Source organism: Phoxinus phoxinus, assembly GCF_949152265.1.
Source record: "Phoxinus phoxinus genome assembly, chromosome: 2".
Lineage (NCBI taxonomy): Eukaryota > Metazoa > Chordata > Actinopteri > Cypriniformes > Leuciscidae > Phoxinus > Phoxinus phoxinus.
The window spans coordinates 22,972,532-23,116,710 of NC_136877.1; the positions used below are offsets into that span (position 1 = coordinate 22,972,532).

At 39.6% G+C, this 144,179-nt stretch overlaps 1 protein-coding gene across 8 annotated transcripts; it reads left to right on the plus strand.

Annotated features, from left to right (window-relative positions):
* The first annotated feature begins 8,127 nt into the window (after positions 1 to 8,127).
* mtss1lb (MTSS I-BAR domain containing 2b) lies at positions 8,128 to 88,660 on the plus strand. Of its 8 annotated transcripts, none has more exons than XM_079600512.1 (15): positions 8,128 to 8,323; positions 40,040 to 40,101; positions 40,213 to 40,286; positions 71,523 to 71,607; positions 72,222 to 72,313; positions 72,400 to 72,474; positions 74,093 to 74,250; positions 75,272 to 75,379; positions 75,498 to 75,595; positions 77,597 to 77,816; positions 80,253 to 80,327; positions 80,609 to 80,758; positions 81,186 to 81,362; positions 82,638 to 82,803; positions 82,921 to 88,660. In XM_079600512.1, the coding sequence occupies exons 1-15, from the start codon at positions 8,159 to 8,161 to the stop codon at positions 83,688 to 83,690; spliced, it is 2,475 nt and encodes an 824-aa protein (XP_079456638.1). In that variant the 5' UTR covers positions 8,128 to 8,158; the 3' UTR covers positions 83,691 to 88,660. The 8 variants fall into 8 exon arrangements, with proteins under 8 accessions (XP_079456638.1, XP_079456640.1, XP_079456641.1 ...); XM_079600514.1 differs by having other exon boundaries at positions 77,684 to 77,816; XM_079600513.1 differs by lacking the exon at positions 8,128 to 8,323 and adding an exon at positions 23,407 to 23,885.
* The last annotated feature ends 55,519 nt before the right edge of the window (positions 88,661 to 144,179 follow it).

The following is a 144,179-nucleotide window of genomic DNA, read 5'->3' on the forward strand; positions in this document are numbered from 1 at the left end:
CAGAAGGTTTTGTTGGTTTGACACCGCAGTACAGCTGACTTCTTTCTGCCCTTGTGAAAAACTGAGACACCAGGCAGAAGCAACTGGAGAGGTCATGAGATTTTAACAGCGCGTATACTATTGTTTACTTGAGCATGACACTGATCCATAAACTCCTCTATTAGGACTGTCTCTGGAATTGGTCTTTTGAGTGGATTTTGATTAAACTAGTCACTATGGAAAATGTATTTATTTTGCCTTCAGCATTTATTTGAGATAACATTTGAGAGCAGATAGGAAGCAATGGGAACAGAATGAGGAAAGCACCTCAAGCCCGGACATGAACCCAATTCACCCAAAGCGTTATTGTGCCATACTGTATTTTAGAAAGCTGTCCTCAAGGCAGTGGCTGCAAAACCAAAGTGCAATTATGTCATGTTATTTGTTTTTATTTAGTTTTTCTGAGCATTCATTTAGTTTTTAATTTCCCACCCACTCTCTGAGCCTCAAAATATAATAGGCTGTCCAAAAAGCTTCTGTGCAAAACCACTGAAATATGCCACTCAAACTCATAAGGTCATACACATATTTAAGGATAGTTAAAAATAAACCAGCTACCGGTACTCTTTTTCTAATGTTAGGATCTTTCAGGGGGATATATAGAGCAGCAGGTGCTCCACACAGGCTTTACCACATTTTACTCTCATCATTAATTATCTTGGTGTTTAGCAATAATAATATCTGTTAGTGGGTTTTGGTGTCAGAAATCAAAGTATTTTGGAATGAGATGTTTTTGTAGCTTGTATTAAATTGTGCTTTTTCAGAGAGAAAGTCAAGGTATGTTTTCGTACAGTGAACTATTTTAAAAGATGAAGGAAAGTTTTATTCCTCAATATGCCTATTTAAACGTATTATTCTAACTCTTCTCAAATCTCAGACCTGACACTCTAACCAGACAAAAGCTTTGCCCTTTACATTTATCTGGGAGTCACTTTACTCACAGCTAGGCAGCCCCAGGTGTTTTCTTTTTATCATTTACATAAGGTTGACCAAATTTGAATGACTTCATGAGGTTACTGAGAAAGTTACAAAAAGACAAGAAAGGACGGATTTGTCCTTATCATTAAAACCAGGAGCACTGCACAGAGACACACGCTCACACAAACAGATTTGAGTAGATGACATCTTCCTTAGCTATTTAAAGCACTCAGTGGCCAAGGTTACTCATCAAGGATTCATCTTTAATTAGAGCTATAGGTACCAGAAACCAATATTTAGTGAGATCTTCCCTGTAGGCCAGGAATGGAAGTCCTAAGAACAGTTTCTAAAACTAAAATTCTTTACATGGAAATGTTTTGCGTGTTGTTGTTGTTGTTGTTGTTGTTGTTCTTTTTCTTATTTTTTCTTATTTTTAAAGTATTTGGTGATTTAAAATAGAATGAAAAGGGTGTGTCTTCAGGACATCTCTATATATTGTGAGGTGGCTTTTCAAATTAGTCTAAATTATTTGATAGTATTTCAAGAAAAAAAGATTAAAGTAATAAAAATTATGTGATGTAGATTTAACGAGAGAGAGGGAAAAAGAGAGGTTGAATTGCTTATTTTTTAACCCCGAGAGAGAGAGAGAGAGAGAGAGAGAGAGAGAGAGAGAGAGAGAGAGAGAGAGAGAGATTCAACTTCTTTTAGAGTTCATTGAACATGGAGAGGGCTATTGGCCCTCAGCCTTTGCTCATTAGGAGGAGGGGATTCAAATCCTGTAGGACAGGGGAAAGTGATAAAGAGTGCAAGAGAAAGAGACAGAGATGGAGTGGATGGGACAGAGTAAGAAGTAGTGTCTCCCCTTTTTTTGTTCTGGTGCTCATCAGTTATGCTCTACAAATTCTCCACAAACTTGTCTCTTTCTTTCTTTCTTTCTTTCTTTCTTTCTTTCTTTCTTTCTTTCTTTCTTTCTTTCTTTCTTTCTTTCTTTATTTCTTGTCAGGCCGTCTACAGAACATCAAGCTCTCTGCTGAGGCAACAGTTTTGTTCAATCCAAAAACACCGCAAATAACATTAAAACAGCTGTGGTAAAATATGTTTCTCTATCTGTCAGTCACTTCGACGTTGCGTTGATGTGATGACACTAGTGGTCGTACTTGGGAGCCCCAGACACCTTTGAGAAAAAGCCAATGAGAATTGGCAAGTGGAATTTGCATATGCCACTCCCCCAGACATACAGATATGAAAGGAGATGGCGTGCATCTCATTATTCAGATTTGTTCTTTGAAGCCAAGCAGTTGTCTACATAATTGCTCCTTCCATTCACCTCACGATTGATCAGATGGTGTTACGGTGCATTGCAGTGGTCTTTCCCTCAAGCACGGATAAGGGCAGAGAGCTTCACCTGGCCGCTACAGCGATCCTCTAAAAGAGCAAAACACTGGTGGAAGAGATGACTTTCTGTCTGGCTTATCCTTGCTAAGGTGCGGGACATCGTCAAAGTTCTCATCTCGCATGGGGGCTTCTTTGTGCGACACTATCGAGGACCATGTTCTCAGCATACAGAAGCATATCTTTCCTCGGTTCCTCGGTGTGACTCCACCGTTACCTACAGGCCACAGAGCAACCCTGCCTGCCAAAATACCTCCAGAGGACCACAAGAAGCCTATTCCAGAGCCCAGCCAGTCATTACCCCAATACACGGACATTAAGCCAGAGCCCACTGGGTGCTCACGACTGCCGCAATGAACAAGCCAGAACCTGAGATGAGGACTAAGCCTACCATCGCCCCGATTTCACCCTGCTCAGACGTCGCCCTGCCAGCCACGGTCATACGTCCGCTGCCCTCAGTCTCTCCACCCCTTCTGCTCCGTCTGGCTCGCCTTCCCTCCAGCTCCGCCTTGGTCCTCTTTCCCACCAGCTACGCCTCAGTCCTCAGGCACCCTGACTCTACCTCAAACATTAATCGCTAAGGCTCTGCCTCGGCCTCCAGGACTATCGGTGTCGCATCTGCGCAAAGGGCTCCAGTACCATCGGCTTCATCTCTGTCAGTCGTGCCCCATGTGTTGTCAGCCAAGTCTCCACCATGGCTCCTCCCTCCATCGACTCCGCCGTGGGCTTTCATTCTGTCTGTGCTCTGGATAACCATCTGGCTACTTTTCCTATCCTCCTCTCCCTGGTTCCTCCCACTCTCATCACCACCTTGGTTTCTCCCGCCATCATCGCTACCTTCAAAGCCCCGCCCCTCTCTCCTCAGTTGGACTCTGTTTACACTGTGTGGATGTGCATTCAGGGAGGGGGCGGTCTAATATTGTGTTCTGTTGGTGTTTAATTTGAACAAACTTTTAGTTTGCTTCTCTTCAGTTACCTGTTTTCTTTGTTCTAGTTTTCCTCCGGTCTTTATACCATGGTCACTCATGCAATCAATACACCTCTTCATCATTAAGTTCATTATCATTGTGTATTTAAGTTGCTTTTTACATTGTTCATTGTCCGGTATTGTTTGTGCCTAGCTCTTGTTACTCTACCCGACTTTGTTTTATTTAATAAATGTTCACTTCAATTTTAAACCCTGATCATCTTCATCTTCGTTGGAAATTTATTATAGAGTTACAATATGGTTACAATATTGATTTTGTGATGCACACATTATTAGTGCCATGAACTATTGTAAAAGTGTTTTGAATTCATAAGAAAATATAAGCAGAAAAGTCTTTATTGTAATCATCATTTGTGTGGAAATGAATAAAAGTTGTTGGTTTGTTACTGCTTTTGAAAATTGCTGTGAATTTTACAGTATGTACTTGGGAATTTTGCAAAAATAAAAAAAGTACTTAGTCACGTATTTTCACTGAGATTCCAGTGGAATTGTCAGGGGTATGAGGTAAGCAGCCGCTCAAATAAGCGCTTGTGTTGTGACTAACCTAAACAAAATTCAACAAAACACAATTAGGCATACAGTGTGTATTTAGAAAGTTTTCAGCACCTTTCCTTTTTTTTTTTTCATATTTTTGTTCTGTAACAGCCTTCTGCGCAAATGTTTTTAAATTACTTATTTTTTTCCACATCAATATACATTAAATACTCCATAATGATGAAGCAAAAACCAGATTTGTGATGACTTCAAATTTATAGCTGGGTGCCTGGCCAAACTGAGCAATTGAGTCAAGAAACCTAGGGTTCTATATATATCCCAATTAACCTTTTTTTTTTTTTCGAAAAGAAAAAGGCAGAAGTTACACATTCCAACAGGACAATCACCCCAAGCACAAAACCAAGACACTGCAGGAGTGGCTTAGGGACGACTCTGTGAATGCCCTTGAGTGACCCAGCCAAAGCCCGGCCGGACTTGAACCCAATCAAACATCTCTGGAGAGACTTGAACCCAATCAAACATCTCTGGAGAAACTTGAAAATGGCTTTCCCCCAATGGTCCACATCCAACCTGAAAGAGCTTGAGAGGATCTGCAGAGAAGAATGGCAGAAAATCCCCAAATCCAGGACTGCAAAGCTTGTCGTATCATACCCCAAAATACTTGAGGCTGTAATTGCTGCCAAAGGTACTTCAATTAATATTGAGTTAAGGGGTCTGAATCCGGCAATGTGATATTTCAGTTTTTTTTTTTTTTTAATCAAGTTATCACAAATCTGTTTTTCTACTGTAATTATGAGGTGTAGATGGATGTGATAAAATTCTAATAATTTCAGCATCAGGCTGCAACAAAATTTGGAGAAACAAAGAAAGATGAAAGGGTCGGCATACCTTCTGAATATATATTTAGTTAAAAATGTTTTGTAGCACACCATTACTGTTCACTAGAAGTTAACCGCACTATGAGTGCATTTGGACCTCCTGCAAAACTATTGCCTTTTGGTGCATTTTGAATATGATTAAAGAAAAATTATATAATGTAAACATTCAGTGCCATAGCTTTTCTAAGATTAACACTCTATAATCCCTACACTCTGCTTTCTGCTGAACAGTCTAGCAATTAAGCATGACACCAGGATATAACATAATTTTCAATACATAATGTGTGACAGAATTATACAGTTTCATTGATAATCACCTAATCAAAATAACTACAATTCAATAAACATGACACATTTCCACACAAACTTAACCAATTGAAGCGTAATTCATATCCCCTCAGTGAGTCAGTTTTGAGACACGCTAATCCTGCAGAAAATACTACACCAACATAACCCATTTTAGATCCAATTAAACGTAAGAACCAACTGGATCATTAAAAAAAAAATTGGATCTAGGAATTAAACAAAACTGGCTATGCTAAGCAGATATGGGAGAACATGTGGTGGCAGTTGTAAGACGAATGGTGAATGTGAACTATGAAACAAATTGTACATTCGACAGCCATTAAAGGAATAGTTCACTTTAAAATGAAAAATCTGTCATCATATACACACCCTTAAGTTGTTTCAAACCTGTATCAATTTCTTTCCTCTGCTGAACACAAAGGAAGATATTTAGAAGAATGTCAGTAACCAGACAGTTTCTGGGTCCCATTGACTTCCATAGTAGGAAAAAAATATACTATGGAAGTCAATGGGACCCAGAAACTGTCTGGTTACTGACATTCTTCTAAATATCTTCCTTTGTGTTCAGCAGAGGAAAGAAATTGATACAGGTTTGAAACATCATGAGGGTGAGTATATGATGACAGAAATTTCATTTTAAAGTGAACTATTCCTTTAAATATGTCTATCAATAAAATAGTCACACAAATACCAACATTCTTAAACATCTATCATTTTACACAATGAGAATGATTTTCTCATTTCCTCATTAGAAGCACATATGGATGTCATGCAAATCAGATGTTCGAGCATGTGTGTTATATGCATACTGAGGGGATCCCTGTCCATGATTTATTTAACAGAGGGGGATGCTGGTTATTGATGCTCATACATATGATGTGATAGATGTGTCCTTCACATGATTTCTGTGTAATGTGTGTGTGAGAGAGAGAGAGGGAGGGAGATCTTGCCATCTCCTTTAATTTCTCCCGTGGGAGGCAGTTAAGAACCAGGCTGAGCGAGGGGGCAAACTGCCTAGGCTCCTCTGCTCCATGCTTACATTGATCCCTCACCTCTGGGGTTCACTCTCTCCATCTTGGATGACCCTCAGAGGGGGTAAAGATAAGGTCATGTCATCAAAGGGTGGAAAGCTCTTGTACTGCAAACACGGGGCATGTAGAGATAAAAGGCCTAACTCTTTATAGCTATTTGGCATAGATATGTACCCAACATATCTTCCCCAAGATATTAATTATCCTATTTTAGGGATGCAGCAATGTATCAGCTGATAAAAGCAATTATTTTCCCTATCGGCCATCGGACGATTGTTTAAAAACAGTCAATGATCAGGGCTGATTATTTCCAGTCAATCAAAACGGGGCTGGAAAACATGTCAGGCTGCAACTCGTACTGTGTGTGAAGAAAATATATCTTGTGTTGAATTTAGGGCTGTCAGAGTTAATGCGACAATAACGCAATAAAATATATTTTTAAATAGCAACGCTAAAATTGGCTCTATTTGACCCTTTGAATCACCCGTTGTTCAAGCCAGGGTTGCCAGGTCTGTAGTTTTTCCCTACAACAATATTTCTTGAGGTCCTCCCATACAATATTTGCTGAGCATTGTGCTTTGTTACTTCTATAGTAAGTCTCAGCTTTCAAACTCTGTCAATTTTATCACAAAATTCATTCAAACAATAAATGGCATTTTGGCGTACTTTATGTGAAATGACAGATAGCTTTAGTGCCTCAGTTCAAGCGTTTTTTGAGTAATGGTTCCCTAATTTATAGCATGGGAGAGATTTATTTTCAGAATAATCGTGTATTGACGGAGAAATTTACCGGTAGTATCGGTGCATCTCTATTCTATTTAAAAGTTGGATCACTTCTTAACCCTTTGTTGCGCATTAGTTATTGACAAAAAGCCTCCAGGTCATTCAAGTTTTTCGTGTTTCCCAGCATGCTCTACACATTATTTTATTTTTTGTCCCTACATGGCCACACAGTTTTGACACTTAAAGGAGTGGTAAAATGCCCTTTTCACAAGATGTAATATAAATATATGTAGTAAGCAAATGTGGTAAATTAATATTACTCAGTTCTTAAATCTACAGTTTAACTGTAACAAGGACACCTTAAAATAAAGTGTAACCCCAAAACATAACCCTATAGTAAGTACATGTAGTTAATTAATATTAATCAGTACTTATTTAATTACACTGTAACAACGTCACTAAAATAAAGTGTAACTAAATTTCTGAACAGAATAGTTTGTATAAATTCAATTATTATTTTGTCTTAAATATCCATCATACTGTAACGCACTCAGAGGAGAATGAACTAGAATAGTCTTTAATTAAGAATACACTGGAAACGCAACCAAAAACAAACAATAACCGACAACGGACTAAACTGAACAGAGTATGCTGTATATGCAGCAGATAATCAGGAACTAAATACGATGCAGCTAATCACAGAAACAACAGGGACATAATCAGAAATCAAGGAAACCAAAACTAGAGTATGGAAACAGAATATCAAAATTAGAGTCCATACCTGTTACAGTACTCCCTTTCCCGGAAGGCACGTCCTCGCACAGGAACTTATAGTTCGAGTGTGGGGGGAGGGGGCTTTGGAGGAGGGCGCGGAGCTAATGATGGACAGGAATCTGGAGTCGGTGGAGAGACACACCATGGAGCCAACAGGTGGAGGAAGCCAGGGTGGAGTTTTTGCTGAATGCCTGGGCGGAACATGGAGGGACGAGGGAGCCCGGAGGAGTCCTAGGGTTGACGGAGCACAGTGGAGCCGACGGAACGTGGAGCCAACGGGTTGACAGGCCAAGTTGGATACATGGGCCTGGATGCTAGAGGTGAAGCTGGGGAATCCACATCCTTGTGCCGAACTGGTGATTGGGACGCCATAGGTGAATCCAGTGAGCTGCATGGAATCCAGTGAGCGGTGGGAGCAGAGCCGAGGAGCAGGACAAAACCAGTGGAGCCAACGGATCCAGGGGACTGTATGTAACCAGTGGAGGAGATGGGACTAGGAAGTCGGGCGGGAATATTGGAGGAATATTTCCAACTGGGACCAGCAGATAAGGCAAAGATTGGATGGTTGGGACACGGGAACGAATTGGATCTGCGGACCACATATTGATAAGGTAATGGTCCGCTCCTCTAGGCTGGACCAAACAGAGTGTGTAGACTCCGAGACTGACTCAGTGTTTGCCTCAGGCTCGCACGTTGTGATGGGGAAGCTGCCATGCTGGAGCATCCAACCCAAACAATCCACCAGACTCCTCTGTTCGGGAGGAGGAGACGCAACGCTGGTAAGTTCATGTTTTTTTTTTTACTTGTCTTGAGGGTTGGCTATTCTGGAGGGGATAATCAGGAACTAAATAAGATAGACCTGATGATAATCACAGAGACAAACATGGACATAATCAAAAACCAAGGAAACTGAAACTAAATAGAGCATGGAAACAGGAACTAAAGGAAACACAACAGAATATCAAAATACACATGCAACTTCAGAAGCTAAATACAATTTTTGTAAAAAAAATAATTATTTAGTTTTATAACTGATTATTATGTTTAAGAACTCCCAAAATCTATATTAATGCATCTTCACAAGAAAAAAAAAATGTTTGTGCAAAGCTGAACAAAATTAGTTTGAAGCTGTTTTGGATGGATGGGACAATCGTGTGTGTGTGTGTGTGCTCATGCATATATAGTATGTGTGTATTCATGAGTGTGCAGGAATCTATGTTCTGCATGCACAAGGCTGTATGTTGTGAATGTGTGCTTATGTGACGCCTCGGTAACTGGGGCAGAACTGATTGCTGCTGATGGCTGTAGGCGCGTAAAGACCTACATTCAGCACACAGACACAGGAAGGAGGCATAGCGAAAGAGGAAGAAGGTAATGTTGCAGACAGTGTCTACTGCCTTGGTTTCATTTTCCTCCACTAGATGTCCACCAAACAGCTGACTAAAAATTATATTTAAAAAATAAAATAAAAAACAGAGTGAAAACCACTCCAAATAGAAGTGTAATGACGAATGATTAACAGATGAAAGAGAAGGAGTGATAAAAATAAAAAAACACAACGCTTAGATAGGTCAATCACCAGGGACAGGATCTGGCCCATCTGCTCAGCTGATATAACAGGGAATTATGCATGCAGATTGGCACTGCATCTCCATCCTCACCCCCAAACACGCTTCATGACGCATTTATGCCGTCTCAAAGATCTGGATACGAGAGGATGAAAAGAGGAATGTGTTATGGGGGTTAACAGAAGTGAAAAGAGGGTGGGTGCATTGGAGAGACGTTTGTGAAGAGAGAAAAATTGAAAAGGCGAAAGGAAAGAGGAAGAGTGTTGCTTCTTTAGGGAGTATAAAGGATGAAGGTGACTTTTCTTCCTGTTTCCTCGTGTCCTTTCACAGGTGTGTGTGTCTGTGCTCGTGAGAGAGAACCCCTGTGTGGAGGAAATCTGTTCTTCCTTCTAAGAATCATACTGCATGAGCTGACATCATATGACATTGTTTCCTTCTAAAACCACTTTAAGCTGGGGCGATTCTAGGATTTCAATAATAGGGGTGCTCAGCCCCCAATGAGGGTATGATTAAAAAATAATAGAGTAGGCAATAACATTACATACTGTAGGTTCTTCAGAGTGAACACCTGATTATTGATTTTATTTCAAATAATTTTAACCATATTCATTAATTTAGAATATAGACAAACCTTATATTGCTGTAACTGTCTTGATTGACTATGTTTAATATGTTTATGTATATCTGTCCTGCATTAAACCATTCCCTTTTTGTTTTCTATTAAAAATAATAATAACAGCACATGAATTTGATCAATTTGCCCGTTTTAGAATTCAAATTGACATCAGAAACCACAAATGCCTTTACTCTAAGGCTAATAAATGTGTCACAATCAGCTGCTGGGTGGGTCATTGTTTAGTAGAACAAAATAACTACATGGGCATCCTGAGGTAGAAACAGACAAGCAAATGGAAAATAATTATTAGCATAGCTGCTGTTCATAACATCCCAAGTAAAATATAGTCATGTGCATTTGATCTGATGTAACTGGAGTGCAAGGTTATGAGATGCATTATGTGAATGAGATGTGTTTTTAATCTAGATTTAAACTGGGAGAGTGTGTCTGAGCCCTGAACATTATCAGGAAGGCTATTCCAGTTTAGGAGCCAAATGTGAGAACGTTCTCCATCCTTTAGTGGACTTGGGTGACCTAGGTACTACCAGAAGCCCAGAGTTTTGTGACCTTAAAGAGCTTAAAGAGTGTGATAGATTATATCTAGGGAGATAGAAGATCGGTTAAATACACAGTAGCTAAACCATTTAGGGCAGTGGTCGGCAACAGGTGTTGATCTATCTTTGATAGTGACATTTTCTCTCACCAGCTAGCTTAAATGTTAACATCACTGTGCTTACGATGTAATAACGAAAAAAATGTCATTCACAAAAATGTTTTTTTTTTTTATTACAAATGTGTTTTATGTAACAAACACAGCTCTGCCTTAGCCTGGGTTTCCCCATGCTGCCTTCCTCTGATTCCATGGACCAGATTTTCCCCTTAGCGAGGGGACCAATCAAAGAACGGGGAGGGAGCAGCAAGACAATGACGATGTCTATGCGACACACCGAAGCAGTTTGTTTATCAACAGGTGCACTGCAAATTCACCTTCTTCCCTCATGTTTGTCTTGCATAAACGGAAATAGTCGCTGAACGCCATCGTGTACACATAAATCTATGACCCATCGTCTTCTTCCTCGTCGAATTTCTGTCGCTCTACATACGTCATCTGGTATAATTGAAACGATTGGCTATGAGCTACGTACTTCAGGCGCATTTGATAGACATTTTTTTAGCGCCCAATAAATGGCTCTGGGCATTCGTAAACCACGCCTCAAATACGAGAAAATTAACATGTGGTTCCCAGACCACGTCTCAATGAGACGAGGTCTGACGTTAGCCAGGCTAGCTCTACCTGGTATTCAATTGTGAATTCTTTCCTGTGCATTTGTGAATCACTAAACGCATTTGTGAATCGCTTCCTGTGCATTTATAGATCCCCCCCCCCCATGCATGTGTGGATTTTGAAACATTTCTAGCGTCAAGATGTGCAGACAAATCCACACAAAAAGTGGACTCCACCCACCGTCTACTGACCAATCATAGCACACTCTCGCTCTGACTAATCACATTTTGTTTTACAATCAGGGCAGCCTTGCCCTGAAATATCTGTTTAACCGTGTGACTGGTTGTTGCATTCCAAAGAGATCATTTACATTTACATTTACATTTATTCATTTAGCAGACGCTTTTATCCTTTTATTTTAATTTTTTTTAATTTTTAGAATAGATAAGAAAGTGTTAGTAGTACTGGATCAAGTGCTCAAGTGCTGCCGAAAAAGATACGTCTTCAGCAGTTTCTTAAAGATGGCTACAGACTCAGCAGCTCTGGCTGAGTTAGGCAGATCATTCCACCAGCAGGGAACAGTCATGATAAAGGTCCGAGAGAGAGATTTCGTGCCTCTTTGAGATGGCACCACCAGACGCCGCTCACTTGCAGAGCGCAAGTTTCTGGATGGCACATAAGTCTGAAGTAATGAGTTCAGGTACAGGGGAGCAGTGCCAGTGGTTGTTCTGTGGGCAAACGTCAGTGACTTGAATTTGATGCGAGTGGCAACCGGCAACCAGTGCAATTTTGTGAGGAGAGGAGTGACGTGTGCTCTCTTCGGCTCGTTGAAGACCACTCTAGCTGCAGCATTCTGGATCAGTTGCAGAGGTTTGACAGTGCAAGCTGGGAGACCAGCCAGGAGAGCATTACAATAGTCCAGTCTGGAAAGAACAAGCGCCTGAACAAGGAGTTGTGTAGCATGCTCTGATAGGAAGGGCCTGATCCTTCTGATGTTGTACAAGGCAAATCTGCATGACCGGGCAGTGCTAGCGATGTGGTCTGTGAAATTCAATTGGTCATCAATTACAACTCCAAGGTTCCTGGCTGATCTTGATGGAGTTATGGATGACGAGCCTAGCTGGATGGTGAAGTTGTGATTAAGTGCTGGGTTAGCCGGGATTACAAGTAGCTCTGTCTTCGCAAGGTTTAGTTGAAGGTGGTGGTCCTTCATCCAGCCAGAAATGTCTGTCAGGCAGGCTGAAATGCGAGCGGCTACCGTCGGTTTATCCGGCTCGAATAAGAGGTAGAGTTGTGTGTCATCAGCGTAGCAGTGGTAGGAAAAGCCATGTTTCTGAATCACAGATCCTAGTGATGTCATGTAGATTGAGAAGAGAAGTGGTCCAAGCACTGAGCCCTGAGGCACACCAGTGGCTAGATGTTGGGTCTTTGACACCTCACCCCTCCACGACACCCTAAAGGACCTACCCGAGAGATAAGACTTGAACCACTGGAGTGCAGTTCCCGAGATCCCCTTCATCTTTAGGATTGACAGGAGGATCTGGTGGTTAACTGTGTCAAAGGCAGCAGACAGATCCAGCAGGATGAGAACTGAGGACTTGGAAGCTGCCCTTGCCAATCTCAGAGCTTCAATTACTGAGAGCAGAGCAGTCTCAGTTGAGTGTCCGCTTTTGAAGCCAGACTGATTGTTGTCCAAGAGGTTGTTCTGCGTAAGAAAAGAGGAGATCTGGTTGAAAACAACTCGTTCAAGTGTTTTTGCGACGAATGGAAGAAGGGATACCGGTCTGCTTGAATGCTGTGGGAAATGTACCAGTGTGAAGAGATGTGTTTATGATGTGTGTGAGTGTGGGTATAACAGAGGAAGAAATAGCTTGAAGTAGGTTAGTGGGAATAGGATCAAGCGGACAGGTAGTAGGGCGATTGGAAAGGAGGAGTTTGGAGACTTCGGTCTCTGAAAGCAAGGAGAAAGAGGGTAGAATGTGTGTGTTAGCTGGTAAAATGTGTGTGTTCATTTGTGGATTAGTAAATGAAGTTGATGAAGGAGGAGGAGGAGGAGGGTTAAGAAGGGAGGAGAAGGTTTTGAAAATCATGCGAGAGTCAGAAGATTTGTTAATTTTGTTGTGATAGTAAGTCATTTTAGCAGTAGATATGTTAGCAGAGAAGGAAGAGAGGAGGGATTGATAAAGACCAAGGTCAGTATGATCTTTGGATTTGCGCCACTTTTAGTGGTTTAGCACGATGTTCACGGAGAACATCAGATAACCAGGGGGCAGAGGGAGTGGTGCGGGCTGGCCTGGAGGAAAGGGGGCAGAAGTTGTCCAAGCAGGATGTTAGAGTGGAGAAAAGAGTATCAGTTGCACTGTTAGTATCTAGTGCTGAGAGCTGGTCTGGTGGAGGAAGTGTGGACGAGACCAAAGAGGACAGACAAGAGGGTGATAGACAAGAACTTGAGAATCAGTCATGCAACTTGAGATCATCATGCATTTAAAATTTAAATGCCCAGCAGACAAGCGGTATGCATATTTATTTAGCTGTTAAAGCACTTGACCACTCAAATAATATTCCATATGAATCAGACTTAATGGTTTTTGATTGTAAATGTTACTTACAGCATTCAAAATAAAAGTTTTTTTTATTATTATTATTGCAAGATTTTTATTTGCATTATCCACTCACAAAACCCCATTACTTGCATGCATGTTTTTTCAGGCCAGCCTGAACGCTGAGACGAGAGCACACCTGCCTGGAAACGGACCTTAAAGAGATAGTTCACTTTAAAATGAAAATTCTGTCATCATATACTCACCCTCAAGTTGTTTCAAACCTGTTTGAATTTCTTTCTTCTGCTGAACACAAAGGAAGATATTTTGAAGAATGTCGGTAACAAAACAGTTAACTGGTCCCATTGACTTCCATAGTAGGAAAAAACAGTTAACCGTTTGGTTACCGACATTCTTCAAAATATCTTCCTTTGTGTTCAGCAGAAGAAATAAATTCATACAGGTTTGAAACAACTTGAGGGTGAGTATGTCACAGGTCGGGGGTGCGGTGGTGCTGTGCCAACCGACCTCCCCGTTAACCCTTTGGCAGTGCCCTTCTGAGGAGCTACCCCGCAGCACAGAGATGACAGACAACAGAATGACAATTTAAAAGACTTTATTGATAAAAGGAATTTCTTAAAACTGAAGACGGCTCTGGTTGTGGACAGGTGGTAAGTATCTTGGTATCAGGATCGAGTCACATCGATGGGTGAGTATGGAACTCAGGAGAGGCTCTCAGGCGCAGTGGCGCCAATTCCCACTTCTTGTGGCCGTTCTAGGTCCCCTTCACAGGGGTGGACGCGGGGGACTCGGTGGGCTATTATTAACCGTTGATTTCTACTTCACAGGATCTGGATTCGGCTGGACGGGGCCGGGTGCCACAACAGAGGCTGGAGTTCTTCCGAGGACGGGCCGGAACCGACAAGGCGAGGGCAGGAAAGTGACAGCACTAATTCCACCGCAGCAATTGAACAAGAGTACATGTGCTAACGTCGAGCGTCTGTTCCACAGGGTCGGCCTGGACCACGACAAGGAGGAATCGATGGCTTGAGCAGCAGTGGCACTACAGGAGGCTCAGGGCAGTGTCAACGTGGTTAAATGGTTATATCGTATAATCTTCGGCTTCTGTGTTACAGGATCTATACACCACCAGGACAACTTCGGGCTCTGGACTCGGGGTTTACACCTCGTCAAAGGATGCGAGGAGCCGACACTCTGGCCTCTGGGGATCTGAATCGAACTCGGAGCACCGCTACAGGTGAGTAGGGATCGCAGTACGAGTGGTCCAACCCTGGGTGGCTCAAGCGGGTGGCCAGACTATAGCAGCCGTAACGGTAAAAAAAGGGAGGGGATTGGCGAGGAGCTTAAGGACACTTCGCTTTACAGAAATGCAGCACGCGAGGAAGGATACTCAAGGCTGCCAGCATGGAACCAAGAAGAGGTACTCACGAAGGAACTCCCAGCGGTGATGGGCTCTGCCGCGGGCTTTAATACAAAAGCAACAGGGAAGGAGAGTCGTTCGACGTCGCCGGTATGGCTTCAAAAGAGAGTACTCACAGGGGGCCTTTGACTATGGTGCTTCAGCATAGAAGACGGCGCTTTTGACGGTGGTGGCTCAGCTTATAGGCTTCAATGCGTACAGCATAAAGAGAGGAGACATTCAGAATGGTCAGTATATCTTCACGAGAGAGTACTCACAAGGGCGTTCGGCTGTGGTGGCTCAGTATATAGGCTTTAATGCATACAGCATAAAGAGAGGAGACATTCAGAATATGCAGTATATCTTCAAGAGAGAGTACTCACAAGGGCGATCGGCTGTGGTGGCTCAGTATATAGGCTTTAATGCACACAGCATAAAGAGAGGAGACACTCAGAATATCCAGTATATCTTCAAGAGAGAGTACTCACAAGGGCGTTCGGCTGTGGTGGCTCAGTATATAGGCTGTAATGCATACAGCATAAAGAGAGGAGACATTCAGAATATGCAGTATATCTTCAAGAGAGAGTACTCACAAAGGCGTTCGGCTGTGGTGGCTCAGTATATAGGCTTCAATGCATACAGCATAAAGAGAGGAGACATTCAGAATATGCAGTATATCTTCAAGAGTCACAATGGCGTTCAGCTGTGGTGGCTCAGTATATAGGCTTTAATGCATACAGCATAAAGAGAGGAGTCATTCAGAATATGCAGTATATCTTCAAGAGAGAGTACTCACAAAGGCGTTCGGCTGTGGTGGCTCAGTATATAGGCTTCAATGCATACAGCATAAAGAGAGGAGACATTCAGAATATGCAGTATATCTTCAAGAGAGAGTACTCCCAATGGTGTTCAGCTGTGGTGTGTTCAACTGAGATACTTTTATCCTCCACCAATCGACACGTTGTTGCTGCACTTTTTCCCTCACTGCAAACACGGTACTTCGCCCCACACGTGCAATCACCGCAATATCACTCCCATCAATCGTGCAAAGTTCAGCAGACACAGCAGTATCACTCCAATCCCCAAAACTAGAACAATGTTCAGGCTCAGCGAGATATTTCCATGCAGGTCGGTGGCGGACATCTAGTGAACAAACACAGCTTTAATCTTGATAACACAGTCAACGATTCTCCTCTATTGTTTCCTTTTCCTCGCAACATAAAGCTGAGCACTTATCTTCCCGGTAGTTACTCCGATGTATATTTCCTTCCTTCCTCAACTCCACTGCCGATGGTCCATCACCACATGCACGGACTCGCCGGAAATAGCTGGCAAAGCGAACTAGACGCGTATCCACAGCACTGCACTGGCTGACTTCGACCCGGGAAAGCTTCACGCCGGAAAAACTGCTTCTTCACACTCCTCTAGGACCTGCTTTTGTCTTCCCCTCTCACACATCACTCGTGGCTTTGTTCTCCTCCCACAGGTGCAGCCAATCTTCCGCAATCAATGCGAGCTGTCTCGGGCTCCTGCTCACAAGCCACCGGAACCGGCCTCGGGGTTCCCGTAAATACGTCCCGGGGGGGGGGACAAAAAGAAAAGTTCCGGCTCTTGGTCACCCAGTGACAAGTATATGATGACAGAATTTTAATTTTAAAGTGAACTATCCCTTTAAGGGACATTTAAGGAGTTTGTGGAGTGGGTCATCCTTCACAACGGTTCCCCCATCACTGAAAGTGGAGCCTGAGCACACCGCAGATTGACGCCTGAGCCATAGATCGCCCCGAAGCCTAAGCCAACCTTGTCTGACCAGGTGTGTGAGACGGCAACATCTCTAGTTCCTGTGGACATATTTGTGGAATATGAGGGGATGGAGTGGAGCCCTAACCCTTCAACTATAGTGGATAAAGATGCATTGGACTTGGATCTCTTGGTTGATTTTGAGACTGATTCTATCCTGCTTGTTTTGTCACCTTGCACTAAGCCTGTTTCGTCACCCAACACTGAGCTACTGAAATCTGTGTTCCCGCCCTGTCTCCCACTCCCAACTACACTGCCTGTTCTGAGTCTACCGATAGATTTATGTATGAATTGGCTGCCTGTTCCGAGTCAATCAAGAAGATTGTTCCTGAGATATTTGTCTGTCCTTTATTTACCTAGAGATTTTTTGTGAAACCCCTGTCTGCACTGCCCTGTACTTCAGCCCACCCCTCAGCCCTTCGTCTCCTGATCAGTTCATCATAAATACTCAGGCTGAGTGTCGACCCACCAGCCCCATCCAGAACTTCCGTTCCAATCACCCCACTTCAGCTCCTCGCCCCCTCGGCTCCACCTGGGACAATCGTCCTTATGGCTACACAAGGGTTCCTCATCCATCAAACTCTGCCTTGGTCAATTGTCGTTCTGCCATCACCATGGTCTTACAGGACTTTGCCAGTGACTTCCTGGCCTCTGACTTCCCTCTGGCTTCACCTCAGGCTTCACCTCAGTCCTCGGGCACACCGGCTCCGCCTCAGTCTTCTGGCACCCTGGTTTCACCTCGACCGTTCAACCATGCGGCTCCACCTCGGTCTCCAGGACCTTCAGTGTTGCCCGGTCCCATCGTGTCTTCGGCCCCCTCCTGGGTCTCCACCACCATCGGCTTTGTCTCAGTCAGTTGTCCCCCTGGTTCCACCGGTCAAGCCTCCACCATGGCCCCTCCCTCGACTTTTTCGTGGGCTTGTGTCATAGGATTCCGGCTGGGTATTCCACTCTGCCTAATATTTTTTGTGGACACAATTATATATTTTTTAGATTTCTTTGATGAATAGAAAGTTCAATCAAATATATATATATATATATATATATAAATCATTTTAATGCATCCTAGCTGAAAAATAGTAATATATTAATCACACTGACCCCAAACTCTAGTGTAATAAAAAATAAAATAAAAAGGTTACTATACTAAATTTGAACATCACCAAATAGAGCCACTCCAAAATACCACAAAGTATATGGATATTGCCCAAACAAACACTTTGATGTTGTGTAACATGAAGTATAAATAAAAGCCTGCATACTCTAGGCTGCTCAGATTTACCAATGTCCAGAAGTATTGACCTTCACAATCTCCATGATTAGGTTTGTGAAATTGTATTGAAATATCAAATGGTATAAGAGAGTAATGCCAGAGGATGGGTGCCACCCTTGCCTCTGCACATTGGATGGACCTCATTGTGGATTTCATTGTGAATATTATGAAGTGTGCCTCTTTTTTTTTTGTCTTTGTAAGACACCATTTTCTTGTCATATACATCCTCATTTATGGTTGCAACATGAATGCAAGCAGGACATTTTCCAACATGCACAGACAAACAAGAATGTGTTGTGTCTGATGGTTTGAATGTATATGAGCGGTTACAAAAAATAGTTGTCAGTAAAAATAGTTGTTAGTTGTAGTTTCTAGCTGTCAATCAGTCGAGGCCTTAATGTTGCCCCTTCCCAGTTTGACATCAGGTTGTGCTCCTGTTGCTGCTTCAAAGCAGTAAAAAAAAAAAAATCTGACAATACATATCAGCAACATATGTAGCCATGGCCAAATTGTAATTAGTGTGAGTATGGTCAACTTCTACATTCTACTTTTCATTTATGCCACAAAAATGTGTAATAAGGGTTTTGTGTTCTCGTTAGGGAAGTGTTATGTGCTTACTCATTCAAAAACGCTGTTTCTTGAGTAAATTAGCCAAGAATGAAGGCACTCTAAAGGGTATGTTTTCAGATAAACTCTTGCCAGAGCATCTTTATTTTGTTCTTATGAGGTTTGTAGTGCATCCAAAGGGTGAGAAACACAAAAACCCAAGTCTCTGAATTATATGTGTTTGAGGACCGACATGCTAGATTTGTTACCAGAAACCCAAGGGTCTAATGATCCTTAATCAAGAGACCTCACAGTTACCCACAACACCACACTTTATGGAAATCTCCATTTGCCACTGCGCTGAGATGTGGCCTTTCAGAAAGATCATATAAAAGTAAAATAGATCAAATGTATATGGAGAGATGGATGATGGAAAACACAATTATGCTGCATTTAGTGGTCTGCGCAGCGAAATTAAAGAAGTCTTTATTTCTTAAGTCTGTGAATATGTCTTGATAGTTTGATGTGTCCATATGATGAATCACATGGATGTAACAGTTTGCCCATAAAGATGCTAAAGACTGACGTCAAACTTCCCAGAGGGGCTTTGCTGGTCAAATCTCCTGTGGAAAATCATCTATTTAGTCAGAGTGTGATAGACTTCAAACATAAGAAAAAGAGCTGTGGGCGGTTCTGTACTGTCTAGCAGAGCTAAGGAGAGGATAGAGAGAGGAAAAGGGGGAGGGGTATGTAGCGAGAGTGGGTTGTATGACTCATTCTGACCTAGTTTATGGGCTAAGATGGGTAAGTAAGGGATAATGCAGAAATGTGATAATGAAATATTTTTTTGGTCTCCAACATTTAAATCAGAGAATAGTCTTAACAGAACCACAAAACCTATTCATTTGGGAGGAAATTGAACCAGTTGGGCACTTTAGTTTGCTTTCTGGTGTTCAGGCAGTCAAATAGCTGATATGCAGTCTTACAGCTCTAGTGTTTCTCACTGTTTTTAACACTCTGTTTGTGTCTATGTTAGTTTGAGTTAGTCCGTGTTTTCGTAGTGAGGATTTTTCATTGACTTTCTGCAGGTTGCATCGATACACCGGAAGTGGTAGGAGTAGGTACGACATTTAAATAAGAACTGTTATGTTCTATATAGTATGAATGTGTGAATGAGATCTAGAAATACTACCATTCCTCGTGTCATTGTCATGTGGCCTATAAGCGTTTCTTGCATCACTTCACTGCCATTCACATATCCTCGCCCTTGGCCTGATGGGATAGTAAAGTATCCATTAGATGCGCACTTCAGAATCTCGTCGGAAGTAGAAAGTCATCCGAGTACTTTTTTATACTGTTAATTCAGGCATTCTATTCTTTTCACATACTGTTTTTTCCACCTATATAGTAGAGAAATATGCAGCTTATGAATTACTGAATCCTTCACTCAACCAATTTGTTCAAAATACTGATTCATTCAGGAACTAAACAAATGACTTTTTATGAGCAAATCATGGAGGAATCATTTAGGAACGAACATTAAAGCAACACAAATGAACTTTTCCTCTGCGGTCGCCCTACAGGTTGGAAGCAGAATTGTCCATTACCACTGTCGTAAATAATTTAGCATACCGAAGCCTACTGTCGCACGCACGCTTGCTGTTTATACAGCACCGGCTTTGGAATGAACGATGTCCAAAGACAAGGTAGAGTATGATGCATGATTTTATGAAAGTATGATGTATTGCGACATCAGAAACGAAGAAAAACTAAATAATGACTATTGTAACGCTTTGTCGTAAAGCAAGTCAAATTTGTACATATTTTCTTATGTCTCATTAGAACTATGAAACACGACCCGATCTGGCAATCTTACATGGTGTGGTTATAGCAGATAAAGGACCGCAAAGCGGAGGCATAAGTGCCTTTCACCCTGTTACGACTTGATGAACCACTGAAACGATTTTGGAAACATTATTTGAAGGTAAAAAATCTTCCATAGTGTTGCTTTAGGGTTCTACTTTGACTTTGGAACTATTTCAGTTTACAGTGCGAAAGGTAATATTGTGTTTAAAATGCAAGTTACTCAGAATTATACTCAGTTCTTGTTTATTGAATAGTTGTATAAAAGCAAGATCCCCCTCGCAGTCTTGCTTTTGGGTCTCTATTTAAGCATTCTAAACGAACATACGAGTACTATATAAGCATTCAATCACTTTTGTCAAGTCAGTGTGTATCTAAGATCAGACTCAACAAAAAGAGATCAACAAAAGCCACTGGAACGCTGTGCCATGTCAAACCCATAGATTCTTGCTTTATATCCACACATGCTGGTTTATTTTTGGGGAAAGTATCTAGTTCCTTGTTGCCTTAAACCTTGATAACAGTAACCCCATGAATTGTCATAAAGCAAGATTTCAAATGTAAACATTTCATTGTGAGTGGAAAAGAGAGCAAAAGATGAATTGTCAATAAGCCCTGTGGTCGTGCCCAAGTTGTTTGTGGTGGAGCCTAATGAACCCTTGTGACTGGCTTGCATGTGTACAAAATAACATTGGTGCTGTAAAGTTAATGCATCATTGAGCAAATATGGGATGTTGCATACATATTAAATTATACCATAACACTGAAGAAGTGATTGACCTATATTTGGGAGACTGCATAAAAGACCCCCAAAAAATGAGACAGTGGTTTTCTTTGGCTTTGAAATTTTGAAATCTTTCCCAGAAATAGTTTGACGAAATGAATTCGTTTTTTTCCCCTTGTTATTCTCTCTTGAAATGAATCTGACGTAAGGTACTTGGAATTTGGTTGAGGCTATATTTAAGCTTTGTGTTACTCTGTATGGAAAAAAAATAACAGTTGGGATTGGAATGCATATATGTATGTGCTGGGTGCAGCAGAAGGTAAAATAATATGCAATGTAGTGCTATGGACAATAATCAATACTTTAAAATAGAGGAAAATATTGTGATTTGCATTCGTTTCTGAATACAATAATATAATAAACGTCTGTGTGGTTTTTCAGCCGACTGAAGTCTCATTCTCCCAAACTTAGAGCTTAATGGGATAGGTCTCCCAGAAATGAAAATTCAGTCATCTTGTGCAGTTGTTCCAATCTGTATGACCTTCTGTGTAACACATAAGAAAAATAATTAAAAAAGACATTCATTTTATTATTAGGCCTACTATTGTTATTATTATTGTTTTTTAAAAGGTAACTTTGGCTAATACACATTGAAAGATATCTTCAAAACATAAACATGACTAATTACATAACATAAGTAACATGGTTGGGGGGGGGGGGGGGGGCACCAACTGTAATCTACTTTTCTCTCAGGTAAAATTCTAATTCACACTGTAGATCTCTGGAGATTTGCATCATCGCTAACTTGCATATAAAACAAGTTCCAACAACCACAGCAGCACTGCTGAGTCCCTGAACATCCTTTGGTGCCAAGTGTGTGTACATGGACAGTAGATCTCAGATATGTGAATGTGAAGATACTAAATTCGAAAAACTTTCTGAAAAAATATGAAAGGAAATGTGGAAGATATGGTAATATATGTATTTTAATAACGGGATGAAGGATGGCTGAAGCAGGTGGTTCGGCGTGGTTGTTGGCAGGACAATTTGATGCTGATGCAGGCAGTCTAGCTGTCTTGCTGAGTAATGTATGAAATGGAGGGGAACCTTGTTATAGGCACAGACAGTGGAGATCAGCAGACACGGGGTGAGAGAGTGCAGAAGAGAAAAAGTTTTAGAGTGAGGGACATTTACATTTGTCCAGACAGATCTTTTCTGACTAAAGTGACTTACAATAATGTAAAGTGGCAATAAACAGACAGTCAATATACAGAATTGATTATATCTCTCTGTCCGTATAGCCAATACGCATTGGCAGGCCTTGAACAGTTATTTCTAGCAAACAGCAGAGCAGATCAGAGGTGTAACGTGAGAAAATTCCCAAAGGAGTTAAGAGGGAGAGGCCCTTAAGGTATTTCTGTAAATATGACACCCGGTTTTGGAGGCAAAGGCCGCTCAGGCACTGTGACCTTGCTTTTGAACGTCTGCGAGAGGGCTTCGTCCTCCCCCTTCCACTGTGACAAGAGAACGAGATGATTAGTTTTCTTTTATTACAGCAGTAAGACATAATCATTAAATCTTACTTCAGCTTCATTACCATTTATCAGGGCATTAATGAAAGTCACTGAATATGCAGATAGAATCCCACCCTTTATGTCCAAACTGAGATGGTTTTCATTTAAGGAATAGTTCACTAAAAAATGTAAGCTCTGTTTTTTACTCAACGTCATGTTGTTTCAAACCTGTAGGCTATTTCATTCTTTCTTCGGTGGAATATAAAAAAAGATTTCCACTATGGAAGTCAATGATTACCAAAACTTTGTGGCTAGCAAATTGATCTAACTGCCCCTAATAGATAATCACTGATCTGGACACAGAACAATATGCAACATGACAGGATGAATAATAATAACAATAATTATTATTATTAATGTGAAATATTTAATTTAAAATAATTGTATATAGCATTACCATTATTAATAATTCATTGTCTTTCACAATTTTTAATAGCTATTTATATAGGCCTAGTATATAATCGTGGATGGCCCCGTAATAGTCACGGTCATCTTCGAACAACAAGGCTGTGCCTATACCTTTGGAAATGTCTGTCTTTCAGAGTTTCATATTCAGACAGTACAGAACGAATGACACGCTTGGGTCTGTATGTTGTGTGTTTGTGTCCCATCTCTCCTCCCTTCGGCCTCCATGTGACAAGAGAAACTGTTCTGCCCAATACGATTCGCATAGATCGAGTTACTGGCCCTGCCGCGCTGCGCCGCTGCTGCTCAGTTCACTCACTCACTCACTCACCAGTCTCAGCCGGGCGGGTGGCGCACCGATGCACCGCTCCACACACACTCTCCGCTTCTCACATCCATTCAGCTCGATTCAGCCTCGTTGTCCGAAGATGACCGTGACTATTACGGGGCCATCCACGAGCCTAACCTCCTCCAACCGCGGAGAGTAGATCCGGAGCCGAGGAGAGAGAGCGTTAACCCCGCATCTCTCTCGTCTCTCCCCATCATCTGCCTCAATCCTCTGGGCAGCAAAACCGACAGCTTCTGCTGAAATCTAGCTCTCACCCACAAACACTCTCCTGTTTTTAGCTCTCAAGACGCGTCTCTTCGGGATATTTGGGAAGTAATTCAACACCAGGATTTTTTTTTTTGCTCTGTATTGAAGATGGATAATATAAACGTGGAGTCTGTGGAGAAGGAGTGCGGGGCTCTTGGTGGATTATTCCAGGCGATTGTCAATGATATGAAGGTGAGAGGTTTGACACGACGCTTTAAACACACGAAACCGTAAATTCTTCATGAGCGTGACCAGCATGCAGATGGTGAAAATCTGAAACCTGTTAACACGAAAGTGGCTTTAAGCAAATAACCATAATGCAATATACAGTCGCCTAATTATGTTAGACCAAAATGACAGGGGGAACTACTGTATGATATTCACTATCCTTAAAGAAGACAGACAGACAGATAGATGGATGCATACACGCACGCACGCATAGTTTAGCCTACATACAGGCATGTTGTGTATCGTTCAACTCGATACATTTTTTTCCCCTAATTTTGCCGGTTCTGCTGATGTAGAGAGGAAATGGAGGGGGTTTCACTCACACAATGGGAAACAGACTCAACTGCTGCTGATTAAGCAGATGTGGCCGCGCGCCATTCCGTGTCACACACCGTGAGATATGTTGTGTCTTGCGTTCCGTCATATCATTGGGTCTATTAGCGTAAAAGAGCGGCCGCGCTCGCGTGAAAGCACCGTATCGATCTTCTGTCGGGGTTCATATTTTAACCACAGCGTGAAAAGCACACACGATCATTCTGAATGTATGCTGACCGGTTTTTGGGGACTCGTTTCCAATAGCCGATATTCTGACGTTCTGGCAATAACACAGCCGACGAGACCCAATAGCGACCACATCTTCTCTCTTGAGACGCTTTCAAGCTGCTTGTTCATTTCACTGTGTTTTACTGTATTGACAAAAAGACGTGATTTTTTTTAAGATCTAACAGCTTTAAACAGCACACCCACCCCATCTGCATCTGATCTCTGCTCTCCTTACACAGATATTCTCTTCTCATTCATAATTTAACTCTTACTTCTCCTGCATGCTCATGGTCCCATTTGCTTCCATGCTGTTAAATGGGGGATTGCAAAATATGGGTCAGCTATCATGCCAACATGCCTGTCTGTCTATATGTTTGTCTATTGAGCAGACAGTGGCTTTGGCACAGTGGATCGATGATGTTTGCCTCAGAGCCCCTCATTTCGGTGTCTGGCACAGTTCAGTATAGTGAACGATCCAGGCTTTACCTTTTAAGATGTAGGTTGATTCAGATGCTGCGCTGTTCCTGGTCTCGCTCAAGCTCGCTCTGTGATTGGACCTTGTTGCCGCGTGGATCCAATGCAGACATGCTGTTTGTCCTCGCCAGTTTCTCATGTTGCTATATTGAGATGGGAAAAGCAGGGAAGTACTGTAGCGGAGTTGTTAAAGTTGAAGAATTGTATGATGGTTACTCAATGAAAGTCCAGACATTTCATTCAGTAATGAAACAAAAATGAAGTTATTGTTCAAGAGCCAAGATTTGGAAAATCTACCACTGTCTTCTCTGCTTCTGCCTTTGCGTGTCTTTGTTAGTGGGTTGTGGGCAGCCTGTGGCTATGCCAGCTCACTTGTCATATGTGTCTCATCACCAGAATGTCAGCTGGATCTTCTTTTGTTTCATCTCTGAGATCCTAACTGTACTGGAATAAATAAGAGGCCCCAATTCCCCACCTGAATCAATGAAGTATTGATTCAGCAGTGTTCTTGTAGTGCTCTTCTTCACCCAGAAGATCTGCAGGAAACTAGCATGTGGGGAAAACGTCTCTGTATGTGAATGATTACTGTTTCCTGTCAAATAGGAACAGAAAGGAATAATATGCCATACAAGGCTCTTTTAGGAATGTGAATATTGTTTCTAATTTAAAATCAGCATCAGTTTGATTTCGATGCAGAGCTGTACTTGTGTGTTTTTGTGTCTGGCTCTTGGGGGGGACATTGTTGTAAAAGGGTTGTTATGATGAGTATGGCTCTGGATCATGGGGGGAGGATGATCGGATTTGAAGGGAGGGGGATGGAGAAATGAGATGGAAGGGGTTGAGGAGTGGAGTGGGCTGTCATATTTAGACCCACATTCTTACCCCCCTTCTTTAGGTGAAAGGGCCCTAAGCAAGAGGGACACCAGCATTATACGTGATGATGACACAAGCACACAGTTGTCTGTTTGCCAGCTGGACCTGTTGTATATCACTGCTGTTTACATTCGCGTGCCTCACACAGAGTTGTGCATACCAGCCTAGAGTAGAGACGCTCATATAGACTCACACACTTGGTCTAGATCTCATTCTGCCCGGCTACTGAATCTGAACTATGCCTTTAGTAATCCTTTGAATGTTTGCCTGGAAATGGACCTGAAATCATGGTATACAGGGCTGTGTCTTTGACTTCTGGCACTTTTTAAATTCCAGGGATTGATTTTTAGTAAAACTACATTTAAATGTAAAAAAACTAAACTAAATTTACTTTTAGATTTGATATTCGATATCTCTTTTAGTTATATATCACATTAAAACCAACTTGGCTCTGTTCTTAGTGTTGTTCCAGAGTCAAACTTTCAATCTTAAAATATGAAAACCCATCATAAAAAATATGAATTATCACTTTGAATTAATTGTCAGTAAGGAAATACTTGAGATGAAATGTGATGTGATGTGTGATAAAAAAATATAAAGGTACGTTTCACTTTTCACAGCAGAAATTTTTTGTTGAGCCACGCTTTGTCAAATTGTGCAAAAAAATTGAACATTTCATTTAATTTGAATATAATTGAATGTGTATTTAAGAGACATAGGACGCTAGCTATGAAAATAGCAAGCTCTTTTATTAAAAAAATTTTTTTAAATGTATTTTTCACCACTGTCATTTCTACAACAGACTGCTAATATAATTTGAGATGTGGCAGAAATGGCACTGCAGTGAGAATGTCAAAGATTTACTTTCAGAAATAAATGAGAGAAAAAAAACCCCACAAACCTCCTGTGATGCATGTGCTGGACATTATTAGTGGACTAATAAAACAAACTAGAGAGAGTCCACACGGCCAGAAGTGCCCTAGTTGAAGAAACAGCTGTAAATGTGGCTTACTGATAACCAAATTTAGGTTAACCAACATCATTGTCTTATTCACTTGTCTTATTCGCAGAACAGTTCAGTATGTTAACTATGAATAAATAGGGAAGTCAACTCCACAACTATAAAAATGACAAGGAACAATATTGTTGGAATCACTTTCAGAGTGATTTTTCCAGCTGATGAATGATAAAAACACTGACAGGCAATCAGAATCCACCAGTCTTTAAAGGGATACTTCACCGATTAGCATTAAGATTTGTATCAGTAGAAAACCTGTAGTATTTTCGAATTACCATGCTTCCCTGCCTCATCCCCCTGAGACGAGAGATTTATTTTTTGTCTAGCAAAAATCTTCCTATGACGCAAAAATCTTAATTTTGCGTCATCAGAGTATTTCCTGGCCAGAAGCTGAAAACTACAGCCAGTAGAAGGAGCTATTTCACGTGTTTTCAACCCGCCCACAGTGGGTGGGATCTCACTCACAGAATGTACAAACAGTGTTAGCCATCTTTTTTTAAGCTAAGCTAACAGGCTCTTGCTCTGTTGAGAAAGCTGAGTAGTAGGGGTGACCACACATCCTCTTTTTCCCGGACATGTCCGGCCGGGATTGCCCGGGTTCTTCCTCCTGACCGCCAAGCAGGTCCTGCTCCTCCTCCTCCGCAGCAGCTGCTCCGGCCGCCTCCCGCTCCCCCACCATTCGCAACCGCACCCCGCTGCACTGCTGCCCGCAAAATGTCCAGGACTCGTCTCCTGCTTTCCACAGTTGTCATTCACTACGCCTACATTATTACATTATTTGACACTGACACGTACGTGCATGTAAACATAATGAATGGCGACCGCAGAAACCAAAAGCTGAATCCCGGAAAATCCGAAATCCGACGCCCGTGGCCACCCGCACAAGCCGTAACACAGCGAGGAACAGCCGCGAACGATGGAGGAACCAGAGGCGGCCGGAGCAGCCGCTGCAGCAGAGGAGCGAGACCCGCCCGGCGGTCTGGAGAAAGAGCCCGGGCAGACTCTTCACGAAAACGTGTTTTCAGTTTCGAGTCAACTAGTAGCCTATTTGTATAAATTTTTCCGATATTGGCCTCTGTAACCGGTAGGCGTGGTCTCGTAGGGCAGCGAAGCAAGTGCATTCTGGGAGTTGTTGTCTTTCATCTACATGAGCCAAAAATACATTTTCTGGCTTTTCTCAGTCTAGAAGGCACCCACTTCTAAAATAATTTCACATTTCTACTCCACACATGACCCAATTTAAATATACATTAATCTTTCCAGCGGTGAAGTATCCCTTTAACAAGCTTGAGCATTTAAACCTGCAGATGACATAACTGCAATATGCTTACAGAATGTTATCATGCTTTGGTGTATATGCTTATATAGTTATCATTATAGTTATTCTGGGTGTGAACTGGCCTTTACTGCTTTGTTCAAACAATGAGGCTGAGAATCCTCACGACCACTCAACTCATGTCCACTCATTGTTTATTTTTTTAATGGGAAAGCCCTGAGACAACAGGTTTGTGCCATCTAAATGAGCATGTGTTTTCACTGCCCCCTTGTTAAGCTTGTTAAAGATGAATCAACTTGTTTTGGATGGAGGAGTGTTCTTGGCAATTTTCCAGGAATACTCAGTGCGTCTTTGTTAAGACTGTCAAACTCATCTCATCTCTTGTGTCTGCTGACATGAGGAAAATCTCCCAAAGAGTGATGATTATGGGTAAGCACTGAAATATGTGTCAAATGAACATTTTACCACTCAGGTTCAAAGCGGGGATCTTTGCTGTTGGGAATACTGTTATATGAGCCCAGTGGCCTCTTGGTAGGGCATCAGATTTTAGAGCTGAGGATTGTGGGTTTGAGCCCCATCTGGGTTGCCTTTTAAGCTCAGCTGATCCTGCAGCTGAATATGTATCAAACTGCATTTCATTTTAAAGCTCTATCTTTCACACATGGTGCAGCCTAATGGCAAAGGATCAGGGGTGTTAACAGAGGGCTTTAAATGCAGTGGCAATTAAGGGACAGGAGAGGCACATATACCCAGACTGCTCTTTAGACCCATTCTTGACATTATAAATATATTTAAATGGCTCTGAACAGAAACAGGGTTCAAGGATCCCCAGAGATCTGCAATAGTTCTTGGAGGTCTGTGAATGTGAATGATCAAGAAACATTTCTTATTATCTATGTTGAAAATATTTAGTAGAAACCATGAAAAAAAAAAGCCTGGGTGAGCATAAGAGACTTTCTTTCAAAAATTATAATGCATTAATAAAATCTTAATTATTACAAAATTTTGACTGGTAGTATATAGCGAATGAATGAATGAATGAATGAATGAATGAATGAATGAACGAACGAACGAACGAACGAACGAACGAACGAACGAACGAACGAACGAAACATGGAAGAAAGTAATCTCTATTTCTGACATTTGCACAGCCGCCTTAAGCCATGCCCTAATGAATAATGAATAATATATACATATATATATATATATATATATATACATATAGATATATAGATTATAGATAGATATCTATATCATGTGTCACGGTTTCCACAAAATATTAAGCAGCACTACTGTTTTCAACATATATAGTGTGTGTGTGTTAAATTAAAAAATATATATGGCTAGCTAGATTTAGGATCATCATACTTGTTGGTCATTGGTGTTTGAAAAATCAATTTTAACGAAAAGTGAATTTCATAGACTTACTAGTTTCTCACTAGCTCTTGCCAGAGCTATAGACAGATATTGTTGTGCACAAGGGCACCTGTTCTTTCAGCTTGATGACAACCCTGCCGTTAAAGTTGCACCAGTTCTCTGACTGGTAGTCAATCACAGTAACCTCCCTTCCTTTTACATTACATACATCAGGATATACAACATCTAGTATATCTGAGTGGTTTCTGTCATAGAGCTTTCAATCAGACTAAGTACCCTTATTGAACTTGAGGCAGGAATACAAGAACAGATTTGAGTTGGGTTGGTTGGGTGTGTTAGAAAGAGATAGGAAATATATGTTTATATACACTCTAATCAGTCTCTGTCTGTGCCTAACTGCTCTCATCCTTATGTTGGTATTCTGTTATTATCAGGAAACTGAAAAGAATGGAAATTACTGGTGGTTGCGTATTAGAGAAGGATTCAAATTGGAAGGAAAGGGAAATGAAAATGAGCAGTTCAAGGAAAGACACATTAATATTAGAGAATGGATGAGAAAGAGAGATAGAGAGAGACGGGGAGAGAAAAGAAGAGCTTGCATAGCGCTCATGTTAAGTGATTTCCATTATTCAGTAGGGCATGGCTTCAGGCGGCTGTGGTAAATGTCAGAAATAGAGATGATTTTCTTCCATCTTTCATTCATTCATTCATTCATTCATTCATTCGTTCGTTCGTTCGTTCGTTCGCACCAAAGACTTTTGTGTACTGTATTGAGTGCTTTGAACACACTGGCAGTTTCTGTCCTCTGCCCACAAAGGCACAAAGCCAATCAGTGCCGCTTCAAAGAAGCCCAGCGGAAGCAGAACAGCCAATCACGTTTCACGGCTTCCACTAGCCCCTTCATGTCTGTTCTCCGAAAATACGTGCATTCCTCCATTCCCCCATTCATCCCTTTATCTGCTCGTTGTAGAAGTGGAGGAGGTGAGAGAAGAGATTGTTTTATTAAGAGCATATCAAGAGTCTCAGAGGTTCTATCACAGACCCATCATTAGTTATAGCTGAGGAAAAAGAAATCAAATGGAGCAAATCTTCTAATCTTTTTAGACCCCTATATCTAACAAAACATCCATAATTTGTTTGTATTAGTATGTTAGAATAAGTAATTTTAAAATTTTTTGCTCATAAATTATGAAGCAATTCATAATTACAATCTCACTGTTAAATCCTACAACTGCTTGTCTGCCAGTGTAATTCAAGTTTGGTGATTTTCCAGAGTCTTTAAGAAATATGATGCACAACTGGCACTCTGTTTATATCATTTCATTTTGTGTACATTTTTAACCCCATAAACATTATCAATACAAACTTTGCAGTGTAACATTAATCTGTTAGATTCATTTGTATCAGCGAGATCATTTTAAAAACACAACGGTAACATTGATATATAACAGTTAAATATTCATCATCTACATTTAAGCTCCACAACTCGCATAGTGCTAATGACAACATTAACAACGGTTTCAGAGGCCCTCTTAAGAACTTTTTAAAGAACTACTGATCAGGGACCAGTCACCCCAGTCCTCATGGATCACTTGATACAGTCATATGAGCTTTCCCAGTATGAATCTCTGATTTAATTAATCTGTTAACTGTAATTTTTGTAATTTGTGCTTTGAAATACAGACCTAAGGTTAGTCTCTTCTATAAGCCACTCAGGAGATTATTGCAAATGTTAAAGACAAAAAAAAGCACAAAATAATTTTAACTCTAAAAATGCTAGACAATTAAATGTCTAACTAAGGTGTGTTCCAATTTTGAAGATGATTTCACAAAATTTTAGCCCGCAAAACAGATTTTAAGTACCCTTTCCACGTTAACACAATGTCCATATCCATATCACAAGATGATCTTTGAGTGTTTAAGCTTTCAAATGATACCTAATTTATGAGTATTACTAAAATATGTGATTGCGGAAAAGGCAATAAAAAAGCATGCCTAGTGTCCCTCTACCGGGCCACTTACAGTTAACAGGGTATAGTTATATGTTTCTACTTTTTAGACTTTAGAAGCCCTCAACAAGAGCCTTTAGTTTCTCACTGTTGTTAGATGTTATTGGCTATGTTTCCATCCAAAGTTGCAAATTTAACTTTTGTAAAAAGGTTTTCCAACAAAATTGGAATATTGTATAAAACATTTGCAAATAAAGCATCATCCCCATCCCATGTGTTCAAGAGAACAAAATCGCCACTTCCCTGGGAAATTGGCACAATATATAATAAAAATGTAAGTTTCTGCAATTGGGAAGCCACTATGGATATTTTATCCTACATCATAGGCCTACATCATATGCATTAAAAATGTATCCACCTCAATTGAGCTCATACGGGTTTTAAGCGTATTTTTAGAATTTATGCGCATCTTGGCATTTATTTTTTCAGGCAATATCCCCAATTTTGCATAAAAATAGGTGGATGGAAACATGGCTGTTGTTGGAAAGTAGCGAACTACAGCTCTACAGCCATGTTGTTAAAACACAGTTCTTGCAACACCATCTTTAAGACCTTAAGAACACATTAAGCTCCAAACAATATTATTCATAAGCCACTTTTCCACCATTGCGCCGAACGGTTCTAAGAACAGCAAGGAGCGGTTCCAGTTGTTTTTCCCCAAGAGCCTGGTATGGCACGCTACGATTGCAAACCGTTCTCGGCCCAGAATTGGCCAACCGTGCTGAATCGTCCAGGTAGAATGCGTGTAGTGACATCACCACTCAGGATTGGTCACTTGTCTGTTGTCTGGCTTCCAGTTTCTCTGTTTCTGGCTAAACACGCTATTTGAGTGACGGGAACACAAATTAATAATAAAATAAAAATAAATATCTGATCATCCCCCATTAGGGTCGCTATTTACAGTACATCTCTAATTTGTAAACTAAAGCAATAAGCTCAGCGAAGCCATGAGTTCTAAATTCACTGTGTCACTTCAAGGGGCTTATTGCTTTTATAAAACGGTTACTCCATAAAAATATTAATTTTAATATTTACTTTAATCATAAAATAAACACCAGCAACAAAAAATATAACGTTATACACATTTATTCCTCTTCCAAGCAATGTAGTTCCGAAGAGGTTGCCAAGCAACACATGCAGCAACAAAGAATCACAAATGACAGATGCGTAGTAAGACTATGTAAAGTAATGCGGTCACAGGTGTATGTTTGTTGAGTAATTTACAATGACTTTGAACGGCTCAACCAATCAAAATCAAGGACCGGAACTATCCGTTTTATAATCGTGCATTACCAATGCAAGAACTGAAGCTTTTGTAATACATTCCAAAGAGCAGCGGTTGTCAGCCCTATAGTGGAAATGGAACCATATCCGTACTGGCTGGCCTGGATCGGTATGGAATGAAACTGTTAAGCAGTTTAACTGGTTAAACTGACAGCGGTTTTGCCCGACGGTGGAAAAGCAGCTATACAGTAACTATACCGAATACTTCAGCTTGGACATAGTAAGAAAAGGCTGACAACAGAATTCAGTTGCAAACGTGATACTCTAGATAAGTGTATGAATTATAAAAATAAAAAATCCATTATTGTTTAATGGCTCGAGCCTTTGTTTGAGCATTTGAATTGATTCAGTTGTAGAAATAGAATTAGTCTAATGCAGCTCTGCCTTTGTCTTCTGCAATCACTAGCGAAAGCAGTGGGGAAGAAAAGAGAAATGAAGGCAGCAGTGAGCTATTCATTTCATGATCATAAATGAAAATGAGTCATTTGAACTTTGACAGAATGTGTCTTTAAGATCTGAGGCAGTGTCTCCTCGTGGGATTCCATTAGCAAGAATAATGCCAGAGAGGGATTCCTTTGTTAAGCCAGATCAATAGCAGCAAAATCAGTCTTCTCTAGTGATTTCATAGACATCTATGGAGCTAGACTTCCTCTTTTGGTTGCATGTGTCACTTTTAGGAATTACATAGCAGACATACTGTACCTCTGAATTTTAGGAATCATTTGCTTAAGGATCATTGACAATGATCAAGCTCAAATTGAGCAAGGAGTATTTCTCTGAACAAGTTGCGCTGACCTTTACAAGCGCCATCATCATAATCAATTGAATGTAATCCTCCTCACATTATCAAGGCACATGGTTTGTTTGCCCTGTACACCTCTACAACAGAACCTGGGATAATGGCTGACAGAAAGTATTTAAGGCCAATGAGAGTAAACAATGCAGTGGCTGATCAATACATGTGTTCATGTGTGCGTCTGCGGTTGATACACCATGTGATTCTCAGAGATTTGTAATATTGTCGATTGAATTAAAGCATTGTGAGCTAAGTTGGTGGCAATGGCTCTACGATCTACTTAGGCTTACAATGCTTTTGGGAAACACAGTCCTGGTCTATGCACAATCATGGTGGTTTGGGAGGTGTGACACTCTTTTTTTTCCCCCAGATCTGTTAAATTGTTAAAAATACTTTACATTTAATTCATACTACTCTTATTTGACAAAAATGAAAAGAAAAATCAATTGTATACAGTTAGGTACATGGCACATGCATTCAGGTTTATTTGTTTATGCTTAGTTTTTCTCTTAATTGTCATTGACCCAAATCCAGCAGCTGCCTGCTGTGGTAGCCTAATGTTGGCAGATTTTGTAGTATCACTATATTGTGCTGTTGCTTATGGAATGCATGAAATGGCTTTAGCTTTTATCATCTGCCAGAATTCTGGCTGTTTTTTGGCCTTATTAAAATTCACCTTTAGTTTTTTTTCCACTCGGTTTGGTAAAACAGAAAATAGCCTGCTTCCTTTACAGGGCTTATCTGAGCATGTTTTATCTAAAATGGTGGGGAGAGGTAATTACCCAATTGTTTGTGGATCACTTGGCAAGTCAAGAAAGAGACTGAATAAAGACAGGGATAGAAAGATGTGAAATGACTTTAGTAAAAATGAGCCAGCTAACAGTATTTGCATAATTGGACACAGTGCTGCCCTGCTATTGGATTAGCCTATGAATATGCTAATGTCCGGAGATGGATGAGGGGGGTGGGTCTTGTGCCTTATCACTCTCCCACAAGCCCCCGAAGATGATGAACCTCTGTCCCGTGCTGCAGATTAGAGCACTTCAAACAGTGCAGGGGTCCCCTCTGGAGTAACGTGTTCAGATTTCAGAGCAAATTAGCAGACATCAAACAAGCAGGACGAGATGCTGGATCAAAGGAGAGATGCTCACAATCTTTTTCAGCGTACCAGCCGCTTTTGTAGTGTCACTATTGACTGGGCCCTTCTGCGCTCATCCACTGTACTGTACTGTACTGTACTGTTCTTTCTTTCTTTCTTTCTTTCTTTCTTTCTTTCTTTCTTTCTTTCTTTCTTTCTTTCTTTCTTTCTTTCTTTTGATTGATAGACACATTTGATAGATTTGACATTTTATTTTAATCCCCTTTTAAAATAAACACAAATCTAAAGGTCCTTGCACACTGAGTCTGAAATTCTCGCACAAAATTTTCGCACGTCAAAAAATAAATACGACGTTTACGTTTACACACTGCCTCCGAAACTTTTGTCCGTCATAAAAAAATTGCTCGGGATAATCCCACAGCTCCTTGATAAGGAGGTGGAACTCTTCTTCCTCTCTACGCAATCTCAGGATTGGATGGACCCAATATTTCCTTTTTTTTCATCTTTTTAAAGGGATACTCTACCGTTTTTTCATATTAAACTATGTTATTCCCTTAACTAAGACGAGTTGATACATACCTCTCTCGTCTCTGTGCGTGCACTTAATCGCTCTGGCGCGCCGCGACACTTTTTTAGCACTTAGCTTAGCCCAGTTTATTCAATAGGGGCCAAGCAGAGAAGCTACCAAACACCTCCACGTTTTCCCTATTTAAATACAGTTACTCGAGTAGTGTAACTCGACCTAGGACGGTGACGCAAAACAAAACGTTGCGCTTTTCTAAGCGTGTAAAATGGATAACTATATTGTATGGTGGAATACCATACCCCTGCTTGGGAGCACTTCGACTTGGCGCAGAAAAATCCTCTCACCGGCCCCCACTCACTCTCCCAGAAGATATTACTGCGCCAAGTCGAAGTGCTCCCAAGCACTTGCTATGGTATTCCGCCATACAATATAGTTATCCATTTTACACGCTTAGAAAAGCGCAACGTTTTGTTTTGCGTCACCGTCCTAGGTCGAGTTACACTACTCGAGTAACTGTATTTAAATAGGGAAAACGTGGAGGTGTTTGGTAGCTTCTCTGCTTGGCCCCTATTGAATAAACTGGGCTAAGCTAAGTGCTAAAAAAGTGTCGCGGCGCGCCAGAGCGATTAAGTGCACGCACTGAGACGAGAGAGGTATGTATCAACTCGTCTTAGTTAAGGGAATAACATAGTTTAATATGAAAAATGGTAGAGTATCCCTTTAAGGAGAGAGAGGACAACAAAATCATCCAATCTGCTTGAAGACTTCATTTTGTATTGTTTTGCGCATTTTTTTGCGAATTCTTTTGGCTAATTCAGAGGTCCTCTGAATAGAAATATCTACTATTGTGGAATATTATTTATTAACTCTACTTCATTTAATTTCACCTTCATCACATAGCCTACCGTAACTAAAGCTAAAAAAGGTCTACCGCTTACAGTGCACCAAAATGGCCATTACGATATCTGAATTCAGATGCTTCCTCTGCACTTCCTCTACACAGCGATATGAACAGTATCACTCGTTGGTTTTACCATATCAAGTCCTCATACTTGGTAGTGCATGCAAAGTGGATTTGCTTTCCCAGCACAGAAAACGGCATCTTCTTGACATGTTGACGACACGAGCCAATCTCTTTCACTACAGTGTTTAGGGGCTTTCGCACGGGAGGAACCTTTTCAGAACTATTGGCGGAAGGACCCGGATTTTGCACCGCAGGAACTAGGAAAGATGATAGTTCTAGGAACTCCTTTTGGAGGAACTAATTTAGCTCCTATTTCAGAGTAGGGTCTAAACCAGCACTATAGGAACTACCAGTGACGCAAAACACCAGCTCCCACCATTTTTAAAAAAAGCTGTGTACACACACAGATTATACTTATACCCTATATATCTACGTCACACACTAACTCTACGAATATGGAAAACAGTGATAGAGGGGCCTCTTAATCAAACTCTGAAAATCAAACGCAACTTTGAGGGAACCAAGCAAAACATGATTATGTATTTCTGCTCAGCTAGCGACACTGGTTATCAACCACACGGCATACACTGATACCTTTTCATATACTGTCTTTCTATGTATAACATATTAGACAGGACTGTTAGACAGATCGTAAACTAATGAACACGGATAATGTGAACACTGTGTGCTCAGGCTCTGGCTGGCGTTCTCAGCACTGTCAAAATAAGTCACAGCAACAAGCACGGCTTACGTCACTTCGTAGTTTCTACTGGCGGTGAGAATGCAACCAAGAAAATGTTCCTAAGGGAACTCCATTTATTGTGGACTTTGATCTTTGAAACTTTGCACACCTTTTACAGTCACACAGTATGGATAACACACTACATGAAAGGTAATGTTTGAAAAAGCATAATAGGGGCACTTTAAAAAGTAAATTAAATTAATAAAGAGCGATAGATTTTGTCAAACCATAGTTAACACTAGAGATCCCGATTCTGCCCGATTTAGTAGATGAAAGACAAACGTCCTAAATTAAGAATTAATTAGTTAAGCCAGATGTCATGTATGAAACAAATCCCTTCTGAACAACGATCTAGGCTATTTTGTCAGTCTCTTTTCTATTTATCTCAAAATTGTTCTCTCTTTTTTTGACTGTGGGGCAAGGTGAGACATGGCACAGGGGTTATTTGGGTAATGTGTGGGTGTATGAGGAAGGGGAGGGGTCTTCTTCCAGTTGCTGAGCACAATCTTGACCTCCAGCTATGCTCTGAAGTGCGGCTAATTTCACCCCTTGACACACAGCGGTCTGAATCTGCCCTGCTCAAAGCCCAACTGAACTCAGCGATCTTAAGATGCTAACAAAGACAGCTGTGGCCAGGGGCGGCTTATGGAGATACTTTCAAAAGAGCTGGAAGTGGAGATGCAACAATGATAATGAGATCCCAAACCAACTTGCTGATGAGTCATGCTGATGGATAATAGTAGAAGATTCTTGGGTTTAATATCTCAAAAACATACTTAACATTGTAGTAACAAGGTGATACTTCATACATTTTGCTAATATTTTGAGAGCTGATGTCCTCCATGAAAATAAAAACACACCAAGATATAAAACCATACTAAAGGTCACATGCTTATATTCCACACTCCTATTTACATGATACTCCGAAATCACACTGTATGAACACTGTAAGAAGTAACCTGCAATTGTTACTTTGAATAACTATTTCTACCTGGTCTTTGCGCTAAATTTAGTTTTGTTGGTGTAACCTACCATTTTAGGTTGATTCAGTAATGTTGCATAACACTTTTAAAGGTGCTGTATGTAACTTTTTCACTCCACTAAAGCATAAAAATACCATAATATGTTTGCAGACATTTAGGAAACATGCTGAGGTCACATACTCGTTTTTCTGAAAAACACTTCTACTGTCAGTTATGTTACTTTGAAATGTGCGTTCCGTGTTGGAAATTCTGTTTTTGTTTTGGTCTGTGTGATCTCGCCCACTGCCAGTTCACCCGATAGTTTTTCGGCACCCCGGGATGCCAGTTGGCAGGAAAGACAGCATATTGCAGCCAGCAAACAATCTCTAGGTCAGAGATTGCAGATTCTACCCAACTTTAAAAGCCTCGGTATCCATCTAAAAATCTCTAAAAATCATAAATATAAATAAATCATATAAATCAACTCATCAACTTACAGTGTGGGTGAGTCTCCTTGGCTTTCATTGCCAATTGCGCTTGTTCCTGTTGCGTGTCCTCAAACTGGCAACCCGTGTGAGCACCGAGTCAGGGGAACAACGATATAAGCAACTGATGCTTCATGATCTCCGATATTTTGAATTTGGACTGCAGTACCTATTTCGACCACTAGCTGTCATTCTTACAGACTGCACCTTTAATTTGAATACAGTTCATTTAAATGTTACCATATGTTGCATTTTTTTAGGTTTCTGCTTTTTTAAGTAATTATATCATTTCAAGTAGTTATATCATGCCCAAAAACCATGCCATGTACCATGTTTTGTTATTGTGATGTTGCAATATTTATCAAAATGTATATATTTTATTATATATTGTATATATAGATATTGCTATATTAAAATTCATTTCAAGAAAGACAGTTCAATAAATCAATTTAATATAAGAAAACATCAGTTAGAATCGAAATTGACTTAATAATAAAAATAGTGGGAGAGAGATTCACAGTATATTACTGATCTAGAAGGCTATTTTGATCGTTTTTGAAGCAAGATCATTATTAAAGTGATTTCAAGAGAGAAAAACACCATTACAGCTCAGGATGACAGTCACAAGATTGTGTGTACTAGTTGGCATGCTTGTTAGTTTCTGCTCGGTTACTGTGATATTGCATTTAGCCTGTGGCCTGTTGTAAAGCAGACTTCACACAGAATACTTTGTCTGCTGCGTTTCCGTGGCAACTAGGCAGAGATGTACATGGCTCGTCCCCTTATCATCAGGCGACACTCCTGTTCCTGCCCCAGGACAAAACACATCCCTGCAAATTATCATATCCATACACACACACACACACACACACACACACACACACACACACACACACACACACACACACACACACACACACACACACACACACACACACATTATATATGTAAAGGCCCGCATGACTACAGTGTTTTATCTATAGCTAACGTCCTGCTGCAATTATTACTACACAGACTCCATTAAAATAGTCACCTTTATTCTTACTCATACTGATTTCTTTCAAACATTTGCTATTAGGATTATGGATGCCACAATGACATTTTTGTTTCGAATGAAATGAATACTTTTATTCAACAAGGGTGCATTAAATTGATCAAAAGTGACAATACAGACATTTATAAGTTACAAAAGGTGTTTTATTTCAAATAAAGGCTGTTGGCTGTTCTATTTGTCAAAGAATCCTGAACAAAATTTATCACAGTTTTCCACAAAATATTAAGCAGCACAACTGTTTTCAAAACTTATAATAACAATAAATGTTTCTTGAGCACGAGATCAACATAAATTATTAGAATGATTTCTGAAGGATCATGTGACACTGAAGACTGGTGTAATGATGCTGCAAATTTAGCTTTGCCATCAGAGGATGATATACTTATATAATATCATAATATCACTGTCTAATTGTATTGTTGTGTAAATACCTGCAGCCTTGTTGAGCATTATAGATTTCTTTAAAAAAAAACATGAAAAAATCTTACCGACCATGAACTTTTGAATGTTAATGTACTATGAGCAATGCACTGAACTTGAAAAACAGAAAGGACACATTTACTGCCTTGTACATTGAACACATATTTACACAAAGGACGCACTCATAACTCGCCTTGTGTCTTTGTTCTTTTGTAGTGTTCATATCCTGTCTGGGAAGACTTCAGTGCCAAGGCCACCAAGCTGCACTCTCAACTCCGGTAAGTTCAGCCTCCAGCTCACATCCGCACCTGTCATGTGAAGAAGGTTTTATTGAATGCTAAAAAAAAGACAACGTCATCAATTTATCCCATTGGTTTTGTGCTTTTCAGAACCACCGTGCTAGCAGCAGTGGCCTTTCTGGATGCCTTTCAGAAGGTGGCGGACATGGCAACCAACACAAGAGGTATAGGCACGATTACGGATGTGTGAGTGTGTGTGTGTGTGTGCGATTTCTGTATGTATATCCCATTATGAGGGTTATGCATATCAGAAAACACTACTGGAGAGAGAGATACTGAGTGTCCAAAACAAAGGATTATAGAAGGTACAGAGCCAGACCCTCTAGATTTAATGCTCTCGTTTGGCTGATGAAGTATGTGAGGATGTATTTGTGTTAATATTCGTATTTGTGTGCAGTAAGACAAAAGCTTAACTAACTTTATCAGCAAAAAATTAAACACAATTGCATTATTCATCTAAATCTCTGGTGAGTTTTGAACAGTATGTTCACATGGCAGAAATAAACAGATGACTATATTTGATAAATGAGAGGGAAGACAGACGTGGCTCATAGCTCATAGGATCATAGAGCGTGTTTTTGGTTATTTACGGCATAATGCTTTATTAATGATTTGACAGAATCGAGATCTTCAAAGGGAATCAACTGATAAAAAAAGTTGTTTGGAAATAAACCACCAGCCTCATTATGATTATATTATTGTTTTTGGCTTTTTTCTCTTGGTTGGGGGATTTTCTCATTTCATCTTGTCTCGTGGCTTGCCTGAGGTAAAGACTGTGTTTGAAGGAGTATGATGATCTGCGTTATTGGGTGCGTATGGGCATGTTGTGTTTTTAATGAGCTGACGGAGCTGGGAGCCTTCCCGTATGCTTTATAAAGGCAACAAGGATCACATCCAATCCCACTTGTGACACAAGCTTCAGATGGAGGCTGTTGGGGTGCAAAAGGAAAGTGAGTGAGAACAATAAACAAAAGGCCATTAAATAGTCAGAGGAACAAGGCTATAAGAAATTGAGACATTTTATTATAACAATTTGGACAGATGCCTTTTTGTCTCGTGCAGTGTTTAAAAATGCTTCTCAAGCTTTCATATCTCTCTCATATCTCTCAGTGTGAGCTGTGAATGAAATTCATAAACACTCCAAAATTCATATTCCCCAAATCAAAATCTGTGTATTATTTTCCTATAATAATAACTTCTCGTCTTGAATAAATGGATTTTGTTGTTTTTCCATTCGCACATGATCTTATATCTGGTCATCTCTCATGTTCACTGTTGAGTAACTCACTGCTCTTACCAGAATGAGAAGGACAGATGCCAGTAATTTACAGATTGTATAACTTATTGATGACAGTATAGTTTTGTAGCACAGAGCTAGTGTCCTGGATGTAGGTCAGATTATGCTGCGCATCACTCGTTTCTTCTTAAACACTTTTTGATATGCAAGCTTTTGTGTGATATTTCCTCTGTTGTGATTTAGACATGCATCAGCCCACATCCAGCCTTTGGCTCAGAATAGACTTAAAATTACTGTAGTTGAAAGGATGACAACAGCTTTCACAGATATACATTTCAGAATGATATGATTTTATTTTAGCAGCCAATAAAAGTGGATTAGGAAGATGGAGTATATAAAGATGGAGTATATAAAAGGGGGCTACATAACCCGAGGGCTTAGCTCGCAGGTGAGTGCTCTTAAGCACAGGTCTCTCAATGGGAAGGAGGGGGTCACGTACTGCTCAGTGATCATGTGACCTGATTGATGTCAAATTTGCTGAATGCCAAAAGGAGAATGGCCACCGAGCTCTGACACACCTCACTGGCACTTCAGAGAGAGAGAGAGGGAGGGAGAGGGAGAGGGAGAGAGAGAGAGTGCGTGAGGCAAGCAGACATAGTCTATGGATGCGTGACAGTGTGTTGACCACAGGGCTGCTGAAAGATATTTTAAGACAGAGAGAGAAACAAAAGGAGAGAATATGAGGGCACGGTTGGGGTGTCGTGTAACATGATAAAAGTCAAGTGAACTCTGAAAGGAGGATGTATCATAATGCATGCATCGCATTAATTTTTTAGAAAATGTCCTTCTAGCAGGGCCATCACCGGACAATCTGGAGTGTTTTGGGTGAAGGGACCCACAAAGGTCCTTAATGGGGCCCTGAGAATTATTATTATTATTATTTAACCATTACTTTGAAATATCAATACAAACGCATTCTGAAAAGAATACAAACGCATCTCATATTTACAACCCAGGTTTATTGGAAAAAAAGTGTCTCTACCTACATTTTGTAAAATCCCAAAACCAAACCCATGCAATTCAGTGCAGGGTTCAGCTGACATTTCACATGGTTCTTGTACAATACTATGTTATGACCTCAAAACACTTTTACCACAGTCCATGATTAGCAAACTAATACATTTTGATGTTTTCATCACATAATTAGCTACATTTTCTGGCTTTTCTGATGCTTTCTCAGTAGTTCACCTGGTACAGCATTGCACTTATGATGCGGTGTGCTCAGGTGCGAGTCCCGTGAAACACAAGTCATGAGATAAGAGCTTAAAGAACCAATTCATTTTTAACTCTGTTGGTTAGGTTTAGGGTAGGGTTTAGTGTAGGTGGTACGTTATTTTCAAGAACAATAGAGCATTAAACTTTTAGTGACACTCACCAGACATTTCATTTCTAAACTGCCACGATATCCACAACAACCAATATAATTAAATGTTGCCAGATTCACGTTCATCTATTTCAGATAAAACTGACAGTGCTTTTAGTGCCACTCACTAGACAGTTCTCTTTGCATCACACAAAAAAGTGTAAAAAGCAATGTCAAATTATTTTGCAGAAATCTTGCCACAAGCACATTTTTCCAATGAATTGCATATTCATGTTTAGCTGGTAAGGATTATGTTTGGGACAAGTTTCACCCCCTCCCCATCACAGCGCCACAGACTGCCACGAAGCAATGAGGAGGGGATGGTAGTGAACCGCAACGAAACGGAAGCAAACACACAAACACAACCGCACACACACACAACCACACACACACACACACACACACACACACACACACACACACACTCCAGGCCTTCATCCTCTCAATGGGGGTCTGCCGCTATAGTTAGGGAGGAAACTGATGCTTCCTGCCAGTAACTGCCTATAATCTGGTTCTCATTTACTTTCTTTACTGTTCTTCTTCCTTCAGCTCATCCTCCTCTTCTCCTGCTGAGAGTCTAGCTAACTCTCCTCACTTGTGTTCTCACATTGGCTATAAAATGTCTTAAAGGGATAGGTCACCCTGAAATTAAAATGATGTCATCATTTACTCTCATGTCATTCTAAAACTTTCTGTGGAACCTAAAAATATATTAAAAAAAAAAGTTGTGTGTTGTTTTGGACCCCTTTAAGTTAAATTGTTCAGACAAACCATTGTTCAAAAAACATCTTCCTTTGTGTTACACAAAGTCATACAGGTTTGGATGACTAAAGTCATACTGCTTTAGATGACTAAATGATGATAAAGTTTTCATTCACCCTTTAAGATTATGGTCTCACACTGTCTCCTTTAAGGAAAATCGGGGCTTTAGCCAAGTTATTGGCTTTTTCACATGTGTACAATAAGTGGCAGGGGAAAAGAACACAGCATCGGGAGGCCTAGATAATAATCTTGTTCTGTATGGACGGATTCAGTGGAGAGAGTCTGGCTGTGTGTGTGAAAACCCTAATTCATGAGCCAGAATCAAAACAAAAAGTGCTTTGGCTTGTCCTCTCGATCTTCCTCTCGGCCTCTCACTCTCTCTTTCTCCTCGCGCTCAGTCTCTCACACAGAGACTCTCTTTCCCACTCTGTTCTTGGCTGTGGTGGGAATAAATGTTGATAGATCACAGTCTGTCCTGGAAGCCTGGCACGGGAGCTCGTAAAAAAAGGCGTTCTGCAGATGTGTGCGCGGCGCAGAAGGCTCGCCCGGCGCTTGATAGTGGTGTTTTACTGCCCTGCCTGCATGAGCGGTATAGTAGCAACCATAATGAACGTCATAAATCTGATTCATACACCAGGGGGCAAAATGGCTGCCCCTCATAGTCAAAGAGAACATGAAAAAAAAAAAAAAGTCTGCCATCTCGGCAACCGGCAAGCTATTTGGAGGATCAGTTTGTGTGTCTGTGTGTGTGATGGGGGTTAGTATTTCCCCAGATGTTTTAAGTAGACTGGTGTAGGCAGCAGGGTGTTACCATTCACACGGCCGTGTAAGCAAACACCAGCCAAACAGTCTGAGAGGAACATTCTCAGTCACCTTAACACGTCTATTTCTGATAGGGTCTAGTGTAGATTTTCAAGACACACTCTATAATATCAACAAGAGATAGTAAATTCTGCTTGAAGTGGTACACAAACAAATATAAATGTTGCATGAATAATACGTAATGAAACCAGAGGAGCACCTTAGCCATCATTTTAGTGTAAGAACAAAACACCAAAGTATGACCAGTTGTGCTTAATACATGGGGATGGTCTCCAAAAATAATTAATGATCAATTAGTAATACTATAATGGAATTGCTTTAATAATTAGGCCATTCTTTCTGAACTGTTATTGTCTTGCTCACATTGCATTACTTTTGCCTTTCTAAAGTTTTCCAGACTCCATTTTGATCTTTACTAGATGAAAAATGTAAGGATGGACATTATCCATTGTGATACATTCAGGATGTATTAATTTAATATTAGTATATTAACATAACATAATAAAGCATTTCAAGAACTTAGACTGGTCTTTAAGCACAGCTTAAAAATATGCACTGCTGTTCAAAAGTACGAGGTCAGTAAGATTTTTCAATGAAATTACGGGAATAAAATACTTATGCATTCACTCGATCATAAGTGACAGTAAAGATTTACAATGTTACAAAAAAATGTATTTAAAAAAATCATGAAATAATTCATGAATGTAGTCTTATATTTATGCAATCTTTAGATTAATAAGCAATTATAGCGTTCTTTAGTTCTTTAATGTGTTCTGCTCCATGAACTTCATGAGCATGTGTGTGTGTGTCAGCCAAATGAAAGGGAGCAGGTGCAATTCTGAATGCTAAATGTACAGTTTTTAATTCATTCCCCTTTAATTCATTGCTGTCCAATTTCTAATTGAAGTTCTTTTATAATTGTAGTAGCTCTAAGTGCTATACATTCCTTTGTCACAAGGAAGAATAATCTGACACTGCATTTAAATGACTGAGTATCAAGTGAAGTCCATCTGTGTCTGCCAGTCTCTCTATAGCCAAGCCTTTGACAGCCAATGACCTTGAATGATCCCGTTTCAGTACAGTACAGCCAGACACTATTATGGCTTCTCCTTTTAGAGCTGTTTATTCTTTTCTCATTAAAAGGATGCATTATCTAAAGAGACAGAGAGAGTGTTTTGAATATTTTGAAAATACAGGCTCTGTTTATTAATATTATGTCAGCTTGAGGACATAAGAGGGTTTGTGTAAAAAAGTGAAAAGACACAACACAGCCTTGTGATATATGTTTGATAGCAACGGCTGCCAGAAAAGGTATTAAAAAAGGCAAGAAGATAGAATCTCTTCTTACAAACCAACACTGGCTTTGTGCTCCCCATCAACACTCTCTTATTACAGGGAAATTACTGCTGCTCTTTAATTCTACAGGGCGGTTTGATGGTGCAGGACCTCCCGCCAGCATGGTGAGCCTGACTCAGCTTTCCCCGTATGCCTCCCCAAATACACACACACACTCCTGACCTCCTCTAGCGAACACCTGTTCTCACTGAGAGACTTGTACAGCTCAGCACTCCTACATCGTCACAAACTACACTATCATTAAAACCTTATAATCAAGAAACACTATTAACAAAAGACAGGATGCTTGAAATTAGCTCCTCAACTAAAAGCCAGACGTAAAGATTTCCATGAACAGGTTCTTTGAAGAGAAACACATTTGTTCACACTGTAATAAAGACCACCAAGAAAGAAGGACCCGCTATTTCTTTTTGTCAGTGTTTTTTTTTTCTGTTACACTGTAGGTAATTTACAAGCAATATAAGTTTGGATTCTTTTGTCGATTTTATTTTAAGCTCTTGGGTGCAATATCCTTAATTTGTCACTCCATCCTATACTACTTAAATAGCTGCTTAAACAGTTAGTTCAGGACCTAGAATTTGACTGGACGGGTAATGTAACTTATTTCCATTGTCTCTGTTTGTTTTGTGGGTAAACGTAGCGACAAGAGTCATTGAATCATTCGCTCATTGAAAAAATACTGATTTGATCAAAAATACTGATTCATTCAGGAACAAAACATTGCAAACTTTGCTAGGTGTCGGAGAGTTGGAACTGTTTTTGTTGGACTTTAAGTAACTTTAAAAGTATTTTACTACAGTTTTTCTTAATTGCTAATGCTAACATACTATAACTGATTCAGTTAGCCAAATTTCCTTAACCATTCATTCAATTCTCAAAACAAAGACACGTTTCTCAAAACGTCACATTTCACCTGTTTTCACACTCGTTCCAATTTTCTCAATGTTTTCTGCAAAACTCTGCACAAAAATTTCCTTATTTTGCATGTTTAACCATGCTCTCATTCAGAAAACACAAGTACACTATATAATTCACTCAAGTGTCACACTCCATGAGCTCAGATAGCAAACATGTATCCATGTGTAAACATTAAGTAGGTTTTGTGTGTCACCTAAAAGTTTGGCCAAAACAGGCCAAAGTTTGATTTTGACTAAAGAGAATATGTTTTTGACTGGCTATGGAAGTTTGAGGTTTGTACAAACTGGTAGATGGTAGTTTTGAGATTGCATTTATTGTTGTGAGAAAATAGTGAATTGTTTCATGAATTGTGTGTTAGCAATCAAGAAAGACGTATTGTTTATTGAACTATTGTGTCACACTCTGTAGTTTTGCTGTTGGTCTGAGGAACAGCACTGTGTACTACTCCTGTGATATTACCTAAATATAATATTTACCGGTTCACACAAAAGGCATTTTTGAATTCCACTGCGCAGCTTTTTTACTTGTTTTTGTATGAAGACATGCATAAGATACATGCATTTGACCGCTGCACAACATTTGCATGTAAACGCTGTGGTTTTAAAACACTGTGTCCACTTTTTAACTTGCTTTACCATTTACAGTATATATGTAAGTTTCAAAACAGTAAACCGATCAAATGATCTGAGGCATGGTCTACATGAGGCGTGGTTGGCCTGAAATGGAAAAAAATGTAGGACGGAACTTGATTTTGTCCATTGGTAATTGATTGGATTGTGTGTCATTTGCAATTGTTGTGAGTGATAGGTTGTTACTCATACTTTTTAGTGCAATTATTGTTATTATTATAGTATATGGTCGTCAGAAGTGGGGTGGGTTTTGGGAGGTATAAAGAGGGGGCATGACCAAAACAGAGAACCACTGGTTTAGAGTGTGCTTTTGTTTTGTAGTCTTTTAGTTTGTAGTTTTATTCATGTTTCCTGTTCCCCTGTTAGTCTAATTAGCTGTGCGTATAGTGTTTCCTGTGTTCATTGTTAGGTTGTCCTTACGCTTGTCCTGACTGTGCGTTCACACCGGACGCGAATAGCGCGTCAAATTCGCACCTGCCGCGTCTAGTTATACGCTTGATCACTTTGTGTCCATTCGCGCGTCAAGAGCGAAATTGACGCGCGTAAAAACATAAATTTGAAGCGAAATTTACGCGCGTCAGAGGCAAAAGTTTCGAAACCCGTTGGCGGCCATCTTTTTACAAGATGTCTGATGTTGATAGATAATTTAAATAGTTGTAAACTAGCCGCACGGCAGCTTGCTAGCTGGTTAGTAGGTCAATAACGTGACACAAAAGGGAAATTTGTATATCTTACAACTTACCAGGTTGTACAATCTCCTCACTTATCTTCTTCCAAGCAAGGTCCTTTTTGTTCCTGTCTCAATAAAAGTATGAACTTGAGTCATATAATTCCGGGTGACCACTCACAGCTAAAATTAGTTTCTCCTCCATTTTGAATGAGTGACTTCGACCGGGAGTTTGTTATGCTATGTCACTTTATGCCACGTGAAGCAAGCAGGCTCCTGATTGGTTAACGCAGCGCGAATTGATGCAGAAGTTCTGATTTTTCAACTCGGGCGGCAGACACGAATTCGCGTCAAACGCGTGAATGCACAAAAAGCACTACATAAATCATTCGCGCTTAACGCGCCAGACGCTCTATTCGCGCCATTCGCGCGAACTTGATGTGCGAATGAGGCGTATTCGCGCCGCAGGAATTTTTTAAGCGCGTAACGTCTTTGCATTGACTTAACATTGAAATCATTCTCGCTATTCGCGTCCGGTGTGAACGCACCATTACACTTACATGTGCTGAGTTTTGGTTTCCTTGTTTCTTTGTTCCATGTTCTTTGTAATCTAGTTTGGTTATTATTTTATTAAGGAATCTGCATTTGGATCCAGCTCACTTGTGTTTTTTTTAGTTCCGGGCGTACATTTGTACAATGTACATTTACATCCATACATGAACATGCTTTGAAACAGCATGTACAATATGGAAATTCAGAGGCTCGATTTTGCCTTAATGGCAATTAAATATTAACAGTGGTTTGAGTTATAGACCTAATTAAGATAGCATCCTGTATAGAAGACCCTCCAGCTCTTGTCCCCTGAGAGGATTCATAAAGCTGTTCAGAAGCTGACAGAGATGTCAAAAACTGATCGAAAGACCCTCATTTTTATACAAAGACTGAATTCTGGTGTGTATGGATTATATGAATCAAACCATAAGGTCCTGTGCCATGCAGCCCAATGTGAATAATAGCATCTAGAGAGATATTTTCTGCTCTCCCTCATGTAACTGTATCATCTTTTACTGCTTTTCCTTAATTCCTATCTTCTGATTGGTTCTGACAGCTCAATATAACCAGACCCTTGTAATAACAGACTAATCCATATGGGAGAGTGTGGGCTTCTTGGTGCTCTTAGCAGTTACTGTACCACAGGATGTCGACTGTTTTTCCTCAAGCTAATCTGAAACACTGGATGCGGTGCAGCGGCACATGACACACAGGTAGACTCTATACCCCACCGCCAGCCAGCTCATTGCAAAAAGGGAGGGCGATCGCTGCATTGTTGCCTAGCAACAGAGAGAGATGTGCCCCTGTTGCTTATAGTGTTGCTAAGAAACTGGGAAAAAATGTTGCAGTCATTTACAGTGTTTGCAGAGTGGCAAAGAGTAACATGGTAGGCTACATGCAGAGCTGCTTGTTGCCACAAGCTGTTTCAGTGTTTTTATAGCGTTGAACGAATGCAAGGGTTCAACAGAGGATACAACCTCAAACCTTGAAGCTGTAGGTGAAGACTGGGATGACTCTGAATCAGGACTTACAGTGTGGGCGAACTGTGAAGAGGATGCGTCTCTTGTCATTAGTAACAGAATCTCTGTCTAGCACATATACTCCCATGCGCTCACACGCACATACCCACCGCTCTCATTAAGAAGACGGGAGACTTGCCTTGGCAGCGGAGTCTAGTTTCTGCCGCTTCCCACGTACATGCTGCTGGCTGCAGGCACAAAGAGAGCCTGTGACACAAGGAAGTGTCCTAAAGAGAGGCTAGAGAGAGAGAGAGAGAGGGATGCAGAGGGAGGAAGAGAAGCAAATAGATGAGCATTGTGAACGCAGCTTAATTAAAGACAATAATGTTGTTTTTGTAGCACATTCTCAAAAACAAATGGCTGACTCAGAGAGGTGGAGATGGCCTAGTTTCCCACTCGAGAGAAACTCTCAGCTTTTAAGAGAGTTCAGATGAGATTGGCTTTAGATGAAAAGCAGTTTCTTGAAAGATTTAAGAGTGTTTGCATCTGTATACATTGACTTGCATTGTATAAAAATAAATAATAAAAAACACTGAAACATACAGGGGTTGGACAATGAAACTGAAACACTGGCGAGTATAGTGTTGTATGTTTCACGCCTATGTATGCACCCTGGTGGCCAATCGTCTCTGATTTTACATTCCATCAGAAGGTAAGAGCCGAGTGTGAAGGTTGGATTAGCAGAGCAATAGCACAGGCTGAAGGCTGCTAATGCCAAACCTTTGTTTACTCATGCCAATGCCCAAATGTCAGTTTCATTGGTGTCAACAGTGCAAAGCTTGGGCTATGGACAATAAGAAACATGCATTGTTCTCTGATGAGTCCACCTTCACTGTCTTCCCCACTGTCTTTGATGACATAATTTTCATTATTGGGTGAATTATCCCTTTAATTTTAACCAGTGTGAGAAGTCAGTGCATATGTATGGAAACATTGTATCAGACTCTGTTTAGGCTACATTTAAAATTATTTAAATTGGTCAGATCATAAGGAGAGTTCCTTGACCGTTGGAGATAAAAGAGTTCATTGCATTGTAAAATATACTGTAGAGCTAAAACACTTCCAGCCCAAAAACAGCATACAATAAAATGAAGCTGCCCTAGCACAGTTCTCATGCAAATCACTCACATGGTCAAGACAGATTAATACATTTCCACATCAACCATAGACATAGTCACACCCAATTCTAGATTTTGGTAGGATTATACATTTCAGGTTTATACATTTCAGGTAGTCCCAATGAACTTGACCTTGTTGTTGTCTCATGTTATTTTTTCTCTCTCGGCAAGGACTTGCACTAATTGAATGTTGCCGAGTCATGTATTAAAGGCCATTTGCTCTTATTCAGTCAAATGTTTGTTCTCAAGGACTCTTTGTATTTGCTGATCTGGCAACATGGGTAGTACACACACATCAACATGTCTATCCATTTCTACCAGTTTGATCCATTCAGGCCCATTTGTGAATGTTTGTGAACATAATAGATGACCAAAATTGCATTGATAGGGTAATCAGTCAAACACAGTAAACATTTTATTTGAATGAATAGCTGTTAATGTGTCTGTTCAGACTGACACGAACATTTCCATGTGACAATGTGACTGATTTAGAGAAGAAGAAAAAACTGGCTAACCAATAAGATTTGCTTTTTTGGTCACATGCCCGGAACAGCATTGGTCTAAACAAACAAATTCCATGCTAAAATCAGACCGAATTTTTGTTCCAAACATTCATGTTGTGAACACGCCTTGAGAATACATTGAGTTCTAAGGAAGCAAAATAGACGCTGCCTCCATCTGGAAGAATTTCACCTCGTGTTTTGTAATCTTTGTTTTGTTTAGTTTGTTGTATTTTCAATTATTTTCTCATCCAACGGTTGAGGAGGTGCTGTTTCTCTCTAGTCCTCAGAGCACAGTAAATGTGTATTCCACTTTTTACATTTAATTTTTCTTCATTTTTTTGTGTGCCAGTGGAATTTGTGTCTATGCCTTTTGTGTAATTTTTCCATGGAATTTACAGGATCAAACTGCCTAGAACAACCTAATGTACAAGTGTCCAAATGAGTCCAGTCCACTGATAATGACAGATGAGTGTGATATGTGTTGTGTTCAGAATGTATGTGTTTTCTTCTGTGTGTATGTGGAGCATGAGTGTTGTAGGGTGATCAGTGGGTGAGCCCAGGCCGGGCTGAGCATAATCCCTGCTATTAAGAATCAGCATTCAGGCGTGATCTACCTCTACAGGCTCTTCTGCTGGCTCAGCTGGTGCTATCATCACACATTTCATTAACCCTACCCTACCCTGCCATTCTCTCTCTCTCTCTCTCTCTCTCTCTCTCTCTCTCTCTCTCTCTCTCTCTCTCTCTCTCTCTCTCTCTCTCTCTCTCTCTCTCTCTCTCTCTCTCTCTCTCTCTCTCTCTCTCTCTCTCTCTCTCTGTCTCGTCTTTATTTCTCCTTCTCTGCTGTGCCATCCACGAACTGAATATGTCAATCAGGGAGCTTTTGATCTACCTCTGCTTTGTCTGCACTGCACCCTTTGTGTTCTCCTCACTTACATGTAGATGTCAATCCAGCACAATAAGTGTGTCATATGTTTCTACGCCCTAACGGGTCGTGTTATTGTCTTGAAAAGCTATAAACTGTTGAGTTGTGCACCGTGGGATTGAGAGATGATAGGGTCTGATGGACAGAGAGAATGAATATAGATCTGAATGATGAGATTATTAGAGCAAGAATGGAGACAAAATGAATAGACATTGACAGGTTTATTGATGGATATGTGAAGTGGCTGTACTGTAATTCCATGTTCTGCTCTCTCAATCTTTAACCTTCCTCATCTTTTATTATTATGATCTCTTTCCTGTCCACTTTCTCTAGTTCCCAGTGGAAGGAGCACATTTATAGTGTCTTTGGGAAAATCCCCTCTCTTTTTAATATGTCTGTTGTTATTTTTTACTTTTTCCTGTTATTTCTCTCTTATTTTACCTTTATCTCTCCATCTCTCACTGTATATCACTTCTATTTCTGTTGGTCCTTTGGGTGCGTTGGCATGGCAATCACCTCTGCAAAATCCTGATGTGGGCTTTGTTGTTTTTATGTCTTTGTGTGTTTGCATATCTTTGTTTTACTTCCTTTTGCGGCATGTGTTCTATTTCATGTCTAGAAATAGACATCTCCAATGCACAGACACCACTGGGATACTTGAAGCTTCAAGTATTATGTATGTATGTATGGACAGTGGGCAACAAACATCGAAAACAGAAAATGCATTCTGAACATTGCATGACATTCTGGTGGTGTGTCTCTACAAAGATGGCTTTCTTCAAAATCATTGTCCTTGTTGGGAGATTTTTTTGTCTCCATGAGGAAAACTGGCCATAAATCATACAGGATGATGATTTTTTTTTAAATGTAAAAATGCAGATTTATGAGATGGGTAGGTTTTGGGGGTGAGGTTAGGGTCATATGAAAGCATAGCGAGAGTGGGAGATATTAGGCCTAGCGAGAGATATTAGGCCTAGAGAGAGTGGGAGAGGTTGGAGTTTGGCAGCTCTTTTCACTCTGAATCTCACAGTCTCCCCTGGAGGTGCATGGAGCGCACTAGGGTGCAGATTTTGTGTCCCTAAAGTTTTCCTGTGAATGGCCTTCTTGGCCATTGGTGTGTTTGTCTGGTTTGTTACCATTGTCTTGTCATGTTTGTAACGCTGGACACGGAAAAGGTCAGTAAGGGCTCTGGGTTTTCAGTCCTGGTGAAATGATTACAGAGCTCTGCAGTGCCGGACACTTTTTCCCACAGCCTGTAGAAAAAGGAGGGCTGGAGCTCAGCCAGATGGGATTGCTGTTAGCAAAGCCATTCTCAGGGAGCCCCTCCACCCAGCGAAAGAGGGAAATCTGGACCCATGACAGAGAGGAAAGTGTTTAAAACTAATGCTGCAATGATGCTAAATTTACACAAAATGGCAGCATTTGGCAACGTGTTGGAGACTCACCATTTTCCCAGACCAAACTAATGATGAATGTCTTGTTTCTGTCTTTCTCTACTTATTTATCAACTAATATCTCATGCATATTCTTCAGTTTCTTATTGCATTTATTGAGACTTAAATGTACCCCTTGTTATTAGATTCTCAACTCTTGTCCTTGTAACACCGTGTCCTAACTACACGCAACGCAATCTTTTCCATGTTAATAAGAGTTTTTGTCCTAACCAGCCGCGAGCCCGCGACGATTCTATTTTAGAAATGGTTTCTACTTTTCTGCGACGTTGCGCTGGAACAACAAACACAAAGTGTGGCAATGATAATCTCAGGTACTGTTTATGTGCTTTATTTAATGTTAAAAACGTGTAATGTGACTTTGAATATCATTTAGTGCTCCCAGCTTTGTAGCTGTAAAAGCAACAATGGATAATTCACCTCAGATCTTGAAATTAAACAAATGGAAACAAGAACGTTCAAACTGAAGAAACAAGTGTATTATTTGACAAAGATTGTTTTAGTAACTCAGTAGCCTATGTATTTGATTAATGTTTAAATGGTGTAATATTTGTGAATTTGATTATGTAGCTACTTATCCATTTTCTTGCGACTGCCGTCAAGATTACTTGAGCGAGAGCCCGCCCACACGCTGTTCTGATTGGCTGTGGGTTTTGATTGATTTTTATGCATTTCACAGTCGCGTCACGTCTAGTGTGGACAGACAAATGATTTGTCACTGGATCTTATCGCATCGCTTCTGGTTAGGACACGGTGTAACATTGATTCAAAGATTCCTACAGTACTTTCTTTGCAGACGTCAAGGATTTCCCAAAAATGTAAGGAGTTGTGAGGATCCCATTAACCCTGTGGATTGTTTGGAATGCCTGAAATAACCAGAATTCTGTTCTGCTCCCTGTAATGAACTCGCTGACAGGAACATTTTGTTTACTTGAATAGTTCAGGGTACATGTTATTTAACATTGCTTTAATAACCATAACATAATTTGATATTATTCTTCTGAATAATCAAACTAATTCCCAGAATCTTCTTATCTGCTTGTATAAAGCAATATACATTTTATTTATTTATTTTTGTGGATCTGAGGGCACAAAAAGTTTAAGAACATAAATACTCCCTTCTATTTTATTCAATTCTAATCTACACAGGTTTTACAGCTGTATGTGTGTGTGAGAGAGAATATGAGACGGTGTATTGATGGCTGTATTATTTATAGTTAGGCTATTGTGGGGGTTTTCTGAATGAGTTAATTCTTTCATGAAGACACTGACAAACGGACTAGATTGTGTGTGAGTGAGTGAGTGTGTGTGTGTGTGTGTGTGTGTGTGTGTGTGTGTGTGTGTGTGTGTGTGTGTGTGTGTGTGTGTGTGTGTGTGTGTGTGTGTGTGTGTGTGTGTGTGTGTGTGTGTGTGTGTGTGTGTGTGTGTGTGTGAGTGTGCGTGCGTGCGTGCGTGCGTGCGTGCGTGCGTGCGTGCGTGCGTGCGTGCGTGTGTGTTTAAAATGGTTAAAGTGGTTAAATCACCACAGTCAGTTACAGTTGGATTATAGCGGAGCTAATACAGTAGTTAGTGGATATTATAGCTCTATTGCATGCATGTGTGTGTGCATGTACTATGTCTGTAGTCGAATATGTAATCCTCTTTGTCACTGTGACACACAGACTGAGTTTTTATGAGACCTGGCATGCCTCTACTTTTATACGCCTGTGTGTATGGGGCAAAGCTCAGCAGATGGTGCGTAATAATCATTGCAGCCATCAGGTTTAGAGGTAGACGGCACATGTGTGATATGTGAAAGAGGCATGCATATCCATGTGCGTTAACACACATTCACAATTCTGCACTGATCATGTAGATCCGTAGACAGTTGCAGTGTTGTGTAGCATTATATTGATTTATGCCTTGTGTAGATTATTTGATTGTTCTGTACAGGAACCTAAAACTTATCTCGTCTGACCCAGCTAACAAAAAAAAATTCTGAACATTCAAAAAAAATCTGTTTTTTAAATGTTTTATTGCATTTTTTTAATTTAATTTTTCATGCATTTCATTATATATCATTTTGTAAGATGAGAACATTACTTTTTAATGTTTGAACGTGCTGAAACAAGTAGTAATGTTTAAAAAACCTTTTTTTCCATGAATGATATATAAATAATGTTTTTGTGCTAACATTTTGAGAACATTATTAAAGACCAGATAACTTTGAACAAACATTCTATGAACATTTCTGTAATAATGTTTATTCATAACTGAGAGAACCTTGCCATAACGTTAGCTCAAGTTTTGAGAAGGTTCCCTGTTAGCTGATGAATTGCTCATCACTGCATTGTTTATTCGATTTTGGTGTTTTGCAATTGTTTATTGTGTAGTTTATGTAATTCTATGTACTTTTTGTTTTTTGCTGGCCATCTTGACCAGGACTTACTGGTAGAGGAGATGCTGTATCTCAACGAGACCTTCCTGGATCAATCAATCAATCAATCAATCAATCAATCAATCAATCAATCAGTCAGTCAGTCAGTCAGTCAGTCAGTCAGTCAGTCATTCAATCAATAAATAGGGCTTCATTACTGGTTCATGGCACACAGAATAAGTTTAAAAGTGAATAATAATAACCCATATGAGATGTAACTTATTAGCATTATCATCAAGAATATTTGAATGCTTCATGTGTTAAACCAACTGCCTGCCCTTTATCAGTCTGTTCATCATGAGTATCTAGTTAAACGAAGAGTAAAACAGTTTTTGGCTTGTTATTCTTCCTCCTCAGAGCTGCTCTCCATATGTGTAGTCTAGAGGCTTCTGCCCAGGGAGTTCTAATATATTTGGTAAAAGTTATCCATTAGTGTCCCATTCATCTCAATGGCAGTTGCTTGGCTGGTGTCTTCAGCCCTAAAAGTATGTGAATTGGAAGCTGCTTTTGGAAACCCTTTTTTTTTTAGCCTGTCAGCTGAGCCATAAATGCCATGTGACTGATTATTCTGGAATTGATGTCATTTTCCAACATGACTTAATGGTGTAGTTTCAGCATTAACCAGCCAGGACTGACTGCTAGAGATGACCATCCAAACCTTGACCCCTGGTTTGGCCTCTCTTGCCCTGGGGACTGTCTGTGGGCCTTCCTCTTTCCATCCCGTCAGCACTTCTCCTGTTCTGATAGATGCAGAAACACACTTCCTCTTCTCTCATTCCCATGCATACAGCATACACAGTCTTTCCTGATCTCATCTCAACACCATTCCTCAGTCATTATCTGTGCATCAGGAAACTTGCCATGCAACATCAGTGGGTCACATCCGTTTAACTAGTCATTTTCTGTCCCTAGAGATTGGGTGAGATTTCCACCAAAATTATTTATCTCCAGAATGCTTTATAATACTTATAATCATGCACAGTTGTGTCAGGAAATTTCAGGAATGCAATCGAGAGAACAAAAAGAAAAACTACAGTACATCCCATGCAAAGAAGATTTTATTTTTACTGATTACCAAAGTTTAGGTTTGGTGAACTGTAACCTGTGAAAACATGTAGCAAAGATAAATGTTTGACCAACAGACTGGTTCTGAATGTCAATTTTTGGCTCAGTACAGCAAAACTTAACTTTGTAATTTGCATTGTTGTGGGAAAGCCTCCCTGGAAATAATGTTGCACACACAATAAAGAATAAATTACATATTATTAGGGGAAATGATACTCAAATATTTATTTAGTAATAATCATCATCTGGAAAGAATTTATCAGAAATATTTGACTAGGGCACATCGGTATTTCACCGGCCTCGTGCCCTAGTAAAAAGGTTCATGTTCAAATGGAAACTCTGACCTTCCTCTCAAGAAGTTCAGCATTTCACACTATCCATATTGATGAAACATTATTCTTCCATATCTCCAAAGACTGTGGGAAGGGGTGAAGAAAATAGAAAGTTTGGACTCTGCACTATGGCAACAGCTCAAATGAGTGAGCGTTTGTATTGTTTAGTGCTGGTGAGCTCATGTCTTCCGAGTGCTGTTTTTACCGCCTACTGTACATGGATCCGTCAACCATGAGGTCATTTTGTTTCCTGAAATACTTTGGCAAATATCCGATAGAGCCGGGACGAAAAAAGAAAGAGTGAGAAAGTTGGGCTGGATGGATCCAAGAGCAGATTTAAAAAAGTTCAACTGTGGAAAGGTTAAGACGAAGCCAAGACATTGGCAGGGGTGAGGTTGTGCTATGAAATTCTTGTTTGGCAAAAACTTCTAGTCTATTTTTTCCCCTATACCTTTTTATTTTAATGAAAAGGACATCTGGTGTCGGCAGTGGCGTTGGAGTATTTTTAGCCATAGCAGCGTCCTTTGCCAAGAACTTCCCTTTAGAGTAAATATTTCTTGCCCTCTGTCTGCTTCATTCTCCCTTCAGCCTCAGGAGGGCTGGGTAAGCGCTTGCTAATCAAACCCAGATCCTGTCATTGGCCCACAGCCCAGCTGATTCCAATCATCTTCCATTACACCACCATAGTTAACAGCTGCGCTGATTGGCCCGCTGGATTTTGTCTTGCACCTCGGGGCCAATCGTCTGTTTCGGTTCACGTTAAAGCAGGTGATCAGAAGCTTTGAAGTGCTAGCCATAAACTAAGCCAACATTCCCGATTATCTGCATTACAGCAAAGCTCATATTGCTGCTAGACCAGCTAATGAAAAAGGTTCACCCAGCATTCACCTTAAAACCAATCCAATAACGCCTTTAAATTCTCGATGCTTGGTTCTTTACATTGAGTTTCCATCTGGAAAGCATCAAACCCACAGTCTTACGATGGTTTACTTTCTTGGAATTTTTTTCTGATGCTGAAGTGTTGATAAGACGGGAGTGGAAGGTTAATGTGTTAATGTGAGTTCTCGATGGAGTGTTAAAACGAACGATGTGCACATCAATGTTACTGATGTGATCTCACACACTCAACTGAGCAATTGAGGAGTCTTGTTTGGTTTTGTTCATCTGTCAGGTCAATGAATATCCAGGTTGAGTTTTTGGAAGTGGTCAATTAGGGTGTTTTGGGAGGCCTGGGATGACGGTGGCGATTTGCATTGAGCTGCTGCGATATAAAGGGATTCCGTGAATGAGGCTTCATGTCTTAACCGAGACCTGGTCAGGGAGAACAGAAGGTTGCGAGAGGAGCACACTGACCTAGTGTTGTGTGGTAATGAATGACCAGAGGGCCTGGCTGATCTGGATCTACGCTTCTAACTTTGGTTACGGAAAGTTTCATATCTCGATTAGATGGCAAATGATTGGTGCTTTAATGTCTCTGAGGGATGGTTGGCCTCAATCAGAGGGACATTGAAGCCTGCAGACCTACTTTCTTTCCCTCTTAATTAGACTTTTTTTTTAACTGCTGATGTGTGTTAATGGACAGTATGGCTTGATAGAAGATTGGAGACACTTGGCTCCTCTCAGATGTGAACTGACCTTTCTATTTAGACACAGATTTCCTCATGGGCCTGAAAGAATATGGATTGTTGATATTTTTGGAATCTCACTTACATTTGGGACTCTCAACAGAGTATATCCATGCAACCGGCAGTAAGATGATTGAGCACTGTGCATTAAATGCACACGCATAAGATACTTAGCTGTAGCATAAATGGCAACTAAAAAAAACATACACTTCTAAATGTTTAAGCATTGTATCATCAAACTGTTACAAAACTTGAAAGATAACCTTAAAAACTTAATAAATCGGCATGCAACAGAAGTTCTTCATGAATAATCTTTTTGTGATGAGAAAAATGGCTTCTCGAATGAGAAAAAAATGAGTGCAGGACTTAATCATTATCTTTTCCTTAAAACTGATATTTGATCACTAAAATTACATATTTAAATGTTTTTCCTGTGATAAAAAAAGTAAAAAAAGTCTACACCTTTGCTCCATTTAGTGTACATGGATCCATGAATATGAAAATTAGTAAATGCTACACAATGGCAATGTAGTATGTTTGAACCAGAAACCGATTCAGTGGAAGAGTGAATTATACAGGCTCATATACAAGTTGATGTATCAGAATGGTAATTCGTTTTATATATTGCTCTCTACGTCGGACACATAACGTTAACTAATATGATTAGCCTATGTTATCAAACAGCTAATAATATGTTGCTAATGTTTCACAAACCATGTTCCCGTTCAGCGTCTCAGTCTGCCTTCCAAAAATCTGTATCCTTAGAAAAGCTTTGAACATCATAGAATGTCAGTAGAGAAATGTATATAGGCTTGTTCATCATAACATCCTAATATACATCATATACATAATTCACCTGCTATATTGATAAATGTATCCCATATCCCATACCCATTTTTCATATCAATAGAACAATATACCGGGATAACCTGGCTTCTCCTGAGACTTCAGTCACATCATCCTTCAAAAATCATTCTGATATGCAGATTTGCTGCTCGAAACATTTATTATAATTATCAATGTTAAAAACAGTTGTGCTGCTGAATATTTTTGTGGGCACCATTTTTTTTTTTTTACAGGATTCGTTCAAGATAAAAAGAATTATAAATGTCTTTACTGTCTCCTTTAATCCATTCAATGCGTCAAAAACTCAAAGCTAACAGAGTTAGTTTCAACCTACAGCAAATAGTCACTATGCCCATAATGTGAACTTAATGCATCAGTTTAAGTAAGATTATAGCTGGTGCAACCAACTGGACTGTATCAGTGCGGTCTCTGAGGATAAGTGTGAGCTCTTCCAGATGTGTCAGATGTTCTGCCTCACAGCTGTAAAATATGAGGACAGCATCATCCCGAGAGACAGCCTATCTATGTCCTTGCATGTCAGCCCACTGTCTGCATGCATTCATTTGTCAGACAATACAAATTTGTCAGTCAATGCAAAATGTTGAATACTTCCAATACATAATTTTACGTGAATATTTAGGATGATCGGTTGTAGATGATCCAGATCTCACTCTCTGATGCTTAATGTGCAAAAGTTGTCATGCAGAATGGCTTGAGTGGTGAGATCTGAGTGAGCGTGACCTGGTGTGGACTGTGATGTGCGGTACGGTTCACCACTGTAGTGCATCAGTGTATCACTGCCCAGAGACTGTAATGCAAAGTGACACACACACTCTGACTCAGTGCAGCACCTCACCTGACCTTACGTGTCACTCTCCAGGAATTGAGCTCAGCCAGTGGCCACTGCACTGCCACACTACTGTAAGCATGTGTGTTTTTCGTTTTTTATGTGCAAGAGCAAAATAACATGTCACTGACGTCCATCTTAATTATTAGTATTAACCCATAACACTAGGGTTAACACAACCTTGAATGGACTGTGAGTTGATTTGGATAAAAGCAGAAACTGCTGAATCCATAGATGTGATGGACACTCTAAAAAATGGTGCTGTGTCAAAAAGGGACTAACCAAGCGCTGGGTTGTTTTGACCCATCTTGGGTTAAATGTTTGACTGAACATGCTGGGCTGTTAAAGAATTTTGCTCATTTTAAAGTTAAATACACCAATCTGGTGTACATTGAGAGCAAAATTAGGAGCTCCAAACCCTTTTCAGTGAACAATTTAAACAGAATATATATATATAAATATATATTTTTAACATTAATTAGTACTTGGACTTTAAAGTGGACTCGAACTTCTTTTCTGTTGTGATATTTTCTCAGTCCACTTTACATCCACACTGAAGTTTTTAGAAATTGAAATATAATGATGATGATGATGATCTCTCTTTCTTTTACGTCCACATTCTCAATCCAGCACCATTGGGTTACTGATTATGAATGATTTATCAATGCAAATTGGGTCAAATCGTCCCAGCTTCCTTACCCAACAGTCTCAAAAAAAATTTTCATTTCATGTTTTTATGCATGTACTCCCCCTTTTATTTATTTGATGAAATTCATGCGGTGTCAGGTTTGACGTATATTCGTTGCCAGTGATTCTCTATGCTGTTCTTTCTGAGCATCTCGGTCTAATCAGAAGCAGTTTTTGGGGCAGAAGCTCTGAGGTACAGACGCATGCTGAGAGGGGAATCAAGGCTTGCATGAATTATGCTATTTCATGTGCTGCTGCAAGTCATCGTTTGTTGTCTTTCTCTTTCTTCCCTGTTAGCTTTTCTTTGCATCAGCATGCACCCTAAAAAAGCACAGTACTGTTGTTTAATTGTATATCGTGTACCCATGCCTCTTTAGAATAACCGCATGAGTGTCTGTGCAAATCAAGATGATGTGGAGACAATATTTACCTTCATAGTTTTTCTTGTTTTGAGCATTTAGAGATATTTTATAATTATTATTATATATATATATTTATTATTTTATTATAAGTCGCAATGTAACAGAAGTAGATCATTTGTTCCGTATTGTGACGTACTGTACATCGAGTGAAATTAATTTTTTTGAGAAGAAACAAAAATAGGGTGAGTTCTATCCATCGGTTGTCGATTGTTACAAATCTGAATGCAAACTTGAGGTTGAGTGTAAGAAAGCTGTGGGGTTTAAGCAGACTAAATGATTGGATAAGTTCGGCATATGTCACCGAAGATAGAGTTATTTAATTAAAAAAATTACTAGGTCTACTTGTCTAGAAATAGTGGGGTAAGAAATAGTTAACCAAGAAACATTTAACAAACATAATAATTATTATCTTCAATAATTTTGCTTCTTCTATTATATTGACTTGCTTTAAGGATATCAAGATCCTTTTTTTTCTTCTTTTTTTTTTACAAGAAAACTAAATTATGGTAATTCTAACATGCTTCAGTGTTTTATCCTGTCTTCAGTCTCACTTGGATGTCCCGCAATAATGTTAACACCCCCAACCCTGGCACACTGGATCGACTGAAATCTTTTGTCCTCAGACTGAATTTGGCAGTACTGCCTACGGAAATGAATTTGCCTCGGTTGTGGGATACAAAACAAATTAATGAGTGGCTTTAATATGAAATTTGGTTGACATTTTATTAGCATAGTGTGTAAATTTCAGGCCTGTACCCCATACTCTGATCTATGGAATGACCTGCACAGAGGTATCATCAAAGGCATAACATCTCAGTTGTGTTAATGTCAGTTATGTTATATTATCTTCACTGAACACTCTGGTGCTGTGTGGTCATTTTTATTAGAATTTTTTACTTCATCAGAATAGTACAAAACTTGGTAAAGTTTTTGGCACTTGCTATGTGAACACACACACACACACACACAATTCATGGACATGATTTGAACAGGTAAATGGTCCTGAAAAAAATTGTCACACTTGTACTGTTAGCTGTCAAAAATGACCGCATTGGAAACAAATGGGAAGCGAATTTCATCTAGTGGAAACGTTTGGTACTGCTCCCAAATAAAATCTTAATTTTTTTGTTTAGATTTATGGCTTTTATATATATGTTTTGAAAACATATATATTTCATATCAAATTAAAAAATATCATTTTAATTGTTTTTTTATAATAAAATAACTTAAACTTCTTTTAAGTTCATAAAGTCTTTCTTTTAAATACTTTTTTCACTTCGGCAATAATCTTCTTTAAAATGAGACCAAACTTAAGTATGTGCTCACATGCATTCAATATTTTTATGACAGTTTAAGTTGGATATTTAATTTCTATACTCAAAAAGTGGTTAACAGATTATAAATGGATCATAATTCTTTCGTAAATATAATTTAGTACCATACATATAATTTACTTCCCCTAAAAATTCAAAATATATTTAAAAAACATTAGCGAACTAAAATATATGACATTAATTTCATTGAAATAAATTGGGGGAAAGAAGAGGTCCCACTTTATATTAAGTGGCTTTAAGTACTATGTACTTACATCAAAAAATAATTACAATGTACTTATTGTGTTCATGTTTTATTGTAAAACACTTTTGCTGCTATTGCGGTGTGATACGGGTAAGGTTAGGGACAGGTGTGGTGGTCTGGTTAAGTTTAAGGGTGGGTTAAGGTGTAAGAGAAGGGTTATCAGTGTAATTACAAATGTAATTACATACATTAATTACAGCTGTAATTACATGCAGGTATTTTAAAAATATAAGTACAATGTAAAAACATGTATGTACTCAATAAGTCCATTGTATCAAATTATTAATTTCAATGTAAGTACATAATACTTAAAGCCACTTAATATAAAGTGGGACCAAAAAGGATAATTCACTTCTTCTTCTTCTTTTTTTTTTGGAGTACTAGAATATTTCTGTGTTTTCAGTTTTGTTATTATATTTTCTTGTATATTTTGTGTAATCAGGGCTCTCTCGATGTCCACGAATGTCTAATGCAAAGGGACACAGACTATCCTGGGAACTAGGAGCTTAGGTTTACACTACGGGCTTACTGTAAACATACAAACAAAGAAGCCCCCACTATACTCCATTTGACCCTTGCGACCCATACTTCATAATCTGTAGTTCTTAATGTGACCTGTATTTGAGTCCTTACTGGTGTCTCTACATTAACTGTGTATACTGTGCTTATTTCTTCCATAATCAAACAGAATCACTTATAATCTGTAAATGATGATCATCCGATATAGAGTAAATTACTATAAAAAAAAAAGCCCCTTTAGTATTTTCTCATATATGAGTCGACTATATAAAGTATTAGTGTCCATGCAGTTGCATAACAGTGAAACCCTGTGTGTTTGTATGAGAGCATGTCTGCATTATATGAATGGTGCAGCGAGAAGAAAATTGGCAGGCAAAAATCCTTGAGCAGATTTCATGTCTCCTGTTGCTATGGCAAAGCATGAAGGGCATAAAGCCATAGGAGCAAGGCAAAGGAAACACTTTCGTATGACGTATTTGCATCAAGTGGAAATGAATAGCACCATTGCCTCATTGAGGTTAACTGATAGTCCATGAAAAAGGAGCTTGATGTGATTTATAAGCTCAGTTCTCCCTCACTGAATGATTAAATGGATTTGAGGGTCTAATAATAATACAAATGTAAAATAAAGGTCATTTGTTACCCTTCTAAGTACTGGAATTGTTCATGTCCTGTTCATGATCATTATGATATGATGATGTATGTTTGATGTCTGTCAGAATCCCCGTGTGTAACTATCTGTTGGTTTGATTCATAATATATATTAAAGCACTTGTCTTATTACTAATTATTACCAGGAAAAAAATATTGTACGTCAAAGGTTGGGTCCGGTGAAATGAGGGAAGGAATGTTCTGGAGAGGTGAGGGCTGGTCTGTGTGGGGGTTTGAGGCCCTGCAGGCTGAAGTCTCTCTGACAGTCTTTCATGTTCAGCAGCTCAACAGGGAGTCATGAGGCAACATGCGCCACACATCATCAGCTCTCGTGACGGAGAAAAAAGGGATGTCTGAATTACTTCTAGGAAAGGGGTGGTGTGGGGTTGGGTGAGGAGTGAGAACATTGACAGGTGGGAGAGAGGGAGAGGAGGGGGTGGAGAACCATGTGATGAAATCACTTTTAATACATATTCTAATATTTCCATATGTGGTACAGTGATGATATTTCATTATATAATTATGTTATACTGTACATTATAATGTTGTGAAGCAAACATTCACTTGTAGTATTTAAAATATATTTTAGTGCTTTATTTTTCATTTATGTAAAACAGTATTGAAGTTTATCATACTTTTTTGTTACTGTATAGTGTCATGCATTTATCTGTTATTGGCCATAACATGAAAATATGTATCAGTTTATTTCATTTGTATCAGCCAGAATATTCATATTTAAGTTGATTCTAGTGATTGCATTTGGCTCTTTTAACCTGATCTCGTTAGAAAATGTAACTTTTTTTCGTTTTGGAGAATTGGTGGCAAATTTGAATGAATTTGTAAGAAAACATCATGAAGCATGAAGGTACACCCTAAACCAAACCCTCTGAAACCAGATTGTACGAAAACTTACAACTGAGATCCTATGAATTAATACAAATTCACTAAAATGTAAAATACTTGAAAATTGCCATGAGAGAGTGTTGGCTCGTTTGTTAAATTTTTTTTTTTACATTTTTATTTATTAAATGTAATTACATCTAGTGGACGTGCCAAAATGTACAAAACTTTCAAAACATCAAATAATTTGAACATAGTTTAAAAGAAGGCTTCTATCAATAGATGATTCCTGGAGAGCAGCACAGTGCCCTGTCATGGCAGCATCTGTCCCGTCATTCTGTACAGACTAAATGATTTTTGGACCACTCACTGGCCTGTCTGTCCTGAGACCTGCACTGCTCTACATGTCTCACCCACCATCTGTTGCCCTGGAAAAAGCAGAGAGACTGGACAGTAGAAGCTCCCCAACTACCCATAGAGAGAGTGAATCATCGCAATACTCGAATATTAGCAGAGCCATTACGTTTCTGTTTGCGTTCATTTACTGTATATTGCTAAGTACATCTGCTGTTTTTATTGCCTCCTCTATGTTACTGGTGCTCAACTGCTTTTGATTACCTAGATTTCGTATTGGACTACAAGTAGTGAACAAGTGCTGTACCAATATCGTTTATTGTACAAATTAAAAAATGAGACGTAAAAAATATTAGCATGAGTGAAATAGGCTGGATGTTTTTATGTGAATTTATGAAGGGCACAGCTTGTTGGTGTTGACCTAATTTTGCTCATCTAGACTAGAGCTACCAAATTGTTTTTTAGCTATATAAATTATATATACATATATATGTACATTCATCACTGTTCTGTGTTCATCTTTATGCTAGTTTTTTTCTTCTTTATGGGTTGAGATGGCACCTAAATGCACCTGTACATCAGCTATTTCTGAAAACCCAACTCAACATTATAGATGAGTCCCCTCTCTCTCTCTCTCTCTCTCTCTCTCTCTCTCTCTCTCTCTCTCTCTCTCTCTCTCTCTCTCTCTCTCTCTCTCTCTCTCGTAAGTGCTCTGCTCTGTATGCCTTTCTGCTGGTCGTCAGCCAAGTAAATGGCCCTCTTTATCCAGTTACTCTATTCAATTAAGTTCGGAAGCCACAGAAGGAATTCCCAACAGGCAGATCTTATCCATTTTTGTCTCAGATGTAAAATGATGGAAGATGATCATACAGTACACGCTGACACAGAAACACACACACAGTTATTACCAGGTGTTGGTGAGTGAGCAAATATTCTTTAACTTTTTATGCATATGCAGCGCACAGCCGGAAGAGTGATTTAATGGGCAATATGTGTCATACTGTGTCACCAGTATGATGTAGGTGTGCATCGGAATTGGTAGCAGCCACAATTTATAGAAAAGTCTATAAGTATTTTCCATGTTATGGCCAATAATCAATTAATGGCCCATATAAAAAATTTGAACTATTTTGATAAAATAAGTTTAAAAATGACATACCATTTAATTACATACCGTTTAAATGGTTGAGGTGGGTAAGGTTTTGTTATGCTTTTGAACGAAGTCTCTTATTGTAACTTTTCTAGACAAGCAACATGTATGAATAGGAATTATCTAGAAAGACTGATGAACACATGACTAACAAAATACTTTACATAAGACAATAACAGACAAGGAACTGAACAAAACAAAGAGTTTAAATATAAGACGAACCAAATGTCTGACAGGTGAAAATGATACGTAACCATAGAAACAAACGAGGAGATAATCAGTAACCAAAACTAAACGGAGCAGAGAAACAGGAACTAAACAAAACACAACAGAATGATGTCAGAGTCCAAGTGACAGTAGTCACCCCTTCCTCCCGCGCCATAATCAACTGTGGAGGGAGATGGGCGAAAAGCTAGTGACGGAAGAGGACCCGTAGGAGTCGGTCGAGACAGACACCATGATGGAGCTGATGGTGGGAGGAGCCAGGGTGGAGCTTTGCCTAAAGGGCTTGGTTGAACCAAGACTGAAACGACAGAGACGGAACCAGGGTGTGTGGAGCATCTTACAGGGCAGAGAGACTGACGGACCAGGGCAACATACACGGCCCGGAAGCCCAAGGCAGAGCTGCTGGCTTGCGGGACCGAGGTGGAGACAGAGACTCAGCTGACCGGGGCGTCGATGAAGCGAGCGAAGTAAACCGAAGTAAATTACGGGTAAACTGGAGGAAGGGAGGAGCCCGGTGGAGCTGAAGGGGTGGTGGGTCCCGAGGCGCAGCCGGAAAGCTGAGCGACGACCAACTGAGGTTGATCCGGAGGAACTAGGGAGCCTGGAGGAATCCCAGGGCAGAAGGGCCACAGTGGAGAGGAGGGAACACAGAGCCGATGGGCTGACAGGCCGAGGTGGAGACATGGGCCTGGAGGCCCGAGGTGCAGCTGGGGACTCAACCTCACGCCGAGCTGGTGAAGGGGAAGCCAGAGAGTTTGTGATGGTAAAGCTGAATTTTCAGCACCATTACTCCAGCCTTTAGTGTCACATAAACTTCTGAAGTCATTCTAAAATCTTTGCTGCTCAAGAAATCTAATTATTTTCAGTGTTGAAAACAGTTGTGCTGCTTAATATTTTTGTGAAAACATTGATATATGTTTTTTCAGGACTCTTTGATGAATAGAAAGTTTAAAAGAATGGTATTTTTGTAACAATATAAATGTCTTTACTGTCACTGTTGATCAGTTAAATTCATCCTTGAATAATAAAAGTATTATTATTATTTTTTTTATGTTACTGACCCCAAACTTTTGAACCCTAGTGAATATCCAATATCGACAGATGCCTATAAATTAAAAACAATATAGTAGTAATACTGTATCTGCAGATGACCTTTATGGTGCCCATATTTTATGCAAGCCTTGATTTTTCACGAGACATTACATTTATATTGATTTATTCATTGTATTGACAATGTCTTTGTGATTATTATATTGTGAATATTAGACTTATGGCACTGAAAGAGATGAATTTATTCACTCTTTTACAACAGTTCACCAGTTTGTCAACGCTTTCCACTCATCTTTCCCCAGGATGGTCGTTTTCACATTGTGGTGACTAAATGTCATGAGAAAAATCAATATGTGGGGGCTAGTGTGGCAGTGTGGGTCTTAGCGATGAGGCTAACAGTAAACACAGGCTGCTGTAACAGATGGAGGCGACAGCGCTGTGTGAATACTGCCACTCTGTACAGATTACTGCGGTAACAACAGTACACTGCTTCAGAGCACATGCTGAGCCGGACATTCTCAAGTGCCCATCACATTTCAGTTTGATATTTTCTCTGAAAGGTTTGCGAGAGACACTCATTGGGAAAACTGAGCATGCGCCGGGAGAACTTGTATCGTTAGCCAGATGTTTGCTGTCTCCTTTTACGTTGAAGTAGCGATGAAAGTAGCATCAGATCTTTTCCGTATTTTGACGTACATCCAAGTTATTAACGAAAAAAGAAAAAATTAGAGCGGGGACTTGGTTCTATCCATCGGTTGTTGATAGGATGGAGGCAGACTTGAATCTGAGCTTGCAGATGATTGGTGCAGAGTTCAAGCGAACTAAATGATTCGAGAAGTCACCAAGAAGTCTGACTTTTTCACTGGAAGACTGAGATGAATCATTTGCAATCTTGTATTTTGTATAGCTTCTTTTTGGGGGGGATGTAGCGGAAGGTAAAAAACACAAACAGAAAAACATCTCATGTCGCTGCTGCCATAAACAGACACAAACACTAAAGAACGTCTAATTTCAGAAGCAATTCAAATGTGCAACCTCACTTGCTCCTTCCGTTCTCACACTTACTAGTTCTCGGTTTTTGTCTTTCGTAATGTTTTCTCACTATCTTAAGATATGGTGGCACTTTGACATTAGACACTGTATCATTTCACTCTGCTGTGTGTTTGTGGGCTGGATTAATGAATGGTTGCTGGGTAAAACAGGAGGCATGAGGCAGGAATGTGTTAATTATGAATGGAGCTACTGGAGGCTCTCATTGGAGAAACACTGTTTGTACGCATGTGTGCCCTGTGTGTGTTTGTGTATGTATCGGCATGCATGCATGTTTAACTCAATGCGCTCAGAGCAGCCATGCAGAAAATCTGTGTTAGTGAACACCTTACTGCTCTCGCAAAATGGCAATAGATTGTTGGCAATAGATAATAGATAATGGCAATACAAGTCAAAGGGATGTCAAAGCAAGGTCGCTCTGATTTTGCCAAGCAAAACGTGTTCCTGGATTAACATATTTTATCAAAATTATAGTCCTAACCCTATCTCTACCCATAGACTTAACCCTACCCATAACTTATTCACCTATAATTTCCCTCTGATTTTAAGAAAAAGAATGATGTAGAAACCCCTAACCCTTGTTTTAAGCATAAACTTGACATTAACTGATAACCTATCCTTCCGTCTGATTGGCTGATTGGAATGTTGTTCCAGGATCAATAAGGATGTTCATCCAGGAACTTGTTCAAAAAATCTGTCAAAAGATCTCATCAATGTCTTAAATTATTATCATATTTGTCAAGACACTAAGTACAAAAGTCTGACATTTCAATATTAACAAATTATTTTTCTAAACTCTTAATTGTCAACAATTCAATTCAAGCCTCATTATGTCTTTATCTCTCCTCAAATTGTAGAAGAAACATCTGAGACAGTGTGGATACTTAAGAAACATAAATGAGAAACAAATTATGCTCTTGAGATATGATCAATTAAAGTAATAAAATTACAGTTGGTGATGTATTTAACATAAATATGGGCTGAAATAAATATCAGTAAGATAAAAAATAGGTCTATATAATTTTCCATAAATGGTAAAAAATTGATTGCTCTTCAACCCAATGTTTAAGGCATAGTTTCTACCTTTAGAGGGCCAGGGTTGATTTGTTAGGGGTTGTGTCTGTTTGACAGGCCTAGATTAACCCTGTAAGGCCTAGATTACTGAACTTCTCTAATCTGGCTGAATCTCATTCCTCTGGTACTGGAGATCTGAGGTCAGCACAGACCAGGATTTAATGCTGGAATGTAGGTTTTCATCACCCTGGGAATAAGCTGAAAACACTCATTTGGGTAAATCATTCGCCGCAGCCACCCCGGTAACAGAGAAACATAGGCTACCTTTAATGTTTATTGATATGATGACATGACATTGAGTTAGATTGCCAGTCAAATTTCAACATTTCATCTTCAAAAGTGTCTTCTTTCTTTTTTTTCGTATTGTGTTGTGACAGTCATATGAAATAGTGTTTTTATATTGTAAATAAAAATTGTATCCTATTTTGAAGGCCGTGGTACAGTTAAATCTACAGGGCTGTTGTGTTTCCAGGCAACACTTACAGACTTCTCAGTTCAACAATTCAGTTTGACATCTTAAACACTTCAGGAAAATTATAGCTGTCCAGGCCACCTTCTTTGGAAGAAAGCACACTGCCTCTTATAAACACTGGGGTCAGGATTTTCCAAACGTTTTTTTCTTCTTTTTTTTACAACCTGCTACTAAAAATAGCCTAATTTATACTGTGGCTACAGGTTACACACACACTTTGGGGAATCTGATAAATTAAACCACTCTATTTGGACTTCAGTAAGCATACATTACTGGTCCATGTTAATGAGAAATATCTAATTCAGTCAAACCCTAGAGGGCCACAGGCTGATAGGTCTATTAAATACAGTCCGCAAGCAATCACATCACTACCGCATGGCACAAGCTGATTGGCCTCTGCTGATCCCTGCAGCCAATCAGACTGCTAGTCCTGCAGCGCACTATCAGAGTTACTCTGAAACCCTCCACCTCCCTCAGCTCCACCTGCCTAGATCTGCTACAGGATTTATGCATGCCTATTTATGCAGCAGCAGCATATACAGTATCTTACATATAACAATGGCAGCAGCGTGTCTTTGTATCTATTAACTCTAGCAGGGCCATACTTTGTTCACTAGCTGAGTAGCAGATCCAGTCCACCGATACCAAATACATTAACATTGCCATATTGGATTACATACTAAAACTATTCAAAGAGTTGTCATAAATTAAGTATTTTAATGTCTTGAAGTTAAAATGCTAGTGATTAAAGTGCAGCGTATAAAGGTGTTATAATTTCAGTGTTCTGACAGGTTTTCTTTCACTTGTGCATCCTGTAGGTGCCACCAGGGATATCGGATCAGCGCTGACCCGTATGTGTATGAGGCATCGCAGCATTGAGGCGAAACTACGCCATTTTACTAAGTACGACCGCACTCCTCCTGTTAACTGCTTCCTATATACAACACACATATACTTATACTACATATGATTCTACACAACATAAGAACATACTAGAGCACAAACAAGGGACAAAAGTAATAGCTATACATTTCATATGGAAATCATATATGAAACTGAACAGTGTTGTCTATTATGCAGCATTATGACAAGTCACCTGGAATACTGGACTTATTGTGGCATTACATGGTCAATTTTCTAACATTAATTACAACCCAAATCAGTAATTCAATCAATATTTCATGTCTGTTTTATTTTGTGTTTTGTTTTGCACACTATAATCGCAGACTCACTCTCAAAGTCTGATGACACTGGCATGGCAAGAGAACACAAATACACACACTTTTCACACTTCATTAGTGGACATCTGCAGACGATTCCCTCTGACAGTCTAATGAATGGTAGCCTCAAACTCTTAAACCACACTGTAAACCAAAGCTTTCATTTCGCATGATCAGAACCCGCCACCGGTTTGATGATATTTCCTCGTGAATGTTCATATCCCTCTGTAACTGACTGAGAACCTCTGACTCAGCTATGAATGGTTGAAAACATGCTTTTCTCTCCATTACTCTCAGTGCTTTGATGGAGAGCCTGATCACTCCTCTACAGGACCGCATTGAAGACTGGAAGAAGACAGCCAATCAACTGGACAAGGACCATGCCAAAGGTGACTTAGCGCTTTTTTTCCCATATGCACACTATGTCAGTTCTTAAAAAGTAAACACACATTTTCACACACTTCCATTTTCACAGAGTACAAACGGTCTCGCCATGAAATAAAGAAAAAATCTTCGGACACCATGAAATTACAGAAAAAAGCCAGGAAAGGTAACACACCTTCTTTTCACTAAGAAATTTTCAGCATGACAACAACACAAAAATTGGTCAATTTATTCTGTGAAATATTGTCATAGTAGCACCCACCAACAACACACTAGCATACCAGTGTTTTAATGTCAGTGAACCTGATGGATCAGATCAATATTACATAACTTTGCCCTATTACAAAGCAGAAATGTGTTGGGAATAACTCAAGGACATTTCCTCAAGGTCAAAACTGGCTGTTTTATTTGACGTTCAGAACAACCAGCTGATTGGATGCCATCAGCGTTCACTGTGTTTTTAGTGGCTCTAATGGTCGATGATGGACAGATGAATCTCGGAGCTGTTGTTAAAGCCGCATAGACTGCATAGAGTGCACAATGCGAATGCGCTTGGTGAAATTACTGATCCCTTTATATCAAGCAAACAATCCTCTGTAACGTAAGCAACCCCCTCTGCCGGCTGAAATGCAGAAGTGCAACTCTCACCTCATTTGCTAAGCAGTTCGTGTTCATATCCCAGCAGCCAATAATTTCTGCTTTTGAAGATAGGATGACAATCCTGTGTGTTACTAGGAAGAGTCCGGTGTTAAAGGAAAAGCTCCCTTTTATTTTTTTTGTTACAAGTCGGGCATCTCATTCCTTCTAAGACCAGACTACCTATTTGATTTTCTTTTGGATCCATTGCACATTAAATCGTACATTTTTGGCTGGTTTTTGATTAATTTGGCTGTGGTGGTTGGCTTTTCTGAAACAATTTGGCCGTGAATTGAGCTGAATTGCTTCCTAATACTAACCCTAACACAGTGCTCTCCCTCCTCTCTTTCTCTGTATCTCTTTCTCTCTGTTCTTTTCCCTCTCTTGGATTCCCCCCCGCGTTGTGTTCTCTCTTTCTTTCATCTACTCTCCCTCTATAGAGCTACAGGGTAAGTATGTTTTTCCACGCAAAGCTGTGGCTCACTTAGATTCTTCTCACTCGTTTCTCTGCATGGCCCTTTAACCCGGCCTCAACTCGAAAAAGACCCCAACACGTCTGCAGACAGCTCGGATTTAACCCCCACATGTCATTTTGGCTTGACAACTTACAAGTGATTTCTCCCATTATAACAGCTGAGGGTTTGCTTAGTGCATGATTTTGCTGATGCCGTCCCAGCATGCATGCTGCCTGTGTTCCTGGAAGCAGTTCTTCTGCGGCTAACTGACTTTGCTCCCTCAGCAAAGGTCACGACCATCTCTAACAATCTAGTCTGCATGAGTTAACCTTTTAACTTCCTCTGGGAGGTTCAATGTGTTTCATTAAGAGTAGATGTTCGATCGCAGAGTTCAGAGGCGTCTGTCTCCATCTGTTGTGTAGGTGCTAGTCGGAGTAGTTCGTTTTGTTCTGTGTTCACATTATTGTTGGAGGCTGGAAGAGAGAATGATCCTCATGTTCTAATGCTGTATTCCCTCTTGTCACTTTTTTTTTCTTCTGATTGTTCTTTACAATCTTCTTATTTTTCCATTTGACCTTCTGTTTTGTCTGATACTTTGGCCATTTCTCATTCTGTCCATTCTCCACCTTGTTTCATCCCTCTCCCTGTCTTCCTTCCCTTCTTTTCTGTTATGCTCTCTGTCACCCCCTTTAGGCAGGGGGGACCTTCAGCCTCAGCTGGACAGCGCCATGCAGGATGTGAATGACATGTACCTGCTGATGGAGGAGACCGAGAAGCAGGCGGTGCGGCGAGCTCTAGTGGAGGAGAGAGGACGCTTCTGTACCTTCATCGGCTTCCTGCAGCCTGTAGTGGTACTGCCCACCTCAACCCCACATACATCAACTGTACAGCCGCTCCGCTCATTAACTCTTTCCCCGCCATTGGCGGAATTTTACGTCATTTATGAGACAACGCTTCCCCAGCCATTGATTTTCTGGTTTTCCGTGTTTTCACTGTTATGTGGTAGGGGGGTGCTATTACGCATCTTCTGAAAGAATAGAAAATCTCTTTCGAAAATCTATTCTATTCTTTAGAAGAATAGAAAAAAGGAGCAGAAACAAGCAATAAAAGCATTGGGACATGATTTTATCAGCTTTTTGTTCAAAATGTTGCTTTTTTATGAAACTTAACCACATTGACAAGTGTTGATAAAAAAGAATGCGTGAAACTAGAATAAAACCTGATTTGTTTTGTTTTTTAAGCTGAGGCTCTGTTCTTTCTTTTGATATATTGCATGTTCATATATTCATATTCAATATATATTAAATATATACATATATTAAATATTCTGGGGGCCATGAATTTTTTGTGAAAATGATAAAACACGCTGGCGGTTGCTGGCACCTTTTTCTAAAAAATGCTGGCGGGGAAAGAGTTAAAGCAGCTTTTTGCTTTTTTCGCTTTTTGCTTGCAGGTTTCTCTATAGAGCTCCCCCTACAGCTTCGGAATAGATATTTGACAACACTGTCGAAAAACTCGTTGGCGACTCTCAGATACCAGAGGCTAGTAGATCAACGACATCAAAGCAGACGGGACTTTCTTTAAAACATCTTCCTCATTCGGGTTCGAACAGCATGAGGGAGCGCAATAATGACATCATTTTAGCAGATTTTTTTTGCCGTAAAGCAATTTGTTACATCGCGAGACCTGATATCACACGATTCTTCCTAATGCGCCGTCGCCGGCCCAAAGTTGCAAGGGTGGTTTTTCCGCTCACAGGCGATAGGGGTTATTCATTCAATTAGGCAGAAATAGCTCTTTAAGGTAACATTGCAGATTACTAAATTTTTTGATCTATGAACTATTTGTTCTTCTCCCTTGTGTAATTGTCAGAATGGAGAGATTGCCATGTTGGGAGAGATCACTCATCTCCAGGCCATTATTGATGACCTCACCGTGTTAACCACAGACCCCCACAAACTGCCCCCAGCCAGCGAGCAGGTGCACATGCTCCTTACACACTTCAGTCATCATGTAGCATGTGAGGTGCTTTACAGAAACAAACCATAGGAAGACCATTCATATTACAGTTGTGTCTCTCTCCATCTCTTTCTTTCAGGTAATAAAAGACCTTAAGGGTTCTGATTACTCTTGGTCGTACCAGACTCCCCCCTCCTCTCCCAGCAGCTCCGGATCCAGGAAAAGCAGCATGTGCAGGTGAGAGCAAGAGTGATGAAGAAATAAAGAGACAGTGATGTTAAATCTTTATTTATTTCTCCTGGATAGGTTTGTTGCTTGTGCTGTGTACTATGTTGCTTGGCTTTTCATTGTTGTAATTGCTGTTTGTTGCACACAAAAAAACAGTACAGTTTACTGCAAAATATAAATTGCTGAATGGAAGCTCATACTTGTAACTAAACTTGTATTTGGCTAGAAAATCAAGCTTATGTTGTGCTTTGAAACACGGTCACTGGTATTGAGCTGGTCTAAGCTGGTAGACCATCTTGGGCCAGCAAACAAACCAGATGCACCTTACAATGAAAATTCTGTCATCATTTACTCACCGTCACATTGGTTTAACCTATACTTTTGTTCATATTCAAGACACAAATTAAGATGTTTTTAACGAAACCTAAAATTTCTGTCCCTTCATTGAAAGCCCATTACACCAAAACTGACGTTTCAAAAAGTTCATAAATACATCATAAAAGTAATTCATATTAATTGAGCTGTTTTATAAAATAAAATAAAAACGTTTTCTTTTTAATTTAGGCTTCGTACATACGTCAACAACATACATTGAGCACATCAAATGGTAAACGGAATCTCAACTATACTTGCGTGACAATGTCTTTATAAACTTTTTGAAGCATCAAAAGTTTTAGCTGAATGGACCTTCAATGGGACAGAAATCTCTCAGGGTTCATTAGAAATATCTTCATTTGTGTTTCAAATAAAAACCTTAAGTGTTTGGAGGGAATGACATGAGGGTGAGTAAATGATGACAGAATTGTGATTTTTGGTGAACTATTCCTTTAAGGGGATGCTAATGCCACTGACCATCTTGCATAAGTTAAATGACTAGCTCGAAACTAGCTAATGACTTAATTTTCCAACAGGTCTATATTTTGTGGAAGTGTGTGTATATTTTGAATGCAAACATGTGTGTACTATAAGAAAGGAAGGGCTGCTGATGCTACTGCTGCTGCGCTACACAATCTCCCTGTATGTTGGCATCCCATGTAACCTCCTAACTGCATATTAGTCACAAGAGACAGAGCACTGCGGCCATTAAATGTTATTTTGTATTCCTGTAAAAGCCTTGCTTTCAACGGCAATAGTTGAATGCTTATTGATTCATGTTATTCATCCATTGAGTCCTTGTGATTACAGTTAACAAAATAAGACTACAGTAGCTTGTATACTATGATTTTATTACTTTTCTAATTCTCTAGCAATTAGTGCGCCTGATGAGCGTAACTTCAGTGCTGTGCTCTTTTAAATGAATATTCCAGGTTAAATACATTTTAAACCCCATTAGCAGAATGTGTCTAATATCCCTGTACTGTTTTTAACCCGGAATATGATGAAACAATTACTTCAATAAGAAGTGAAAGCATTTCAAGATCGCTTTTACATAACCAGCCCCTTTAGAGTTTTTGATTAGACCATTAGTGTTTTGCCTTGGCTCCAGGGCCAATTAAAGCTTCATTTTGTAGTAGTGTCATTTAGTACCTGTTTGTGTGTGCCGCCTCGCATGGAGTCATGGGGGTTGATTCAAGTGCGTTGGCTGCAAAGCGCCGACACATCTGAACACAGCCTTCAATCTCCATACAAGGCCTCCTGTGTCACGCCTGTCAAACTTTGTCTTACATATGTTCTCCCTCTGCCCCTCCCCCCCTCCCACCTCCCACCCCACCCTGACCTCCATACTTACCCATCAACCCCTGCTCGAGACCTTTGTTTCTCCATCTCCTCTTCACCCTCTACTTTTATCTCATCTATCATCTATCATTATCACGTAATTTTTCTTTACATCAATCACAAAATGCTTGACTTCATCTGTTCCTGTCATCCTGTAAAACCCTCTCATGCTCATTCTAACCTTGTGGGTGTGGTTCACACTCACCACCAAATAACCTGCCCATATTTGACCCTCCGTACCCCACCCTTGTACCCTGGTCCTCTGCCCTGTCACACTTTCCCTTGCCCCTGCAGCAGTGTAAACAGCGCCCATAGTAGTGCCTCTCGATCCTCTGGTGGCTCTCAGACTCACTCACCCAGTTCGTCCTGTCGCTACCGCAGCCTGGCCCAACCGCTAACAACCGCTGCACACCGCCTCAGCAGCGTCTCCTCCCACGACTCCGGCTTCATCTCCCAGGACGCCAACGTCTACTCCAAACCCCCGTCACCCATGCCCTCCGATATAACCAGCCAGGTATTTATTTCTTGTTTATTTGTGTTTCTTATTTCCTGTTGTCTTAAAGAAATGTTGGTAATGTAAAGATACAGTTAACTGTTTTTGTCAGGGGTGATATATAAGTCAAATTGACCCTTGTAAAACAAGAGCAAACACATCAATTGTTGTAATATATGGTAAATAATTATTTATTATATAAACTACTGTTTGGGGTCAGTAAGATGTTTAAAAAATGGCTGACTCTTTTGTCTTTATTTTATTACTGATCAAAAGTTTTGGGGTCAGTAAGATGTTTTGAAAGAAGTTTGTTACGCTTACCAAGACTGCATTTATTTGATCAAAAATACAATTCAAAACAGTAATATTATGAAATGTCACTATCATTTTAATAGCTGTTTGAATATATTTTAAAATGTAATTTATTCCTGTGATGGCAAGGCTAAATTTTCAGCATCATTACTCCAGTCTTCAGTGTCACATGATCCTAAAGTCATGATCCTATGTGTGAGTAAAATCTAAATTAAATCTAAAAAGTCTTTAACTGACATATTTGATCAATTTAATGCATCTGTATATGTAAAAATAAAAAATAAAAATAAGTTAGCCAAAATTGTAGTGCTAACACATCTGTGTCTCAGCTTTAAACATGCAGCAATATTCCCTCTCTGAAAGATTTACAGTGACCTCTTGTGGACAAGGCTCATGAAACTGAAAAAAATATGAACTTCTGTATATCAAACAGTTCTTGACCAATGTTTAGAATGTGGTTGAGGCAGATTTTTTTACATTCTCTGGTAAAAAAAAAAAATGTTTTAGAAAGAGCTTGAAATTTGCTTGTGAAGCTTTGTATGTGGAACATAGGCTTTACATTATGTACACAGACAAGATACTTCTACTTCCTTAAGCACGTTTCTTGGAGTAAAGCAAAAGAAATGCACTTGTCTCGGAGCTCACATGCTACTCTCTCCATCGGATAAAAATTGGATTTTTCAATACATGGCCGAGATGTGACACTGAAGAATTAGCATGTTGCGGGTCAACCTAGCATAGAACATTCAGAAACACACCAGGCAATGTTAATTTTTAGATGGCAGATTAAGCACAGGAATAAACAACCCTTTGAATCGTTTAGTTTCTTTTTAGTCAAGCGGTCAAGATAAAATTATTACAGAGGTTTATTTATTACTTAAACCCCTAACCAGGATGTTAAATTACTAGCCATACACACTCACACACCTCTACAATGTGGTAGATATGAAAACAACCAGCAGATGGCAACATATTCATTTAAGAGAGAGAGAGAGAGAGAGAGAGAGAGAGAGAGAGAGAGAGAGAGAGAGAGAGAGAGAGAGAGAGAGAGAGAGAGAGAGAGAGTTAACAAAAGTAGCACTCAACTTTTAGAAATCCTAAAGATTGTACATCCTGTTTTTTGTGTTGTGTTTCATTTAAGCATTAAAAATCTATTTTCGCATTGCATTAAAAGTATAATAAAATATTATAGATATTATAAATGTTATAATAATTATTGTAAATATTTATGAGCTTGGGGTTGGAAAGATTTTTAAAATGTCTTTCAGGCTAAATTTATTTTTTAAGTAAAAACTGTAATATTGTTAAAAAAAACTCAGAATCTTGCGCTATGCACCTTTAACAGTTTTCAATTTAAATTGTAATTTATTATTTTAATGACAGCTTAATTGTCCGCAATGACACATGATTATTCAGAGAGCACTCTAATATCCCGATTTGGTGCTCAAGAAACATTTCTCATTAGTTGCTGCTTTTTTGTGGCAAATCATGTAATACAGTACATTTTTTATGATACTTTGATGAATAGAAAATTCAAAAGAACATTTATATGTAATTTAATTTTTTGGTCACAGTGTAATCAATTCAATTTAGTGTAATCAATTCAACCCTAATGAACAAAAGTATTGATTAATTAATAAAATAATGTATTTATTTTGTATTAATTCAGTGATTTAAAATCACTGACTACAAACTCTTCTCTCCAATAGTAATTAATATGGCAACTCTAAATATGACAAGCCAAATGACTTGAAGTCCTTCGGTTAAAAACTGTTTTACATTTAAAATGTCTTTTATCTGTTTATGAAGTGTGCATTTATTATAAGCAGTATACCACAAAATATCCAAAGAATTCAAACTTTGACAGAGCCCCTCTGAATGGTTCCCTCGCTGTAAAAAAGCAAAGTTGCTGCCTTCATTTTTTTAAGTTCAATCAACTTGGATGTTTAAGTCATTTCAACTTAAATTAAATTAAATTGAATCTTGTATAACTTGAAACAAGGTTGAAAATTGTTGAATTCTTAAATTGCTTAACTTATTTTGATGAGTTGAAGCAATTTAAAAACATATGTTGTCATAACTTATTGATCATATACTTTTTGTACAGTGCTGCTTATAGCCCGTCTACTCTTGTCTCTCTTGCAGAAGTCATCAAGTTCAGCGTCCTCAGAAGCATCTGAGACCTGCCAGTCAGTTAGTGAGTGTAGCTCTCCAACCACAGTAAGTACGGAGCGCTGTGTCCTTCAGACATACATGTGCTGAAACTGTCAGTGATATTTTGTACTTGTCCGTGTGACCCATGAGGGTTTTGATACCGACTGGCAGATTGGGGTCTTCACTTTCTTTCTTGCCGGTATCAGCTTTGTGTTGTCATCAGATCTGATCTTCCCTGCCGCTCTCAGCATGGATCTGCAAAGTCACACGCAAAGGCTCCCATACCGTTGTGTAAAGGGGGTCTCTTGCTACTCTGACGGTCTCGATCTTATCTCTCCATTCCGCAGTTTGGCTCGTCCTTCGCTACCTTCCGCCCTGCTCTCTCTCACACTGGCTCCATCAGGCCTTTCTCTGTCATACTTCCTGCGTCCCCACCCTATAACCGCTCCCCTGGATCCAACACACCCTCTCCCACATCCAAGGTTCCTTGCTGGAAGGTTTGTCTTCATTGGCACTTGTCATTGCAGTTTTGTTTATTTCCTCTTCTTTTATGTGCGTTCTTGTGTGTTGAATACGTGCCTCCTGAATAACACTTTTTGACAGTGCTCCATTTTGGTTTCATTCTGCTTAACCCCATCCATTACCTCATTTTGCTTTTTAACACGCACCTTTTCTGTTGGCTGTTTGATCCTGGTTTCAAATCTCTGGCTGTGAGATTTGCTAAACCGAGCAGGCCACGGAAGGTACCTGTTAGTTTATCCGACTCAAACAGTGACGCAAACACTGAGATTGGGCTTTTTCTAAAGCACATTGTTGAAAGGACACTCAAACTGCTGGATCGTGGGCCAGGCTTCTCTCCCGCCCCTGAGACCGTTGCATTTGTTGCTTTACACTGCCTTGAACTAACCGCTTGTACTTCCTCAGGACTGGTCCAAGGTAGGTTCCAGTGAGCAGCCGTTGGCCAGCACGCTTCAGAGGAGGAAGGAGCCTCTTGATAGGCTGAGGGAGGCAGAAACCTCTCCTCAGTCACAGGGGTATTCTGGGATGCATTCGGAAGACCCCCAGAGGCCAAGGATGACCCCGGCTACTATAGCTGCCAAGGTAACTTTCACCATGTGAAACATTCATCATGCAGATTTTAATTTTGAAAATGCCAAGCGTTTTTTATTTGGCGAATACATAATCTGCCTGTTTGCTTAGGGCTGTTTTTTCAAATATGGATGGTTCTGGCCTTGAGAATTTAATAAGGCAGTGGTTTAAAATTATTTAAAAAAAATGACTTAAAATAAAGCTAAAACCGTTAAAAATCTAAATTTAAACTGACATCATATTTATTTTAATTTGTTCCCATAACAAGTTCTCATGGTCTTCTAAACCTGGAGGGAATTTTAAAAGTGTGATTTTTCCCCCCAAAAAAACTATAATGAATATAATTTGTTATGTTGAGCTATAGGTATAGTTATGTATACCTATAAGGTAGAAATAGCAATTTGTGAGTAAAAAATCATAAATCAAATAAAAAAAAACTGGAATGACAAACAACTAGAAAAGTTATTTAAATTCACAATAATTATTTTTTTATTATTAATTTTTTTTATACATTCATTGCTAGTTCCTGGTAGCTAATGCATTAACGAATAATGATAAGAAATTGAACCCTACAGTAAATAACTTCCACTAAATTAAAAAGTTTGAAAATGAGCAGCCTTCATATATTACGATTGACAATGGGAATTCTTAGAGGAAATACATTGAGAACCACTGTAATAAAGGTTTTTTTTTTTTAAGTCTTAAAACACATTTTACTCTTACTGGCTTATTAAGTTTGTCCATTAACAGTGTCCAACATTGACATCCATTCATCAGAATACATTTTTCTACATTTTTGCAACATCATGAACATTTCAATCACAGTGTCATTTCCACCGCATCTCAATTGATTTATTGATGTATTGCATTAAGCATTTTCAGCGCATCTTTAGTTAGCTGGTTATGTATAATAAATAAACATTTCAGTTATACTTTCACAGTTTTTACAAAATTGTTTGGAATTGGCGTTTTTCTTCTTCTTCATGTAATATATTTAATTTTTACTGACACTGGTTTCTCATTGATAAACAAGTACTCTAACCTTTGAAAAATCTGTTTGTTCGTTTGTTCACTCCATAATTGTGAGACAGTCGTAATTCATGTATCACAATACATATTTATTTCACTCTTTAATCATTTATTCAAGGTTTTTTGATAGTTACTTTTTTTTAAAAAATATATTCACTTTTTACAGTTTAATATTCAAAATACATATGCACACATTGAAGAAAATGTGTGGAGTCTGTTCTTGATGTAACTGTATGTATATATTGTGTTATGGTGCAGCATGGTGAGGAGGTCTCTCCGGCTGCTAGTGATCTGGCCATGGTTCTGACACGAGGCCTCAGCATGGAGCAGCAGAAGAGCAGCCGAGACTCCCTTCAGTACTCTAGTGGATACAGCACTCAGACAACTACTCCCTCCTGCTCAGAAGATACCATCCCCTCACAGGGTAATGCACAGTCAGAAACACCCACATGTACTCAGTAACTCACAGCTATTTACTCATTATTCATTTGAAAACAAGTTATGAGATTTGAAAAGTGGGATTTATTTATTTTTTGGTCAGGCTCCGATTATGATGGTTACTCAGTGAATGGAGACACTGAGGCCGACGGTCAGGCTGAATTCGATAAATCCTCCACGATTCCTCGCCACAGTAATATCGCCCAGAACTACCGGCGCATGATACAGACTAAGCGTCCCGCCAGCACAGCAGGCCTGCCCAGCGGAGTGGGCGCTCTGGGCGGACCACCCGGCGGAGGCGGAGGCACGGCCACCATTCGCCGAACACCATCTACGAAGCCCGGGGTGAGGCGCACCCTCTCTAATGCTGGCCCTATTCCTATACGCCCACCCATCGTGCCAGTCAAGACCCCCACTGTGCCTGACTCACCCGGCGGGAACGCAGGCCCTCCCGCCCGTGTGGGCAGCGAAGAATGTGTCTTTTATGTGCCGGATGACGCCTCCCCGGGAGCGCTGGAGTACGTGAAGGCCTCTCCAAAGCGGCTGAGCCTGCCCAACACAGCCTGGGGTTCAGGGGGCGTGGGCGGCTTAGAGATGAGCGTGTACGGCCAACCGGGCGAAGAAGATCACCTGCTGGCTGCAAACCGCCACAGTCTGGTGGAGAAGATCGGGGAGCTGGTGGCCAGCGCTCACGCCTTAGGTGAGGGCCAGTTCCCCTTCCCCTTGCTTCCGAACCAGCCCCCGCCGGGCCCCGAGCCCGAGCCGGACCCCGAAGTGCCCTCGGAGGGTGAGGACATGCTGAGGTCTATTCGTCGAGGCGTGCGACTGCGCAAAACCGTCTCCAACGACCGCTCAGCGCCCCGGATTTTGTGATGCCTCCTGGAGAGATGGGAGAATAAGAGCGAAGTAACCCAGAAAAAAAAACTTCACAATGACTCTCTTTAGGAAGCGAGCTATGAAAAAGAGGATTAAAAAATTAAATGTTTAAAAGTCATTATAGAAATAATGAATAACAGTAATGAAAAAAAGTAAATGATATGTAACAGCAGGCTCAGGCCACTATAACTCTTAGCGTGTCCGAACGCATGTTTGTCTTATTAACACGCCCATCACTGCGGGATAGTTGAACTGTAGTGAGACAATTAACTAATGAAAGAACAAGGGGCCAGGATGTTTGGGGGATTTTTGTGGTCCGCTCCAGATCTTCGCATGGTCCCCCTAGAATAACAGCCCTCCTCAAACTATGGACCCCAGGAATCAGTGCTGGAGAAGCTCATGGGGTACGCAGGTTCTCTTTGAAAATCCTTGCTCTCTCTAACCCCACCCTCACCTCCAGTAAATTTGACATCACATCCTGAAAGTCTAGTTGGTATTGCTGTTGTGTGTTGGTCTGCAGTCTGGAGGTGAGCAGGGCTCTGCTGCAGGTCAGCTCGTGGTTGCGTAGAGGGACGGGATTTATCTTTTATTTGTACACTTCCGTGGTTTCGTTTTATTTACAAGCAAGTAATCGCCTCCTAGCTCCTATGAGTAGGAAACGTATATGTCAGGTATGTGGATTTTTGTAGAATTAGGGTTTAAAAACCACCATGATAATGTGGAGCAATAATGCTTTTTTTTTCCTTTGATGGGGGAAGGTTTCAAAGATCAGCTTTTAATAAAGCTGTACGTTTTTGATGTTCAGGTGTCTTCGGGGAAGCAGATGCTTTCGAAGACTTCTTGTCGAGTCTAATTATGGCTTATTTTAAAAGAAAATGAGAAATAGAGAGGATGCAGAGCACTTTCAAGGTGTAGTTTAGACCACTAGTTGTCACTGTGGCCACACTATGTGTGGTGAATGCTGTGAGACGCCGCGGTCACGTGCCCTGGTACTTAGGGAGACAAATGTGCGTAGCAATGTCAGGATATAGGAAAAAGAGAGTGATGGGATGTGAAAGAGGTAGGAAGAATGATTTGGAAGTTCTTTACAGTAGGGTTCAATTTCTTAACATTACACGTTAATGCATTAGCTACCAGGAACTAGCGATGAACAGCAATACATCTAGGTTAATGTTAAATTCTACTTGGTCTGATTCATTTTTAAAAATTTCAAGCAGTATGAATTAGCCTGTTTTTTTCAACAAGGACACATTAATCTGATCAAAAGTGACAAAGACTTTTATAATGTATTATACGATTTGTATTTCAAATAAATACTTTTATTTCAAACTCGCTATTCATTAAATAATCCTGAAAAAAGATTAATCACGGTTTTCATAAAAGTATTAAGCAGGATTGATCGTAGATCATGTGACACTGGAGTAATGGCTGCTGAATATTCAGCTTTGCAATCACAGGAATAAATTACATTGTAATTATATATATTAAAATATAAAACAGTTATTTTACATTTTTACAATATTATGTGTTTTTACTGTATTTTTGATCAAATAAATGCAGTTTTAGGGAGCATAAGAGACTTCTTTGAAAAACATTCACATATATATGTTCATTGTTAGCTTTTGATACCTATTGCGGTAACTGTTAACCAATTGAACCTTATTGTAAAGTGTGACTAATGATCTTGAAAGGGATTTGGTTGATACATTATATTTAATTTCCAATTTGAGCTTCTTAAAATATGAGTTTTTCAGAAATGGTCTTTTACTTGTCAAGCCTCAAACCACAGTCCCCTGATATATCCGTAGGAGGAGTGGAGAGAATGAGCTAAGATGAAGGCACACACCTGGCTGCCATTTTTTGGGACATTAAAAAATGAACTTTGGTTCTGCAGAGGGAAGAAAGGGATGAATAAAGGAGGTGGAGAGAATGAACTCTGGGAAGAAACTCATCCAGTTGTTTATGATAAAAGCATTCCACTGCCTGTTATAGATAATATAGGAGTAAATACCTATGACGCGAAAGGTCGCAGGTTACCCCGGTTCACCGGACGTGAAGAAAAACAATGCTCTGTGATGATACTGGATGTGGAAGTGATATGTAGGAGGTCAAAACATAGTTTTAGTCATGTAGTGTCTGTTTGTGAGTGACTTTCTGTTCTCCCAAGACTCCCTAAAACCCCTGCAGTCATAAATAGTGCTGTTGCGCCAGACACTTGCTCCATACTCAGACTTTTGGGTTGTTTTTTTGAATTATTTATTTTGCATAGAGCACTCTGTTTTAGGAATGCCTGTAGCGTGTTCAAAAGGGAAAAGTATGTCTGCTTTGTGAAAGTATGTACGAGTGTACCGATCTCTTGCCGAAAATAGCGCCGTTCTGGAACTCGGAGGCCGTATTGAGAGCAGGCTGGAATGAAAGAACGGGGTTACGGCAATTCAAAGCCCACACTGCCAGCCGGTGAAAGAGCAGGTCAGAAATTTGTATATATTCATATACATACATGCATATACTGTAAAAGAAGGTGAACAGTACTAGTAGCTTCACTAAAAACAAATGCCCCACATAAATGTTGTCTTGCTATGGGGTGGGTGAAGAATCAACGACAAGTGCATTGACTTAGGCAGCAATATAGTGAAGTCTGCTGGACGAAGAGAAACAAATATCTGTTACATATCCACGTTTCATGTGAAGCTTCATGGCCTGCAAATCACATACAGCTCTCAGAAGTTCAATTCACAGCATTAAATACACAGACACGTAAAGGCAGGAGAATTCGACAGGAAGGAAGATAGAGAGTGGACGAGAAGTGAAAGAAGAATGAAATGAGTAAGCGTGAGAAAGACAAGGCCAGCAGAGAATAATTGCTGAAAGAAACAGGTGGGAAGCGAAGCGGAGAAGAAGTGAGAGGGAAGAAAGACACAAAAGCCTGATTGCAGGTAGTTGGCTTACCGTTGTCTCTTTATTGTAACGTCAGTCTCTGCAGGTTTCTGCTCTCGAGGTCATGAAGCAAGATGACAGTTAAAAGCCCCTCTAGAGGAAACTGGTGGATATAGAAAAACTACCACTTATGTGCTCAGCCTTCAGCGTCTAAATACACACATACTCACACAGCAGATTGACTATTTTGGTTCTCAGGTGATTCTAAACAAATGTTCTCTTTGTTTTGTTCTCTGTGTTTAACATTACTCGCGTCATGTTCATTTGTCTCCCGCTGAATGTCATGATATTCTCACTATAAGGCAGCAATCACAATTCAGCTGTGAAAATGTGATTTTATTGGCCTGTTGTCTTACACCTGAAATTTGTGAAGCTCAGAATTCAGAATTTGTCCAATACGCTCTCATGGAAATTCGTAACTATTTTATGTTTGGACGAATTTTGGAGTGGGACCCAGGGCGGTCGATAACCCACACTGACGATTAGGTTTAGACTTGGACCTTCATGCTTCTAAAAATCATACTTTTCCATACAAATCACATTGTACAAAAACTTATACGAAATCACCACCCTCACTCTAAAAAATGCTGGGATGTTTCAACCCATATTTGGGTCAAACAAGAACAAACCCAACCATTGGTTTAAATTTTAACTTGAATTTTTAAACCTGATGGTTGGGTTTGTCCATATTTGACCCAAACATGGGTTGAAACAACCACGTTTTCTCATGAGATTGGGTTGTTTGTTCCTTGAACAGCCCTGGTTATTTTAGTTATTATCAGGGAAGAAGTGCTTTAGAAATATATGTGCTTTGATGATGTGTAAATGTGATTTTTGAGAGCAATATTTTATTTTAATCCTAACATCATCTCACAACAAAGGAAGCTCTTATAAAGAGCTATCCCGAGCGTCTCCCACTTTCACCTAAAAGTAAATCATTAAAAAAAAATGAAATGCGTCCCTTCCAGATGATAATTTTGATGGGATTTGCTGTTACCAGGTGAACCATTAGTAAGTAGGCTAGCACATTGGATATATTTTTTGTAAACTGAACAAGTGTCTTCAGTTCTGCCTTCACATACAATTGGTTGGTACGTTAAGCCAATCAAATGCCAAAAAAAAAATAAGTCTATTGGCTATCCTTTATATTTACATTAAGTAATTGACCAAATCCTATAGAGTTAGCACAATCAATAAGTATAATGTTAGCCTTAAGCAACTTTATGCCTTTTTGATATTCACTCAGTCCATTCACTACTGCACTCAAGCCTTTTCTATGGCGTCCCATTTCCTTCTGCGTTGTGATTCACATCTCTAAGTTAAAATGGCTACAGACAATAAATGATCATGTGGTGTGGGTGACAAGAGGGATGAAATGCTCATTTAGACCGGAACACGTGCAGCCCCCATCTTTATCCACCCGCTGTTCGTGGAAAATGGAGAAATGCCCTGAATGACACCCGTCTCCCACGCTGACACGCTCGGTTCAGCCACAACACTGCGATTTCCGCTCGCTGTCATCTCCACCGCGCGCTCGTGGAAGGAGTGCTTGGCAACCGGGTGTCATGGAAACTGGGCCGTATGTCTTACGCCGTTAGCCTGAGTTGAGGGTCTTTTCTTTCCCGCTCGCATACAAGCATCACCCACATGCCTAACAACAGGCTCTACAGCTCAACACTTAGCCGGTGTACATGACTATTTTTTAATACTTCATTCTCATGTAAAAGATATGACGTGTGTATTTGTTTTGTTTTTGTTATTTTCGTCCGAGCCCATCCTCCCCTCCTTCATCCTCTGACTGAAGTTGAGTAACGCTACAGGTTCTGTCGTCTCTGTCTTTCTTATTTCTCGCTTCCTCTTCTGCTTTAATTTATTGTGCTGTTTTCCTAAGGCTAATGTGCCACTGTTGCTGATAACATCATTTCCCTTTTTTGGTAATATTTATCCTTCTAATTTTTGTTAAGTTTAGTCACAGCTAATGTAACAAAACACACTGTGATGATTCCAGTATTAATAAAAGTTGTACTTAAACTGTGTGACGTGAAGAATATTCCTTTGTACTATGTTAACATTTTTGTGAGGAAAAAGAAAATAAATTTCATAGGGTCGGACTCGGGATGGTGTATGGAAGCACATAAACAAACAAAAATCTTTCATTGCAAAAGGTTGAAATTATGAGATAAACTCGAAATTATGACATTCAAAGTCATGTTAACGTTAGTTATGATTATGAAATAAAAAGTCAAAATGATGACACAATGTCAATTGACAAATTATGACAAATATGTCCGATTTAACATTAAAGGCAGAACAGTTTCTGTCATTTTATTGTGTCTGCGTGAGGTAATCGCAGCTGCTAACACACACAAGCTCTTGAAACCCCGCCCTCTGCAGCAGCTCATTTGCATTTAAAGGGCCAGGCACAAAACGGTGCGTTTCTGCAAACCCTCAAAAAGTGACAAATTTAACATGCTATATATAAATATCTGTGGGGTATTTTGTGCTAAAACGTCACACACACACTCTGGGGACATCAGAGATTAATTTTACATCTTGTGCAAAGGGCATTTTACCACCCCTTTAATGGCAACCATCTATCTATCCCAATGTTCAAAAGAAGGTTCAAGTGTCTGTCTCAATGGAGCTTCAAAGTCGCTACATGAGCTCAGTCGAGAAATAAGGGTCTTATCTAGTGAAACGATCATCATTTAAAAAATATATATATATATATACAGTATATATACTTTTCAACCACAATTGTTCGTCTTGCACTGGTCTGCGCGATGCGCCACGTATTACGTTATCATGTTGGAAAGGTCACAATTTTTTTTTAAATAATAATAAAAATGTATTAATACAAAGATGTCGGATGATTTTGAAGTTGGAGGAGAACATGAGATGGAGTTTTTCGCCCTTCCCATACTTTTTTGAACCGGAGTACACAGACAAATAACTTAGATAGATGGCGTGAACGTGACCTTTCCAACATGATTATGTAATGCGTGGTGCGACGCAGACCAGCACAAGATGAACAATTATGTTTAAAAAGTGTATACTTTTTTCTCTTTTTTTTTAAATGACCGATCGTTTCACCAGATAAGACTTTTATTTCTCGATCATGTAGAGACTTTGAAGCTGCATTGAGACAGACATTTGAACCTTCTCTTGAACATTGGGATAGATGGTTGCCACTGAAGTCAATTCTGTGTAGAAAAAGCCTGGAATGTTTTCCTCAAAAACCTACATTTATTTTCGACTGAAGAAAGAAAGACATGGATATCTTGGATGACATCGGGGTGAGTAAATGATCAGCAAAACATTTTTTTGAAAGTGAACTAATCCTTTAAGTAGCTTTTATAAACATGCCTTTACTGGTAAAAAAAAAAAAAACATTAGGCTACTGGTACACGAATCTTGAGACAACGCCTATTGCCTATAGTGCAAGTTGCTTTCAGTTCAAACAGCTCAAACATGCATTTTAGTCTGGGAATTGCTTAAACCCTCTCTGTAAAACCTATTATTATGTCATAATTTACCACCTAGCAGGCAGAAATGAGATTCCGGGATGGTGGTAGTGATAATAATGTAAAAACAGATTCTGTCCTGCCTAGTGCACGTGCACACACAAATACAAAAAAGACACGGGATGATTGAAGTTCAGCTTGCAGGTGCTCAGCAGGTAAGAAAAGATCAATCTGATAAATTTAGTGTGTGCAAGGTTTATTTCAGACGCCAGGTGGCATCAAAGCGTTTACTACTATACAGCCAGATACTGAAAGTTTGTTCGAATTTTTTCAATATGTAGAATTTGAAGTTGAAACACAAATAAATCTTGTCTTTCACACTGAACAAAATCTTGTCTTTCACAATGAAAATAAACAACTTGCAAAACCCCTGTAATTAAAATCACAAGTCAGTCTCTAATCACCAATCTTCTGCTTAGCCTTACAATAACGACTTTCAACAGTAAAGACTGAGATTAGCTATTCAGCTCCGTTATTTGCTGAGAAAGCCCTTGAAGGTGTATGTCCCAGCTGCACACTGGACTGCTCAGAGCTCAAGTGTGTATCTTTAATGATAGTCAAGTCGCTTCATCTATAGAAAACACTTCCGCGACTTAATTAGAACGTCTTCTGAGCTCGTCATCTCTCCGGAGTGTTTTTAAACCACACGAATGCAACTTTAATTAAAAATAAGTAGGCCACGATTAATTTAAGAAATCTTAACAATGATATTCAACGGTAGTCTACAATAAAGGGATTAGACGATCGAGAAAAAAAGTGCTCGAGCTCATTCAGTTTTCCATCCTATTTACACCATCATATTCATGCTGGATACCGGCTGCATGTCTACTGAACCCTGCAGGTGAGTAAATAAATATGATCTTGATTTGATTTCTCATTTGACTAAACTGTTGGTTGTGGGGGGAGCTATTTGAAAGTGTAGTTTGTCTAGCAAAAGTTGAATCACCATTTGATAGGTCAACAACCAGTACTATCCATTCATTCTCCAAACCACTAATAAGATTGTGGTTCTGATCCCATATGAACGGTTGTCTATGCTGGAGATTTTATATAGGCCTACTGTAGAAGATTTTTTTTTTTTTTTTTTTAGGTAAGAATGTTTTTTTAGTTTTTTTTTAACCAAAATTATATTTTGTTTAGTAGTCTACTTAAACTTCTGCAGATAAAGTAATTTCATCAAATATTATATTACTTTTATAGTAATACTTGTATAGAAATGCTTCAAAAATGTGAAGCATTTTTAACCTGCTAATTTCAAACCATTAAACAGCTAGTAGTAGCTAAACAATAGCTGACAGGGTTGGGGTATGTTGAAACATTTCTTTAAAAAGTGTTACAACCATCCCCTTACATACAACTAAGAAAAGTTTATTCTTTAATAATTTGACAAAATGCCCATATTGGAAAAGAACGAGAACTGATGATGTTTCAAGAAGACAATGTTAAAAGCCAGTGGAGGATTCTGAGACCTCAGACCAACTGAAACTTTAATGTTGTCTGGAGCCATTTGGCAGCTCAAAGCTAAAGGAAGTGAGGGGTAAAATGTGCACTATGCCCACCACTCTAAGGTTAACAACATTCATCTGTCACTGTGCAGAAGAAGACTGGCTTTTTTGATTTAGATAGTTTTTGGATCGTTAATTAGAGCTCACAGCGGGTGATCGGTCAGAATCACGCAAGATTTCTTCATCAGAAGTATTTATTGACTTTACAACTGCATGATTGAATATGTACATTGATGTGTGGTTCTGAAACAGATAAATAAATAAAAACAATAACCATTAGTTGAATGCAAATGAATGATTATCGTGCAACAAACCTCTATTTGTATTAACTGTATCCTTTTCTACTAATATAGCAGGAATAAAATACAATAACATTTTAACATGGCCGAAACTGGCATTAAAAGAATGAACAAAGCTGTTCTGCGGGTCTAAACCGCTCCAATTATAACAATGAGAAAGGATAAACCATTCGCAATACAATGGCTCCCTCTGCTGGTCACATAAATAACTACACCAGGCCGCGCCGAGAGGTGTCACGTGACAACTAGCGTACATGCGGGAGGTGCGTGCTCTATAGCAAATTAACTGGAATGAAGGCGAATATCACCGCGATAACTCACAAACTGCGCAGAGGGTGCTTAACTGGTATTCTGCAATGTGAAACCAAAGAATAATGCCTGAGTGGCAACCTATACATCGCTAGAAAGAAACATAACAACACGAGGCCTAGCCGGCAGGAAAAGCTAAGCTTATATTTAGTACACTGAACAGAAAACACTAACAACCTAGCTTTCACAATGACAATATAAGAACAACGAAATACTGATTCTTACTTGTAAAGACGCACACAAAAGTAGGACAGTTGTATTAAGGCGGGTTGTAAGTCCGTGCAGTCAGCGAACAATACTAGCAAAAAGTCTCGGACAGAATGCTACAAGCGTGCAGCGAGCCTGAGTCGACTTGTGATTGGCTAAGAGTCCAGGTGAAGCGAGGCGTCATCCAGTAGGAGAGAGAAAGTCACAGTAAAGTGTCTGATGCTTAGCGAACACCAGGGGGCCTTTTTTACAGCCGCCCCCAGATTACTGAAGGGAATCTGCATCAGAGGAAAAGGCGCCCAATCGTCCGTTAGTGATTAGTCTGGCAACTCTGGAAGCTGGATGAGTCGAGCCACAGGGCGGGTGTACGACCGGTCTCCTACTTTCACTTCAGCAGATCGTATTTTACCGTCGAGGCCGGGGAAGACGCTAGTCACTGTACCCACTGGCCACAGTGAGCGAGGGAACTGCGGGTCGATGATGAGGACCGTCTTGCCGATGTGCAGGTCTGGGTTTTCAATATTCCACTTCTGTCGGGCCTGGAGGCTGGGCAGATAGAAACGGATAAAATGCTTCCAGAAGTGGTCAGCCAACAGCTGGCTATGGCGCCAACGCCTACTGCTTAGGAGCTCGGAGTCAGGATACACCACCTGCGGGAGAGAGGCATCTGGCCGCCCAATGAGCAACGAGTTGGGAGTTATTGGATCAGGGTCGGCGATGTCTGCAGATGTGTAGCCTAATGGTTTGGAATTGAGGATCCCCTCAATCTCAACTAGTAGGGTTCTCAGTACCTCATCTGTCACAAGCTGGGATCCAAGGGTGACTTGCAGGGCTTGTTTTACTGAGCGTATCTCACGCTCCCAGCAGCCGCCAAAGTGGGGGGCGTTAGGTGGATTAAACTTCCAGTCGATCTGCTGAGAGGCGAGTTGAGCTTTGATGTCGGGAGCAAGGTCAGCGAATGCTTCCCGGAGCTCTCGATCGCCACCTCTGAAGTTAGTCCCCTGGTCTGAGATCAGCTCGAACGGCTTTCCTCTGCGGGCGATGAACCGCCTCAGGGCCATGAGGAATGAGTCTGCATTCAAACTGGAGAGCAGATCGATATGCACGGCTCGGGTGGTCATGCATTTAAAGATTATTCCCCAGCGTTTTTCACGCCTCCTTCCAATCGCTACCGAGTATGGCCCGAAACAGTCTACTCCTGTTGAGTAAAATGCTGGCTTGAAAAGTCGGACTCTGGATGGAGGTAGGTCGGCCATTTTAGGGATTTGTGGCTTTCCGCGCCATTTCTGACACTCTTGACACTTGCGCTGAAAGCGGCGGATAGCCTCTCGCCCTCCTGGTACCCAATACTTGCGGCGCATCTCTGAGAAGACCCTCTCTGGGCCTGGATGGTGCAAGCGGTCATCATAATCTTGGATGAGCAGCTGCGTGACTGGGTGTTTGGCATCCAGCACCACCGGGTGAACAGTATCCAGTTCCAGTTGGTTACTATGGCGCAGACGTCCGCCAACGCGGATGAGTTTGTCACTGTGGTCGAACTCTGGCGCCAGCTTGAGAAGTCTGCTGCTCTTGGCGACTGGTTTCCCTGATTGCAGCTGGGCATAGTCAATAGGAAAACTGTCTTGTTGGACCTGTTGTAGTAGGGCCAGCTGGGCTTGCCTATAGGCTGTGACGTTGCCGGGGGCCGCCCCATGTACAGTCTTAGTTGTGGCGGTCAGGAGGTCTTTAAAGGAAGAGAACTGCTTAACGTCAGGGAGCTGACTTAGCGTGGTAGTAGTGAAGCCGCAGAATGGAGGTTTTTTGAGCTCTTCACCGTGATCTGCCTCTGTCTGAATCTGAGGACTTTGTGGCCATTTGTCTGGGTCACACCACAAGAAGGTTGGGCCTTGACCCCACCGGCTGTCTGGTGTCAATGTGTCGAGAGGTTTGCCACGAGTTAAGTCGTCGGCAGGGTTTTGTGCAGAGTCCACGTACCGCCATGTGTCGCCCTCGGTGAGATCTTGAATCTCTGCCACACGTGTGCCAACAAACACTTTAAATCGGCATGACTCCGACTGCAGCCACTTGAGCACGGTAGTAGAGTCCGACCAGAGTACCACCCGCTGGATGTGCAATGTGAGTTCAGATTTGAGGATCCGAGCCATTTGTGCTCCGGTCAGAGCAGCGCATAACTCCAGGCGTGGGATTGACTGCTGCTTTTTTGGAGCAACTCTGGATCTTGCAGTGATGAAGGCTACTTGGACGACTCCATGAGGATTCTCGGTTCGGAGGTATGCCACAGAGCCATAGGCTCGCTCTGAGGCATCACAGAACACGTGGATCTCACGCTCACAGGTGGGAGAGTCTAACTCACGGCCAGTGTAACACCTCGGAAGTGCAATGCTCTGTAGGTGAGGTAACTCGTCCTCCCACTCTCTCCATGCGGCTAGCAGGTGATCCGGCAGAGCAGGGTCGTCCCAATCACGCTTTTTCTCCCACAGGTGTTGGATGACAACTTTGGCCCTAGTGGTGTAAGGTACTAAAAACCCGAGGGGGTCATATTGACTTGCCACCACTTTGTAGATGGAGCGCATAGTGACAACTTCTTCAGTGGCTACAGTCTCTCGACACTTGAAGGACAGGGTGTCCTCTCGACAGTCCCACTGCAGGCCCAGGGCTGATTCTTCTTGACCTGGGTGACCTTGGGCGATCCACTTTTCAGCACTAGCCGATCTCGCCTCAGCAGGGAGGTGACGGATGGTGTCTGGATGGGTACTGGCCCACTGCCGTAATTCAAAGCCTCCCTCGGCAAGGAGAGACTGCAGCTTGTCGATGATGGGCTTGGCATCTTCAACTGTAGGCACACTCTGAAGACAGTTATCTACATAGAAATGTCTTAACACAGAGTTTCTCACTGCATCAGCTGGCTGAGTATGGTCGGTGACGTGCTTCTGTAGGGCGTATGTAGCACAGCAGGGGCTACAGGTAGTGCCGAAGGGAAGCACCTTCCACTGGTAGACTGTGGGTTGTTCATCACGTTTGAGCTCCCTCCAGAGGAAGCGGAGGAGAGGTTCATCCTCCGGGAGGAGCCTCACCTGGTGAAACATCCCCCGTATGTCACTGCTGAAGGCCACACAATGTTCTCTGAAACGCAGGAGAACTGAAAGGAGAGGTGGACCAAGGGTTGGACCCGGGAGCAGGAGTTTGTTCAAGTCAGCGGCGCTGTACTGGAAAGAGCAATTAAAAACCACTCGGTGCTTGCCATTATGCTCGACAAGGTGGTGAGGGATGTACCAGCTGCTTGAGGTGTTCTCTGTGCCATGGGGTAGTTTCGCCACATAGCCAGCCTGTTCAAGTCTCTGGATCTCTGCGTTGTAGACTTGGGCCGTCTCAGGGTTCTTCGCCAGCCGCCTTTCCATATTCCGGAGCTGAGGAAGTACTGCCTCCTTTGGTGCACAGAGCTGGGGAAAGTTTTTCACGCGGAGAAGAGGAGTAGCATAGCGGTGGACACCATCAACATCTACTCGCACCGTCTGTTTATCCAAGCATTCAAGGGCCTCCTTGTCCTGCCGTGACCTCGTACTGGCCTTTTCGCTGCGCCATGGGAGGACGTCCAGCTGCCACAGTCTCTCGACATGCTGGTAGATGTCAGCTGGAGGTGCCCCGAAGGTGGTGAAAAGACAGCGTTGTTCGATCAGGTACTGCTTTAGATAGTTGGTCGGACCTTGCAGCGTCCATCCGAGACGGGTACGGACAGCAACCGGTGCACCAGGGGGACCAAAGATGACTGGCTCAACTGGAGTCACCAAGTGGGGGTGGTCTGAGCCAATGAGCAGTAGCGGAACAATGTCCTTGAATGAAGGGATAGGAAGCTTCTTCAAATGTCTGTATTTGCTCTGCAGTGCTTTGAAGGGATATGTGTGCTGGCCCAGCCCGAGCTTGGGTGCGGTAAAGGCTCCTTGGATGTTGTATACCATGGCTGGAGAACAGGCTGGAGAGATGCTAAATGAGACAGCCGCCCCGTGAAGCGTCTGCAGCTCCTGTCTGACTGTACGCAGGGGCAAATCCTCGAGCTGTCCTTGAAGTCCCAGTTGTTGGACTGCCGGTTGGAGGAGCAGGGTGCGTTCAGAGCCGTCGTCTAGCACAGCGTATGTCTCTAGAGTTTGGTCACCATGGCGGAGGATAACTTTACTGACCTTGAGAAGCACACGATGGCCCTGCGGTGGCTTGCCAATGTATAGCACTTGGTCTGCACTTGGTATGGGCAAAGGTTTGCTCTCACTGTACTTCACCTGGTCAGGCCTTCTCTCAGCTTTGTCAGTCTTGGCTAGACTTCTCTCGCTGACATCGTGCAGAGCAAGCAGGTGTCTACTGTTGCATGTTTTACAGCACATCTTCAGATCACATTCAGCTGATCTGTGTTCTCTGCCGCATCGCCAACATCGGTTGTTGTCCTGAATCCAGTTACGTTTCTGGGTGGCGCTGAGGAGTTTGAAATTTGCGCAACTATTCAGAGTGTGCTTGTAGTTCTCACAGAATGGGCAGAACTTCTTTGCATCTAGACTGGTTGAAGGAGTGGATTTGGCCGGCTCCCTAACCGATTTGGGTTCAGCCCCCAGCATGAGAACTGAGGCCCTAGGGGACGACTTGACAGTACTCTTGGAGTCTCTGGGCTTAGATCCAGTGTCCTTTCTCAATCGATATTGTGCTACATCCTCCTGGATCTGAAGCTCGTATTCCAACCAATCTGCTAGGTCCAGAAGAGTGGGGATAGGAATGCGGAGCGGGTGGATGTAGCGCCTGAAACTGGACCTCAGGTCGTGCGGTAGCTTGCCCAGTAGACGGGTGACATGAGAACCACAGTCCAGCTCAACTTGCCCCTTTAAACCGAGCTGCTCCAACATGCTCACCAGGGATCTGACGTTCAGGGCGAACAACCTGAATGACTTGATGTCTCCACTCTGAATGTTAGGGCCATCCATCAATTCAGCAATACGCTGAAGGGCGAGTTGGTGTGGCTGCCCGTACTGCTGGTTTAAAGCTGCCATAGTGTCAGTGAAGGGGTAATCAGAATTGCTGTAAGAATCTGCCACCAGCAATGCTTCCTCCAGCTTCAGATGATCCACTAAAATCTGGAACTTGAAACGTTCAGTGGCATCTCTTGGAAGGAGATTGTCTAGGGCAATACGGAGTCTCGCAAAGTCTCTTGGGTTAGGACAGTTGAAGTTCGGGATGGTAGGAGTGGGCCCTCTGTATGTTCTTTCCTGTCCACCAGGAGGGGTCACTGAGCGTCGGCGTCTGGGCTCGTGCCGAGGTGAAGTGGGACTACGTCTCTCACGCTGGTCTGGAGAGTAGCTGCGGCGGCGTGCAGGAGAGTAGTCACCTCGGCGTGATGGTTCTTTGTATTCTCTGGAGGAATAACAAGAGTCTCTGTAGCTGGCGTGGCGCTCAGGTGAGCGGCGGTGGCTGGACTGCTCATAATTATAGTGAGAACCGTAGCGCCCTTCCCTGGACTCATAGCCTCGTCGCGGGGCCTGGTGTTTGTTGCGTACTGACTCAGGAGAGCGCTTTGGTGAGGGAGAGTCATACCTGGTTGATTCCCTGTAGTCCTTTGTCTCTCTGCTGTAGTCATGACGCCTGTCAGAGGACCGTTGTGGTGGTGTCTCCCTGTCCTGGAAGTAGACTGATTTGTACCGGCTAGGAGCACCTCCATAATCCAGCCCTTCTCTGTAAAGTCTATCTCTGGCAGTTACAGTACGTGGCTCAGGACGGAAACTGCTGGGCTCCGCTTTAGCTCTGAGCTGCTCGTTCTGTATTTTTAATTCCTCCATTGATGCTAGGAGATCTTCCCTTTCATGCTCTAGTATCCGGCGCTCCCTTCTCCACTCATCTGCAGAAGATTCCCATTTGTCAGTGACTGACCATCGCGCTGGGCTGTGATGCAGCTGACCTTCTGGGGATGCAGAGCGTGAATCAGGTCTGCTGTGGTCCTCTTCGTCTAGCCGCTCTCTGGACTGTGACTCAGAAGACTTCTTGGTTTGAGATTTGGTCGGGAGATCAGACAAGTCATAATCTTGCAAGTAGTTAGGGAGGGACCGCTGCCTCCTGGATCGTGCACTAGACTCTTTATCCGAGGTGGTAGACATCTTGCTCCGCTGCAAGCTCTGGATCCGGCTCGAAGGACCACTTTGTGCAGAAGAAGACTGGCTTTTTTGATTTAGATAGTTTTTGGATCGTTAATTAGAGCTCACAGCGGGTGATCGGTCAGAATCACGCAAGATTTCTTCATCAGAAGTATTTATTGACTTTACAACTGCATGATTGAATATGTACATTGATGTGTGGTTCTGAAACAGATAAATAAATAAAAACAATAACCATTAGTTGAATGCAAATGAATGATTATCGTGCAACAAACCTCTATTTGTATTAACTGTATCCTTTTCTACTAATATAGCAGGAATAAAATACAATAACATTTTAACATGGCCGAAACTGGCATTAAAAGAATGAACAAAGCTGTTCTGCGGGTCTAAACCGCTCCAATTATAACAATGAGAAAGGATAAACCATTCGCAATACAATGGCTCCCTCTGCTGGTCACATAAATAACTACACCAGGCCGCGCCGAGAGGTGTCACGTGACAACTAGCGTACATGCGGGAGGTGCGTGCTCTATAGCAAATTAACTGGAATGAAGGCGAATATCACCGCGATAACTCACAAACTGCGCAGAGGGTGCTTAACTGGTATTCTGCAATGTGAAACCAAAGAATAATGCCTGAGTGGCAACCTATACATCGCTAGAAAGAAACATAACAACACGAGGCCTAGCCGGCAGGAAAAGCTAAGCTTATATTTAGTACACTGAACAGAAAACACTAACAACCTAGCTTTCACAATGACAATATAAGAACAACGAAATACTGATTCTTACTTGTAAAGACGCACACAAAAGTAGGACAGTTGTATTAAGGCGGGTTGTAAGTCCGTGCAGTCAGCGAACAATACTAGCAAAAAGTCTCGGACAGAATGCTACAAGCGTGCAGCGAGCCTGAGTCGACTTGTGATTGGCTAAGAGTCCAGGTGAAGCGAGGCGTCATCCAGTAGGAGAGAGAAAGTCACAGTAAAGTGTCTGATGCTTAGCGAACACCAGGGGGCCTTTTTTACAGTCACCGTTGAGAACTGATTGACTGATTGAGAATATTTACACATTGACAAACTCACACACACAGTGACAGTGTTTTTTTGTTAGATCTACATGTTCTTTACGCATGCAGGTACACTGGAGTTGAGCGTTCATTAAGCATAAATACCGTTATGGAAGTTTTTTCTATACCTTGCACACACTCCTGAGTCTAACAGAAAGTGGATTTGTGTTATGGTCAGTCCCAGAAAGAGAGACATATGTTGTATTGTTCTTTTGTATTGTTTCAATAAATCTGCTTTTGAAGCATATTGGATGGTGTGGCTGCTGTTTTTGCCTCTTGTCAAATTGTTACAACCTACCAACCTAGTGGGGTAGATTGTAACAAAGGCACATCACCATGTATTTGACATCAACTCATAAGGGATGTGCTATTCTTCTTCTTGGTGGCTAATGAATCCAAAGTCTCACAAGTTCAAAGATAATCGCTTACATCCATGTTGCAAAATAAGATGGATAGGACGGGAAAGACATTAACTAACTCTCACTCATACCTACGGGCAGTTTAGTGTGTTTGGATTGTGGGAAAACCGCAGCAACCAGAGAAACTTGCACTAAAACAATGAGGAGTTTCAAATAAATTATTAGTTAATAAGGATGACTTTATCAAACTTGAACAGGTAGCCTACACTAAGTACAACAAAAACACCCAACTTAGGCCTAAACTATAGTCAAAAATGGTACACACAGGGACTCAAATCCGTGAATGGTGTTTTAATTGGTCAATTTATGTGAACCATCCGAAGGAACAGATTCAAATGGACTTTCCAACGCTAGAGAGAGAGAGAGAGAGAGAGAGAGAGAGAGAGAGAGAGCAAGAACCGTTTAAGTGATTGTGTTTGATTATTTCCTCCTCGCTCAAACTGCTAGCTTACTCATTTAAAGGGGGGGTACAATGGTGTTTCATGTATTCAGAGTTGTTTACAGTGTTAAAGAGATGGATTCTCATGCTAATAATGGCCAAAGTTTGAAAAGTTATTTTGAACGAATAACAGAATTTCTGTGCTGAAAATCATACTTCCGGGTTGCAACACGTTTCGGCTGGTTTTTTTCTATCGTAGATCTAATGACGTAGACCAGAGTGGAACTCCTTATATGAGCATTCCTCTCGGAAAAGCGCGTTCACACACACGTCGACCAGAGGAGAGAAAGACCGCGCTCATCGACGCGCTACTACCGGAAATCATCATCAGCAGCGCTAAATAGGAATGGTTGATGTCAAGAATGTCTCCAAAAAAGTGTGTTTTGGGATGTGAGGGGAAGTTTACCTTGTTCAGCTTCCCAAAGAACCCAGTGTTACTGGAACAGTGGATGCAGTTTGTATTTCCGGGACAGCAAAGGAGTGTGGCAAGTGCGTTTTTTGTGTTCTGGTCATTTCAGTGACGAATGTTTTATTAACAAGGCCCAGGTCGTCGCTGGATTTGCAAACCGGTTGCAATTAAAACCTGGCGCGGTCCCAGTGATAAAACACCCCATTCATGAAAGTACAACGGTATGACTCTATAGCTCCGCCCACGCCCAGAATCAAGGACCTCGGCTTTTTCCGGATAGAATCGGAAAGCTGTATTTTTATTTTATAAATATGATGAAACTAAAGACTTTTTGGAGATATGAAGTACGCACTATTACTCTATAGGTACTCAAGATTAACATGAGATTGACTGAAACTAAGTATTTTACCCCCCCTTTAAATTAAAAAAACTTGCTTGCTTGTTAGAGGTTAGTTAGCGTTAAGTAGCATTGTTATTTAGTTACTTCCCAGCACTGCTGTTCCCAAACTTTCCTTTTGGGATAACTGAAATCTTCTTCATTTGAAGAATCCCTCATAGCAAACCTGGTGATGCGGATCACATGAGAGAGGCCCTTCCACGCTTGACCCCCTTACCTCAGATAACAGAGCTTTTCAAAGGTACACGTTCTCCCACCATGACAAGAGGAGCCACTAATCTGCCCCTCACACCCCCTGACTGCTCTTATTGCCCATAATACATTTATATCTATCGCCTTCCACCCTTCTCCCACATGGATGTGTTCAATAAAATGTGAAATGAAATTCGTGTCCACTCTGTGCCTTATTATCCCGCTAGTTATCAAGGAGACACAGAGAGCTGGCACAGGACTCAAGGGGGGATTCTTCACGCCTCTGTTCCACCTACACAATCCAGAGTGGAAGACAGGGAGAACGCAATTTTAAAACTATTGACTTCGCTGAAAATGACTATACCTTGATATTCAATTACAACATAATTGATATTTTCCTCAAATAAAAAATATTTATGTTTTATCTGTATCTTTTAATTTCTCAATGCCTATGATTCATTCATAGCAACTGTATTTCAATGGTGTGGTATTTTTTCAATCAAAATTCCTATAGGCTTTGACTACAGTGCACATTTCAGTCAAGGTTTTTATTCATTTAAAATAATTGCAGGTTCATGTCTCAAATGAAAACAAATAAATTGCATCAAGTGTGGTCACAGGTTAGATGTTTTCTTGGTTATGCCTGTTTCAGAAATTGGGCATTATGATGAACATTCTTGAACACTTGAATGATGTCGGAATTATGATTTGGCCAATTATGCTGACCTATTCATCCTGTATATTGTTCCCAGTGCCCATTTAAACATGGATATAACATGATTTTTAAGTTTGTACAATAAGGGAAATCACATTAAGTAAATTGTGTTGCTCCTACTCTGAAAAAAGTGTGTTGAATATACATGATGTAATCGAGGATATTGGATCCACATGAATCCATTACACACATAATTTGTTCACATAACGTCAATATCATAAAATTTTAATGTTTTGAATTGACCGAATTAAGTCTCTGTGATTTTATATGGTTCCCTGATTAATACAATCTTATACACATTTTCTGTCACAGCACTGAGTTGTATGATAGTACTAGTTAGCTAACAAACACGCTAGATGCTAAGTCTGCTCCTTAAAGCTACAATATGTAAGATTTTTGTAATAAAATATCCAAAAATCACTTGCGCAGTTTGTCATATTTCCTGCAGTTGTGTACTTTCAGTATCCCAAAAGTTCCCAAAGATTTTTAATTTCAGAGAAATTCCAATTTTAAATAATGGCTCGTCCCTGACTCCCTGTTCACTTGTCACTTGTCGCCTGTCAATTACGTAATATCAGCGTTATCCCTGGTTTCCGCTCGTACTGCCATAGTAACCATGGCGACAGACGTGGACAACTGCGTTACGTCTAGCGGCACGCTCACGCTGTTGTTTCGTTCAAACATTATGGACCATGGCAAGCAGACTTTGGGACAAAAGGAGAACTAACACGAAGATCAATATCATCATGGCGTTTTTGAGATGCCGAGAGCTCCACGTCCGTGACAAACTTCGACTTGACAGAGACGCCACTCTTGTATGTACTTTATTAGACAGGTGAGCAAATGTACATAAAACTAATCAATGTTATATAGCTCAACGTGATGAAATGTTAGAATATGATCAGTATGTTATTCTAATGTTGATATAGCTTACTGCTAGTCTCATACAGACATAACAAACTAACACATAGAATAACATTATGACTTTCAACACACTCAAATGCAGTTTAGTGTGATAGTGTAGACCAAGTGAAACAGCGCTGCGTTACCTCACAAGTTTCATTCGTCAAATAAACTGACCTGTGTGAGTATTAAAGGAGAACTCCGGTCAATTTTAACATTGAGCTCAATTTTTAGTAAATTTGGAGTGCTGTCAATACAGAGAACAACGACAAAAATCGGTGTTGCCTACACTGTGTTATCCTATTTTTAAAATTTGCACCCTATTGACTTGAATGGGGCAAGTTTTAAACCTGCTTTTATTTCTCTTATCATCCTTGATGTGTCATACAAGTGCCCAGCCATGTTGAGTGATTCCTTCAGAGTGAACACGAGTGAATCTAACTGCATATCTCACTAAGATATGAATAAAAATGATGTTAATTCAGCCAGCGCAAATACCTGTATTTAGTTCCTGTTTTCGGTGGAAGTCCAAAGTAGTCGATTGTCGAGTTCACGTGCGTGATCATAGTAACTAAACCTATGCGCGTGAACTCGACAATCGACTACTTTGGACTTCGACCGAAAACAGGAACTAAATACAGGTATTTGCGCTGGCTGATATAACATCATTTTTATTCATATCTTTCACATCTACTGCAGTCAGATTCACTCGTGTTCACTCTGAAGGAATCCAGCAACATGACTGGGCACTTGTAATGACACATCAAGGATGATAAGACTAAGAACTGGTTAAGTTTAAAACTTGCCCCATTCAAGTCAATAGGGTGCAAATTTTAAAAATAGGATAACACAGTGTAGGCAACACCGATTTTTGTCGTTGTTCTCTGTATTGACAGCAATCCAAATGTACTAAAAATTGAGCTCAATGTTAAAATTGACCGGAGTTCTCCTTTAATACAGCACTTGCTGGTACATTAGTTCAGAAGAATGAAATGTGGCAGGACTCACGTGTGGCGCCGATATCTGTCTCTCATTAGCAATCGCGACCTTCTTCATACCACAGTCATGTTAAAAACATCAATGTATTCACTCATCCATAAACATTATTAGATCCTTCGGCATGATGACAAGTTCCATAATTCCGCATATGCGTCATCAACCTATGCCTTTGTTATTGTAAGAGGTTTGTGACCCCTAGCGGCAAAATCAAAAATGACATATTGTAGCTTTAAAGACTTTTAAACAATAAGATTTTTTGTACCTGTCCTCACCCAAAGAAAAAGCTTCACTCCTCACCACAATAGTATATTTAACATTAAACACTTTTTTTTTTTTTACCTTTATTTTACCAGGAAATAATCCCATTGAGATTCAGAATCTCTTTTTCAAGGGAGTCCTGGCCAAGACAGCAGAATAATAGTTCCATATTAAAAGTACATACAAACATTTAACAAAAAAATACATTTTGGCAATTTAACATAATCTCAACATAATCACCAGCAGCTCTCAGTAACTGCACATGTGCATTTAGTACTCAAATAGTCCTTTATCCTCATTTTAAATTGTGTCATTGTCGGTAAACAGTCAAATTTTAGTTGATTTTGCAATTTATACCAGGAAAAGGGTGCAAAAACTTTAAAGGCACTTTCACCGAAGACAGTTCGCGTTCGTGGGATTTCATACATGATTTGCCCATGTGATCTAAGATTACATTTCCTGGTAGTAAGAGTCAAAAGAGAGCATAAGTAAGGAGGCAGTTTACAAAGTATGGGCTTAAAAAGAAAAATGTACCAGTGCTCCAGCCTGCGATTGTGCAGAGATGGCCAACCAACACTCTCATACAAGCTACAATGATGAGTACGGAAACTGGTATTAGTTACAAATCTTAGTGCTGCATGATATACTGAATCCAGCATTTTCAAAGAAGATTTGTTTGCATGCATGTATAAAATATCACCATAATCCAACATTGACATAAATGTTGTTTGTATAAGTGTTTTTCTCGTACTAAAAGAGAAACAGCCTTTGTTTCTATAATAGAAACCCAACTTTACTCTTAGTTTTTTTGTTAGACCCTCTATATGCTGTTTGAAGGACAAATTTTCTTCTAAAAGGAAACCAAGATATTTATAGACTGATACTCGTTCAAATACTTTCTCATCTAGTGTAGCAATTGGACAAGCATCTTCTGTTTTCCTTGATTTAGAAAAGCACATCATTTTAGTTTTATCTGAGTTTAGTATAAGTCTCAATTTCTGAAGATTCTTCTGAATAATTTTAAAAGCAGATTGCAGATCCTCTATAGCACTTGTCAAGGCTGGAGCAGAACAATACAAAACGGTATCGTCCGCATAAAAATGACACTTTGCATTTGTTACATTTTGACACAAGTCATTTATATAAATAGTAAATAAAATGGGACCCAAAATGGACCCCTGGGGGACACCATTTTGTATAAGTAATGAGTTTGAGGACACACCATCAACATGAACACTTTGTGTTCTGCCACTCAAATAGTTATCAAACCATTTGACTGCTTTTGGAGACATTCCAATATCCACCAATCTCTGAGACAGGACATAGTGGTCAACTGTGTCAAACGCCTTTGAAAGATCTAAAAACAGTGCAGCACAATATTCTTTAGAATCAATAGCACTTATAAAATCATTTAACACTTTCATAGTGGCAGTGACAGTGCTATGTCAAGCTATGACACTATGTCATATAGCTATGTCACTATATCAAGTCTCCTTCTTTTCTCAAGTTCAACCCTACTTTTGTTTCTTCATGTTTTATGGGGACTTTACATAGATATCATTATTTTTATATGTACAAACTGTATATTCTAACCTGACCCATCATAGAAAACTCTTAATTTTTACTGTAGCAAAGTTAGGCTAGACGTTGTGGGAAGAAGGAGGCACTCATCAGCAATCACGCCACCGGCCTCGTCCTGCTCGCCACATTTACATTTTTAAAATAACACTTAGTATAATTTATAAGCTGTTTTCCTCATGGAGACCAAAAAAAAATCCCCACAATGACAAGGATTTCAGATATTGCCATCTAATGTAGGGTTTACCTACATTAAAAGTTAATGGCTTGTCATTATGTTAAATAACTTTTTATACTTGACCTGACTCAATAAATTCACTTTTCTGCCTTGTCATTGGTCAAATGTAATTGAGTTTAGTTGTTTTTTGGGTGTAATTTTAACTAATTGCTTTAAATCAAATTACAATTTTACGTCCACGTTCAAACCACGTGACTACTGACATCATCAGGTTTGGGTCGATAATTTTCTGTTCAGCCGCCATCTTGTTTTGCTGTACGAAATTTCAACAGTATTGGTGAGTAATCCTACAAATACGTTTTCATTAAGTTTCATCTCTGTTGATAGACTTGTATAATATTAAAGTAGAATTCCATGAATTAAGGCATGTTTAACGTTAGTTGAATATTTGTTTTGTTTTAAAGGCTATTCAGAGTCATCAGCTATTTTAAGCTATAAACGATGGATAGCCATTAATAAATTAGTAATAGATCATTTGTGGACTTTTAATTAGGCTACATTTATTTGGGTTTTTCCTGCATCGATAATTACGAGGTGGCTGTCTCTGTCAAATGTCGTGCCCCATCCGGCTGTCCACAAAACTCAGACAGGCAGTCACGACTCACATGCTCAGATTAGGCCTGTCGCGATAATTGAATTATCAGAAATATATATATCTGTGTTACAGAATCCTTCAGAAATTCTAATAAAATGATTTAAGTGGTCTATTTCATATCTTGTTGTGAGGGACAGAATAAAATTTACATTGTTAAATTAAAGTTCACGGAATCTTGTCTTCCCTCAGCTGCAGCTGTCAATCATTCTCCAACAGCTTGTCGGTACCAGGTCAGTACGGTAAAACTCCTCATCTACCAAGTTTAATGATCGTGACAGGCCTAGCTCAGATACCCATTTTCCAAGCAGGACTTTACCACCTCCACCTCATTTTGAGCCAGGAAATATGAAGGTAAATGAGTAGCAAAACTCAAGAGCATGTAGATTTGAATTTGAGAACTTGTACAATAAATATTCGTACTTGTACGTGAACATTTAAACTCACAGCTCCAATGTGAAAACCTGTAAAATTCAAATCTGAAGTTGAATGTTGAAATTTGCACTCGCAGAAAATAGTCACAAACCTGTATTCTGAATTTGAAGCTGCAGACAAGTAGTCACAAATGTGTAAAATGCCATTCACAGAAATACAATGACAGACACAAACTTGTAATATATATTTGCATTTAATCTTACATTCACATTCGCAGTACAACCTCAATTAGGCACTTGCAACTTCTCAAATCTGTCACTGCAATTTAAAATTTTGCGCCTTGACTTTTGCTACTCTTTTCACGATATATTAGATGCAAAACTAACTTGTGCACTTGCAACTCAGTGACGGCGAGAGAGAAAGGGGGGCGGGGGGGGGGGGGGGGGGGGGGGGGGGGGGTATTCAAACGAGCTTCTTTATTGGTTGGGGCCTAGCCAATGAAATGGGACTTAAATTGTACGTGATGATGTCACGAAACCCGCTTCCTTGGGGACGCTCTGAAACGCTAACATGGTGTATGATTAGACTGATATTTAAACAATATTATCAAAAGACCAAACTCAGTATACAGTAAACACCATGCTAATAATACATACTACAGAAAAGCAGATGAGTTCTCGCGCATGCGTCGTGGCGCTCTCATGAACTCACTCAGAGGCCTACACAGAAGAAAACGAATAGTTAAATAGTCGTTATTTTTGCTTTTTTTGCGCACAAATATTCTCATCGCTTGATAAACTTAAGGTTGAGCCACTGTAGTCACTTGGACTATTTTAACAATGGTTTTACTTACTTTTCTGGGCCGGCAGATGAAATTAGCAGCCTATGGAGGAGTGAGCCAGCTCTCAGATTTCATCAAAAATATCTTTAATTGTGTTCCGAAGATGAACAAAAGTCTTACGGGGAACAACATGAGGGTAAATAATTACTGACAGAATTTTCATTTTTGGGTGAACTAACCCTTTAAATGTTCCTGCATATCTTTTAGGGAGCTTTCAATGTTGATGGTCAACTTTTTTTTTTTATGAATTGATGTTACACTGGATGATTTATCAACGGCCTATTAAGGGCTTTTCAATGTTTTCTGTTACATTCCTAAATTTAATGCAAGATATCTGCATTAAAAATCTGAAATGAGATAAAATCTGAAATGAGATAAAATCTGAAATGAGATAAAATCTGAAATGTCCGAGTGACAATTTTACTGTAGCAAATGGAATTATATATACATTTATTGATGGATGTTTTTTTGTTTTTTTACAAAATGATATTGTTGACGGTTTTATTATTGATTTTATTATTTATTATTTTTATTTATGTATTTATTTATTTTTTAAGTCATGCACTAAAACTGTTTCAGTTTTGACCTTTCAGTTTCAGTTTCAGTTTAGAACAAGTGGAAATTCTGGTTTCTGTGAGTTTGTTGGAAGATTGCACTAAAAACAGTTAAATGTTTGATTCCAGCATGTAAAGGGCTTTTTTTTTTTTATTACAATAATTCATGTTGTGTGAAATTTTGTTTTGTATTTATTTTGTATTTATTTATTTATCTAAAAGTTTGAAAAATGAAGTTAATCCAGATAATAATTTAATGCTAATTAAACTAATCTCTTTGGTTGAAAGAGTATTTTTACTTTCAATTGACTATAGAAATGTGATTTGTGTCAATTTAATTTAAGTTGAGACAAAGTAAACCGATTACTTGTAACAAGTTGAAGTAATTTTTTTCTTTGATCCAACGACTCATTTTTTCCAGTGAATGTTTTTAACTTTCACAATGCACCCTTGGCAGCATTATTTATTCCATCAAAGCGATTCACCCCGTTGCTGGCATTACAAAGTTATTAAACCAGATAAGAGGTTAAGATGTGCTTCTGATAAAACCCACACACTGGATGTCTCTGAGTGTGAAGATAACAAAGCAAATGAATGCTGTGCAGGAAAGATGTGGTAGAATTAATAAAAGAAGAGAAGTGAAGCTCTTCAGTATGTGCCTTCAACTGCATGTCAATTCTCTTTACAAAGAACAGCCATCTGTTACAAGTCAACAGACACCTTTTATTACTACATGAGTTATTTTGCAGCCTTTCAGACAGTTGGAATTGTTATTTGCAACTGAAAATTTTGGTCTGATAACAGGGAATTTCAATTACAGTGATGTAGGGGTGCAGACAGCTGGGTCTGATTATCATTGTGATAGGCTGAGGGTTGACATGCTCAAATGAGATGACAGGATGACATGTATAAATGTATAGATTTGTGCAGAGACAAATGGAGATGAAACCTTTGGCAAGGAAACCTTTGATGTGAACATTTGAAAGAATGTCCACATCAATATGCCAAGCGATTATCAATCTTTTGTGCCGGTGAAAGAAAACGGCAATGAGGAGAGAATGTGAAGGCACGTTGTAAAGGGGTGTGACAATGTGAAGAATGAGAAGAGGAAAATAAAGGCCAGAATGCAAGAAGTTAGAGAGAGAGAGAGAGAGAGAGAGAGAGAGAGAGAGAGAGAGAGAGAGAGAGAGAGAGAGAGAGCACATAGGTCACCCTCTCTTTCTCTCTCTCTCTCTCTCTCTCTCTCTCTCTCTCTCTCTCTCTCTCTCTCTCCTCTCTCTCTCTCTCTCTTGGGAAGGAAGCCCTTGGGCTGTGGCTGAAGTCATGGGATTTGTTGCTCTGACAGCCTCCATCATCATCATCACATGCACCTTCTGCTCTGAGATCAGTCTTATGACTTCTTCTATCAGATCCACTATCTGTTCAGGACAGGTTCGGCATCCCCACTTTGGTCATATAGAAATTACACTAGACGAAGAAATCAGATTGCTATCTTTGAGGAGTGTATTCACCAGTTTAAAGTTGAGGATCACTGCAGGCTGCCATGCACACTGTATACCGTTCAAAAGTCTGGGGTCAGTTTTATTTTTTATTTATTTTTTTTGAGATCTGTATCATCAAGGCTGCATTTATTAAATCTAAAAACAATAATATTGTGAAATATCATGCAATTTAAAATAACAGTTTTCTGTTTTACTATATTTTTAAATGTAAGTTATTTCTGTGATGACAAAGCTGAATTTTCAGCATAATTACTCTTCAATGTCTCATCATCCTTCAGAAATTCTAATGAATTGCTGCTCAAGAAACATTTCTCATTAGCATCAATGTTGAAAACAGGTGTGGCGCTTGTCAGGATTCTTTGAGAAAGTTTAAAAATAACAGTATTTTTTATGAAATAGATTTTTTTTTTAAACATTAAAAAGTAATGATAAAATACACATTTCAGTCATTTTAAAGTGCACATAATGAGCATGCCTCACAGCAATTAACAATGCAACATCAACAAAGATCTGCTCAAAATTTTTATAAATCCCATTTAAATTTAAAAAGTATTAAAAGAGAAAAAACATGAAATATGATCAAACGTGGACGCTAAAATGCACGTTTGAAATTATTATAGATGCAAAACTAGAACTCTGTCTGGTTTTTCATGTTAATGCCAAGTTTGTGTTAAATGTTAAGATTAATTAATATGCAAACCAATGAAAACTAAAAGTACTGAGTTTAGTTAAAAGAGTAGTGTTGTTCAGCTTGTCATGTGTTCTCATGAGACTCCATCAGGGTTGCCAAGTTCGCAAGGGCTGCTATCAGTTTTTTTTTCTCCCCACGGCTGAAAGGTTTGACATTTTGACACACGTTTTATTTGACTGAAATGCTTGTATTGAAATGTTCAATATTCTACCAATCATAAAACTGTGATAAACTAGATGTTAAGTTTTGTGAAGGAGCGCCACTGCTAGGGAGCCTTTGAACTGTGTTTACGATCACTACGATATAATGTGTATTTTAGGTTTGGGAGTGGCATATTTTGGGTTTTGATGGCTTATTTGGAATATGGTCATTGGGCTACTTTTGGGCTATTTTTGATTGGCCATTGGGCTAGTTTTGTTAAGGAATTATCCCTTTAAGACGACAACCAGGGCAGTTAATCATTTGTGAAATGGCCAATCAGAAATAAGGGAAACTCACAATCCTTTTCAACACAGATGAATCTGAATATAGTGTAGTATATTCTGAATAAAGGCTGAGCAATAATGCACACTTGGTCATTAATGCCAAAAATGCTTCCTTATTACACAGCAGCTGCAATAAATAAATGATAAATGGACATGAATATACTTCATAATGATGACCATTATGAATAAGTAGGCCTACAATTTAGCAGTGTAGAAATATTTGACATGGGAAGGTTGTAATTGACCAATCAAAGTCAAGTATTCCGGAGAACAGCGTAACAAAACTGGTCACTGTACTGTAAGTGGATTCTCTCAATTCATCTCTACACACATCTCAGTGCAAGTAGATCAATGTTATTCCAGATTCAGGTTTGATACACAAGCTCCTGCAGGCAGCCAACTCTCTTCTCTCTGTCATTTATGTCTACGGAAAATGAGTGTACAGAAAATGAATGCACCAAAATTATTAAAAATGATAGATATGAAAAGGTGGAGTAAGGGCAAACAGGAATGCATATTATGAACACGTATTTGCTCTGTCAGTGCAAATTGCTTAATTTGGGTTGTGAACGGTTAAAAAATGTTATTGTCAATTTGTCAACTTTTGTATGCTTGGTAAATGGTTATGTTGTGCTCTGCCGAGCCAAGGATCCAATTGTTTGGTACAGAGAAAGAAGTAAATACAAAATAAGAGGATGTGTCGGATGCAATGTGTCTTAAAGGGGCAGCTCACCCAGCAGTTTACTCCCCCCTCATATCATTTGAAACCTGAATGACTTTTCTGTAGAACACAAAAGAAGATATAAAAATAAAAAAAACATGAAAACAAAATTTTGAACAATATGAAGGTGAGTAAATGACAAATGGTTTTCATTTTTAGTAACTATCCCTGTTATTCGAAGGGTTTTCAGGGGCATAGTGCAGTTATAATTTTATTGTCTTCTGGAGTCTAATAAAAAGTCAAAACAATTATAGGAGAATTATCTTCTCTGTCCTTCTCTCTCTCTCTTCTAACAAAACCATTGAGCCTTTTTTTGTTTCTTAATGGTGTCATGATGTGACTCCTCAACTCATCAAGGTCTGGTGCTTGGTATTACTTTCTTTCACATCATCGTCTCATCTGTGTCATTCAGTCAGTCTTTTTTGCATCACGGTGCAGCGCCTCTTATTTCCAGATAAACAGCATGGCTCACCGGCACACTAACAGCGGTGCCCAGTCGGCCAGTTCTAATTAATTGCAGCTAATGAGGAGCAACATTAGCATATCAATACTCCCTTCGTGTCTGTTCTATCCAAGCATGGACGACACAGACTCATCTCTAGCAGAAGAAAAAGCATATGGTTGATACCTCACAAAAACACCGTTAATTAAATAAGCTCCCTTCACGAAACAACCTCTGCTTCTCAGTCTTTCTCTTTTTCTCTTTTAATAAGACTAATTTGGTCTGCTATTCTTTTGTAGCATCCCTTACAGACAGGAGAATGAATGTGCATAGCTGCGTTTTCCTACCCTATTCTCTCTGTCTTTGAATTGGCAATGGAAATCAATATGGTTTTTGTATTGTAGAATCTCCCATCAATACTATGCAGCTGAAAATGATACTCTGTTTTCAGAAGGAGCCCAGGGCCATTTATTCCAGTGCCACATTTTTAGGAGCATTGCCAAATGTGGGTTTTGTTGACGGCAGTGGTTCTGGAATTTACTGCCCGTTTACTTTAACTGCCTCATAAGGTGGAGATTGTGTATATTATATAACAGTTAGTTCTGGTATACAGTCAACAGCACTGAGATTTTCCACTGTTTGTATCACTCCACTTGTCTGTTTGTTCCAGACAATCAGTCTGTGTATTTAGTGGTAGCTATTTATTTTCTGCGGGTTACATTGTTACACCAGTAGGTGGCGCCATGGCTACATTTATGAGTGAGTCACTGAACCGTGAATTCAACCAATTTGTTCAAAACACTCAACACTCAAAGTCATTGAATGATTCAATCACCCAATTCACTTAAAAACACTTATTCATGCAGGAATGAAACTGTCTGGGTCTTTATGAGTGTCTTTATCTTTTTTCAAGCAACTGATTCTTTTAAAAACCCTGTTTCCATTCAGGAACGACACTCCACTACTGTGTGTTGCTCCGAAATTCAAACGAGTCATAAAATGTTATACACATATACAATTTTATTTTAAAACCAATATTGGTCTGGTGGTACACTTTTCACATGGCTGGATTTAGAATGCTTTTAGGCTATAGACTAGCATCAAATTATATGGTACACGGAATCCACTATTGCATGTCCACAACTTTCCAAAAGATAAAAGAATATAAAGAGAGATGGATCACTCAAGATGGACCAACACTCAAGGACAATGTTTTATGTACTCTATTTTTATTTTTGCTATAAAATGGCATGCTTTTAATTAAACATAGCAAAGTATGTTGTGTTATAAACATAGTTTATTTTATTTTATTACAGTCTGTGAAAAGAGAGAATGCTGTCACGATGAAGCTTGATTCCTGCTCTAGCTGCATTATAACATTTGTGTTTGCGTTATTCTTGACCTCTAGACAGCGCTGGGAGATCTAGAGAGAGAGCGTTTGAATTTGCTGCAGTATTAATACGAATATAATTTAACAGCGGTAATGACGCCTACATTCGTATAGTGTTTGCGTGTGTCTCGATAGTTACAGATAAAACCACATTTAATAAGCTCATGGAGCTAACTTGTCAATCATATGATGGATGACGCAGAGGAAATGCTGACCAATAAGAGGACAGTTGTACACGCATGCGACTTGAGTGAACACATTTTGGTATGCTTTGAAAGGTTGCCTTGTGAAAGTGAACCGTACCAAGAAGGAAATGCAACATTTTAACAAATGAAGTAGGCTAACTGTTTCAGAAAAAAAACAAGCCATCTATAGGTGTGAAAACGCCCTTATTCTAAGATGATTGAACATTGGAAAAAAAAAAAAAAAAAAAAAGAGGCAGTGATGGCAGTTTAAACAGATTAGTAGTGGGAAACACAAGGGCGAGAAGTATCTTGACACTCAACAGGGCTGCTAGGTTGTGACGCGACCTTTTCTTCATCAGGGTATTTATTCATCAAAGACTCACTCTCACAAGCTTAGGGTGGCATGCGAACACAGGGCTTATTAAGTAACCATCTTGAAAGACTGGCTCCCTGTCATGTTTTAATGAATGGCATTTCTGATGGATCTGGCGGGGTGTCTCATTCAGAGTTTTTCCACCATACTTTAAAGGCAAAGGAATGGGGACAAAAATCAGATTTAATTAGCTTCTTTAACCAAAACATGTTCTCCATGGGTGTAATTAACAACAATTTATTTGGACACAGTTTCTCCTTGAAGGAGGTAATGTTGCTAATTGGAATTATTTTTGAGTTGAGTGTTCAGCAATTATGTGCACTTTTCCTTCTCCAAGACAAGCTGTGAGAAATGTGTTCTTTCCATTTGCAGATTTAAGAGATAAATTTGCAAAGTGTTTACTGGTTTTGTAAATGCAATAATACTTGAAAGACCTCTGGAAAGACAAAATACAGAGACAAGCCCACAGGGTAAACTGACTCAATTGCCTGTTCCTAGTTCAAGCAATATTTCATGAATATTCACATTAATAACAGAGACAATAAAGGACAAAAAACAAACTGCTTCTTTGAAAGGCTTGAGCGTTTGGGTTTTTAAAGACACATTTATGATGATCTCTAATGAACATTCTAGATTCTCATTTTCATAAGACTGTTTGGATCTTGGTTAATTAGCTCTTTTTTGTTTGATTAGAAGCTGTAGTAACTAATGAAAAGAAGAAAAATAAAATACAAACAATAAGCCATTTAACATTTTAGTAAGGCAAATTTAGAAACAGCTTACGATACATGTAACCTGGCACGCCAGGCCGGCAATGTCTTTTCTTCATTGCCTTTTTAATAAACACTTTTATTTAGTCTGCTTTTTTCCCCACATTTTCGCCCTTATCTGTTTTAAGTATTGGGAATTAATCATGCTAAACAACATGAACCCTGAACCCTGACCTCCAAAAACAAACACAAATTTAAGACAATTGCTTTGAAAATGCTTTACCCTCACGTGATACATGAATAGCAAAATACCAAAATGATGTTTAATTATACACTATTCACTCTTTTTGAGTATAGAAAATGTTTCTTCTGCTGGAATTTCTGAGCTTGAAAATTTTGCTTTGATGAACCTACAGGCCATGACCTGTCGTGTGCAGCCTTACGCTGAAGTAAATAATGTATTACCATGGAGAGCAATAAGCTAGAATATGAAATACACTCTAAAGAGCAACCACATCTACATCATGTTTGATATACTGTGGCAGAGACAAACTGTAGTCTATGCTGTCACAATAATGCTGCAGGTTTGAAGGAAGACTTCTGCAGTGTAGAAGAAAATGTTATTTCAGTCTCAAGCTGTCCATCCCAGGTGTCCACATCATGAAATCAAAGATTCTTCTTTTTTGATTCCCACAGACCGCTGCCTCATTCAAGGCTGCATGGGAAAGATGTTCACCTGGGGTGAACAAGATGCTCTTTATCCACACAAACTTCACAAACACCTTGGTGTGGCTGGGTAAATAACACCGAGAGGTAAATAACACCCTGTTTTCAGAAAAAAAAATCTGAAGAAAAAAGAAGAAATACAATAATTACCATAATGCAGTTATGAGAATCAACCTGCATATATGCAACGTTTTTTTTTTTTTTTTTTTTTTTTCAATTAGCAAAAATTAAAAGCAGTACAAAAAATACTACCATGATTTAAAAATTCTTCATTATTTATCTTTCTTTTTTTTTTTTTTTTTTAGATATGCTTAGGCTAATTGTTATAGACATAGGCCTGGTTTCACAGACATGGCTTAGATTTACACCGTGTCCTAACCAGACGCAATGTGATAACATTCCATAATAGTCTAATTTATCTGTCCACACTAAACTCAACGCAACTGCGAGATGCGTCAAAATCAAGCAAAACCCACAGCCAATCAGAACAGCGTGTGGGCGGAGTCTCGCGGCAAGTGCACAGCACCAGAGTAATCTTGACGCCACTCGAAAATGAATAGGCCTAAGTAAGTAGCTTAGCTACATAATCAAATTCACAAATATTACACCATTTAAACATTATTAAAAATACATAGGCTACTGAGTTACTAAAACAATCTTTGTCAAAGAATACACTCGTTTTTTCACAGTTTAAACGTTCTTGTTTCCATTTGTTTAATTTCAAGATCTGAGGTGAATTATCCATTGTTGCTTTTACAGCTACAAAGCTGGGAGCACTAAATGATATTCAAAGTCACATTGCACGCTTTTAACATTAAATAAAGCACATAAATAGTACCTGATATTATCATTGACACACTTTGTGTTTGCTGTTAACACAAACCGTTTAAATTGAATCATTGCATGTCACCAACACAATCACGGCAAAAAAAAACTCTGATTAGCATGGAAAATATACCTTTTATCGCGCGTTGTGTAGTAGTAGTAGTGAAACGGTGTAAGTCAGGATTAGGCTATTTAAGTAACTTTTTAAAATGTAGGCTATAGAAAATAAAAATAAATACTGTGTGGATATTGAGACAAAACATGGCACTGAGATATTTTAAGATATGTCAGAGCAAGTTTCTTTCAGTTAAAACATGCAGACATGCATTTTAGTCTGGGACTAGGCTTAAAGCCATGTCTGTGAAACAGGGGGATAATGTTAACTTACAATCTAGCCTAAATCTGTAAAAATAGGGCACAATGTTCTGTATTATTTTGACGGAATTTTTCATATTTATTTATTTTTACAGGTGTTTTACCTGTACTTTGAATTTTGAACTTCATTACGTTGTGTTTTAGGTTTAAAGTGCCCCTATTATGCTATTATGCTAAAGTTTCCTAATGTTGTTTTGGAGTCTCCTACAACAGGTTTACATGCATCAAAGGTAAAAAAACTCCCATTGCCATAACAACGTCAGATCTGCCTGTCCTGAGACTTCCTACACCGTAAACTAAACAGTAACGAACAATGACGTCGATTTTACCATATCAATGCGAGTGCGAGTCCGATGATGAAACATTGGAAGAACTATTCATTCAACCCGAACCTCCATCGCAAGGACAACTCGAGCAGGACGTTTCTCAGTGATACACTACTCAGTTTGAGGTACATTATGAGATGTTGCAACTGTAATTCCCAGACGCGGCCTTACCTATGTTTCACCCATTTCAATTGAAACAGGCCCCGCCCTCCAAGGGGGGCCCCAACAGACCAGCAAAATCCCATTCATGTTCTCCGTAGGATATTGATTTTCAGCCATAATGTCTAAACCATCCAAGGTAGATTGACCATGAGCTACGAGGTTGTGAAACAAAAGTTTTCTGCTCCTATAAAAGCCACAAGGTATGAAATCAACCTTGTTATTTGTGATCTTCTGGAGAAATACTACACTACCCACAATTCTAAGCAAAACACTGACGTCTCTGTTTTGTAGAACTCTCACCGCGGTTAACATGGCGACGTTTACCGCCCCGCGAACATTTTACGTCAAACGTCATTACGCTATTTAGCGTTATTGAACATGCGCAGTCCTTTCAGTTTTGGTTTTCAATCCGATCAAGTGTTTACATGTTCTCTCGATCGCATTACAAAAGGAATAAACCACCCCTTTCAATACGATCGAAATTTCATTCGGATTGAGCTCAATCGGATCGACATGAAGGTTTTTTAGTCCGATTGAGCCATCAATCCGATTATAAGTGTCCATGTAAACGCAGCTAGGGATGTGAGTTAGCTTGTTAGCAGGAGACCTACACAATATAAAACTCAAAACTAAGTATTTTGAACACCATCTTTCAAGAGCAAGCGGTTTGTGAATCCTGCATTAAACTCCGAGATTTGAGAAGCAGTCGTCAGTAAAATAAAGGTAACAGCAAAAGTTTAGGATTATACGGCTGTGATATCGTGGTAAAGATGAATTTTAACCACTGATTCTTCACATGCTCGTCCTTGGGCAGTGAAAAAAATGGCTTTAACTTCACATTGTAGAGCACAGCGTCTTCTCGACATGATTCTATCCAGTATCAGCTGAAGTGTTTGGGGTTTCAAGTTTTCACTGGTGTCTGCGCACGCAATAAGTGGGCGGGCAATATGCTAATATTTTGTCTTGACGTCACAACGAAATGGCTTATGACTCGTTCGAAAAACTATTCATTTTATTGACAATAACTTTATATACGGTGCACTTTCAGATTTAAAACTTTGCAGGATGTTTTCATTCACTTAGAGCTATGTTACACTACATGAAAAGTCAATTTCATAATAGGGGCCCTTTAACAGAAATGTCTGTAAAATTTCTGGATAATGTCTGGGTAATAAACCATTTGAGTGGTCTTACAGTATGTGTTTATAAAAACTTTTTTTTTTTTTTTTGCATTGTACACTAAAAAAATAAAAAGAAAAGTTATTTTAGAGTGTACAATGTACAATTTATTTTCTACAGTGTACAATGCAAAAATTTTTTTTTATAAAACATACTGTAGGACCACTCAAATATTAAATGCATAATACAATTTCTTTCTTTCTTTTTTAGATTTTGTTGTGAATATAACATATAATATAACCTAGACATGTTTTTAGGCTTTTCGAGTTAAAGGTTATGTAAGCAATTGCAACCTGGGCCATTTCCCTGATTCTTTTTATTTGTTTACAAAGCATAAAGCTGCACTGAGACCGATGTGATTTGTCTGGACATCTATTTCAATCATATATCAGTAAAGTAGCAGGGACATATTACGTGATGTATTAAAAACTGCTAACATCACCTTTAGTAGAGCTAAAAATGAAAATATGTCTTGATAGTTACCAATGTCTCGATACTAATCCTTGATGAATGTTGTTTTGTTTTTTCTCCAAACACATTTATTACAGCTTTTGCCTTCCAGAATATCCTCTGTTCTTCTGTTTACCCAACATCACACTTCTTTGAACTGTTATCGTCTCATCTGATCTTTTACACTGATATGTTGGAGGCACAGCCATAATGAAACTTTATGCCTAAATGAGATGCTTTGCTCCAACAAGATAGCAGCTTCAGTAAGACATTGCCTTACAAACTGCTGTTTATTTCTTCACAAATAAACAATAGGAGAAACAGATGGTTTCATAAAATGATATGAAGCTGAAACAGTAAAGTGCAAAAACTGGATGACAAATATACTCAGAAAGAGCTGCAGTATATATTTTACGTAAGGGGTTTCATAAAGGTTTACACCAGCTGTTTGACAACAAATGATTCATTGCAGTTCTATCATGGCAGCTCTCAGAGTGTTTGGCATGGTAATGGATACAACAATGTTAATATGTTTGGTCTTGGCAGAATAGATCTGCTACTCTGCTGCTGTTATTGCTTATTGCTTCTGCTGCTGCAGAGCAAGTATTGGACTTGCTGCCAATACATGCACAACATATTGCTGTGAGCATGTAAGACATGCTGATGCTGTACAATATAGGATAAATGAATTAGCTGTAGCAGCTGTGCTCTATAGAGAACACATGGCTGCGTCAGAAATCGCATGCTTCCTTATATAGGCGAAAAACAGTATGTGACAAAAGATGTAGGCCTATGTCTGAATTCACAAAAGAGTAGGCAAAAGTACCCGGATAACCTACTACTTCCAGCGAGATTCTGAAGTTTGCATACGATGGACACTTTACTGTCCCTTGAGGCCACGGGAGAGAATTTGTGAATGGCAGTGAAGTGACGTAACTGACGCAGATAGGTCACTATAATGACAACATGGGCAAATGTAGTACATCCGGATTACATACTATATAGAACATTTTTTAGCGGTCATAAAGTAATCAAATAATTACCTACTCAAAGTATGCAATTTCTGATGTAGATTGCAAGATTGGTTTAAGACCTATAGCCTGTGCCATCTAGAGATTCATGATAGCACTTGTGTTTGATTGTGGAGAATTGAAGAAGATTGGATTTGAAGAAGATAGGATCCCCTAGTGAGAGACCCTCATCCTAAACAAATAAGGCAGAGAGGCAGATTTATATTTTGTCATTCGACTAAACCAGACTAAATAAAATCTAGATAATCTAATATTTACTTAGCATTATGTTTACAGCATTTTTAAATCAGGTCAAATTCAATTGTATAGCACTTTTCTCAATAAATTTCCCTTAACCCCAGTTGAAACCCCATGTATTAAGAGATCATTATTGTGAATGTGGACAAGTTGAAGAAATCATTGTTTTTACCCAGTCTTTATTTTATTTTCCAGCAACATCTGAAACCTCAAACAACAGCCTGCAGTTTTGTAAAGCTTTGTCCTTCCCAGAACCGTGTTCTCTCCACTTTTTGTTTTCTCTATTCATCGCTCTTTGTATTCAGTTCATTTTCATTTTTCCCTTTCGGCGCCCTGCTCCCATCCAATCTCACCTTCTTCCAAGTCTCTCTTTTCTCCTACATTCTTTCCTCGTGGCTTTCTGATCTTCTCCATCAGCCCTCCCTTCTCTCGTCTTAAGCCCTCTGCTCTGCGTTCACCAGCCCCTGCTCATCTTCTTAATCTTAATCCTACACAATTTGCATATTTTCTCTGTAATTTTATTCGCTCGCAGTCTTTTTTCTCTTCTCCCAGGTTGCATTTAAATAATACAAATCTGTTCTATATTTGTCAACTGTGTGATGATCTTACATTTATGAATATAATTGAATATGTTCCAGCCTTTGGAAGCTGTTGCCAGAGGGCCTGAAAATAACAGAGAGGCATCTGGAGCCCCACTTTATAGATCTAGATTCCAATCATAATGAAAGCCGTTTGCCATGTTCTTTGCCCTGGGGGCTCCCGTCCTCCAGCGTTCTGACCAATAGACATTGTAGTGAAGAAGTGTGTCAACTTTCAAAGGGTAGATGAGCATTTCTCAGAATAACAGTTTAGAGTAGCAAATCACGGATATTCAACAGATGTATCTGTTTTGGTTGAATTTTTATTGTGTTTTGTTCCTGTTTTTGCCTGTCTGAGTTCCTAGGTAATTTCATTGGCTGATAATTAGATTCCACTTTCTGTTTACCTTGATTACGTTCCCCATGTATTTAAGCCCTGAGTTTCTAAGTGTCTAAGGGTACATTTACACGACAACAATGTGCAAAAAACCTGCAATTTTCCTTTGCCAAGCCAGTAGTTGCCATGCCAAGCCAGTAGTTGACGATGTCACTTTGAAAAGAAACACTATACGCGCCTATAGCCTGAACACGTAATACACATGCGCACAATGTCACTGTTTTCACAAATTGATGTTTTTGTGATTTACACGGATACAATAACAGGATAATTTTCATAAACTTGCACTTTGAACCCCTTTTTCAAAAGTTTCCGTTTTCAGGCCCCCAAAATACCATTGTCATGTAAATGAACGCCCAGAAAGGCATGAAAAGTTTTCCGTCTTTAGTTATTACACAACGGTGTTGTGTATACGGCCCCTAAGCTTAATGTATATGTCTTCACCTTCAATCTCCTGAATGTTCTGTGTAGAGTTAATAAATACTGTTTTGTTTCCCTATTTCTTTCATTGTGCACTTGATTACAGCCACACATCACATCAGTGTTCACTGTACAGTGTACACTAATAAAATGTTATAGAGTAACAAAAGTAAAGAGTTACAAAAGAAGGTGTGGTGTTCTGTTCCATATTTCACTTTCACAAGTTTTTATTTGTGAAGGTTCATGATTCATAATTACCAGTAGTTGGATTTTGGTAATACTGATAACTGTAAACAGGGGATATTTTGCACTTGGACCTAATGACATTCTTGCAGTTTACCATAAAAAAGAGTGAACCAATGTGGACTTTATGGAAACAATCTCTGACATTGTCTGCGAAATTACCCCCTCTCCAGGACCCTGAAAGAGATCACAGAACAATGGAAAGGAAAAATGCTGTGTATATCTTTCATCAATTTGCTTGTGTTTACCACGATGGCCTTTATATTTTGCTCGTACTTTCATCTTTTCCTCCGATTTTGATGCTTTGCTCTGTTTCACAGACTGTTGGTCTACATTACTTCTGATGGCTTGTTTTCCTCCTTTGATGTTGCAGAGCTCTTAAAAAGTCTACCCATAGCCAAAAGGAGAGCGAAGCACTTCATATCGATATACTGCCGTAGTACCTCACACACTACTCACGATCCATATTCCATTGATTCTCTATGACTCTTCACACTTGTTAGATGCTTGTGAATTGCTGGCCCTCTGCAGTAAAAGACTCTCTGTTCTGTTCGCCTCTCCAGTGAATCGAAATTCTCTCAGTGTATAACACGTCTGTATTCTTCACAGGCTTAATATTTGACACTTAGTGAGAGCCAGCATCAAAGAATGCACAACTGCTGCATTTTACAATGATGTTGGTCGCTGCAGTGAGCAGTTTATTCCATCGTTAGTTTTATATGAAGGGTTCAGAGATCTTTTTCGTAACGGTTCACTCCCACTGAGGCTTTGGCTTCCAGCTGCCAAGCTGAATGAACAATCCTTATGAAGAAATGATTCATCCGGTTATAAAAGCAGCAGATCCGGGGAGTTTATAAACTCTGCCAGTGAGACATGCCGTAAGGCATGAGTGCTGGATTCCCAACTGCATTGCTATTGTGCCCGTCAGGATTGTGCCGGGATGATTCTGATCCATGAATATGATGGGCTGATTTTGGGGAGTGTTTCAGTCCAAACACTTTCCTTGGTCGATGACAAATATGGGTGTCCACAATAAAGAAAAAGGAACATAGTTCATAGAAATGTACTCTTTGTGTGCATGTTGGTGTTTGTGTTTTTTATTTATTTATTTGTTTTTACACCTTGAATACATCTTAATCCCTTTTTCAGGATACTCTATTTTAAAGAAAATTTTGAATGAACATTGTCCTAGAAGGCATGAGGACTGCAGATGTGGCCCAGTCATTAAACTGCAATGTCTGTAATGCAAAGGCTAATTCCCACCGCACAAACAGATATCTACACAAAGCAACAGACACTTTGTCTGGTTTTGTTGGATCAGTGTTGGAGTCTGTTGCCGTCTGTCAGGGCTCGTTTTTACTGACTGAACATTTTGAATCGGAATTAAAATGTCTGAGAAAGTGAAAAATGTCCCAAAAATTTAAATTCTGTCTGAAAATTAATAATGTCGTTCCAAGACCTTCGTTCATATTCGGAACAGAAATGAAAATATTTTTGATGAGATCCGAAAGCTATCCTCCACTGGGAGAAAAGCAATTTACACATTCAAGGTCCAGAACGATGGGAAATACATCATTAAAGTAATCCATGTAACACCAGTGGCTTAACCTCAATTTTATAAAGCGACACAAGGGATTTGTTTGCACAAAAAATAAAAAACAAGGTCACTCTTTTAGTTTAGGGTCCAATTCTCACTACTAACTAACTGACTTTTGCCTATATGTAAACTTCATAGTAACTATATTACTGCTTATTAATAGTTAGTAAGGTAGTTGTTAAGATAAGGTATTCGGTAGGCATTGGGTAGGATTAATGATGTAGAATATAGTCATGTAATAAGGCATTAATATGTTCTTACTAATAAACAGCCAATATCCTAGTAATATGCATGCTAATAAGCAACTATAGTTAATAGTGAGAATTGGACCCTAATTGGAACCTAAACTAAAGTGTTACCAAACATTGTGTTGATTCAAGACCGGAAGTTGTTCCGGGAACGCGCTTTGGATAATTTTATTATATAGAGGTAAATTAAGTTTTTTTGCAGTCATTATGTATGAATTGCATTTTTAATAAATGTTTTAATAAATAAACAGATCTGCCATCGTGTCACCCTGATATCAAAGGACTCCTGTTGCTCTCTATGCCAAACTCAAAGCCTTGTGTATCTCACACTGACTGAAAAAGCAAGATGTAGCAAATGGAAAAAAGAGAGTAAGTGCAGAGATTGGTTTGAGTCATTGGGCTTGGAGCGTGCCTGATTTGGCCTGCTGAAATGTGAGAGCCGTAAGAGGATTGCAGTGGTTTTCTGCTGGCCAGCTTTAATCAGTGCAGAACTGCAAATGTCTACAGCCGCAGATTATGCGGAGATAACATGACAAGAGCCCAGTCCTGCCAGCCCGACTAGATAGCACATTGGGCACTGTACTTACTAATGAGACGGCGAAAAGGAGTAGAGGAGGGAGCGAGAGTCATATGTGTGTGTGTGTGTGTGTGTCCATGTCTGTAAGAGGTAAACCACTGTGCATTGTTTGTGCCCGTGAGGATTGTCTTCATAAGCCCTGCAAAATTCGATATGTGAAGTCATGCGTTCGTGCGCCATATCTTTGTTTCTCTCTGTTTGCCTTTGAACACAAATCAACATTTGTTTACTTCTCTTTGTACATGCGAATGTGTGTGTCTATGTGAGTTTGAGCGAATCGCCCAGGGCCAGATAATACAAGAGAATGCCAGTGAACCTTGTAAGAGCTACTGTCGTAATCCAGCCAGTGCAGTGCAACCAAGCTGAAACAATACCGATCTATTGGGCTGTTCGCGCTGACCTGAGATCAGGGACTAGACTGAACTGGCAAGCAGGCTCTGACTCTTACCTTATGAAACGATGCACATGATTCATCGCCTGAATGACTTAATTCCTTCAGCATGACAAAGTTCTACAGTACCAACTGTTTCTTATAAAGACAACCCAACAACACCGACGAGGAGGCCAAGGTTGGCAAACACAAAAAGACAGGCAAATAGCTTCTATTGTACGGCTGTAATAAAGAAGATTTTGAGATGCACCATTAAAGCTTGTTAAATGTTAAAACCGAGGTGTAAAGTAGAAATGAGTGTGCTGTCGAAATCAATTACCCACCATCAATAGAACGCAATTGGAAAGCAACATGGAAATAGAGACTGAGCGGAAATGCAGAGACAGAAAATGGAATGCCTCTGCCTCCTCATTTGAACATACTGACTAAGCAAACTACATAAGACTGCCTCTTATTGATTTATTATTTAAGTGTCTGTTGTGAAAAATTACAGTGCTACTGCCTACAGACCTTCCCATTGTTGCCAAAAAAAAAATACAATTTGTGCAATTTACCTCTCATTAAAATAAATAAACAAATAAATGAAACGAACAGAACATTGCTTTAGGGGAAAGCAAATTTGGTCCTGGTGCTGTTATCCTCCTATCCAATCAAGGTAATCTGCTGACACCAAACTCTTGTTAAACATGGTAATGCAGACAGATTAATGTGCAGAAGGCTTGATAGGACCCAACAAGATCTTAATTAAAAGTGGGATGTAGGTATAGATGTGGAATATTTGCTGGAAGTGTTTCGAAGTAGACTAATTGGTGTAATAATTGCTGAGACACAAATAGTTCAATTAGAAACTGATTGTCTCATTACGGCGATATGCAAGTCGAATAGCTGAATTCCCCCATAGGCTTAATGGGAAGTGAGTGTGACACTGGCAAGTGTTGGTGTGCAGGTAAACCTAGGTGCAGAGTTTCCAGGTCTGTGTAACAAAAATAGCCCAATGGCCAATCAAAAATAGCCTTGCTCACTGATCTGTATACAGTATATGACAGGATTGCTCAATTCTACCAGCAGACAGTAAAGGCCACAGAAGTGTTCAAGCGGCCATATTGCTATTCCCAACTGACAGAGAGCATCACTGATTGAGTCAAAACACAAAATAAGATTTGCATAATATCAGTCACATAGGATATATTTTTAGACGTATATATGTATGTAAATGAATGGTCAGGCAGGACAAGTGATATATTTAAAAAATCGTTAAGATGGGTGTGTCTGCACATTGCCGACAGAGGCAACTGACCAACACAATCATGGCAATTTCTTTATGTTTTGGCTAGTTGGTGGCTAAATCAATTCTCATTCAAACATTGTTGATCTGCTTATACATCCCAGTGATGGGTATGGATGGATGCACTTTGTTGGGCTTTAAAATCTAAGGTACCATTCACTCCCATTATAAAGCTTGGAAGAGCCATGATCTTTTTCAACACAATGATTTTTAATACAACGTGTTTGGCTGAAAGAAAAAAAATTCATATACACCTAGGATGACTTGAGGATGAGAAAATGGGATCATTTTCATTTCTGGGTGAACTAACCCTTTAACAAAATCATTAAATCCTTTACAGTTACTGTACAAATAAAAACAATAGTATATTGCTAACACAACATATTACATAGCCACAGTGAATAACTTTAAAGGCCCCCTGAAACCAAAATTTAAGTTTTTTAAGTATGGATGTTAGCCTCAAGGTTATGAACAAGCTGGTGTGTTCCAAAACAATGACAAAATTCACATTTAGGAGATATACTGTAAGCATTCAAAACTTACAGTCTCCCATTTCCGCTAAAATGGATCACAGATTTTTTATGACGTCACTGCAGACTTCAGCTTCTAATCACATCTTCTGTCCAATCAAATGCTCTCTAGAATCTGAAGCGTACGGCCCCCTATGCTATAAATACCACCTGGCCAAAGCAACCGTGGCTGTAGCTGACTGTACGTTCGGTAGTACACGCATGCTCAGTATCAGTTGCTCGTGCTCATCAGTTCTCTCAGCACAACATGTCTCTGTTCAGTGAACTGTTGGAGTTACTGGAGTAACATATTGGTTTATTTCGAGTCGGAGTGATTGTCAGGCAGGTCCGAAAGTGAGTAACTTTAGGAAACTGTGGATCAGCGCTAACTCAAGACGTGACCGGTTCGATTTGGTTCACCAAAAAGACCCGGTTCAAAAGAACGATTCGTTCACAAACCGGACTTCACTACCGTTGACATGTCACGGAGCAACATGGGTTGGAGATGTATGTTCGGTTGCTCAAACGCTCAAGTTTTATTCCATTCTCCAATGTTGGTTAAGAATGAAATGGCTAGAATTTATCCACACCTCTACTATCGAATCCAACGCATTCGCTTCCATAGTGCTGTCAAGGACGACTTGCAGTCTGTGAGGTAAACTAAACACTATTGGCTATTTGAAAAGGCGGAGGAGCCATTCAATATGTCCCGCGTTAGCCTCCTGTTTCAGTGGAAATTACGCCAACACATCAAACAAAGCTGTGCGTTCCAAGGCACTTCAGTGAGCCTTTAAAGGCTAATTAAGTTGTATGTGCATACCTCACAAAACATAAAGAAATAACCACTTACATGCTTAGAATGTTTGAGTTGTAAGAATGTACTGTGAGACTTCAGACATGAAAAACGGTGACTCGTTTAATAATATTTTCACATTCAAATCTGATAATTTCCTATTGATTCTTTAGAAGGTGTGGGAATAGCAATATGGTGGTGCAGTGACTTTACAAGTTACCATGCTATGTGGTAAAGTTTTGGCAAAGAAGTTACTTTGTTTGTGAATGCATTTTGATGGCTGTCAGTGTTTGAAGTAATTATCTGTTCGGCTACCTTGGAGGCTGAGTGTGTGCTTTTCTTTGCGTGGGGGAAAGTTTGCCCCTATAACTCTGCTTATGAAGTGTGCTTGCCGTTGTCTTTGTGCACAATCTTTTAAAGAGGCCGTGGGGATTGAGAGTAGGGTTCTGCTTTGATCACACTGGATAGGAACTGCTGGCACAGGCACACTGGAGAGTTTGTTTCAAGCCTGCATGAGTAAGAGAGTGTCTCAGCGTATCTCACTCACAGACTTTGGAGTGCCAATGTAGACCGTACACCCTTACTGATGAGCTGTGCCATTAATGGTACTGAGCAGTGAAATTGTTTTTCTGTTGCATGCAAATCACACCTCTTTTTACTCCATGTAAATTATGCTTATTCTAAGCAGCGAGAAGGGACAAGATGTGTGCTCTAAGTCTCTAAGTGGTGCATCCTTGTACCTGTTTGATCCAGCAGACAGATTTTTCTGTTGAGAAACAATCCTTCCCTGTGACACAATGCACTAATCAGACGTAGGCTTTAGCGTGCAATCAGCTCCATGTGTGCCAGGTTTGTTTACTGGGAAAGAGAGCGTGAAAAGAATGGAGCCGGTAAAAAGACATTGGCTGAAAGGATTATCACATTAATAAGAAACATCTATGTGCCGATTTACAGTCCAAAATATACAGGTTTTTCACTGTTTGTATCACTCCGGTTGTCTGTCTGTGTTTGTGCGTTTCAGAGCAACGCATGTTATCTGGGGATTCAGTGCAGATTGATACACCAGCAGGTGGCGGTGAGTCAGTTGTTTAATTCACTCAACTGATTTGTTCAAAAACACTGACTCATTAGCAAAACAACTGCCTTTTTGAGTGGCTCATTGACCAATCAAAATCATGGATAATGATGAGGTCACGGAAAAAGTAATGACTGACAGCAAGTTCTCATGGAGATGAAGGAGAAGAACCATATACTTTTCAGAATGGAGCGGCCTGGAAATGACAACATGGAGCACTGTGGGGGAACAGAACTCGCAGCTCCTCGAACAGGCTTGTCAGTGGCTGCTTTGGGGTGGCATGGGTAATGATGGCCTCAGGCTGTGGTTGAGGCTCAGAACAGCAGCAGGGTGGCGTGGCAGTGAGGAGAGGCCGAGGGAGCTCTTGAATCTGACAGGGGTGAGAACTCCTGAATGCTAATGCCTTTAGTGCTTGGCTAATTGGCTAATAACTTACAATACATATTCACCAGGGAAAGTCACTCTCAGATTCATTCTGTGTGACCCAAACCAGCTGAAGCCAAACATTTTATGTCTTTTCCTAATGCCCTAGTCTTATAAACTTTCATTTAAGCTCAAATGAGTTGCTGACATGTACTGCAAGGGACACTCATTGCACACCATCATACAAAATAAATGGGAGATCTCCAGTCAGCCGTCTATTGTACATCAATCAGTTCATTAAAGCTTCATTTGTATCCTTTTTCCGTCTCTACTCATGTCCCACAGCTCAGCTCTGACCCATACAGACCCATGAATGGAAATGACCTGCACTCTTCCCATGCTCTACAATAATTGGAAAAGCTGGTAAGGCATAACTGAATAAGTCTAACTTCTGTTCAGTCTTTCTCCATTCAGACTGTGCAGCACCTTTGTATAAATATGATACTTTTTTCACCACAGGTATGTCAGAATAAGCCCCACATAATATCATCCTGGAATGATCCTTCAGCTTGCTTTAAAACAGGAATAGCTTGTTTTGTATTTTTTTTTGAATAAATCTTCTTACTCTCATGATGAGGGAAAAAAACGATAAAATTAACACTGACGTAAAATATTTCCCCTCCAACAGAATTATGGGTAGTCCTACTTAATGATTAATGTTATCCTTTCTCCTGAATTAAAATCAAATAAAAAAATATGCCTTTGTCTTATTGGCCTGTCATATTATATATTTTTCATATTCTGATCCATTACAAACACATTAGCCAAGTCTTTATTCCCTTGTTACAGCCACGGCTATAGCGCATATGAAAATACAGACAAGAACAGCAAAGTGTTTCCCTTGACTTTGGTTATTAGTGGAAGTTAAGGACCTGCTGTTTGAGCATGTGACAGCGTCCGCTGCGGGCGATACCATTGCTGTCCTGAAGATGCTTGTGGAGAGAGTGAAGAGAAGCAGGGATAATAGGCCTCTCTGTGCTGCCTTTATTGCCTGACGTGTGTTTAACTCTCCAGTCTTCATCTGCCTGCACTGTGCGATTGACTGACTGGTCATGGCAGCTGTTCTAAAAAGGATTGCTTTGAAACTGTGTAATTAAAATGTGTTTAATTAACCGAGCAGAACAACAGAGAACAGTTGGAACTCTGTGACATGAACATTGAAAATCTGTCTTCCCATAAATAAAAATGATGCAAAAATACAGGAAAACAGGATGTTTGAAAATAGTATTTTTTGCCTATTATGGTTCAAGTCAAACTGCAAATGAATAACAAATGGAATGCATGTGGTGTCATCTCCAAATTGTTGCCTTGAAGCTACAATTTGGTTTATCAGTCATGAGACTTGTTGTCACCTGTGTTGTTTGTAATGGAAGGCAAACTGTGTTTGTTTTGACATGTCAATTTCATTATGACAATATAAAGGTTTAAACAATACAACATATTGTAGGAGATGGTATCGCCCTACAAACCATCGCGCTCTTTAAGATCGCTAAATTCGAGGCTTCTGGTCGTACCTAGGATAACTAAGTCCACTAAAGGAGGGAGGGCGTTTTCACATCTAGCTCCTAAACTCTGGAATAGCCTTCCTGATATTGTCCGAGGTTCAGACTCGCTCTCCCAGTTTAAAACTAGACTAAAGACGCATCTCTTTAGCCAAGCATTCACATAATGCATCGTACCTTTTATACTACAGTTAAATCAGATCAAATGCATTCATATTATGAACAGCAGCTACGCTAATTATTTCCCATCTGCCTTTTTTGTTGTTATCTCGGGACGCCTGTTTTTCTGAAAAAATTGGTGAACAGCAAATGTCCAAATATGTCACTAAAAAGATGCCATTGTACAGAATAATGTAAATTGTATTCTTTGTGTAATTAAATACAATTTTATTTTTGTATTGTGTTCCATATGTTCCGTATGTAGTTGAGAATGAACAAATAATTCTCACTAGTTCTTCAAAGTGATTCTTGTCTGCACAGACTTCATGTCAATCTCACAAACCTTCAAAGATCTTCCTGTGAGATGACGCGTTTCCAAGTTTCTTCTTTAAGATGTTTACTCATCTGATGCAGGGTGGGGATTACTCTCTTCAGCTTCTTATTTATTTATCAGTCTTTAATTTTAATCAGTGGATCTGGCTTTGGGATGAGCATAGACTTCAAACTATAAGCTGATTGATGTGCATATTCACAATCTCAGCATAAACTGGGAGAGACTGAAGGAGAGACTCAGCAGTACATAGATGTTGACTGTATAAAGAGATATCACACTCTGGTGAGGTTAAGCACACAATGATACCAGCTGAGGGACACCATCTTATTATCCTGCTAAAAATTCCTTGACACATATGAAGTAATAAAGTCAATATGATATCAAAATGACTTTTTGCATGTTCCTGGTCGCTTCACTAGTGCATATTATGAAAAAAGGCAACACTTGACAATAAGGTTTCATTAGTTAACAGTTAACTACTTTTGTTGACATGAACTAAGAATTACCATTATTTATTAATCTTAGCTTAACTTTTACTAACATTATTCAAATCAAAAGTTGTATATGTAAACATTGTCTAATGCACTGCACTAGGACAATCGACAACTGTATTTTTTAAAAAATAACATTAACGATTAATAAATACTGTAAACATGTACTGCTCATTGTTAGTTCATGTTAGACATTATTGTAAAGTGTTACCAATTTTTTTTTCTTTTATCAAAATGTGATAATGTGCTCTGCATGACTTTGCTGTTTGGCTGACCTGATGAATTTCTCTCACTTTTTGTCCTGTTGTCCTGTTTTACCCAGAAATATGTTCAAGTGCCCACATTATGCTATTTTAAATGCTCCTAATTTTGTTTTGTATACTCATACTGCAGGTTTACATGCATCCAAGGTCAAAAAACACTAATAATATAAATTTCAGCATCACCTCTTTTCTCACAGTGTCATAAACAGTTCCCTAAAGGATTCTGTCCAAACCCTTCCACCAACTCTGTTCTGATTAGTCAGATGGCCCAGTCTGTTGTGATTGGTCTACCACTTACAGTGCATGTCAGAAACAAAATGCTCATTACCATATCTGATGCTTCCTCAGCACTTATATGCACAGCGTAGCATCTGGACCAATTAGACACAATAATTTATTATATTTAATGAATAATCTAGAAAACTTATTCTCCCAAAAAAGTTATGTGAACCATCCCCCAAAACTTTCCATTCACCAAAGATCCTCTGTCTCCAACTGGTTCTCTCTCATCAAGACAACTTCAGCAGAGATCAACTGGAGCCTCAACCAATTGCATCAGGACAGTGTTATTCAAATAGGCGAGACGTGCAAGTATCAAACTTACTCTCATTATTTGATAGATTAAGTATCCCTATACACCTTTTAAAGAAGGGTGTGTTAGAACTAAGAGACTGATGGTTTGCTCAAGGCTGTTAATCTGCTGAATTTCAAACAATACTATTTTGCATTCTTGTATTGCTTCAGCTCTCTTTCCATTGCTAAACTGCATGGCTGTGTGTGTATGTTAGATTAGTCTAAGTGTTTACTCTATAGTTAATAAAGTCTTGTTCATGTCACACGTAAAGTTGTTTGTGGTTCATGCTCATATAGAGTCCTCAATCATGCAGATTTTAGCTATACTGTACAGCAAGAAAGTTATTTCCCTTACCCCAGAAATTAACATTTAATTATTAGAATTAGGATTAGTCGCTGGACGAACAGGTTAGTTGATTGGTGTTAATTCAAGCTAATACCAATTAATTGATCCAAATATGTATAATTAATTATAAAGAGATATAATTAGTTACCTTGAGCTAATTTGCTACAACAGTGATACGAACAGTAGCAATGGCAGTTTTACCGTATCAATCAGAGCCTGATTTTTCATCCGTAGGAAGTGCATGCAAAGTGGATTTGCTTTCCCAGAACATAAAACAGTGTCTTCTCGACATGTTGATAACACAAATCAAACTCTTTCAGGCCTCAGCTACAACTGTTTGAGGGCCTGTCAAAGTAGACGTTGTTCCCAGGCAGGCAATAAAGACTAAAGGTTATGTCAAACGTCACATGAACAAACAGGAAAACAGGTCTTATCGCATCCACTTGTCGGAGAAAGTGTTAACAGCATTAAGTAAATATACAGACGGCAAAATCTATGGACTTTTAAGGCAACCAGCTAACCTAGTTGTTTTTATTGTTGCTGTTTTATTTCATTTTAATATCTCAATGTTAGTGAGAAGAAAAAAAAAACTTTTAGATATCGATCTGCATATTTACGATAAACAGTTATGCTCATCTTTGGTAGCTCATTTGAAGGCATCTTGAGTAAAACAGCTTGATATTTAATAAAGCACATACAAAAGACCGGAAGTGATGCAATCTGTTTTGCAGAATATGGAAGTTTGTTTGCGCATTACCCCCATGCGCATTACCCTGACATTATGCAAATGTGTTAGAAACCTAGGTTTGAGCAGGAATAAGACTTGTGTCCGTCTGCCGGAAGCTAGTTATTTTAGTCGATAAAGTTTTAAATATGGATATTTTTCTTACACAAACGCATCGCTTCACTTCAGAAGGCCTTTATTAACCCCGCCAGAGCCATGTGAAGCACTTATATCATGGATGGATGCACTTTGATGGTCATTCACTGCCATTATAAAGCTTGGAAAAGCCAGGGCATTTTTTTTATATAACTCTGATTGTATTTGCCTGAAAGAAGAATGTCATATACAGGATGACTTGAGGATGAGTAAATCAAGGGCTAATTTTAATTTTCATTTTTGGGTGAACTATCCCTTTAACTGCAGCTCGCCCTTGCATACGTCAGCAGAGAGAAGATCAAGGTATGACATTTTTATTAATGATTACGAGTTCAATCAATCATATATGCACAATAAGGCCAATAACATGTATAATGAAAATATGAACGATTGCAATTCCATCCTGACTTTAAAGAGTTTTTTCCCCCCTAGAATTTTTTGATCTTAAAGTGTCTGGATGCCAAGTTGCCAACACTTTGTATAATGTGGTGCCATGAGATGACAACACCTGTTGCAGACAGCTAGTTCATTACTACTATCAGTCAGTCATCACTTATTGCATCTAATTAAATTACGATTGCAGCACTGAACACTTTATTGCTGAAATTGCACCTGTGTCTTTCAGTAGTTTGCTGTCATCCTTTTATGAGGCAGGAATATATTCTAATGTGATCATATTCACTGAGCAGGTAATTTATTATGTGCAAGCAGATACATATCTACCTTGATCTGTAAATAGCTTTCTCAGTCTTCAAGAGCTGAGGCCACATTGCTCTCTCAGTGTTTTGAATAAGAGATTACTGTGCCCTGCGCTACTGGCTACAGATATCGCTATTATCAACTGTGGCAGGAGACTCTCTCCAGCTCCCCTTGCAAACATTTCATAAATCAATCTCCACCGAACCCACTGGAGGCTGGTGATGCTCTGATTGAAGAGTGAGTTATATAGATGAATACTGATGAAATCATTCTAAGAAATAAATGCAAATGTCTTCGAAATGCTAATATTTGGATAGACTATGTTTTTCATTTAAAATAGAGTACGTTAGAGCGGACGGGTTCTTTGTACGCGCACTACAATGGTCACAAAATGACGTCATACTATGCGCTATCCGCTTAAACCATAATTAAACATATAAATAACACTTAAAGTGTTTTACAAATAAATGACTAAATGGTAAAAAATAATAAATGTAAATGAACAAAAATTTGCGTTGCATTTACAATCCTGTGAAAACAGCTGCCACTCACCACCCATGGGCCTACTTCCCGCGCCCTGACAAGAGAACCGTCTCTTTCGAAGGAGTTCGAAAGTTTCAAGGCAAGAGAATTTCGGCTGAATTAATTGTAGTTAAAAACAACAGCTTTTATTTATTTATTTATTTATTTGTAGATCTTTTTAATGCCGTGCCAGGATGGCAAGGCCCACGTGATGCCGCGGTACGTCATGACGTAAAATAATAATCGATTTAAACGAACTGTTCGAAACTGACTCGTGAAGTGAACGCACATAGTTCGACTTCGAGACTTAAAGCGGCGTTGCACTGACTGATCATCGGCGTATAACATCAAGCATATTACGGAGCCGTAACGTTAATCGCCTCGGTGACAAAAAACAAGTCTATCATATCGAGAATGCATTGTGGTTTGCCTTCAAAGTGGCAAGAAACTTTAGTGAGGCTTCGCAGATCGCCTGAGCAAGTGAATGGCCATGTGCAGTTGCTGAGCTGAGAGAGTAGCTAACTTACGCGGTGGGAAAGGAAACGTTTTCCCAGCCAGGTACTGTAACTGTTAGGTTATATTTAGCTCTTTTCATCTGATTGTTCTTTTGTTTTCCTTTCACATACATAATTTCCAATTCTTAATGATGAGATAACTTGTTGAATGTTTACCATGTGAACTGTTTTGTTTAGCCTAATTAACTTTAACGTTATTTATTTTCAAGACTGACAAATATTATATAAATTATTGAACGTACAGAGGCTAGCTGCTATAGGCTATTTATTTTGTTTTCAGTAGTTTTCGCTCGACCTTGATTTGTAAATAAGGTAACATGTATTTTTGAGAAGAACTAGCTGAAAAAAAAAATGCAGTAAGTTAGGCCTATTGCTATCTTGTCAGTTCATAGATGTGCAGACTTTCTATTTTTTCTAGTTGCTGCTAACTTAAAAAGTTTACATTTTCATCATATTTCTGAATGGTGTGAAATGTATGCATTTGTTGCTTTACTACTGCAGTGTTAAGTTTGATATGGACATGATTTGCGTGTATGTTAATATTTAACATAAGTATACCTAGGCTTAGAAGATTAGCCTACAACATTAGGGCTGTTTTATAAGAGTCTGTTTCATTGCATGCTGGTCTTATAGATGACCCTTTTTAGAAAAGCCTCAGAAGAGACTTTGGATAGCCTAACTGATGTAGGCTCATCTTGTCCGTTCTAGAGCCAAGAACAGAAGTGACATTTCCGGAAGATATGGACAGAACTGAACTCTGAAATGATGGTCTCTGCTGTGTGGTAAGACTCTGTGACTAATACTGGGAAAAAAAAAGTTCACAGAAAAGGAAAATAGGCTAACTTCAAAATCTCACCTTCCTGACTTGTGGTTTTGACCACTTTTTACGGTTAATTCAATTTTTGTAAGCGGTACTGTTTTCATCATGCATAGGCCTATACTTTAAGTTTATGTATTGTAGTTGTGGTCCGTGATCGATGCCAAATAAATCAAATATCATATTGCCTTTACTGATTGTCTCCTCCTGTAGAAACTTCTATTGGAGAACTCCCGTGATACTGATGAGTTGCACACCCATGCCATTACGCTGGCAGAGCAACATGACATGATTTCCCTTGCTTTCCCTGTCAAAGGTCTTTTTTTTTCTTTCCGTCTCTCCCCGCATTTCTCAGCCTTTCATCTTTGAGCATTTGATGGCCCTTGATTATTCCCTCTTTTGAGATCCTGCCAGTCCCATAGTCTCATGCTTTCTCTCTCTTGCTGAGATGAAAAACCATATAAAGCTGGTTATAGGAAGCAGATATCCATGTATACATAGTCCTTATTTGACTAGTCCTCATCTAACCATGGCCAAATACTTTAGATTCTTAAATTCAATTGCTTAGTTTGTAAAAGGGTCTCCTTTCCAGCTCTTGTTTTGCACCATTAAGTTTTAGTGAGTTAAAAATGCTTGCATGTGTGATACAAGTTCCCTTTGCAAGATGATGGCAATTATATGTCAATTACCTGACTTCCATTGTGAGAGAAGTTTGATAGTTGCTCTGAAGGCAAATGTAAATGGTAGGTGAGCAAATTTTGAGAGCATTTAGTTTACTGTGAATCCACTAATGCTGAACAGCTATATATCATTTAGAATGCCTGGGTGTGTGTAGTTATTTGTATATGTGACACCAATTATTTTGTATGGTTTGGTCATGTCACTAAAGGTGTGTGTTAGTGCAAGTGCACATTACTTTTTGTTACGTCCAATCTAGGTTATTTATTTCATACATAAATTATTCTATGAAGCTTTTCATCATTTAGTAATGAACAGGAGCATTTTGAACACAGATACATGTTCTGCGATTATTGACATTTTTGACTTTAGTAAATTATGTAAATGTATTGATGAAGTCAAATCTATTAGTCGCATGTTAAAGCATTCACAGTCTTGGAACACAACTTTTTGCCACTTTGTCTTGTAGAACAGCTTCTAAAATAAGCAAATCATGTCAGATTAGTTTTTTAATGGCTGAGTCTGACATTAGACCGTTCACAGTGCTTCTGTGGTTCCTCTGTGTGACAGCTGTTTTCTACTATTCTGTTGTGATTGCTGGATGGCAGACAATCTGAAAGCTGTGTTGCTTAATTTGCTGTTTGTTTGTTGATTAGTGCCACTTGTTGTATAGGTGTGAGTTTCTTTTACCAGATAAATGTTCATTGGTTTTGGAAACAGACTTGGTTTTTTTTTTTGTATAATAAAACGCATTGTATTACAACTAGATAAGCAAATAACTAGTAAATGGTATAATTATAATAAGATATACTACAAAAGTCCAATCCGATCTCACTGTCGTAACTATTTTACAAAGTGCCGACTTTGGATGAATTCGTATTATGTGAGTCGTATGAAAACGTATACATTAAAAAAAGAAAGTAAGCATCATGCTCCGCCCCTAATCTTAAACATCACCGTCATACATTTTCGTACACGGATTGTACAAAATGTGTGAATTAGAGATGCAGTAATCAAAGTTAAACAAGGTGGATCTGACCTATCAGACAGAGCACCACAACATTATTGTAGCCAATCAGCAGTAGGGGGTGTGTCCACTATTAATTGGGGAGGAGCGAGAGTGAGCAAGCAGGACATTTGAAGAAAGACTGTAGAAAGAAAGATGGCTGAGATATTACCAAAGAGGAAGGTCAGAGGAATATAATTGGAAAAAGAAGAATTATGATCAGGCAAAAGCTATTATCCACTTTAATATTGGAAACGCTTTCCAGCGCTGGAGAGACCTAAGCGGGAAGGCCTGAAAACAGCCACATCTTGCTATGTTTTACAGCACCAAGATGTGCTGTTGTTGTAATATTAGCTGTAGTAACGGGACAGTTTTGAGTGTCGTCGTTTGTCTGGTATTATACAGTATCTTATACAATGGAGGTGATTCTGTTTCAACGTTCTTGAACAATTTTATTATTAGCTATTAGGGTGTATTCAATTATTTAAAATGTATTTTCTGGCGGTTGCAGTAAGAAACAAACAAGGATGATGTTGTGAAACAACTTGGATTTAGAGTTCCGGAAAGCAATAAAGTGAGAACAGTAAGTGTTAGTGGGGGGAAACAAACTATGTGTGGTACTTATAGGATAGCCTACATAACATTATTTGCACAGATAGATAGTGTATTTCACTACTGTATGTCTTTTTCTGACCTGTTGACTTCTGCCCATCTTCTGAATGCTCAAAGGCACAAATGACAGAAACAAAAGTGATAACAAATTACTAATATGGTGACAGGAAAAAATAGTTAGCATACAACAGTTGGCATACAATATTTAGCAAACCAACATAATAGGTTTTAATTACAGCAATTAGCAACCGTGAATCTAAATCTGATCAACTGCACCCGCAGTCTTCAGTGTTGAATCAATGTCTTCAGTGTTGAAAAAAAAAAAAAAAAACTGCAACAGATATTGGACAATTTCTAGTTGCATCCCTAAAACCGTGTCTTTTAAAGTTTTTAGCCCTGCCTTATTTGCTTACCACTTTCAATACAATGTAGGCATTATGCTGACAGTCCAAACATGACACCAGATGGCTGAATTTTCACCCTTGCATTCATTTATAAGGATATTGTTGTGTGCAAATCAACGGTCCTTAAGCCAGTCTCTGAATGAATATGCAGTGGATGTGCTGCAGTTATATGGTAAATTTGTCGAGTTATCTATATGTAGACATTTTTCTTTCTCATAGCATGACCAGGCAAGTTCCACCAGCCAACTGGGTTTTGGTTTTGCATGTCACAACCTCACTCTCTTTTATCCCCTTATACCGATTAAAAATGGACTAAACTACTGCCTCTGACATTTTCACTTTCCTGCCATATTGATTGAGAGATATTCCTCTCTGCAGGGCCTGGTGTTGCTGTCCCCATTTAAACACCCTAAGAAGTGCCTGGCAGTTATCCTATCCGTCTTATCTGATGGCAACAGGCATTTGTTTGTGTTAGTCCACCGAAACCCGATCACACTGAAACAAATTTTCCCATTTCAGTGGTTGAAATGGGAATTTGGACTGCTCTCTTGCATGTCGGTGGTTATTTACACTTTACTTTTTGTTTTATTCTTTATTTTTTAAGTTTTCTCGACATGTAATTCAGGACTCTCTTGCTTTGAGTGAGTTAGTTGACCTAAATGAGATGTTGGTGATTGTGATTCCCTTTCAACTTTGCTCAGAAATAAGGAATTTTGAAGCTTCTCCTCATCTCATCAAACACTTGTTGCTTTTATGATCGCAGGTACATATCAAAGAGAATCCCTGCACCGGTCTGTGTGTAACAGCTCAATGTTTCAGTCAATACACAGGGCCAATCAATGGAACGGCAGACTTTGAAGTGGGAAATCTATGAAATGAAGAGCAAATGAAGAGCTTTACATCATTCCACTTATGTCATTGCACTCGCTGCATCACACCCTTTATCTCTCGTTTCTGACATGATTCCCTTTTTTGTCTCACTCTGTCTTTTTCTCTTTCCTCATGTCCTGTTTCTCTCTGTGAACTCTAGAAAGGCTTTATTAATTTTACATATTCAATCAGTCAACAGAGTCACTGCAAAGTTGTTTAATTTCTGTGTGAAACAGAATGATGATTCAATGACAATAATTATTGTCTGGATTTATTTATTCAAAGCTATTGCAATTTATGCGTAGTGGATTGAATACACCTTTTATACGAAGATCATGTTTTTAATTTCTAAATTAAAATAGATTTTAATGTAAAAATTATTTTTATGGATTTTAAAGTAAAAAATGTCAGGGTCATACAACCGTTCCCGTATAATAATGAAGAAAACGGCCTCGTTAAAGTTAACAGGAAATGAAAATTTATTTTTTAAAAATGCTTGTTATTGATCTCATTGCAAACGATTCATTTCATTTTTAAGATCTTCCAATGAAATTATAGAAATTATAGTAACCTTAACCACTTGGCTGTAAACATATTTTTTTCTGATGTAAAGTTGGGCATTTTAACATCTATTGGGGTCTATGGGATTGACTCTTTTGGAGCCTGTCTCTAGCAACCAGTCGATGAATTGCAGTTTAAGTCACTTCCGTGTTTTGGATTCAAGAGAGAGACCGGAAGTTAGCCGATTGAGTGCGACTCCCCAACAACGTAATGATATTGATTTCATAAGTGATGATATACATGAAAACTTGTCATTGACCTGTTGTATACAGTATTGTGACCCAAATTTCGATGAAAGTGGGTTTGATTTTATACTTTAAGTAACTTTTGGCTTTCCAGAGCATCTTTGCTTTTCTGACCTGTTTTCTCTCGGCACCATTTTCTTTCTTCTCTAGTATACAGTGAGATTTGTGACTGCCACAAACCTCTTTTTAAACTCCCTCATGGACCTACGTGATTGGCAAATTAAAACAAACTATCAAAATATTGGTTTCTGTGCCGAGTGTCCCTTGACAGCCATCTGCTTTGCCATTTGATGGCTTCCCCTCCGCTCTAATCCCCACAGATGTTTAGGAAGTCACTTTGAGCGGGCAGGTAATCGCCTGCCACTAGCAGCGAAACCCTACAGCACTTCATTGCGCCCGCTGCTAATTACAAACAAAACATGGTTAAGCCATGTTAATTCACTGCCGACGGCAAGGCACACACAAATAAAAGAAAAAGGCGCAATTACAAGGTCTGGTCGGGAAGACTCTTGTTCCCCTGATATGGGCAGATGGAGGAGGAATTAAACTAAAGCTAAATAAATACAGCACTGATAAGTGAAGGAATCTTCCCTTTCTTCCTCCTCTTCTCCAATACTCGCTGGAGAGACAGAAAATGGCACTTTTAAATTGTAAACCCTTTAATAAATGGGGTCTCTCTCTAATACTTTAAAGCAATTTTCTCTCTCCTTCTTTCTCCTTTACTCGCACTCTCTGGATGCTGCTTTGTAATGCACACCATGTTTTTTTGAAGCATTTCCAATTGTAAAGTGAGCTGGAGAACTGTCAGTATGCGAAGAGTAAACTATAGTGACACAGAACACTTCTGATTATTGATCTGCTTAGCCATTATTAATCTGGACTCTGAATGAGGACTGGATCTGGTGAGAGAGGTTGTGTATACATTTATCATTGGCGCTAATCCTGTCAATTACTAATCCTTGAAAATTGATCCGCAAGATGGCTGTTTGCCCTTTTCTCCTGACGGCGTCTCTGGACAGTGATCACCGAAAAGCACCTGATCAAGGCTATAAGCCAGCAAAATCTCCCTCGGTTTCAGTTCTTAAATCATGACAGAGAGATCAGAAGTGATCGAGCGGGACTCTCAGAATAGTTCATGTCCATATGGTGATTGAAATGTGGACATGTGTTCTGATTACAACTGAGATTGCTAGATTAATGTGTAATCTTTGCTCTGAGGCGAGTGTCTGAGAGAAAGCAAACGGTTGGTCCCACTGATTGTAGGTCTGGACTTCTGAAATCCCCTTTTAGGGGATCATATGCAGTAAGCCTCTCTTAGGGTTCATTAGAGTACACAGCTTCCAATGTTTATTTGCAGTTTCTAGATAAGTCTAAAAACCGATTGACCTTATTTTCAATTTTAACTACACTGAAGTTATTTTGTGTATGAATATTTACATGGAGCACAACACATTGTTTTAGTTTCCTTTCATTTAAGCAATCAAAACCAAACTAGATGCCATACATTTTTGGTGTGCAATGATGGATGGCAAAAAAAAAAAAATCTCCATTTTTTTTATTTTTATTAAATCATTTGTATTGTTGCTTGTATCTTAAGAAATATTACAACCAAAACCGTGGTCAAAGCCAGTACTACAAGGATCCAAAATAGTGTTAAACCTCTGTTACATCATCTGTTTATTACTTAAAGAAAGGGATTTTCTGTAATTCTGTCCTTGATAAATAATTTAAAATACTTTTTCGTATCCCAGCTTAATAAGCAGGGATGAGTACAAGATTGATTTTTCCTTTAAAGGGGTCATAGACTGAGAATTCAAATGTTCCTTGATCCTTTGACAGTTAAGAGTTTGTTATACTATAGAAATACCCTGTAAGTTTTAAAACTCAAAAACTTTCTTGATATAAACTTCTTTTATTGAAACTAGCGATTTAAAGCGGTTCACCGCTATACCGCGGGAATTTCTTGCTTTTCAACTGCGGTAAGAAAAAGTCCATACCGTCCTAGCCCTAATTGAAACCAAGCCCAGCAAACGACAGGATCTAAAAAGTGGAGACTTGTGACGTCACATGGCAGCTGTAGACCGCCTTTGCAGAAGAATATCAACGCCTACGTCACATCACCGTGGCTTTGGCCCCGCCCACTGGAGCGTTAGTGAACAGTGACATGAGAACAAGAAAAGATCGACACAGGATCAATACCATTACCTTCCAAATGATCATAATGGTAGGGTAGTGGTCTCCGCCACCCCCCCCCCCCCCCCCCCCCCCCCCCCCCCCCCCCCCACAACGTGAATGTCTCAGCAGTGCATTGTTTGTATTTGGTGTAGGTAAGGTATTATTTGGTAAATTTTGGCGCAGGCTTTGCAATCAGACTTTTACGATATGGATCTGCCAGCAACGCCACAAACATATAAGTAGGCTAGTCATGTTTATTCTAATACCTGATCTGTGATCAGTGGTTTCTGATGTAATTATTCAAATTCAGACAGATTATCTCTCAAAATCGTTCAATACTGTTTATGCATCACTACATCAACTTGATTCAGTAAATCAAGCCAGTGACTAAACAATCAACTTCACTCGTTTCTCTTAGTAGGATGAAAATAATCCAATTTAATTTATTATGCTATTTTAAAGTTTCCTAATATTGCTGTGGAGTCTCCTACAACAGGTTTACATGCATCAAAGGTAAAATAAAACGGTTTAATTTCCTCATAATATACATTTGCACATCATCACATTTTCAATGATTCTCAAACGACTCGCCAGATGAATCAATCTCTCTAAATTCCTTTTTTCCACGAGCTACTGTGCTCTGATTGGCCAGACTCAGTCTGTTGTGATTGGCCTACCGTGTACAGCGTGTCGAAAACAAAAACGCCCATAATTGCAATAACAATGTCAGCTCTGCGACTGCATGTCCTGAGGCTTCCTACCACACTGTAAACTAAACACAGTAACGAACAGTCGATTTGACCATATCAATGCGAGCGCGAGTCAGATGATGACCTGCTGGAAGAACTATTCATTCAACCCGAACCTCCATCGCAGTTTGAGGTACATTATAAGATGTTGCAACTGTAATTCCTCACCATCAGCATTCACAAGTGCATGTCCACCAACAAACCGATTAATTTACTTGCACTAATTTATTTACAGAGTATTTTTCTAATTGATTGCGGTGAACACGTGGAAACTGTACCAATAAAAGTGCATAAATGTTGGTAAACATAAATGTTGGTAAAACAAATATTTCCTCGAAGTAGTGAGAACGACAGACACTCTGCATTAATAGACAGTTTTAGGTAATAGTGGCCCACAACTGATTAGCAGAAGTATTTCAGTAAGACAGTGATTGTGAGTTAACCAGCTAGCAGGAGACCTCTCGTACACAATATAAAACTCAAAACTAAGTATTTTGAACACCATCTTTCAAGAGCAAGCGGTTTGCGAATCCTGCATTAAACTCCGAGATTTGAGAAGCAGGCGTCAGTAAAATAAAGTGAACACAGCAAAAGTTTAGGATTATACGGCTGTGATATTGTGGTAAAGATTAATTTTAACCACTGATTCTTCACATGCTCGTCCTTGGGCAGTGAAAAAAAAACTGGCTTTACCTTCACATTGTAGAGCACAGCGTCTTCTCGACATGATGCTATCAAGATCTACAGGAATCAGCTGAAGTGTTTGAGGTTCAAGTTTTCCCTGGTGTCTGCGCGGGCAATAAGTGGGCGCGCAATATACTAATGTTTCGTCTTGACGTCACGACAAAACGGCTTATGA

Excerpts from the sequence above, each read along its gene's own strand:
- mtss1lb (XM_079600512.1), top strand. The coding sequence starts at position 8,159 with ATGGTCCGCTCCTCTAGGCTGGACCAAACAGAGTGTGTAGACTCCGAG. Across the intron at positions 75,596-77,596 it reads AGGAAAAGCAGCATGTGCAG|CAGTGTAAACAGCGCCCATA; the intron begins GTGAGAGCAAGA and ends TTGCCCCTGCAG. Across the intron at positions 80,328-80,608 it reads AGTGTAGCTCTCCAACCACA|TTTGGCTCGTCCTTCGCTAC; the intron begins GTAAGTACGGAG and ends TCCATTCCGCAG.